The 144179-nt window shown below is 40.3% G+C and overlaps 3 protein-coding genes and 1 pseudogene across 10 annotated transcripts; 3 read left to right on the top strand and 1 right to left on the bottom strand.

Annotated features, from left to right (window-relative positions):
* Positions 1 to 26624: 26624 nt before the first annotated feature.
* LOC148848972 (L10-interacting MYB domain-containing protein-like) lies at positions 26625 to 36414 on the top strand. Of its 2 annotated transcripts, XM_088950939.1 has the most exons (4): positions 26915 to 27301; positions 27627 to 27794; positions 35136 to 35480; positions 35552 to 36414. In XM_088950939.1, the coding sequence occupies exons 2-4, from the start codon at positions 27792 to 27794 to the stop codon at positions 36152 to 36154; spliced, it is 951 nt and encodes a 316-aa protein (XP_088807065.1). In that variant the 5' UTR covers positions 26915 to 27301; positions 27627 to 27791; the 3' UTR covers positions 36155 to 36414. The 2 variants fall into 2 exon arrangements, with proteins under 2 accessions (XP_088807064.1, XP_088807065.1); XM_088950938.1 differs by lacking the exon at positions 27627 to 27794 and having other exon boundaries at positions 26625 to 27301.
* Positions 30918 to 34155, top strand: LOC148848973 (protein EARLY-RESPONSIVE TO DEHYDRATION 7, chloroplastic-like; annotated as a pseudogene).
* Positions 36415 to 38201: 1787 nt separating the features above from the next.
* On the top strand, positions 38202 to 65956 carry LOC148848971 (zinc finger (Ran-binding) family protein). 6 transcript variants are annotated; one of them, XR_016100879.1, is made up of 9 exons: positions 38202 to 38629; positions 41128 to 41392; positions 41516 to 41594; positions 42287 to 42378; positions 42470 to 42645; positions 62720 to 62800; positions 65053 to 65183; positions 65356 to 65536; positions 65620 to 65956. XR_016100879.1 is itself a non-coding variant. In XM_088950339.1 (7 exons), the coding sequence occupies exons 2-7, from the start codon at positions 41147 to 41149 to the stop codon at positions 65096 to 65098; spliced, it is 720 nt and encodes a 239-aa protein (XP_088806465.1). In that variant the 5' UTR covers positions 38202 to 38629; positions 41128 to 41146; the 3' UTR covers positions 65099 to 65307. The 6 variants fall into 6 exon arrangements, 2 of the variants coding, with proteins under 2 accessions (XP_088806465.1, XP_088806464.1); XR_016100877.1 differs by having other exon boundaries at positions 40998 to 41392; XR_016100880.1 differs by lacking the exon at positions 65356 to 65536.
* Positions 65957 to 70392: 4436 nt separating this feature from the next.
* Positions 70393 to 140258, bottom strand: LOC148848970 (Tetrapyrrole (Corrin/Porphyrin) Methylase). 2 transcript variants are annotated; one of them, XM_088950989.1, is made up of 10 exons: positions 138673 to 140258; positions 138398 to 138546; positions 137550 to 137715; positions 137224 to 137348; positions 135935 to 136164; positions 90363 to 90402; positions 90169 to 90260; positions 71346 to 71610; positions 70768 to 71008; positions 70393 to 70685 (listed from the first exon to the last, which is right to left on the bottom strand). In XM_088950989.1, exons 3-8 carry the CDS (start codon positions 137697 to 137699, stop codon positions 71396 to 71398), a joined length of 852 nt encoding a protein of 283 aa, XP_088807115.1. In that variant the 5' UTR covers positions 137700 to 137715; positions 138398 to 138546; positions 138673 to 140258; the 3' UTR covers positions 70393 to 70685; positions 70768 to 71008; positions 71346 to 71395. The 2 variants fall into 2 exon arrangements, with proteins under 2 accessions (XP_088807115.1, XP_088807114.1); XM_088950988.1 differs by lacking the exon at positions 70393 to 70685 and having other exon boundaries at positions 70730 to 71008.
* Between the last annotated feature and the right edge of the window lie 3921 nt (positions 140259 to 144179).

The following is a 144179-nucleotide window of genomic DNA, read 5'->3' as shown; positions in this document are numbered from 1 at the left end:
GGACAACAAAAAGCCACCGGCCTCGGCTTATAACTAGTATACACCCCTCAACTCTACCCGAACCCAGATCTTGATGTAGGTCAGGGAGGAGAAATTCATGAAGTGGCCTAAAAAGATGAAGAGGAACCCCAAGAGGGGGAACCCAAAGAAGTCCTGCAAGTACCACCATGGCACTGGCCATGACACAAAGGACTGCTATGATTTGAAGAATGAGACCGAGTCCCTTATCTTCCTTGGGCACCTCAAGCAGTACGTCGAGGGCAAGGCTGGTGCCTTATCCTCCCAACAGCAACAACACCAACAAGTAGTCGGCATCATCGATGCCATCACCGGGGGAATGACCTTGGGTGGAGCCTCGGCCTCGGCCCGCAAGGCCTATGCCAAGCAGTTGAGCATCCATGGACCTAACCCCAAGAATCCGAAGCCTTAGGAAGCCCTTTCCTTCACAAACGAGGACTTGAGGGGGGTCACAGTCCCCCATGAGGATGCCCTTGTCATTTTATTCGTCATCGCCAACTTCGCAGTGAAGAGGAGTCTCGTCGATAGTAGCTCCTAGGCCGACATCGTCTTCCACAAAGCTTTTGAGAAAATGAACATTGTGCCCGAGCGCCTCCATCCAACCAACATCCCACTAGTCGGCTTCTTTGGTAACGTGGTCAGATCGGAGGGAAGAATTACCCTACCTGTCTTGATAGGGGCCGAGCCTCAGCAGGTGATGAGGATGAACAAGTTCTTGGTCATGAAGATTAGCCTCAGCTGGTAAGTTTCCTCAAAATTAACGCCAATGTCTTTGCTTAGTCTGCCGCTGACATGCCCGAAATTGACCCCCTTGGTCATCACTAATAGGCTGAGTGTGGACCCAAGCTTTAGGCCAGTTCGACAGAAGAAGAGGAACTTTGCATCGGAGCGTTGGAAGACCATAGGAGAGGAAGTTGGCAAGCTACTTGATGTCGGCTTCATCCGAGAGGTATACTACCCTAATTGGTTGTCGAATGTGGTCTTGGTAAAGAAAGCTAATGGGAAGTAGCGGATTTGTATTGATTTCACAAACCTTAACCAAGCCTGCCCTAAGGATAGTTTTCCTTTGCCGAGGATAGACCACCTCGTCGATGCCATTGCAGGGTACGAACTACTTAGCTTCATGGATGCCTTCTCCAGATACAACTGAATAAAGATGCACCCCAAAGACGAGGAGAATACCTCGTTTATCACTGAGCATGGTACCTACTGCTACAGAGTGATGCCCATCGGCCTCAAGAATGCAGGGGCCACCTATTAGTGCCTTGTCAACAAGGTGTTCAAAAATCAGATGGGGAGGAACATCAAAGCCTATGTGGATGATATGGTGGTGAAGATCCTAAAAGTCGTGGCACATACCTCGAATTTGGCTGAGACCTTCGGTACCTTGCAGAAGTTCAACATGAAGCTCAATCCTAGCAAGTGTGCCTTCAACATCACCTTAGGCAAGTTCTTAGGCTTCGTCGTTACTCAAAGAGGCTTTGAGGCCAACCCTGAGAAGATACAAGTCATACTGGCTGACCACTAGCCGAATAATTGCCCTCAACCGCTTCATGTCGAAGTCACCGACCACTATTTGTCCTTCTTTCGCACCATCAAGAACTAAAGAGATACCTCGCCTCACCTCCCCTCCTCACCTGGCCTACTCCAGAAGAAATTTTGTACTTATATTTCTCAACCAGGGACAAGGCAATCAACTCAGTCTTGATAAAAGAGAATGGGATGCAGAAGCCAATATACTATGTCAGCAAGGTTTTGTACGACGTTGAGATTAGATATCCCAAGGTGGAGAAACTGGCCTTCACCCTTGTAATCTCATCCAAGAAGCTCAGGTTGTATTTCCAAGCTCACACCATTGCAATTCTGATGAACCAACCCCTCAAAGCCATCCTCACCAAGCCTGAGACCTCGAGACATTTGATTAAGTGCGACATTGAACTGTTTGAGTTTGACATTCAATACTAGCCGAGACCTATAATCAAAGCACAAGCCTTGGCAAAATTTGTAGTAGAATGTACCTTTAGCCGAGCCCTTGAAGATGAATTGGAAGAGGGTCACCCAGTCGAAGAGGCTCATCCCACGTGGAGACTTTTTATTAACAGGTTATCCAACACCAAAGGAAGTGAAACAGGCCTCATCCTTCTCACCCCAAATGACACAGTAATAGAGTACGCACTAAGATTCGACTTCCCTAAATCCAACAACGAAGTTGAGTATGAGGCCCTTTCTTTCTGGGTTCCAACTCGCCAAGGACCTCAGCTCCCAACACATTGAAGTCTTCAGTGACTCGCAGTTGGTGGTGAACCAAGTCACTGGTGAGTACGAAGCCAGATAGCAGAGCATGACCAAGTACCTCGCCAAAGTTCAAGAGTTGGCTCGCCACTTCCAACGCTTCTCCCTACATCAAGCCCCACGAGCCAAGAACACAAGAGTCGATGCCCTTTCCAAGTTGGCAAGCACCTCGGATGCAACCCTCGACTACACTGTTCGTGTGGAGAAGCTACCTCGGCCCTCTATTGAAGAAGCCCAAGTCCTCCCAATAGAGGTCAAAACGTCATGGATGGACCCCATCATCAACTTCCTCTTGGCTGAGCAGTTACTCGATGACAGAAATGAAGCCAGGCAATTCTGACGCCAGGCGGCCCATTACACCTTGATCCAAGGGAAGTTGTATAGAAGATCATTCACCTTACCCTACCTCCGATGCCTTCGTCCAGAAGAGGGCGAGTATGTACTCCGAGAGATTCATAAAGGCATCTGTGGCAACCACCTCGACGGTAAAGCCCTAACCCAAAAAACACTAAGGCAGGGGTACTTTTGGCCGACCCTTCACAAGGACGCAACCGAGCTGGTATGGAGGTGCAACCAATGCCAGAGACATGCCAACCTATTCCATCATCCGATCATAACTCTCTCAACTCTTAGCAGCCCCTGACTCTTCGCCAAGTGGGGAATGGACCTCCTTGGCCCCTTCCCTCAAGCAATGGGGGGCAGGAAATACCTTGTCGTCACTGTGGACTACTTCACCAAGTCGGTAGAATCCAAACCCCTAGCTACCATCATAGCTCGAGCAATCCAGAGCTTCTTTTGGAAGAACATTATCTGCCACTTCGGCCTCCCCCACATGTTGGTAACTGACAATAGAAAGCAATTTGACGACGCCAGGTTTTGGGAATGGTGCGCCTCCCTCAGCATCAAGTAGTAGTACACCTTGATAGGCTATCCCCAAACAAATGGCCTAGCCGAGGTTACCAAAAGAACCATCCTGGATGGACTAAAGACCATATTAGACCGAGCCAAAGGCCTATGGGCAGTTGAACTGAGTAGTGTCCTCTGGGTATTCTGAACCACACCTCGGACAGCCACGGGAGAGACCCCATTTGGCCTAACCTACAGAATAGAAGTAGTTATCCTAGCAGAAATCGTCTAGCCGACGCTCTAGATCGAAGCATACAATGAAGCCAAGAAGGTGCAGGCACAAATTAGGGTAGCCGCCTACCAGCAACGAGTGGCTCACTACTACAACTCGAAGGTGAAAGAAAAACACTACCGAGAGGGAGACCTTGTCCATAGGAAGGTCATGGTCTCCGAGTCTGGAGTGGCTCTAACTGGGAAGGTCCCTACAAGATCAAGCAAGTCATCGGCCCCGACACCTTTCGTCTGGAACACTTAGATGGAAGACCCATCCCTTGGACAAGGAACTCGGAGAACCTCTGAATGTACTACTAGTAAATGTAACTTTTGATGGACAAATGATGAATGAATAAAGCAAAGTTAACACCACAAGGACTATACGCTCATGTCGGACTGTCACCAGGGCACATAACCAGTGGTGAACACCCAAACTTAACACATTGCCAAACGGAAATACATCAGGATGGCTGAGGCATCGTACACCTCACTACTTGCCTTGATGGCGGACGGCCTCCTGATCCTACATACTTAGCATGATTAAATAAAGAAGGCAACCCTGACTAACTCGACGGTTTGCCTCGGCCCGAGACCCCAACCTCCCCAGAGCGTCACCTCGGCCTCGCTGAAGTAACCGCTTGGGAAAGAGTGGCCAGGCGAGCTACACCTCTGCCTCGGCCCTTCCCCCACACTTCAATAGGCCACCTTGACCTTGCCTAAGCAAATACTTGGAAGGAAGCGAGCTAAGCAAGCCACACCTTTTGCCTTGGCCTTGGTCCTCAACTGTCTAAAGCGAGCATATACTTAATTCGAGCCATTACAAGCCATTTTTGTGAACCGTGATCTCTTCGTTGGGAGGGGAAGGGACCCCTCGGTTAAGAAAAAAGAAAGAAAGAAGAGAAAAAAGGAGAGAACACTGTGCAAAAAATGCTTTGATCATTCATTCATTCATTTTGTAAAAGCATTTACAAAAAATTTGTGGCCTCGGCAGGCCGAGCACATGTACATTAAAAAAGGAAAAACAAAAAATACAAGGAAAGAAGCGGATAAGCTTCACCACCAGTTGGGGGGAGGGTAGAGACTTTGGCTCCATCAGCAACCTCGGCAGCATCAATGGGCTTGTCGAGGACCTGGACGCTCTGATCAGGGGACTTTGGATACACTTGCATCCCCTCAACATCGAAGTCCAACAGCATTTGCAAAACAGCCTTCTTCGTGCCCTCGATGCCGTCCACATAGGATTGGGCAAGATAGTTGGCGAGGCTCTTTTGGTACTCCATCGACTTCTTCCAAATTTCAACGGCCTCGATAGTCTGTGCCTCAGCTTCTACCACTAGCTTGGAGGCCCCCAAAGCAACTCTGTCAAGATGGGCCTGATCCTCCTCAGATTTCTTGAGGGCCTCCTTCATGCGGTCAACCCAGGCCTGTTCCCTCTTCAAGTCATCCTCCAGCGTCTGTCGGAGCTGCTGCTTTTCATTCAGGGAGGCCATGGCCTCATCTCGGTTGCTCTCCACCTTTTCCTCCTTCACATCTAGTTTCTTGTTGATCTTCTCAAACCGAGCCAAGTGCTCAAGAAGAAGTTCCATTCGGTCCGTCATGCCAATGTAGTGATGATAGACTTGCACCGAAGGAGTGCACCATCAGTAAAGCAAATCATGATAAAAAAACTAAGTGTCAAGGAAAGGATGAAGTACAAGGGAGGAGGCATACCTTGGCCACGTGGTAGAGACCCTTGTCGCAGACAAACTAGGGTTCGCTCTGCATCATCTCGAAGCAGTCCATCAGAAGGACCACCCCGCTCACCAGGGCCCTGGCGACCCCCTTCTCCGAGATGGATTCCCCCTCATGAATCTGCCAACGGGGACGAAATACCTGAGTGAGGCGCTCAACCTCCCTAGCTGGGTCCTAGGTGGACGTAGGGGTGGATGAGGGCCCTGCAAGACACCCCTTCATAGGGGGCTTCTTCGTGGCGGCATCCTCGGACGGCCGGTCCTTGTGTGCCAGCTTCTTCGGTAGGCGGTCCTTTCGAGTCTCCTTTGCTAGCTTCTTCTTTCCTCCCTCTACTGCTGGCTTCTTCCTCCGGTCCCCTCGGCCAGCAGGGACTTGTTGCGGGTTGGCCCCCCTGGTGGGAGCGGGCACCCTCTCACCCCTTGCGAGTGCTCCCTCGACAGGCTTCTTCGATGCCTGCCTTCCGGGAGTGTTGCCCCCTTGGGCGTTCTTCTTAGTGTGGACACTCTCCAACAACAGCTTCTTTGCGTCCATTGGAACCTCTACAAACAAGCAAAAAACACAAGTTATTAAGTTGAGGAAGACGAGGGGAACATGTTAAGAGACTACAGGACCTCTCCTACCGATGGGGGTAGGGCTGAGCCCTGCGTACACCAAGGAGAACTCTCCTCCATCAAAGGTTTGGCCTTAACCTTCCCCAACATGAGTAGGTGGGTTACGTCAGTAGCCTCCTCATTTCGAAGTGTGGGAAGGCACCTCTCCACTATCATACAGGCCTTTCCCCACCTCAACCTAAACAACCAACCCGGACAAGAAATAAAAAAGAACTTGTCCTTCCAATTATGGATGGACGAGGGGTTGTCAATAGGCTTACCCCTCCGAGGTTGAAGGTAATACATGCTAGCATAAGAGGTGTGCTTCCTCAGCACAAACATGACACGAAATAACTAAGGCATCAACTTCACATCCTGAAGCCGAGCCACTACTAACATGGCTACCATGGTTCGAAGGGCATTGGGGACAAGCTGGCTGATGGTGATCCCATACCACCTCAGCAACTCGGAAATTAGATGATGGAGAGGGAACCTAAGGCCGAACTCTAAGAAATGCTGGTACACACAGATCTCCCCTCCTCGGGAGTCCACGGACGGTTACCAACACCGGATACTCAAAGGGAGTAGGACCGAGGTAGTAGAAGTGCCTAGCTAGGGCCCTCACTTGGTCTATGTCCAGAGAACTTTTGAACTCTAAATGCAGTAGATTGACCAAGGCCACCCCTCAGGCAACGCTTTCCACCACCCCCCTCGAATTGTGCTTAGGGACCTGGTCCCCCTCGACTAGAGGAGACCCCTCTGGATCCCTCTGCGTCACAAACGCGGTGCTCTCATAGGGAGGGTCACTGCCCTCGACACCCCAAGAAGCTACCCTCTCATTCAGCACCTCAACCTCTGCCGAGGGGGGACCTCGGCAATCGACGACCCTAAATTGGAGATAAGAGGAGTAGGAGTTCGAAGAGAGCTCCCCTCCGAAAGGTCAAGAAGCTCAGAACACTCGAGGCCAAAATCGGAACCACACATTGGGCTGAGGTGTTACCTAAAGGCGAAGGTTGGAAGGTACTAGATGAAGTGTGTTAGTCGAAGGCTCGAGAAGTGGGAGTCTCGATTGCAAGGACGCCTAGAGTCAAATGACGAAGAGAAGTCGCGACTAAGCCACTATTTATAGGAGAACAGATGGCCCAGATCAGGCCAGATCCAACGGTGGTGAAGCCTCCACCTCCATTGCCTATCCATGGTGCAACACTCGACACTTAGCCTTGGGGAGATGAAACGATGCCGGCCAAACCAACGGGTCTGTTCGCCACAATCCGTTGGTTCAAACCCATTGACTTAGCGAGCCCATGGACTGGACCACTTTGAGCATTCGTCCCGCCTACGGAAGGCTCTCGTCACACATGAGCCATACAGGGGATGGCCTCAATGTAGCAACCCACTTGGGCAGGAGGCATGGACTCGGCTTCTCCGAACCCACCTACACATACTTCCTAGTCGAAGCCGAGGCCCCAACAGCTTTGCCACTCCACCATGAAGAAGAGACTAGGCCAAGGCACATGCAAGATGAATGCGATGCCACTGCAAGGTACACCTCGCGAGATGAACCCAAATGCACCTACCAATGTCAACGCAGCCTTTGGATGAAGTTGAAGCCCTATCCAATCCCCCGCCTCAGCCTCGGGAGTGGGGGGCAAGTGATGTAGGCACATTTGGCTCCCACAATACGGGGCTGACACATCTTGGACGACGGGCGGCAGCATGGGGTCGCCATAAGGATGCGTAGACCCCTTCGGTACGAACCGGGCGGGCCCAATTGCCGGGCTCCTTTCGTGGCCTCCGCTAGAATGTCTCGTGAGCCCGCCTTCGTATGGCTCACATCTGGGCCATCCAAGCCCAACCACTCCCAAGCAACTCGACTATAAAGGCAAGGCACCTCCCACAAGGTAAGGGATTTAGAACTTTTTGAGACCTTTTAGGACTTGGTGCTATCTGAGACCTCATTTGGACCCCTCGGCTCCAGACTTACTGTTTACCTCGTGTAGACACTAATTTGACCGTCAGAGTCCTTGCCTCAGGTTTCAATCCGAGGCCTCTGACACTCTCTTCCTTGTAGAGCAACTTTTGAGAGCTCTTCTAGACCCCTTGTACGCACAAGTGAGGAGCTGCACTTCAGTCTCCCCAAATGTCCTTCTCAGTATTAGCCCTTGACCTCTACCATATCTGAATGAGTGATCCATCTCGGCCCACCTCCTCTGAACCCTCAAAGCCTTCGACCATCCTTTAAAACTTGGGACGTAATTACTCAGAATAACAACAGCTCACATTCGAGAAGGCATACGGTGGAAAATTGGAAATGAATTTTATTGTAACTTTCAGACATACAACCAGCTTGATAGAAAGCCTCTAACTAAGCTGCTAAGTGGAAGATATTGGAGCCAAGTGAACCGCCAAAGATAATAGACCAAACAAGTGGGATTTAAATGCCTTGCTCCATTGTTCAATTAACTGTTTGTTAATAAAATAAAGGTTATCCATATCCCCTCTAATGAAAAAGAAGATGAGAAAATGTGGGATTCAAACACAATTAGAATCCTTACTATTAAATTAGCTTACAATTATTTGAGGAATAATTAATCATCAATTTAACCTTTTTAAATTGATTAAAGGGTAAAGAAGAATCCATTTCTTTGAGAAGGTAAAAGCCTTTTTATGGCTTCTCTAATTCGAGACAAACTCCTCTCTACAAAAAAAAACTAATTGAGAAAGGGGTTAACATATGACAAGGGGCATATCTTTCTGGGATGTCAAATTGCTACTCAAGCATCTCAAGCATGAAATATACGTGACCAGGGGTAGACCCAGGGGAGACATGCCCCCCCCCCCCCCCGGTCAAGTTTCTATGTGAGTTTTATCACTTCCCACCCAATGGTTAGCCCTTTTATAGTCCATCCATAAGTTTTGCCCCCCATAAAAAATAAAAAATTTGCTGACTTTTATCAAAGAATGGAAAACATAAACGATGATTTACAAAACTGGTGGCTTAGATTGATAGAAAAAAATTGGACCGCAAAAGTCCAATGGTTTTGGGAAAAAGTGGCTTTCTTTGAACCTCGTGGAAGAATATAAATGGAAGGAAATCTTTTATAACAGATCCTTCTCACCACAAGACATAATTTCAAACAAGATTTTTAAAACCGACCCAGAGGACGAACCATTCAGGGTCTGGTTCCCAGGTTAAATGGTCTAACCGTTTGAACCGAATGATCGGCCCATTCTGATAAAAAATAAAAAATTAAAAAAATTAAAAAATGATTAAAATCGTTGAACAGTTTGACCGGTTCAACCACCCAGGTCAGCAGTTTGTTAACCAAATCAACATTTTTTTTTTGCAAATATCTGGTTTTAAAGAAAAACAAAACTGGCCACCTGACCAGTTCCTGGTTTTTCCAGTCCGGTCTGGTTTTAAAAACCATGATTTCAAAAGCCTACATTCATGCATAAGGATATTTAGATGCAAATCTATCATCCCTCAACATCATCAATTTTGACATGTCGGCCAAACAAGATGGGGTAAAGTTGGAAATATGTCAGCTGCCTTGGAGGCCCATATATTAGCATCTTAGTTTTCCCATCTCTTTCATCACTATCGAAGGCGATTCCTTCCTCGTAATAAAAATTCTTCATGATTGCGTCAAGGCTCCGTGAAGTCGCCAAGCTCTAGCAGAAGATTGCAAGAAGATAGGCTAGTGATCCTCTTCTTCCTTTCAAATATAATCAATCACACACACAGGAATGAAGGAAATGCAGCAGCTGATTAGTTGGCTTCTAAAGGTCAACATCAAAATCAAACAGAAGTACACCACTCCTTGTCAAGCTCTTCTGTGAGAGTTTTTAGTTTTGTAGTTTTCCTTGATGCAGCTAGCAATAAGTCACATCTGCCCGCACAGAATGCGTCTCAAAAATGTCCCACAGTACATTCCAATCCTGCATTGATAACATCTCCTAATGGCATACAAGTATGGGAGATGTTCTCCATGCACGTTGAGAAATTTATGGGCAGATGTAAGCTAGCCAGCAAGGCCTCTGTGATCCCTCTTCCCTAGTATCAGAAAAAGAGAAAAAAAAATGAAACAAAATAAGGGGTCCGTTTCTCGGGTCAAATGGTCTGACCATTCGAATCAAACGGACAGTCCGATTTGACAAAAAATAAAAAAATAATAAAAAATAAAATGACCAAAAACCGTTGTCTGGGTCGACAATTCGACTACTCGAATCAACGGTTCGCTGACCAAATTAATAATTTTTGTCCAAAAGACAGTTCTGAGGTAAAATGGAACCAGTCAAGTGGCCAATTCCCAATTTTTCTGATCTAACCGTTCGTCTAGTCTGGTTTTAAAAACATTCATATAAATACATGCAGTGCAAATAGAAGGTTTAAAAATACATTGCAAAACCTTGCATTTACACTATTAATATATATATATTTTTGTACATTATTGCTACAAATATGTATATGCTCTACTGTACAAATATATATACAATATAAATACATATAAAATAATATAAAATACAAAATTTTACAGTCTATTTATTTGTATTTGTACTCCTTCCAAACTAACCTATAGCATCGATTCTCCCCGGTGTAGCCAATGAACCTCATGTGCACCGTGAGGCTACTACCTATGATGTAAAATGGATTAGTCTTGTGCATCAAAGGTGATGAACCGAATTAGACCAATTAATTATATAATTTATCAAATTTGCATCGATAAATTAACCAATGGATCCAAGCCAAAAAGGCTAAATTGCTTTTCCATATCCGACTAAACCGGTTAGCAGTTTGACGGTCCAAAGCAACGGGTCCATCATATGTCATTAACAGACAAAATAAAATATTACAAAAATGAATAACCCACTAACATGTCAACAATCAACAAATTGACGAATTGCTGACCAAGTAAATGATTTTTCATTTTTGTAATATTGACAAACTATAGGTTGATCGGGACCATTTTTTTAGGTTGATTGGGACCAAAATTGTGATATATGGATGTCATCAGTGGTGTAGGTTTGGTACATGTCTATTCAACCTGAACCCACAACAAGCTACTCGTACTCGAACCCAATTGAATGAAATGGGATACCAAACCCACCTTGCATCTGGCACCTACCTCATGACGAATATGCCCCTGTGCTCAACCCAGTTTGTATTTACAAATTCGGAGTAATAATGTACCAGGCTGGTCTTTTATACATATAGCATTTGTGAAAAATATATGTTGTAATTTATAAAATGTAATATAAAAAAAATTATTTATCTATATACTATATATAATAAAATTGGACGTGTGCCATATCAACAGCCTTTTCCTTTTGGTATAGTTATTTATCTTTTTTTTCTTCTGTATTTTTCTTATTTTCTTGTTTTAAAATTATAAAAAAGTAATCATTGCGGCCAATTTTGATTAGATCAATAAAATTGTACATTATTATAGAGAGAGAGAAAGAGTGAGAGAGACCTTTGGGTTTTCCAAAGCCTCTTATTTTAATGCATGTTATTATTATATTTAAGAAATATATTTCAGAGAGAGAATGAAAGTGAGAATAGTAATGCAACATAATAAAATAAAATATTAATAAATCAAATAATCAAAATAGGTTGAGGTTAAACAATCAAACATGAAAACAACAAAAAAGAAAAAAAAATAAAAAAAAAATATTATTTAAAAATCCAATAAATTCCACTTAAAAATAATAACTATCAACAAAACTTAGTAAATAAAATAAAATACATTTATCTTTGGTTTCCTTAAAATGTTAATTAAAACATTTCAATTCCACTTAAAAATAAAATTTAATAAGCACTAATAAAAATGTTAATTAAAACATTTCAATTCCTTAAAATGTTTTGATAATACTATGACTTAAAAATGGGTTAGATATATTGCACATAGAACATGTGTTCTAATGTTGTATTTTGTTTTACTTATTCTTTTTTATTTTATTAGATAACTTTGTATTAATGCATTTTAATTAATTAATTAATTAATAATTTTGTTAAAATTAATAATTTTTATGAATTGAGACCTTTGTTGTGCATAGTGCACACGCTATATAAGAGACTTATATAAAATAGAGGACCTGTTAAAAATGATATAAAAATAAAAAGTTGATGAGAATTTAAATTATAGAACCTATTTTATCACTCAGCAAAGAATACGAGCTAAATGGGTCTATGTTGACCCATTTTTCGAAAATTGTTTTGGTTCATGTGGAAACCCATAATGTATGATACACGACACAATATATTTGAACAACAACAACAACAACAATGATGATGATGATGATGATGATGATGATGATAATAATAATAATAATAATAATAATAATAATAATAATAATAATAATAATAATAATAATCTATATATAAAAATTTTAATTTGTAAAAAAATTATAGTTTTATAATTAACACGAGCAAGCCTGTCTATGCCCTAGGTCCAAACAAATATTATTACACTTGAGGTGTGTGTGAGGCTAGGCTAGGTAACCTTAAAAATTGATAATATGCTATCAAAATTTGGCCCATGATCTTTTATTTTTTTTACTTCATTAGGCTACACAATGGGGGTAGCCCATCCCCCATAGCTCCTTCGTTTTTAATATTAAAAATAGTTAAAAATCCAAAAATAATGTATGCATGGGTTACACTCGATTTGGTTTAGTCCAATTACAAATGTCGGTGTGTGCAACTTGGGTGGGTTGGGTTAGGATGAGGATCAATCCAAGCCTAATCCAAAGTCTTAAACCTTGAGTTTAGGCTTAGATTAATTTAATTATGATTATAGTCTAATTTTACATATTTATTAATATTTAAGTGATATTTACAAAAAAATTGTAACATTTAATTATTAATAAAGTAAAATAAATAAAATAGAACATGAACAAATAATATGAAAAATAATTATTTTATTAACTAATTAGCAACAATTTGTTATTTTTGTTAAAACATTAATATAATTAATCCAAATGACTAAATTATTAAATCATTTTTGTAACAAATTACTAAAATAAAAAGTTAATTATGTTAAACAACATTGCATTCCTTAGTTATAAGTTTTGGTTATTTCACTTTCCCTTGATAAATCCCATGCATCGCACAAGTCTCTGCTTTGAGTTTAAATTGCAAAATTTAAATTTCAAAATTTAAATTTGAAATTAAAATTCAAAATTAAAATTTCAAATTTCAAAAAAAAAAAGAAGAAAAGGGGGGGAGGGGGTTAAAACAAAATAAGATAAAATGAATTCAATGGCCGGAGTTTCTGGAATGAGAAACTACTTCCAACCTGAGCCACGGATAGATTGGAACCATGTGTCTCAACAACTGGATAAGATTAATGGGATGACCCAAAGACTTGATCAAGTCCTTGCATTTCGCCAACAAAGTGGCCCATAGCCAACCTTGTCATCCTACCCAACATGTTCCATCTATGCAAGCCCGACCCATCATGTTAGCCAGTGCTCTATGGCGGGCCCATGTCAACCAGTCAGTCCAGACCAAGTACATGTGGCCAATAGATTTTTCCAACCCAATGCTAACCCATTCTTTCGCCCATATAACCCTGGGTGGGAAAATCAGCCCAACTTCACTTATGGGGCCCAAGCCCAAGAAACCCCCCTTCCAGATGTGCACTCTGAATGGTTTGAAGCTCAGACTCACTGGGAGTACAATGATTACCCTGGGACTCAACCGGCTCAACCATGTCAAACCTACACACAATCCTAGCAGTACCACCCATCTAACTCCATGGACCAGCAATTTCAGAGGCCACAAGTGCAGAGTCAGTTCCAGTAGATGTATCCTTGGAACCAACCGGCCCAACCATATCAAGCTTACCCACAACCTCCCCAAACCTGTACAGTAGATGATCAATTCATGCAGCTTTAGCAGCTAATCTTAAATCAACATTAGTCCATCGGTAGATTAGAGATCCAAATAGGACAGCTAGCAGAAGCCAAGGCAAGGAGAAAAGTAGGGCAACTACCGAGTCAACCGGTTGCGAACCCTAGGAATCAGCTAGCAGGTTTTCTTCCATAACAAATTCAACCACCTTCTAAGAACCCCCAATTTGAAAATGCTAAAGCAGTTACAACCTTAAGGAGTGGGAGGAATTTAGAAGACCTGTATGAGAAGAAAAAAATTGAAGAAGAAGAAGAAAAAGAAAAGGAACAGGAAGACCCTAAGTTGGGGAGGGGGGAAGAAGAAGGAAAGGAAACTTTAGAAGAATAACCTTTAGTGAACCAACTTGTGGTCCACTTTCCAATAGCACTCACAACCGAGCCATTGCGAAAAAAGAAAGAGATTCGCAACGAGGAGATCAGGGAGCTCTTCAAGCAAGTCCATATTAACATCCCTCTCCTCGATGCGATTTAACATGTCTCGGCCTACGCCAAGTTTCAAAAAGAGCTATACACTCACAAGAGGGAGCCACGATCAACCCAACAAAAAGTGATGCTCTCGATGGATGTCAGTGCGGTCCTCCTAAACCAACTTCCCCGAAAGATGAAAGACCCAGTGCTCCTCTCATAAGTTATGTCATCCCTAGAATCACCTTTGATAGGGCCCTATTGGATCACAAAGATCACGGTCACAAACTGAGAGTTGTAAAAAATTTCGCGATGAGATAGAGGAGCTCATCCGTCGCGAGTATCTGAGAAACTTTGTATAGAATAATAATAATAGTAATAAAAACAAGTCGGCAAGGGGAGCACGGTAAGGATGCTCCCGAGTCCAGCAGCAGGCCGATCGAACAACCGCAGAGGCAGCCTCCGGAGGAGAGGCCAGTCCGGGTAACCACCCACATGATAGTGGGAGGCTCTATCGTCACGGGTTGCACTTCAGCAGCAGCTCGGACTTCGGTTCGTGAAGCCACTCGGGAGGAGCAGAACCCCCTAAAACGGCCAAGGACAGAAGAGCCAATTTTCTTCACAGAAGATGATGCGCGAGGAGTCCACTACCCCCATGATGACGCGCTCATAATAAAACTTAGAATCAATGACTTTAAGGTCAGGCATGTACTCATCGACTCAAGCAGCCTAGCCGATATCCTCTTCAAAGCTGCATTTGACCAGCTCCAATTGTAGAGAAGCGACCTGAAGCATGAAGACACTCCTTTGGTAGGCTTTAGTGGAGAAGAAGTCCAACCCCTTGGGAAAATAGCAGTACCTGTGGAAGTCGGCACGTGGCCTTGTCTGGTCAGATTCAAGCACGACTTCTTGGTGGTCGCGACCCCCTCCCCCTACAATGCCATAGTAGGTCCACTTATCATTTGGCTATGAAGTTCCCAACTGACTTCGGTGTGGGAGTAGCGCAGGGCGACTAGCTCGAGTCCTGTAAGTGCTACGTCGTCGCCCTAAAGGGAAAAACCAAGGTAGCCGACGACCTTGAGCTGGGGCGGCCTATGGAGCAAGACAAAGAACGAGCCGCGCCAACAGAAGAAACAGTCACAATTCTGACCTCAGCAGTAGACCCAGCTCCAACGCTTCAAATCGGTGCTTCCGTCCAGAAACCTCTACGATAAGAACTAGTAAGTTTCTTACTTCAAAATTTAGATATTTTTGCATGGTCCGCAGCAGAGATGCCTGGTATAAACCTTGAACTCATAACTCACAAGTTGAACACTGATCCTGTAGTTAGGCCCGTTAGATAGAAGAAATGCAACCTAGCCCCGGAGTGGTGGAAAGCGGTCGACGATGAGGTCGAAAAGTTTATTGCAGTGGACTTCATAAGATAAGTCCACTACCCGAGCTAGGTAGCCAACCCCATCTTAGTAAAGAAGGCCAACGATAAGTGGTGCATGTGTGTCGACTACACCGACCTTAACCGGGCTTGCCCAAAAGACTACTTACCGCTGCCCAAAATCGACCGCTTGGTAGACGCAACCTCAGAGCATGAGTTGCTAAGTTTCTTAGACGCCTATTCGTGCTATAACCAAATCAAGATGGACCCGATGGACGAAGAAAAGACTGCCTTCATCACGGAATTCGGCCTATACTGTTATAAGGTTATGCCCTTTGGGTTGAAAAACGCATGGGCAACCTTCCAAAGGCTTGTAAATAAGTTGTTTGCGTCGTTAATCAGCAGAAAAGTAGAATGCTATGTAGACGACATGGTCGTCAAAACTCAACTCTCACAAGAATTAATACAAGATTTGCATTCTGTTTTTGAAATTCTGTGTAAGTTTAATATGAGACTGAACCCAAACAAGTGTGTGTTCGGTGTGACCTCGGGCAAGTTCCTAAGATACATCGTTAACTGGTGCGGCATCGAGGCCAACCCGGATAAGATTAAGGCCATTTTAGATATGAGACCGCCCGGAAGTTGAAGGAGGTTCAAAGGTTGAATGGCCGCATAGCTGCCCTGAGCTGCTTCATATCTAAATCGGTGGACCACTGTCTATCGTTCTTTAAGGTAATTAAGAGCAAAGGTTTTGAATGGACCCAAGATTGCCAGCTCGCGTTCGACGAGCTCAAGAAATACCTCGCTAGTGTGCCGACCTTAACCCGGCCCGAGGAGGGCGATGTCTTAGAACTTTACCTCTCGGCGAGCGACGAAGTGGTCAGTTCGTTACTAATAAAGGTAGTAGATTGGGTCCAACGACCCATCTATTATGTTAGTAAAGTATTGCAGGGAGCAAAAATGAGATACCCGGAGATGGAAAAGCTAGCATACGCACTGATAATCGTAGCTCGGAAGCTCCACCCGTACTTCCAAGCTCATACTGTTATCGTCCTCACCGACAAACCTCTGAGGCAAGTATTGCTTAAGCCCGAGGTCTCTGGTCGATTGACGAAGTGGGCCATTGAGCTCTGCGAGTACGACCTCCAGTACAAGCCACGAACTGCCATTAAGGACCAAGCCTTAGCAGATTTCATAGTCGAATGCACATTTAGCTCCGAAGTTCCCAAGCCGGTTGAGCGCAAGGCTCCCACCTCGGGTGAGCCCAAAGCTCCCAGGTCGGTCGAGTTTGAACCCCATGAGGTAGCAGCCAGTGTGGCACCTCTCCTAGCTCGACCAACCGCGAGTTGGGATGAGGAGCCCTGAATCCTTTACGTAGATGGCTCCTCGAACCAATAGGGCAGCGGTGCTGGAATAGTTCTACACGGCCCAAGCGGTACAAAACTGGATTACGCGCTACGCTTCGAGTTTGCAGCGTCTAACAATGAAGCAGAGTACGAGGCGTTGATAGCTGGACTAGCCATAGCCAGAGAAGTAAAAGCAAGGCATATTGTTATCTGTAGCGACTCCCATCTTGTGGTTAACCAGGTCACCGGCGAGTATGAAGCTCGCAAGCCAACCATGATTGCCTACTTGACCAAAGTTAGAGAAGCCCTGCTCGACTTCCAGTCACACTTCATCATATAGATCCCTAGGTCGGAGAACGCTGAGGTCGACACTCTGTCTAAGTTAGCCAGCACTAGCGACATCACCATGAGAACTGTGTACATAGAGGACCTGTCTCGGCCTAACATTCTTAGGGGGGCAGAGGAGGTCGCTCCCGTCATCCAAGTAGAGCCGAGATGGATTGACCCGCTCACGAGCTTCTTGCTACACGGGATCCTCCATGCAGATCATAATGCAGCCAGAACGGTGCAGCGTCAAGCAGCTAAATACGTCATGATAAACGAGCGGTTGTACAGGAGATCCTACATGCTCCCCTATCTGCGTTGCTTGTAGCCTACCGAAGCCAAACTCGTACTCTCCGTAACACTCATGAGGGGTTGTGCGGCGAGCACTTAGGGGGCAGAGCCCTTGCCCAGAAAGCATTTCGACAAGGGTATTATTGACAAAAAATAAAGGCAGATGCCATTGAACTCGTTAGAAAATGTGACAAATGCTAGAGACATGCCAATATCCACCACCAACCCGCTGCCGACCTCAAGTATCTCACCAGTCCGTGGCCCTTTGCACAATGAGGCATCGATTTACTCGGGCCATTCCCGCCAACAACGGGTGGAAGGAATTTCTTAGTGGTAGAGTGGACTATTTTACCAAGTGGGTAGAAGCCGAACCCCTCATAATGATCACAACCCATAATGCTCAAAACTTCTTTTGAAAGAACAATGTATGTTGCTTTGGATTACCTCAGGTATTGATTTTCAACAACGGCAATAAAAGCGCCTCTCCGGAGGAACCCTAGGAGCAACATTTTTTATACAGAGAATAGAAGTAAAAATGTCAAGGTCCAAGGGGAGGCAGTACTCATAACACAAAGAAATGGTCCTAACCATGTTCTGGATAGCGTTGGGATGAAGCTGATCGATGGTAACATTAAAATGGTTTAGCACCTCTACTATTAGGGGGTGTAGGGGAAGACGCAGGCCAAGCTCAAGCTGTTCCTGGAAAATAACTATATCATTGGGACCATGCTCCCAAGCAAAGTTACCAGTGGGAAGACTGTAGACAAGATCCCCAGGAAGGTGAAAATAGCGGATTAGGGACCTGAGTCTCTCCGCTGTCATAGAGGAGGGACCGAAGGTGTCAGGCTCCCTCCCACGAGAAGTAGAGGCCACATCACCGGAGGTCTCTCGAGCCTCCGAAACCTGCTTCCAAGCTCCCCCCGAGCTTGAGGGAGCGTTGTTTTCCTGGTTATCATCCCGGTAATAAGTATGGTACGGATACCCAGACATGATTGACAGTGATTGAGACACACCGGAAAAGACGAAACAAAGTGAACGGAAGAGCTCGGGTAAACTAGATGGATGCGCGACCTCAAAATCCGAAGACAACAAGATAGCATGAAAGGAAATGAGGCCTAGGGGCCATCCTATTTATAGCCACTACGCCTCCGAATCAACGGCCCAGATTGAGGCAGATCCGACGGTTTGCAATCAAGTTGACCACACACTTTCTGAAACCGAAATGTGATTGGCTGCATGTCTCCCATGATTGATGTAATGGCGGTTGCAAGACACTCGGAGTTAAGGGCCGCTTCAACGCATTTTCGGTATTCGAAAAGTTAAAAATCTCCTGATTCCCACGCACAGATTTAATATGAGCAGTCAATCAAGTTTGAATTTTGATCAAATCAGTCCATCACACTTCATAAACTCCCCGCGCTAAGGCGGTACTCTTAGCTCAAGGAATGGGGGGCAATTGATGAATGATGATTTGACCCAACCTATGAAACGGTGACACGTAGACACTGACTCAGCGTAAGCGACAGCTCAGCATTGAGGCCCAGTACAACCAAGTAACGGGCCCATAAAGCAGCTCGCTACATCGTAGCATGCAAAGGGAGGAGCTTGCCACAACGCGAGCCCCGGGTTCCCCGAGCTACCTCTAAAGGGATATTCTGAGGCAACTTTGGCTTGTGAGCTAAGAAAACCAGCTCGCCCGAGCTCCCAAGCAGACAAGTCATCCCGAGGACCAATTCTACTTAGGGTACTCCTGAAGTATTCCGAGCTCGCTGCAAAGTAGCTCGCGAATGGGATACATGAGCATTCCTCAGGAAGCTTCTATCTAACAGGTCGTACCGATCAGACTGTGCCATGTCCCTTACTGACGGCGCAGTCCCTGTCCTTTTGGCAGTCTGAACCCACGTCTCTCAGCAAGCGGAGGCGTGCCTGTCACTTTGGAGATGTGTCACACACCCGGGCAAGGAGTACGTCACAACGGCCACCTGTGCAGCCCTGGCAGGTAACGGCTGTGGCAGGGGCCTAGTGGCGGTTATGCCCGATCTCACAAGAACGCCCCTATAAAAGCCCTCAGGGCAGGAGAGAAGCTTCTTCTAGAGACCTCTAGTCTCTCGAGTATAGTGATAAAGCGCGACCTACAGCTACCGACTCTTCTTTTCCTTCTTTCTTACGTTCTAACTTAAGCATCAGAGTATTCCCACTGGGTAAAATCCCCGGGAATCCTTCCTTTCATCTTCTCAAGCGTCGTTCATTGCCAGCAAGGAGCCAGTCAGCAACCAGCTAGGAGTGCCCGGATCGTGCCGCATCACTAATGTTATCCTATTGTCGATTCAATTTTTCTGGTAGCGATCATCGATGAGAGAGTACGACTTCAACGTTTCTAAGGAAGATGGGGGAGTCCTACAAAACTTTACCTTACCTGTGTATAGTCGCATAAAGGAGCAAAGGTGTTGCTCCCAGACTTTCTATTTAGAGAAGGAAATTAACCCTTTTCACCAAGATGGGTCTGATGGAAGTAGCGAAGTAGAAGGCCCCAGATTCGAGGAGATATTTAAGGAAATTTTAACTAGGAATAAGCTTTCTTTGGAAGCAAGAAACAACGGTCATTTATTAATGATAGAAGACAAAGCTTCGGTGAGGAAAAGAAAAGGGTCCCAATTTAAAGATTTAGGTTCCATTGACCCAGAAATGGATCTAGGGAAAACCTGAACAGATGACAATGACCCAAGCCGTGAAGCTTTAACCCAAATAGTGATGCCAATTGCAAACAAATTGGAGGAAGATATTGGGGCTCAAAATGAAGAGCAGAAAGAGGGGAGAAATACCAAGAAGGCAAGGGTCTAGGCAGATGATGTAGAAGAGGAGGTGATGAAACTGTTAAGAGGTGGCATCAGAATGAACTCAGCTACCTCAAGTGGCAAAAGACAGATTGTTTCTACCATTAGGTAAGGGATGAATTTGTTTCAAATTTCTATTCTAGATGGAATATGGCAACTTTTAAAGCAAATGCTGAAATGGACGATGGGGGAACTTATAGCCTTGGAAAGGGTAGCCCGAAATCCCTTTTGAAAGGGCAATCCTCTTTAAAACATCTCATCGAGGTAACATATTTAAGTGTTTTAAGTGTTATTGACTCAATTTTTAAAGGAAAAAAATTGTTGTATTGCACACGTCTATTTTTTGGAATTCCCTGACTGTTATATGAAAAGAAAACAAGCTAGAGGGAAAGAAATTGTTCAATCATAGAAAGGCGACTTCAGGAGATCTTCTCAAAGCTATTAATAACTCAACCAAAAGAAACTTCTCACTGGGGGTGGTGATGGGTGTTAAAAGGAGTAGAGACTGGTTTTATTTGTCTCATGCCATTTTGAGTCTCTGTTAGGGTTTAAATCTGTCAGTCAAAAAATCTATTAATATTGTTTTGAAACTTTTGAGTTGGATTTGTAGACGTCCTCATAATAGGAAAGAGGTTTCTATTGATCTAAGGTTTAGAAAGATTGAGAGAAGGAACCCCATTAGAGGTTTGGTTAGTGATCAACTTTGGAAAGGGCTTGTGGGAGTTGACCTTGAACACATGGTCAAATAATAGAGAGAATCAGGATCATGTAAAGGTGAAGTTGGACAAGGGGTCTCTCCAACTTGGAATGGAAAGAATTGTTCCCTAATGCTTTTATAATGGTGCTGAATTCCTATGGTTTGAATCACCTCCCAATTTGCCTAAATACAGAACCCATGGGAGAAAAACTAAAGAAGCCTTTGACATTTGAAGAAATGTGGTTGTTACATAAAAATCATGAGAACTTAATTAAGGAAAGTTGGGGGAAAAGCACATATTAGATTTAGATCTCCAAGAAGTGCTCAATTCTAAGAAGAGACCTTAGGAAGTGAAGCAAAGAGGAATTTGGGAAGGTGCATGATCAAATTGAAATCCTTAAACTCTAGTTAGCCAAAGAGAGAGCCAAATTTGGTTTGAATTTTGATTTTGACAAGATGAGACTTATAGAGATAGAGTTGGATCAGGCCTTGAAGTAGGAAGAAATTTACTGGCTTAGAGGTCAAGAATCAACTGGTTGGATGAATTATGGAGACAAGAACACCAAATTCTTCCACAATGCAACCATAAGGAGAATGACAAAAAATAGAATCCTAAAAATCAAAGATAGAAAAGGGGTTTGGGTAGAAGGGCAAGACCAAGTTAGTAATGTCCTAATAGAGCACATTCAAGAAATTCTTTCTTCCTCAAATCCTTCGGATATAGATTCAACCATGGACTTCTTGGAAGGGAAATTATCTAAGGAAGATAATGAAGAGTTGTAGAAAGATGTCACATAAGAGGAAATAAATGAAGCCTTGTTCCAGATGGCCCCGAAAAAAAGCTCTAGGGCCAAATGGCTTTCCTAACTTTTTCTTTTAGAAGTTTTGGAAGGTAGTAAGGGAAGAGGTGACAGGAGAGGTTAAAAAGTTTTTCTCGTATGGAATCCTTATCAGAGACCTCAACTCCACCTTGATAACCTTGAACATGAAAGTGATGAACCCTGAGAGTGCTACCCAGTTTAGGCCCATTAGCTTGTGCAATACAATTTACAAAATTATTTAAAAAATCATGGCAAATAGGCTCAAACCTCTACTTAACAAAGCCATCTCCTCAAATCAGAGTGCCTTTATTCTTGAAAGATCCATTACTGACAATATTTTCATAGCCAAAAAGTTATGCATTACATGAACAAAACCAAGGAAAAAAAGGGATTCATGGTTGTAAAACCAGACATGAGCAAAGCCTATGACAAGGTAGAATGGGACTTCCTTCAAAAAACCTTGCAAAGGTTGGGGTTTGGAGACAAGTGGGTCAACCGGGTTATGTTATGTGTTAAATTTGTATCTTACCAAATCTTGATAAATGGTATTCCTTCAAAAAAAGACTTAGCCTCAAAGCAGTCTAAGGCAAGGAGACCCTTTGTCCCCATATTTATTTCTAATTTGCTCTGATGTTCTCTCTACTATCCTAAATAACATGGTAGATAAGAATGTTATGTTATTAAGATTTGTAGGCAAGCACCATTCATATCTCACATTTTCTTTGCAGACGATAGCTATCTTTTCTTAATATCAAATCTTAGTGAAGGGAATAAGATGTTGGATGCTTTGGAAATCTATGAAAAAGTCTAAAATCTTTTTAGTAAGAACATGCACCCTAGACTTCAAAAGATTCTGGCTAACTCTCTTAGATTCATAAAGGTATCCAGCCCCTCTTTATATTTGGAAACCTACCCTAACATAGGGAGGAAAAAATGCCATTTGTTCAATTAACTCACTGAGAGAGTTGAAAATAAGGCCAGAGTTGGAGGGGAACCTTATTGTCTCAAGCAGGAAAGGATGTTTTCATAAAAGCAGTTCTCATTGCTATGCCAAACCATTACATGTCCTATTTCTTGATACCCAACAAAGTCTGTGAGGATATTGTTAAGTGTCAAAGAGAGTTGTGATGGGGGGACTATGATAGAAGAAAGAAAATAAGATGGACTCCTTGGACCCAAATTTGTAGGTCAAAGCTTGACGGGGGGTTGGGGTTTAGGGATCTTCACCTCTTCAATGTTGTTTTATTGGCAAAATTAGTTTGGAAGCTAAGTGTGGATACAAGCAGTTTATGGGCTCACCTTCTAAAAGCAAAATATTTTCCTAGATGCCATTTTCTTGAAGCCAAAAGGGTAGTAACATTTTGGAGGGGTGGAGCATTATGGAGGGAAGAAAATTGTTAGAAAAAGGAATTATGTAGAAAGTCAATACAGGGGAAAGGGTTGATGTTTGGAAGGACTCTTGGATTCTAGGCCTCAAAGGTTTTAAACCAATGGGTCCTAGGCCAATACAAAGTAATCTACGGGGGAGGGAGTTTATAAATCAAGAAGAAAGAGGGTGGGGTGTAGAGAAGATTATGAGGTTTTTTACTCTAGTAGAAGAGGAGAAAGTTTTGAGTATTGATCTAGCAACAAACTTGTGGAAAGATGAGCTGATATGGGTTCATAATCAAAAAGGGAGATTCACAGTATGGTCAGCATACCGTGTAGCTAGTCAAAGTTTGGATTCTGATGATCTAGAAAGGGATAAGTCTATAAGAGATAAAGATCTATGGAACTCTTTGTGGAAAACCCTATGTAACCTAAAATCCTGAATTTTCTTTGAAAATGCTGCTATAATGGCATCCCAGTTAGGAAGAACTTGGCCAATAGGAAAATTCTTGACTCAACAGTTTGCTTGAGATGTAATCAAGATTAAGAATCCATTGTTCATGCCCTGCTCTTATGTGACAAAGCTAGAGGTATCTGGCTTGGAGTAGGTTGTGGAGTCAAACCTTCAAAAGATTCTACCGCTTCAAACTTTGGGAGTTGGTTTTCACAAATCATAAAGGACCTTGGTAATTTAAACAACAAACTAATGGTTCAAATAGCTATAACTCAGTGGGAGATTTGGAAGGACAAGAATACTTTTTTGTTTTTTTGAAAATGAGAATACTAACCCAATTGTTGTGATTTCCTTAATTCACAGAGCCATTGGGGAGACATCTCAGACATGGTTTTAGAAATTAGGAAGCTCTTTGCTTCCTAGAAAAAAGCCCAGGAAAAATTATTTTTGGTTGCCACTAGACTCAGGTTTCATCAAAGTCAACTCAGATGGTGGCTTTGGTTCAAATGGAGTCGCTTCTCTTGGTTTTGTGATTAGAGACGAGTAGGGTTTCTATTGGGGGAGCTGTTGCAAGTTCTTGTATTGCTAATTCAGCATTGATTGCCGAATCAAAAGCCATGCTCCAAGCGGTAGCTTTTGCTGTGAACCAAGGATAGTATAAGATTATCTTTGAAGTAGACTCAAGCCAACTTATTAGTTACTTGTTTAAGAAGGATGCCACTCCCCACCAAGATGTTTCAGCGCTAGGAAATCCTCTTTTTCTGTTAAATCACCCGTGAAGTTAATGAGTTGGCTCATGCAGTAGCCAAGATGGGTCTAGTTTACAACTTTTGCTAGAAAGATGCTTGCCTAAGATGGATGGTAGGTTCTATGTTAAAAGACATTACTGCCTTTTCTGCTGCTCCTGGTAGTTTAAGGTCACTGAATTGTGGGTGATGTGTTGTTTTTGTGTTTCTTTTTCTCTTTGTTTTTTTTTTTTATGTTCTCTTCTTTGTGTTATTGTCTCTAAAAAAAAAAGAATGTTGAATACGGTTTTAGAGGAAGACCCATTTCGTATTTTTCTCGTTGTTGTGTTGCTGAATAAGGTTGTACATTCTATTGCGCATTATGCTCTTTCTTTCCCATAGGCTTCAACGTTGGCTTCTGTTCCACCTTTTCTTATTGCTAGTACTGTAATTTGAGCTTTTCATTAATGTATTTGCCTAAAATGAAATACACGGTTGCCATGGTTGACTTTAACTTGGAGTAACTAATCTATAAATAGGAGACAAGTGACAAATTTATATAAAAATATATAAGTGTTCTGGAGGGGATGGCAAATATTTTGTCCTTTTCTATTGGTGATGAGGAAACAACAAAACAATGGGTGAATATAATTGGGGTAATCGAAGTTTGCAGGTGAGGCTTTAATTCCCACTACAACTTAGAAACAATGTAAGATGTAACAAGTTGGAAATGGGACAAAACAAATAGAACTTTGGTATTTTTTCATTGCCATGTCAGGAGAAGGGTATTTGGATGTTGATAAAGAAAATTATATGACATCTAAAGGGCATTTATATTTTTTTATATGTCATTTAACAGTTGGTTAACGATAACTAATGGGTTGGTATATTTTGAAAGTTCAAGTACTGAATTATCACGTTTTAATGTTTGGGGACCAAAGTGGCACTAGGCCCAAAGTACAAGGTACTAATTGGGATTTTTCTCGAAAAAAAACAACAAAAAACTATTGAATGGATCGAATAGGTCAACGATTTGACTACCCAAGTTAGAGCTCGGATCTCCTGCCTACCAGAACTCGTCCCCAAATTAGTGGGTCGTTGACAAAATCAATGGTTTTTGGCCAAGGAGCATGTTAAGGGTGAAATGAAACCAATTGCCTGGACGAATCGAAATAGTTCGACTATCTGGGTCAATGGTAGTTCGAAAACATCGAGAAAACTTGGGTCTAACACAAACTTTGGTTGGGTTTAAGTTAAGGCCTCACACCTACCTAAACAATACAATTATACATGCATTTTATTAATAAATAAATATATATATATATATATATATATATATATATATATATATATATATATTTCTAATTATATATACATAAATGTACAAGCAATCAACTAGTATCATAAAAATATACCCAATCAGGGGGTATTCATCAAAATTCACGAGTTGAATGGTCAACAAAACTAGGGGTGCAACTTAAGCAGGCCTAGCGTGAGCTCGAACCAACCCAACTCGAAATTGTACACAAGTTGGGCTTGGATTTTTGGTCCTCAGGATGGTCTCGAGCCCAAGAAGTTGGGCTTTTTTATTTTTCAGGCCAGGCCTGGGTCAAGCCCTTAGAATGCCCCAACTTGGCCCAACTATACACACTCATACATACATATGTATATATATGTAAATTTTGCATACATATTTACATACATACATACATACATACATAAATGCATATATACATATATAATTTTAGAGCAGGTTCATTGACCAACCTAAGCCCGACTCGAGCCTGAGCTCAATCCGAGTGCATCAAATTACAGTGCGGACTAGGCTTGAATTGAGAAGATCGGGCTTGACCTTGGACTTAGTTCTGGCTCAGACCTTAAACCCAAATTTTAGGGTTGGACTTGGATTAATCATAAACTCGACCCAACTCACCCAACTTGCATGCCTAATTAAAACTCTTGTAATACCTACTTTAGGTATCATATGTACATGTACACTTATTACATACTTTCAATCAACATAATGTGTACCAGGCATGACCGAGCCAGAGTTAAAATAGGCAAGCCCGGGCCTGCCTGGTTTACCAAAGAAAAGCTGGACCAGGCCGGATAATAAATGATCAACCTTAACCCGGCATAGCCCATGCCACATGATTCAGTCGCATAAAGTACCGGAGGCTAACCTCAAATTAAAACAGGTTCATTCAGGCTGTTTGGTTTAAAAGAAAATATACGAAAAGGAAGGAAAAGATAAGAAAATCTTTATAATATTTTCTTTTCATTCCCTTATCTATCCTTTTCTTTCCCAACATTTTCTTTCAAACCAAACACATCACAAACCCTAGTCAAAATGATATACTTGTAGACTACTGTGATCCTTTTTATTGAATTTCATCTCCTAACCCCAACAAAACTCAATCTAACATTAACATACACCTGGATATTCTTGGGAGAGGTCACAGGTACTGCACAATCTTCAGAGTATGAAACCCTTTTCGTAATCGTTGGATTTTCAAGCGACCACTACAGTTCAGGAAATGGCGTCAAATGTTACGTGGATTCCAATCTGATGGGTACAGAGAGGGCCTCGCATGAGTGAACCCTCATGGAATCACTTTTTCGATGGAAATCAGGAAAAAACGACACGGTTATAGTCGTTATGCCCGTTATTCAAAACATCGAGGATTAGGCTTTATTTTGCAGTCCCACCGTCTCCCCCGCTCGCTTTCCTTCTTGCCTAGGGGCTAGGGCTTTGCTTCCATTTACTGTTTCTCCATCTATGGCTTCCTTTGAGCTGTAGTCGGAAAGAAAATAAACCCTTTTGCGTCTAATCGGGTTCTCTGATAAGGGTTAGGGTTTCTTTCATGTACACTTTCTCTGATTGCTTTAAATAGAAGGTTCATTTCTCCAGTTCTCATCTTCAAAATATATCTGAAATGGCAAATTCGAGACACTGAAGCAAAGCCGTAGTTCAAGGGGAGCTTGAGCCGAAAAAGGGTGTGTGATTTCTTTGGATGCCTTCCTTTTCTTTGATTTTTTTTTTGATTTTCCCGTAACAGTTATTCATTTATGTTGTATACATTTCTAACCGAGTTTAGTCCATATCCACTTTTTGAAGTTTCTAGTGACCTAGAATTGTTGGCATGCGAAATAATACACGAGTTCTTTCATTTTATTGCACTTGATCTCCATTATTTTATTGGTCATTCAGTAGTCGTCTCCTGATGGTGAATCAGTCATTTTTTGTCTGATCCATTAGTGGATTATCTGATTAAATCTCATTTCGAGGACATTAATTTGAAGATGGTATCTCTAAACACAGGCCCTAAAATCTGATTTTGATTGCTTGAAAAAGAGCTATCATTCTCGAAGCAGTCAGTAAGAAGAATTAGAATTTATTACAGTGGGCCAAGGCATAAGCTCAATCTTTTCATAGAAACTCTGGGAGTTTGGGCCCTTGCTTCTTATCGACTTTAATGGACTTTAGATGGTACGTGATTTGTGATGATCAGTGAGATTTCAGAAATACCTGTGGCGTGGGTTAGCAGTTTTTTTTTTTTTTTAATTTCTTTCTCTATGTTGTATGAAAACAGATGTTAATTCCAGTGCGAGACATCACTTTGAAAGGGTTATTTGTAAGGTGTTTTGTTATCTGTTTCTTTGGTAAGGTTTAGAGGATACAATGACTATACAACAAAAGAACAGCTTGTATGTTGACACTGGTCATAAGATAGCTCCTCCAAATGACCCAAGAATCTCCCATATGACAATTTTGTTGGGTAACTTAGTATATTCACCAACTTGTATTGTTTCAATATTGTTTTTACTGATTTGACAGTGCTACATGTTTGTCTTGGCTGCCTCTATTCATGGTATAAATTTCAGCCTCAAAGTACTTGTAACATGTATACAGATTAATTTATATAATAAAAGAATAGAACTTCGAATAGAAAACACTTTTTTGGGAAACCACCAACACAAGGCTGATGTGGACTGGAGGATTCAACACTTGGCTGATCACGAAGGTCTCCTACCTGGGTTGTTTGGGTCTGCTTGTTCACCTCTCCGCATGGCAGAGATAGAGTAGATCATCAGGGCAAGGTTGTTTGGCTCATTACAGGAGCAAATGTTGTATACCTTGGTTGTCAGCTAGGTAGAGTTGTCATTAGATTAATCCAGGTCTATATTTCTATGCTGAGCATCAATTTTGAAGCTTGGATTTCAATGGAATGGGCTATTTACTTAATCTATTTTCATACTAGGCTCTTTGGTCCAATTTAAAAAATACAGAGGCATGAGGCAACGGGCAAGGTACAAGGCCATTAGATGCGTTAGGCATAAGCCTTGAAGCACGAGACATAGGCCACATAAGTTATAACATTGTAAGAAAAATATGAACCTAAATAAGGAAAACGTAGAAAAATGCACAAACAAAGTGCAATTTCTTTATACAAAGAGCATACAAAAGAGCTCTATATGAACTCATCATATTTTTAAGAATCATTTAACAACCATTAAAAGTTATTTATAGCTTTTCCATTCTGGCCAGGGAATATTTTCTTAAGTTGTTTGCAGACAGTGGATCACTCCTTGGTAGCCTTATATGGTTAGCAGAGGTTTGGGCAGCAAGGGATTCAGGAAAGAGGGGTTTTATAGAATCTCACTCCTTTTGCTATCTGTTGGAGGCTATGAAAAGAAGAGGAATAGCAGAATCTTGGAAATTTAATGAAATTCAGATGGTGATCAGGAGAAGAATCAAAGGATCCATCTTCTCTTGGGCATCAATTATGAAAGGTTTTGAAGGGCTCCAGTTTCCAAATTTTGTAATGGATGGGAGTCCATTATCTATGATGTGAAGGGGGGAGGATTGTTGGTTTTATTGTAATCATGGAATAGTGTTTTCATTCCTCCTTTGTATCTGGAACATTCACCCACCTCTTTAATGAAATGAATTCTTAATTACCAAAAAGTTCTTAAAAAGCTTTAAATTAAAATGATACCTCAAATGGTTTTAAAGGTGTGAACCTCAAGATTGAGCCTTGAAGTGTTTTCCTTGAGTGTCTCTTCAAGGCGAGCCACAAGGCATAAACCTCATATGTTTTTTAAAACATTGATACTCTCTAAGGCTATTTTTGCAAGTCTTCTACCAATCCAGACCTGTGAATTACAAAAGCCTTTAACTCTATTGGATGACAGAGACCCTTCTTAGCAATGCACTTGTGCGTGTATGTGGGTTGCACTGCAAGGAAAAGAATGAGTCACATAATTTGTGTTTCTTTAATAAAACACATTTTTTATCTTTGTTTTAGCATGGGGTGCCTTCAAGGTTTCTTCACTTCAAATACCATAAATATTAATTTTTCTAAGCAGTGGTCTCATAAGCTGCACTTGTGTGTGTATGCGGGTTGCACTGCAAGGAAAAGAATGAGTCACATAATTTGTGTTTCTTTAATAAAAACAAACACATTTTTTAGCTCTGTTTTAGCATGTGGTGCCTTCAAGGTTTCTTCACTTCAAATACCTTAAATATTAATTTTTCTAAGCAGTGGTCCCATAAGCTGCTCCAAGAGTAGTTGGAAGTTTCTTAACAAGTAACAACTGACCAGCTTGTTGTAACATACAACCAATATAAGTAGTTAATTATGTACATGGCATAATATTTCTGGTGGAATAGTTGATTCCAAAACTATGTAATTGTGAATATAGTTTTCATCATTATTTTCAAAATTTTCAGTTAACGTAAATAGTTATTTAACTTGAAGATACAAGTTTATAATGTTTTTTTTAGATGGATAAAGGTTATTTTATTAAAAAGCACAAAGGATACATATTACAAAATCCCCACAAAGTGGTGTGGGATACAAGTTTATAATATTTGCTAGAATTCAGGGGAAAAATGAGCTCCATCCATCATGAAATTGAGAACAATGAGTTGATTAATGACAGAATAAGAAATTAAAAGTGGATTTCCCTTTAGGCAAATGGTATATCTGCATTTTTCCTAAGAAAACCAAATTGATTGCCATGGATCCATGATCACCATGAGAGCATATAAACCACATCTTTAAGATCTGATTCATACTCATACCATATTATGTTCTTGTAACCATTTCTTTATACTTTTAGGAAGAATTTTTATAACTTGTTTCATTGGTTAGGAATGAAAGATCGGCTTGGGTAGTCAGACCATTTGACTTAGCTGGCCTGCATTTGGGTCTATAGCCTTTTATACAGAGAATATGTGTTTCATACACATGACTCAGTCTTGACAATCTGGTTGATCTTTCAGTTTGAGTGCATTAAGTGATTGTACGGACTTTAAAGGACTGCATTTGGTCATGTCATATTGCATTTAGTATACTCGTTTACAGCTTATGGAGTGCCATTAACATGAACTCAGCATACTTAACAGTATTTTCTGGATGCCCTCGGTACTTCCTAGTTTTCAATTATCACATTCTGAGAAAAGCAGTATTGGCATATGATACCACCTGAAGCAAAGAAGTATGGTGAGAAGGAGGGGGAAGGATACCTAGAAAGCAAGCTTTGCAGTTGAGGGATTGGAGAAGTCTATGCAGCTATGACTTGTGCCTAGACTGGGCTCCTCTTAGAAATGGGAGTTGGAGTTGGAGTGTTGGACAAAAATGGTAATTGTTTGTATTTGAGAAGGGAGAGCCTTCCTAATATTGACAGTGCTCAATTGTCGTATAATTTGTTTTCAGAGTCATTACTAGCAGGTGGTTTCCTTCTGTTTGTCTCACTAGTTGCTAATCTTTTCAATTATTGAGTTCTATAGAAACAATAGTTTGATATATGATACCACTGGAAGATCCTCTATGCCACAAGTTACAAGAGAAAGTAAATGAAGCTATGTCTCGACAGGTTATGTTATCTCACCATGTTCTTGTAAGTTGTAAGAAATGAATGGGAGGCGGACCTGGATAGAATTAATCATTGTTGGTATGTGAGAATGGGAGAGCCTTATTAATGTCCAAAATGAGAAAATTGTGTTCTTTGTGAGTGATTACTAGCAGGTAGCACTTGCAATGTATACACCACGTGAAAAAGGATTAGACACATGGTAAAGGTTGGTTTGCAAATTGCAATTAGGGGTGTCTGTTTGTACTTTAGCCCTCCTATGCCGACATGGTCTTCTGATTTTGGTCTAGCCTTGATTAAGTCAAGTTTATTTATACTTGCATTGCATAATAAATCTGTGAATATTTATGTATATCTAATTACCTTATACAAAAAGTAGCAAGAGGCAATTTGTTGCTGCCGATATCTCAAGGACAATTTTTTATTATCCTCAATATTTATGCCTTTTAAGGAAATAGTTTAACAAAATAGTACTTCAAATAATTGATCCTTCTCATAAATTTGAGTACAATTTTTGCCCTCAAAGTGAATACCATATTTAGTTCTAATATTCATAATGTTTTTTTCATCTCTCTTCTTTGGAAGCAGCCTCTCTGTATGTGCTGCATACATCTATCCCTCCTCAGACCCCGCATTGGCGGGAGCCTCGTGGACTGGTCTGCCCTTTTCATCTCTCTTCTCTTCAACCACAGAGCTCTTTCCTTTTGCTGTTCTGTTTAGAGTGGATAACTAAGAATTAATGTATAATTTTTTCACAAAATAACAACAGATAATGAGGCCTGGTCTCCTTCATGTGTTGGGTGGAAGAAATTAAACTTTGATGGTAGTTGTATGGGCAATCCTGGACCATCAGGTATTGGTGGGGTAATTAGGGAAGAAAATGGAAACATTCTAGCTTTGTACTCAGGTCCTATTCAGCACGGAGATGTGGTGAGATCAGAATTATTGGCAGCAGTCTATGGAGTAGAGAAAGCTAAAGAAATGGGGATTACTAAGCTGATTATTGAAGGTGATTAAAAAGTAGTTGTGGGCTGGTTAAAAAAAGGGAAGGAATCATATGGAAGTTAAGGAATGAATTCAGGAGATTCAAGCAGATTTCTAAAGATATGATGATCCAAATAAGATGGATAAGGAGGTCTGCAAACAGTTTGGTTGATGGTCTGGCAAAAGCAAGGAACTCAAAGACAATCTATGTTGTGGGCAATTCTGTAAATAGTGAATAGTTTCTGGGTGGGCTTTTTTTTTGTGCCCACAACTCTTTGTTGTATCTCTATTTTTTAATCTAATGAATCAATTTTGTGTTGCTGATAAAAAAAGTTTATATATACCCACATGATACATAATCACAGGTGGTACATCCATAAACATAAACATATATACTTGCTGAAGGCAGTTATGTTGATGCATTTTTATGAATTATGGCAAGAGGTAAACATTCTGAATACACAGAAACATTCATACCACAAACACATATCCATTGCTTGGTGTAAAGGTAAAATCTCAGGCTGACAAGTGTAAGAATGTGGGTTTGAGTCTAAGAGTGTCTACTTTGTGGCAAAATAAATAAATAAATAAAGATAAAGGAGGCCAAAGCTTAGGTCTATATCCAGCCTGCTCCTCCTAAGACCCCAGATAGCTGGGATCAACATTAGGCAGTGGCCTTTTTTACATATATGCATACTCCCACCCACTAGGCCTACTTTCAGGGATAGCCTTGTATTTATAGCATAAAAAGTGGCCTGGCCTTGCCTAAGACCTACAACAGTGGTTAATTTTTCAGGAAATTGCAGATTACTTAGTACCTTATACTTTGGGGGTAATCTCACTTTAGTACCTGAATTTCAAAACGTACCACTGCAGTACGTGAACTCCCTGCCAGTTTTGTCCCCCATCGTTAATGAACATTACTGTGGGTAATAAAATATCTGTGATGCAATCATGCAATACACAGATAGACGGGTAGGTCTGAACATTAGCTGTGTTTTGATAGTTAGAATGATTTTGATCCAAAAAAAGTTTCCTGCATGATGATTGATGCCCACTCATTAGATTAACTACTTGTACAGAGAAGACCTTGGAAACAAGTCATCAAATCAAACTCAGAAACTGCATCTCCGTTCATTTCAAACCCCAAATCTTCATCTTCTGTGTATCTTGTGATCGATTCGTCCAATTGGTTGAAGGACTCCAAGCCCTCTTCCTGTTCTTCCCTCTATCCCTCCATTGCATGAACGACGTTGTCGAGAACCTATTCCCAGACAAGGACGATATCCATGAAATTGCCCATTCTCATGCTCCATTTGCTTCCCATACAATCTTTTGACGAGGTCCTCGTCAAGATTCCCAGTACCATTGTATATCTCATCAACAGGCAATACAGTATTGAGCTCACTTGCAGTGACCTGACAATCGTTTGTCTCTGGTAGGGTGAAAACGTTGTTGTTGTTCTTGCTCATGCCAACAATGAGATCCAATGGCCTCTTGCCATGGGCGAGGCTGTCATCAAGCTCAATGATTCCTGGTACTTCACTCTCCATGTTCCCATCGATGAAGGGTCTGACTTTGACAATGAAGAAACCAAAGTCGACATGGTTTGGAGAATTTGGTAACTATGGTCTGACTATCGCATCCAAGGGGCAGGAGAACTTACTCAAGGAGTTGGATGGGATTTTGGAGCATTATAGTAATTTTTCTGTGCAGGTCTCAGGGAAGGGGAAGTCAGAAGTCTTGGACATCTCGGTGGTGAAGGACATCTCTCTATCTGAGTTAAAATCAGAGAAGGAAATGGAGGAAAGATCTGTGGTTTATTGGACTACATTGGCTCCAAATGTGGAGGACTACCGATAGGGCCTTTGTTAACAGGTGGCATTATCTCTTGTCACTGAAAGGAAGGAAGGAAGAAGGAAAGAAAGATCACTGCTTCTCTGGTTCAGTCTCAAGGAAGAAGACAATGAACAGTGTCTCTTGTCACTTGTCACTGAAAGGTCATTGAAAGAAAGATCTCTGGCATTATCTCTTGTCAATGAAAGGAAGGAAGGAAGATCACTGCTTCGCTGGTTCAGTCTCAAGGAAGAAGATAATGAACAGTGTCTTCTTCCATAGGGTAGTTTTAAAAGTTCCAAGTTGTACGTGTCATCATGTGATACAGATAACTGATGGACTGTTAAACGGTGGGGACTAAACTGGCAGTTTTTGTGACTTTAGCTACTGCAGTGGCACATTTTGAAGTTTGGGTACTAAAGTGAGACTACCCCAAAGTACAGGGTACTAATCTGCAATATACCCTTACTTTTTAGATTTAGAATAGTTGTCACTGGGGTTTTCTTTTTTTGATGTATTGCAAAAAATATAATCTTATCAGAAGCATAACTAGTCTTTCTTCCTTGGTTTAATTTTCAATATATCTTCTTATTTTCTGACCTTGTGAGAAATGCATTATGACTGTTGTGTTTCAGCTAACACTCTATGCAACAAAGACAACTTTGGTAAGTGAACCTCTGATGGTTGAAGAGTCTGAGGCATTTCAGTTTTGTTAGTGGGAATAAAGGAATAAAAGAATTTCTTCAAATGGTTAACTGTTTATTTATCATTTTATAGGGTAAAATTGAAAAGAAAAAGACAGATCATACAAGTGCCTTGTTACCAGACCTGATAAGTTTTGGTGTACCATTAACATGCTAATCAGTTGATCTCTTGGACAATGGTAGTCCAAGTTATGACCCTAACTTTAATTTTTTTATTGATAAAAGTGAATAAAGCTCTAATTTTTGTTCAGAGTATGCATGTTTTAGGACCATTTAGCATATACCATTTCTTCCTATGTCTATGAGGCCTTTGAAAAGTGGTTTTCTGTTTGTGTGGATGGATGTTATTTTGGTTCAAATGTGACGCATGATATTTGCCATGCATTTCTTCTCATACCCTCTTTTAACAGTTACTTGTGAAATTGTAGATGGATGGTCAATCCAGTGAATATAAATTGAGGCAAGACCGGTTGAGGACAAGGTGGACAGCATCCCTTGATAAGATATTTGCAGACCTGGTGGTAGAGCAAGTTCAACTGGGGAACAAGAGGACAAACAATGTTTTTGACAAGAAAACATGGAAGCATATACGTGATGAGTTCAACCGACAAACTGGCCTAAACTTTGATAAGAAACAATTGAGGAAACACCTTGTGGTTTTACGAACACGGTATTACAACTTGAAATCAGTTTTTGATCAAGATGGCTTTGGATTGGATGGATCTCAATGCATGATAACAAATGAATTTGAACTAGGGGAACAATTCATTGAGGTACCATACTCTTTCTGAAATTCTTTTTATCTTAAATGAAACTTATGTTATTGATAACTTCCACTTAATAGGTACAACCCAAGCCCGAGACTATCAGATTCAAGGATTGTCCTATTTATGAACAGCTGTGCACAATATTCTCTGAGAAAGGGGCTGATGGTAGGTATGCCCAGTCAAGTCACTATGGTGAGTCACACAAAGAGATGACCGGGATGGAGACTCCTGCAACCGCATCATGTCCAAAAACTGCAAAAACGCCTGCTAACCCTTCAAGGCCATCAATGTTTGCACAACATGATTCTTCCTCACCTTCAAGACCGGACACACTCGATGGACGAAAGAAGCGTCGATCTGAGACACAATCGGGTCAGGGCCTTCGAATGAGAAACTGTGATGGGACTACTGGTGATGCTATAGCAGAAGCTATGTTAGAAATGGCGGCTGCTTCAAAGCTGAGAGCAGTTGCAATGACGCAGGCTAATGACCAATTTTCTATTTCCAGTTGCATCAAAGCATTGGATGAGATACAAGGCGTTGATCAGAACATCTATTTTGCTGCTTTGGATCTTTTTGAGAACCCCAATCTGAGGGAGACGTTCGTGTCCCTGAAAAACGAGAAACGGTTGGCCTGGTTGCAAGGAAAATGTATGGCTCTCTCTGGTTCCATGGTGTGAGGTTTAACAAGGACTTATTATTACAATTATGTTTGCTTTTATACCTATGCTTATATAGTATTAGCCTAAACATAACAGCCATGAATTTTGGTTTTGGATGCCTTGTTTTGACACTTACAGCAAACCACTTGTACATCCATGTCAAGGTAAGAACTTCCTATCATCTGTTCATGTTTTTTTTTTTATTTATTTTTGGTATATTTTTCATGTAATCAATTTGTAGGTTGGACTTTGGAGGCAAATCATTCTGTGTTGAGATCTGATCCTCTGTAATGGGTCTTGAAACGGTTGAGGAGGGCACCTTGTACTTAATATGGCAAGGGGCATCCTCGTTCCAACACTGCCAAGTTTTTATTTTGTTGTTTGACGAGAGGAACCTTGACAAGGTGTGCCACGAGTGTAGAATATGACAAAGACAACATGGATAATTGCCGTCTGAATCTACGCACCATCAATCATGTTTGTGAATTGTAATGGCTAAAACTTAAAAGAGATGTGTGCTCGTAAGATGAAGATGAAGGTCCGCATCTGCTCGCAGCTTGTGTGATAGGGGCGGGGCGAGCTCTATGTTGAAGTGTGGCAATTGGCAATGGCAAGGAGGAATCCTTAGGAGTGAGCCAAAAAAAATGAAAAATCGAATCGACCAAAAAAACCAACTGAAATCGAATCAAAAAATTGGTTAATTGAATCGGTCGGTTTGGTTTTGGTTAATCAATATAGAAAATCGGCATTTAATCGGATCGTCTGGTATATATATATTTATATATTATATATATTTGTGTATGTTATATGTATTTATATATGATAAATTAATAAATATACATTATATATAAATATATATTTATAATATATGATATATTATTTATTTAAAATATAATATTTTTTATTATATTTATATATTTTATAATTTATATTGTAAAAAATAAAAAGTTGAAAAACTGACGAACCAAACTGGTTAACTGAACCAGTCAACCGGTTAATCGGTAGATTTCAGTTTGGTTTAATTACCGGTTTTCCATTATCGGTGAGCACCCCTAAGAATTCTCGTATAACACTATCGGTGTATGAGATGCCCTTCAGTAATTGCATGCCAAAATCCAAAGAGGACTTCTGCACCCAGAATCGAAGTTCTCCCACGTCGCAACTCGCAACTCAGACATTGCCTAACCTACTTCACCTTGGTCAGAGACAAAAAGGTCCAATGCATTGGGATGGGCTTGGATTGGCCGTTAACCGTATAAGATAAGAGGAGTCAAAGCAGGCAATAACTACAATCTTAGCACTGATTCTTTAGGCCATGTAAAAAATGGGGGGAGTAATCGGGTGGGTTTTACGGAATTGCAATAATCTTGTGTGGGGTAGATGAAAAGTTTTTTGTTTTGTTTTTTCTTTTTTCAGATATCCAATATTATTCTAGAGGATGGATAAGTTATTTATCCACTCATCGAAAATTCAAATCGCATGAATTCTCTTCTATCAAGCAAACGCTGTATTTATGAGTACTAGGCATTATATGCAACCAAATACCATGAATTGAAATAACAACTTTCAATCACCCCCAAATCGTTATGATTAGAGAATTGAACTTTCAGCTAGAGTTCAAATCAGCCTCCCACATGATTGCTCCCCATAAGGTCTCACACCACATTCTAACCGTGTATAACATCTCACAGCGCATTTCTGCCGTGTATTGGGAACATCTAATAATAATAATATCATCATTTCTGTCATTTCTGGTATCATCATCAGATGTTTTCAATACAGGGCGGGAATGTGTTGTGGGACATTGTGGGAGACAATCTTGTGAGGGCTGATTTGATCTCTTTCCACTAGAATACCCCGGCCCATCCAGAAAATTTTCAGCTCTAACAATCTAACATCCATCAGTTCCAACTTTCAATTCCAGGTGAGGAGCAAAGAGCAATAGAACACACCGGCGAATCGGCAATCCAACAATAATGGGCCTTGACTGACCGGGACCAAAAAAGTTGACCCAGTGGGCCCTCTCCTTATCCTCGTTAAATTAGATTAAAAGGCTTTGAAGTCCAAGCACGTGCGAGATGCTCCCCCGGCTGCCCGCTGGGGCTGGGCTGGCTTGGTTCAGTACAAATAAAGTAGTAGAGAGGAGACTGCAGAGGATCCTCATTGAACATATCTATCTTTCCATTCCAACATCAGCAGATCTATCCCTGACCTGAACTCCCGGCTTTTCAGTCTCTCTCTCTCTCTCTGGCTGTCCCCAGCAGTCTCTACTTCGACCTCAATTGTATTCGTTGATCGTTTGCCAGGGACCAAAAACACCAATAAGAATGGGAGAAGGGAGAGAAGGAGATTGGGAATGCGCGGGGTGCCGGAACAGAAACTACGCGTTCAGATCGTTCTGCAACAGATGTAAACAGCCTCGGCTTCTTGTCGACACCAAAACTCCTGCCGATTCTAAATGGCTCCCTCGCATTGGTGATTGGATCTGCACTGGTTAGATCTTGCTTTCTTTACTCTACCCCCACACGCCTCTTGGAGTCTCAGTAACTCTGTAGTATGTTGGATAGATCTTACTGGATTAACTAATTAATCGTACATAGTCTCACAAACATCGCTTTCTCGCCTTATTTGTTTCTTACTTCAATTGATTTGGTCATCTCATGGATATTTTCTATTCCAATATCATTAGTTTTATTAATTCAGCGTTTTTTATATAATTTTGCGGTTGGAGCATATGCTGGTAATTTATTGATTGGAAGTTTTTGCATGGTAGGAGTTTCGCATAGGAATCACTGATCGATTGTGTTACATGAACTGGCCTTTTCAAATAGGAGTTAGGGTTTATTGGAATTTCGTTAGTAGAATTTGTATGTAAAGGGAGGTTCAGCAGGGGTTTAGTGGTCTTACCCGACTAATCATTGGCTTATATGACGATTTATGAAGGATCCAGTAGTTGAAGTTTAGAGCATTTCCTGTATGTTTTGATGCATAAAGGATTCCTACCTGTTTCTTGATTATATTCTTAGAAACAACTATCGTTCAGCTGAGTGATACGCTTGATGCTTTGCTTCCAGCTTATGGCAGACCACTTGGTATTTGGTACCAACCGCAGAATGTTTTGTTGTAATTTCAAACATATAGGTGCCGTTAGGCACCACACAGGACAAATAAAGTGGGAATGGCCACCAGATACATAAATACCAATTTTTACCTTTTCTCCAATGCCCCATGCATGAAATCTGATGCAAAATGTGGTTTTTCTGTTTCAAGGTAAACTGTACAACCAAATACGTTTTGTTTGATTGTTAAAGTCAAATCACCTATGTGGTGCTTAGGTGGAGTCAAAACGGGAATGCATCACCACTATACCAAACACCACCACAGTCTAGAAATCATGATTCTAGTCTTTTGGACTGTCAGCTGCACATTAAAACTGAACTAATCAAGAAACTATATATTTATTCTAATGTCTAATGGTGGTATTTCAATCATTCATGGCATGATGTTTTACTTTGGGAAAAAATAGTGGGAAGATTATTGCATGCAAGATGAGCCTACTAAAGCTTTTTATTCTGAAGTGGGAAATATTGGGAAGATCCATAAAAACCACAACATTACTGAGGGTGAAGTTTTATCGAACTCTTTTTTGGACAGGCCCAGAACTCCTATAAAATGCGTAAACATGCAGAAAGCAGTAGCAGTTGACATGTCAACCATGGAAGGATATCTAAATACTAGAATTAATATGCATATGATTTTCTGTCTTATCTGGAAGGTACATTGATTCAATTTTTTTGAAAACGAAGCATCCAATATTTTTTCTTGGTTCTGTTCCAATGGTCTTTTTAAGGATAAAGTCCATATAGATGTATTATCTAGAATCTTTTCTAGATAACCTTTTCCATTTCAGCCATGTGAATGGACCATGTTTCAAATCTAGATTGTCAAATAGGTAAAGTCACATTGAATTGATGCGGCATCTTTTATTGGAGTTTGTAGAAGTAATACTAGCTCTTGAAGTTTCAACTTTTTTTCTTTTTTAATTCAAAAAGGTCCTTTTAAGGATTCTGCAGCTTGAGGGTGATGTGGCATACTACATCCTGATATTCCTGACTCATCTTGATATTTTTTTCTAGACAATTTTCCGTAGGAAGATAGTCCCTTATTTTAAATTGTAACCATTATTTACCTTATAACTTTTATTATAAATCTTCATTTCTTGAAGTTCAATTAACCATCTTCTGAATCATGTAAAAACTTTTCTCTTTTAGTTCTCTCATGTATGCATTGGGGTTCTTTGAATAAATGTCAAGTGGGTCACTAAAAACCACTGGCATGGAAATGAGATATACATGTCAATATCCACTGAGTTCCCTAGCATGATTGACCCAATAACAAAGTATCATGCTTTGAAGATTTTCCTCCTAATGTTGATATGCATCCCACTTACAGAGCTGGCAACCCATTCCCAATAGTCTTGTTGAGTAGGTGATGAAATTTTGTCTTTTGTTGAACACACATAAATTGTGTTTGTTATGGTCAACAAACTTGAAAATAATATTATAGGACTAGGCTGTTATGCATTCTCGTTGTGAATGAATAAATCTGATACATCTGCAGATAATTACTGGCAAATCATGCGGCTACTTCTTGTCTTTAGTTTGACACTATCAATTGCATATATGATATTTGTTTTTTATCTCAAGATGAGATTAGGAACTTGCAATCAATTGGGTTGAGTGGTGCATGTGTTTTGTATGTATCTTTTGTTTTGGGATGGGCTGGTTGGTGTGCGTATACTTGGCTTCTTGTCTTCTCGCTGGCCGCACCGTTGGTTGGGTTGTATGGAATGGATCAATAGGTTGCAGTAACAACAATTATGCGTCAAGAGAAAAGTGCAAAAAGTGCGGGCAACCAAAGGAGGTAGCAGCAATGCCAGCAATTGCAATGCCTGGAGTTTCTCTCCCAACTTATGCACATTATTTTGCCAGGGCACAAGGAGGACTGAAGATGAATATGGGGATAACAAGCAACCCTTCTCTTCAGCAATCATTTCCATTGAATCCTAATTGGTCGCTTGGAGTGGCTGATAAATATGGAGTCCAGTCAACTTCTGGTTGGCCCTTAGGTGGGAGTAGTAGTGCTTCACTTCCATATACAAACAATACAAATCAGGTTCTTATGGTTCCAAAAGGATGGCGCAATGGAGACTGGATATGCTCCTGTGGTTTCCACAACTACTCTTCCCGTGCACAAGTAAGCCATTAAACATAATGATATCCTGTTCTTTAACATCCTTGCACTTGCTTAGTGAATTTCTTTAAGACCTTTGCTTTTCGTGCAAGATATATTTGAATGAGATTTGCTTTTATGGTGCAGTGTAAAAAATGCAATGCTTCCTTACCATCAACTACACCTTCATCTGCAGAAAATGCAGCTGTAACAGATATGTTTCCGAGTAAGTATTATTTTTTTGTCATATGTTGTTTATATTAGGTTAGATAATTGTTTGATATATCGTAATGCAATTTTGCTTTTGTTCTCTTTCATTCTGATAAAAAAATGAGGATAATTTGTATTACATATTGTCATGCATTCTTATCAGTAGGCAGTTTGTTTCTCAATTTCCAGAGAAGCATATTGATTGTGCACAAAATATTTGGACTCCCTTCTAAAAAGTTTCCATTAGTCGATTGCTATTTGATTTCTCTTGAAACAAAATAAGGTAGTGTTCATGCCATCGGGTGAGCTTCATTAGGTTGATGGTGGAACATCATTGATGTTCTTCAGAGACACAGTTACTGATTCTCTAAAATAGAAGTTCTTGCAGAGACATCCAATCTTTTGTTGTCTTCTTATAGTTTATGAGCATCATCAGTAGGCTTCTTTATTTTTGATCTTTGTAGTTTTATCATGTTTATGTTTCCATTTGAATAAGGATATTCATTTATACTTTGGTAGAGAAGGTATGATTGGTCTACCATTTGTTCTACATATCTCATATTAAGAGCTTCTTTTAGTGTGTACAATTAAACTCATTAGGAATGTTTAGAAATTAGTTGTACTTTGAGCCTTATGGGGAAGGGAATTACACCTTTTGTAATATGTCATGTTTGCAAAACTGATGTTTTTTGTATTCTTTGTATGAAGCACTTGGAATGAAACGGTTGGCATCAGAGGAGTTTGTCAACGAGTGGGACAACAAGAGGCTAAATGCAGGGGATATGAAGAACAATCTTCTGGTAACCATTTTAAACTGTATTTTTTTGTCCTATTACATACAGACACTGACAGTTTTTCTACATTTTTTTTTTTCTGTTCTGAAAACACCAGATGCATGCACAGCAGCAATCATATCAGGGATTTGAGCAGATTGGAGGATCCAGTGGTGATCAGGCACCTGGGCTGTATGCTCCTTATCCCAGTGGAAATTCTGCAACAGCAGCAAATTTACAAGTACAAATGCAATTACCACAGATGGCAACGATGCCTACACTTCTGGGGAAAGGGTACTATTTTTTTTGGTTCCCTCATAAAATCTTGAATAAGCTGAACAATGTCTTCCTTGATCAGTATTATACTAGTTGCTGTAGATATATTATGGTCTTTCAGAGTGGATCTGATTCAGATAAATTTATATTCATGCATAGAAAAAACTATGATCTTCTTTCTATTGTTGTTTATATATACAAATTTCATCATGTTGGTTCTGGGTCAAATCTTGCTGTTGAAAAGCAATGGTTTATGTGGTCAGTCTGGATCAAATTATGAGATGGCTTGGGACTTATTGAAATGTGTCAACCAGTAGGAAAGAGAATAAATAGTAAATCAAGAAAAAATAGGAAGAAGAAATAGGTAAAATGCCAAGATTTAACGTGGTTCAACTCGATAGCTTACATCCATGGGAAGAGAGGGAAAAATATCCACTATGAGAAGAAGAGATACATGGCTGATTTCTCTACAGACTCATAACAAAATATCCACTCTCACTCAACCCTAATCCCACACAACCAATGGCTTAAATATGCAAAAGACACAATTATATCAGAGTTTCACTTATGCCCCTCTTCCTCTCATAAATACATACAAGTCCCCAAAATTTATCAACATTATAAATATACCCTTATAACCTCCAACAAAATGTACCTTCTTGATCTTAGAGATTTATAAGTATTGATCAAAAAAGAAAAAAGATCTTAGGTGGCATTTGATAACACTTTTCAGGCCTCTGAAGTCTGAAAATGTTACTTTTTAGACACCACTTGTGTTTGTGTTTGTGTCTGAAAGGATGATCTGAAATGTATTTTCAGATATGAAATTCTAAGACCGCGGCCCAGCACTTAATGCGCTTAGACGCATTTCAGACCTGGTGCAAAGTCCAAAGTGCCCATGAATAATTTCGAAAAGATAAGGTATGCCCTTGTTATAAACCCAAAATTATCTCATTCGAGTTCTTCCTCTTTGAACGACAAAGGGACTTGTCGCACTGCACTTTCAGTCCAAGGTTTTACAAAGTGGAAAAGCATCTGCTGCATCTGATTTTCTTGCCATTTTGCACTTCCAGTTCTTCAATCCGGTCGTTTTTGACGTTTTTTGTTCCTTCAGTTCCGATTTGAAATTTAGGGCACAAAACCAGTTGATTCAATCTTTGCAGCCATGAATATCTTCCGAATTGCAGGAGATAGACGCATTTGTTTAGTATCCTGGTGCTGCTTCTCAAAATTTATGCTACCAAATCGTGTTCAAGTGATCAAGTGATGCAAATTTCTCCATTTGGACTAGAGATTTTTTTTTCCCAAAGCGAAATCCCTCAATGTTTTCTAGGGTTTTTGTTACATTGATTCAGGTGGTAGAGCTGAATTCTTCTTTTTCTCGAATCTTGTTGTTGCAATTAGGGATTTTGCTTAAGACGTAGGAGTTATACGTGCTGGTGTTCCTGGCTTGGTATTTGGTTCTCTTCACTAACTTCATGCTCAATCCAAGGTAAGAAGAACGGAAGTGACGAGAATCCATAATCAATTTGATTTTACTATTTGGTCTTTTCAATTTGGGTTTAATGTGTTGTATTTTGTTGTGTTGTCTCTCTTTGGGAAAAAGGATTGATGAACAATGTGTTATGTCCCAGAAATTTGACACGCAGTTCACAGACTCACAACAGAATCCAAACCACTAGTACTTCAACAGGGAACTGATATTCATTCAGAGGTAAAGATGATCACTTACAGTAGGTCGGTTCTTCGAGAGACCGCTGGCTCTCCTAAGCACTCTCAGAGTTTTGTACTTAGCAAAAGTTTGTCTTCTCTATCCCCCAAAGCCCCTTCTTATACACATCTTATAGCAAAACTGCCTTCCATAATAAATGCCCAGCTGGCCGAAATATAAATGCCCCACTCTTTTTATTCCCAACTAACAAGCTATAAATGCTAAATGCCCTATACTCTTCTTATTCTCAACTGACAAGCTATAAATGCCATAAAAACTCTTATTCCTTCCAGCCATAAATTCCCCCATGTTCAATTATTTCCCCCCCTTGGCCGCCAGCTGACCTTTCCCCTTTCTGGTGTATGTAAAATTAATTGGGGGCCTATCATTACCCGCCGCCCAAAGTCTAACCTTGTCTTTAAGGGTGAAATGAGGAAATTGGTCGCGAAGTAAGTCAAAAGGCTCTCCCATGAAGCTTTAAAATCAGGCAGGTCCTGCCAATGGATAAGCACTTCCGAACCAGTAACTCTGGGCAAAGTGGATGGACGCACCCCCCCAAACGCCCGCAGGTTCCACCAGCATTTCCATATCAGCTGACAGAGTGGAAGGAATCACGGGAGAAGAGATATGATTGCCAATTGCCTTCTTGAGTTGTGAGACATGAAAAACAGGGTGAATCCTTGCCTTTGGAGGAAGTTGAAGTTTATAAGCGACAACACCAATTCTTTCCACAATAGAAAATGGTCCATAAAATCGAGCGGCAAGCTTTTCATTGGCTTGGTGAGCTAGAGACTGTTGGCGATAAGGTCGCACTTGTACAAACACCGAATCCCCAACCTCAAAATTAACATCACGGCGGTTCACATTAGCCGAGTCTTTCATCTTTTGTTGTGCCCGGTGTAGATGAGCACGCAGCTCCCTGAGTATAGCATCTCGCTGAAGGAGAACAGTTTCAACATCAGCATTAGCCATAGAGCCAAGCTCATAGTGGATTAATGGAGGGGGATCACGCCCATAAACCACCTTGAAAGGTGTCATGCCAGCAACAATGTGAAAAGAGGTATTATAGCTGTATTCTGCCCACGATATCCAAGAAGACCAGCGAGAGGGGGAATCAACCGCAAAGCACCTCAAATAAGTCTCCAAACAGTGATTAACCACCTCCGACTGTCCATCTGTCTGAGGATGGTAAGCTGAGCTACGATGCAATTCTGAACCCTGTAGGGTAAAAAGCTCGCGCCAGAAGAAGCTCATAAAGACCTTATCACGATCAGATACAATCGAGCAGGGACTGCCATGTAAACGGACTATGTTGTGCAGGAAGGCCTGAGCAACCGTGAGAGCTGAGAAGGGATGACTGAGAGGGATAAAATGGGCATACTTGGAGAGACGATCGACCACCACCATAATTGTATTAAACCCCTTTGATTTAGGAAGAGCCTCAATAAAGTCCATAGCAATATCTTCCCAGATCTGTTCAGGTACGGGTAAAGGTTGTAAAAGGCCAGTAGGGGACATGGCTTCATATTTGCTGCGTTGACACACATCGCAGGCCTGCATAAACTCCTGGACAGAATGCCTTATCCCCCGCCAGTAAAATTCAGCTGCTATGCGCCTATATGTCCGGCGGATTCCCGCATGTCCTCCTACAATTCCTGAATGAAACTCCTTAAGCAAGAGGGGGATAAATGGGGAAGAAGCTGGCAGAACCAATTTACCATGATAACGTAGGTGTTCTCCAACTAAAGATAGGCGGGATAGGCAGCTGGATTCTGCTGTATGGTATGCTTGATGTTGGCCAGAAAAGGATGATCATCAACTTGCTCCTTAATGTCATCAAAATCAAGAAAAACGGGTACTGTAAGTGAGTTTAAGTGCATTTCGGCAGGAACTCTGGATAGGGCGTCAGCCATGGTATTATCGGCACCCGGTTTGTACTGAATCTCGAAGTCATAATTCATAAGCTTAAGAAGCCACTTATGATGCTCACCTTCGACAATCCGCTGCTCCAACAGATACTTGAGACTCCACTGGTCGGTTTGAACAATAAAGAGTCTTCCAAGAAGATAGGAACACCACTTTTTAATAGCGAAGGCAATGGCCATTAATTCCCTCTCGTAGACAGATTTTGACTGTGCCGTTGGGCTAAGCTTGTGGCTATAAAAAGCTATAGGCTGATTATTCTACATTAATACCGCCCCGAGTCCTACCCCGGATGCATCTGTCTCGATCAAGAAGGGCTGGAAAAAATCTGGAAGGGCCAACACTAGTACGGTCATCATAGCCCGTTTTAACTCCTGAAATGCATTCTCAGCCTCTGCATTCCATGAGAAAGCATCCTTTTTAAGCTGCTGCGTCAATGGCCATGCTATTTTACTATAGTTACGCACAAAACGACGATAATAGCTTGTAAGTCCCAAAAAACTGCGAAGAGCTTTAAGTGAAGATGGTTGAGTCCAGTCAACCATGGCCTGGATTTTAAAAGGATCGGCAGAAACACTAGCCACGCTAATAATATGACCCAGGTACTCAATGCTAGGCCGAGCAAAGATACATTTCTTTGAGTTGGCAAAGAGACGATGGGCGCGCAACATAGAGAAGACCTGTCGGAGGTGATCCAAATGGGCAGCTTCGGAAGTACTGTAAACTAGAATATCATAAAAAAATACCAACACAAAGCGACAGAGGAAATCATGGAATACAGTATTCATTAATGACTGGAAGGTCGAGGGCGCATTGGTGAGATTGAAGGGCATGACAAGGAATTCGTAATTGCCCTCGTGGGTGCGAAATGCAGTCTTGGGAATGTCCTCACTGCGGACCCGAATCTGGTGGTAGCCCGATTTAAGATCAATTTTGCTGAAAATAGAAGCACCATGGAACTCATCGACAAGTTCTTCGATGACCGGAATGGGGAACTTATCCGGAACCGTAGCACGGTTAAGGGCTCTGTAATCCACACAAAAACGCCAACTTCCATCTTTCTTTTTGACTAAAAGGACCGGGCTCGAGTAGGGGCTTGTACTTGGCTGATTAATACCTACAACCAACATATCAGAGACAAGACGTTCAATCTCATCTTTCTGGAATTGAGGATATCTGTAAGGACGAACAGAGATAGGAGAAGTGCCTTCCTGTAAGACAATAGCATGTTTCGTAGCCCGTGCAGGGGGTAAGCCCGTAGGCATGTCAAAAATATCTTTGAACTCATCTAGTAAGGTGGAGGTTGGCGGGGATGTAGGCAAGACAGAGTTCAGCGGAGGATCCACCATCTGCAATTGTTTTAATTCTATCAAAACCCCTTGTCCCTTGTGTTGTAAGTTGCGCATCATGGCATGCAAGGATACTTGAGATGAACAGAGAGAAGGGTCACCCTGCAACTTTACCCGGACACCTCCCAAATTGAGCTTCATAGACATGTTGCCCCAATTCATCATTGATTCCCCGAGGGATGCTAATCAAGGAAAACCGAGAATGACATCTGTAGAACCCAACTTTAAGGGAAAGAAATTATCAATGACGTCCAATTCGGGTAAGTTGAGGCAAACCTCACGGTAGACTCCGGAAGTTCTCACCTCACTACCTTTTCCCATCTGAACTCCAAATTCGTGTGTAGGGGTGTGGGGTAATTTCAAATCTTCCACTAAAGTTGCGGAGATAAAGTTGTGGGATGCACCCGAGTCTACCAATATGACCACCTCACGTGACAAAATGCGTCCACACACCTTAAGGGAATTTGCCGCACACAACCCAACAAGTGACGAGACAATGTGCGACTGATTTTGGAGCTGGAGCAATTTCAGTGTCCCTGGAAGGGCAGTCTAAATCAAAATCAAGTTCCTCCACGTCATCTTGAACCCATAAAACCTGAAGTGATTTCTGAGCACAATGATGTTCAGGGCTGTATTTCTCATCGCAACAGAAGCATAGACCCTTCGCTCGTTTCTGCTGCATCTCTTTGTCGGTCATCTTTTTGAAAGCAGGAGGTGGGGCCTTAACAATAGGGGCTGGTGTAGGAGGAGGGATTGCGACTCGTGTAGTTCGAGTGACAACAGAAGTAGTCACTTGTGAAACCAGTGAGTTAAAGTGGGTTCCAGAGAGGGACATCACGGGCCCACGAGGATATGAACTGGATTGTTAGGCCCATAAGGCCTGATTCTTTTCCTCAATTTTCTGGGCTGCAACCATTTTTCTAATCGGCCCAACAGGTTCCATCTGTTGGAGTTCGGCTATCTGGGTGCAACCCATTGACAAAGGATGCTTCAAGGATTGATTCTGGTAGGTCACGTAAGGGGGCAGAAAGCACATTGAAATGGCGACGATATTCCTTGACAGTAGTGGATTGACGTAATGATAAAAGCTGCTCCTGCAAGTTTCCCTCCTGAGTTGATCGGAAACGTTCAAGGAAGAGTTCCTTGAATTCTGCCCAGCTACAAAAGGGTCACCGACCATCCTCTCAATAATATCACGCCAGTGCATCACCCTCTAAACAGACCACTGCTTCTTGCAGACGTTCTGTCAGAAGCAAGCCATTAATCTCAATAATATCACGCCAGTGCATCACCCTCCAACTTCCGAGGAAGTGAATCAGAAGTATGTTCCGGAACCGTCATTGAAGGGGATGTCGGGAAAGCTGCACCCTTCCCTTTGTTAGCCGCACGACTTGATGCGGTTACAGGAGGAACATTGTCAGTTGTAGGCAAAGGAGCTGACAAGGATTGTTGCTGCAACAACAAATCAAAATGCTTTACCAAGTCTTGAACGCCTCCTTCCAAGGATGTGATATTCGATAGTCCAGCTGTTATCTCATCACGCAAGCCATCCACTTCAGAATGCAAAGAAGTCAAGCATTCTTCGATACCCTTCACCTGCGACGCCACTTCCTTAGCTGTCACCATGGCCGAGGAAAGACGTGCTCTGATACCACTGTTATGTCCCAGAAATTTGACACGCATTTCACAGACTCACAGCAGAATCCAAACCACTAGTACTTCAACAAGGAACTGATATTCATTCAGAGGTAAAGAGGATCACTTATAGTAGGTCGGTTCTTCGAGAGACCGCCGACTCTCCCAAGCACTCTCAGAGTTTTGTACTTAGCAAACGTCTGTCTTCTCTATCCCCCAAAGCCCCTTCTTATACACATCTTATAGCAAAACTGCCTTCCATAATAAATGCCCAGCTGGCCGAAATATAAATGCCCCACTCTTCTTATTCCCAACTAACAAGCTATAAATGCTAAATGCCCTATACTCTTCCTATTCTCAATTGACAAGCTATAAATGCCATAAAAACTCTTATTCTTTCCAGCCATAAATTCCCCCATGTTCAATTATTTCCCCCCCTTGGCCGCCAACTGACCTTTCCCTTTCCTGGTGGTGTATGTAAAATTAATTGGGGGCCTATCAGAATGGTGATGGGATTCCACAATTCTTTTATGGCCTGTTCGTTTCCTCCTAAATCTTATCTCTTAAGAGGAATCTTTTAACTTTAAGAGAAAATTGATTGTCCGTTTCCTCTTATCTCTTATTTCTTAAAGTGCAATCATACAACTTTTTGTATTCCAATGATACCCCAAAAAAGACAAATAAAAACTCTCATATATGGGGTCAAAATGGTTTTTTGATAGTTTTCATAATTCAGAATTCAGAACAACATTCTCTGCATTCAAAGTTCAGAGGAAAGAAAAGTTCACCAATACCAGTATACCTCTTAATGTAATTATTACACTTTCAGATGTTAGACTTCAGAGCAAACGAACATGCCTTTAGTCTTGATTGTTGCTAGTTATTGATTATTTCATTTTTTATTAATTATTTAATATGTTAATAGTTTTTAAGATATTCATTTGCTAATTATTAAATATTATTTAATGGACCTATGGAATTTATTTTATTTTTTAATAATTCATTTTTTTTTAATTTATATGTATTTTTAAATTATTTTTCATTTTTAATAATTTATTCATAAATTTCAATATTATTTTGATTTTAATATTTTTTTTTTAAATTGTTATTTGTATTAATTATTAATTATTTTACTTTTTCATTAATTATTAATGATTTTAATAGTTTTTATGAATTCTTGATTATTTTAGCTAGTAATTATTTTTGTTTGTATTAATTATTAATATTTATTAATATTTTTTCAATATTATTTTGAATTTGATAAATTATTTTTATGAAATAGTGCAAATTGAACTCAAAATTACCAAATTGTCTATTCTAGGGGTAAAGTAGTAAAATCAGGGAAGTTCAGATGCTAAAGGATTAATCCAACACAAACAACCTTAACTATTTAGAACCTCTAAAAAGTAGAAAAGCATTCATGCTGCTTTTCAGATTTCATACACATATAATATCTTTGTAACTTTTCGGATTTTAGATTTATCAAACGCCACCTTAGAGATTTATCATGTTGCAGAATTTCCTGGTCAATATCAATTCCTTTATGGCCCCTGGTGTCTTGTCATGCATGACATTCTTGAAATCATAGGTCCATTTCCCATTTTATCCACATGAATCAAACATGAACTTTGTTGGCATGCAAATTTGGCAGAGAGAAAACGACAAAAAAAAAAAATTAACTCAGGGAAGAGAGATGTGGAGAAGTGGAACTAAAGAATGAGCTTGTATCGCTAGCATAGTAGAAAAAAAAGTAATAATATGCATTTGTGATGTCTAAAAAAGGTAGCATACATTTAAATAACAAACTATAAAATAAGCAATAGTGGCCATTACATAGTTGTCAAGGCGAAGCCTAGGCGATAAGATGCTCAGGGAGGGTCACCTCGTTTAATTGCCAAGATATTTTTTAGATGGTGCTCTTGGATACTTTCATATTCTTAATTTTTTTGAGATAATAAAACAAACATTATTAAACTAAATTATTCAGTTTAAGTTAAATTACCCCTTCCATTTAAATGGAGGCTCAACCCCTCTATTTTTTGAAGATTCTTTTCTTTCTTCCATTTTTTTCACGAATATATTGATTTTCTATGTTTAATATGAAGCTTATACATTTTTTTTTATCAAGACTATAGACAATTAATAGTGAAAGACAGTTGCTGCTTGCTATGGAATCTAGGAAATTACCCTAGGATTCATAGCTTTAATTAAAAAAAAAACCATAGGAAATAATTAATAGTTAAAGATGGGCTTCCTAGCCTCGTCTCGACACCTTGAAAACTATGCCTCTAAGGTCAGCTGCTTTTGCTTTGACAATCAAGAAATACAAAGATTGCTTAACATGTGGAGCAATGAGTTCACATGGTCACAACACTTCTTTTGGCCTTTTCAGAGAGACCGGGCCTAATGGGCCATAGTGCTTTTTTTTTTGTTAAGTAGTGTTCTCTTTATTTCTTATATTTGTTAATGGGCCTGTTAACTTCATTTTAATTTCCTTTAAGTTATTGTTGAGCTAGCCACCCACTTAAGGATAGACATGTAATTAATCTTGATTAGATCAAATTAATAAAATTTTGAGGACTAATTCATATCTTGGTATCAGAGTGGTCCTTCCTCCTTTTTTTGTTTTTCTTTTCTTTTCCCATACACCCTTCTATGAGAAGAGTGTATGGAGAATCAAGTTTCTGATTGATCAGAGAACTATTTTTGCCTAGTTGGTGGAGGGTTTGTAGAGTCAAAACTGGCTATAGATTGCTAAGAAGTGAAGCTACTGTTTTTTGCCCAAAACCTTAGCCAACTAAAGAGATTCTCAGTTACAGGTTAAAGAGAAGGATTGGTGTGGTGCTCAAGGCTTGGGGGGTTCCTTTTTGTTTCCAGAAGAGGGCGGTTGAGGTTGGAAGAAGTTTGTAGAGCTCTGGTAGGAGTAGCTGCTTCTCCCTTTCTCCCAAGTAGTCAGGTATGGTGAAACCTAGATTTTGAGTCTTCGGGTATTAGGCTAACCTCAGTTAGGTCCATAAAGACTGAACAACTTATTTTTTTATTTTTGTTTAATCAACGGAGCAATCTGGAAATGAGATGAAGCAGATTCTAGTATCCGGGGTTGGTCCAACAACTTCCTTTTTGACGAGTGTGGCTACAATTAAACTAGATGGAACAAATTACCTAGCCTGGGTACAGTCTATATGGATTTTTGTTTGCAATAGAGGTAAATTGGGGTATCTCACAGGCAATAAGAAGAAACTTGAAGAGATTGATCTTACATACGAAAAATGGATGTAGGAGAACTACACAGTGATTGAATGGTTAGTCAACTCTATGTAGCCTCACATAAGTCAGCATTACCTCTGGATGACTTCAATCAAGGAGATTTGGGACAATGTTACAGAAACATATTCTTAGAAGTTAAATGCTGCAAGAGTCTCTAAGTTAAAGAATAATGTGAACAATCTGAGACAGGGGGAGAAGAGTATGGCAGTTTACTACTCCATGTTGAAGTCATTGTGATAGGAGATTGATGTTATGGAGACAGTTGTGTGGGAAAGCAATAGGTGTAGAGGCATTCAGGAAACTAGTAGAAAGAAACTGATAGGAAGAGTATGGCAGTTTACTAAGCAAAATATTCTAGACAAGGATGAAGTCACCCTTGCTCAAGCATATTCTGTGGTGAGCAGTGAAGAAAGTAGGTGGCAAGTACATTTATAGGGACCACCTTTAGAGCATTTTGCACATGTTGGGATAAAGCCAAAAGGGCTGAGTGAGAAGAAAGAAGTGATATGTAAATACCATAAGAAACTGAAACATACCAAGGATACTTGTTGGAAACTTCATCTAGAGCTTCTCCCAGACAAGTTTTGGTCCTTTCGGAATAAAAATAAGAACAATCTTAAGAAGAATGGGCAAATAGGGAAGCCTAAGAATGCAAATGTTGCTACAATACTTGAAGGTGGAAATAGAGAAGTTGAAGAAAAATCTGAATCGTTTAGAGTATGGAAGATTGGAGGAAGGAAGTAGAATGTGACTACACAAATTGAAGTCTTGGATAGCAAAGAAGGGAGGAGCTACCTAACAAAAGAGGAAAGGGAACAAAGATGGGAATTGCGCAAATAGCTAGAGGACCATCATCTTCAGGAAGAAATAAGTTGGGGGCAAAAGTCAAGATGCAAATGGTTGAAATAGGGGGATAGGAATGCCAAGTTTTTTCATGGTGTGGCAAGTGGAAGGAGAAGAAACATTATTTCATGTTTAGAGATTGAAGGGGCAACAATTTCCAATCAAAGAGAGATTGCAATGGCATTTGCGGATCATTTTAGGTCTATATTTAGAAGGCCCCTAAATAATAGGGTGTGGCTTGAGGGATTGGAATGGCCAACATTGAAGCTAGAAGATAGGGAGTGGTTGGAAAAGAAATTTGAATTGGAAGAGATAAAGGAGGCGGTATTCTCTATGGATAGATCAAAGGCACCGGGCCCAGATGGTTTTAAAATGGCTTTTTATTAAGATTGTTGGGAGATACTAAAAGAGGACCTAAGGCCGGTATTTGATGAATTCCATACTAGAGGAGTGATTAACCTTGGGCTAAACCTAACTTTCATTGCCTTGGTACCCAAGAAAAGTGATGCAATGGCATTTGCGGATCATTTTAGGTCTAATATTTAGAAGGCCCCTAAATAATAGGGTGTGGCTTGAGGGATTGGAATGGCCAACACTGAAGCTAGAAGATAGGGAGTGGTTGGAAAAGAATTTTGAATTGGAAGAGATAAAGGAGGTGGATTCTCTATGGATAGATCAAAGGCACCGGGCCCAGATGGTTTTAAAATGGCTTTTTATTAAGATTGTTGGGAGATACTAAAAGAGGACCTAAGGCTGGTATTTGATGAATTCCATGCTAGAGGAGTGGTTAACCTTGGGCTAAACCTAACTTTCATTGCCTTGGTACCCAAGAAAAGTGATGCAAACCATCCGAAGAACTACAGGCTGATTAGCTTAGTTAACAACCTATATAAGATCATCACTAAGGTGTTGTCCATTAGAATTAGGAAGGTGCTCCCAGAAATCATAGCAAATAACCAAGGAGCTTTTGTGAAGGGGAGGTAGATAACATATCAAATACTTATAGCAAATGAGAGTCTAGAAGATTTAAAGAAATCCAGGAAAAAAGGGGTGATTTGCAAATTGGACTTGGAAAAGGCTTATTGACTTGGTCGGTCGGTCTTTCCTGTTGGAGGTGATGATCAATTTTGGGTTTGGAGATAAATGGTGCAAATAGCTGATGGGCTGCATTAGGAATTGCCATTTACTCCATCATGTTTTTTGTTTACATTGGTCGTAGAAGTGTTGGAGAGACTAATCTCCAAAGTAGATTCTAGGGACTTGATAAGGGGATGGAGGGTTGGAAGAGAAAACATTACCAATCACACACTTGCAATTTGCAGATGACACAATTCTTTTTTGTGAAGGAGGGGATCTCAATAGGATTAGAAACCTGAAGCTCACTATACAACTTTTTGAGCAAATGGCAAACCTTAAAGTGAATTTTGAGAAAAGTTGTATAGTTGGAGTTAATATGGGGGAAGAAGAGGTATGTGAATGTGTAGACATTTCGGGGTGTGTAGTATCTAATTGGTCCTTAAACTACCTTGGTTTGCCATTGGGAGATAATCCTCAGAAAGATGAATTTTGGGTCCCGGTTGTGGAGAGGTTTGAAAAGAGACTTGCCAATTGGAAGAAAAACTATTTGTCCCTTGGAGGGAGAATCACTCTAATTAGGTCCACACTAGTTAACCTTCATGTTTATTTTTTGTCAGTCTTTAAGATTCTGGTTAGGGTGGCTAATATGTTGGAAAAACTTATGAGATATTTTCCCTAGGAGACAGGGGAGGAGGAGGACCATAGGGTTATGCGGTAGGTGGTGTATAGGAGTAAGGAGGGAGGTTTGGGAATTGGGAACATAAGGAATAGGAACTTAGCATTACTAGGAAATGGCTATGGAGATTTTTATTGGAAAAAGAAAAACTTTGGGTTAAGATAGTGCCATAGTGGGAAGTATTCATGGCGTGGCAGACAATGGATGGGACTCTAGGATTCTAGCAAGGACTACAAGAGCATCTCCCTAGAAAGCTATTCAAGCTATTTTGCCCGTATTCTCTCCTTGGATAAGGTATGACTTGCACTCAGGCAACCTAATTAAATTCTAGGAACATGTTTGAGTTGGGGATTCCCCTTTGAAAGATCAATTTCTAACTCTGTTTGCTACCTCTGCCCTTAAAAATGAACTTGCTTCCTCCTTCCTTGTACCTTCTAACTCACCTTTTGGATTCGGTTGGAACCTGGGTTTGCAAAGAGATATCAGGGGCATGGAGTTAGGCTGTATTTCAGTCTTATTATCCATCCTTGAAGGGATCTTCATAGAGCCAACAAAGGCAGACAATAGAATTTGGACCCTCATTCCTTCAGGTTCCTACACCTGTGCATCTTTCTTTAAGGCCCTAATACAACCTTCTTCTGTTGGACTATCCTTCCCTGTTAAAGAGGTGTGGTGTCAACCTATACCTCCGAAGGTTGGGAGTTGCTGTTAGGATGCCTTTCTGGAAAGAATTAATATAGGAGATTTACTTCAAAGAAAAAGACCCAATAGCTGTTTATCTCCTCATTGGTGTGTCCTCTATAAATCTGATGGTGAGTTTGGATACCATTTACTAATTTCCTGTAAGTTTGCTAAAGCCATTTGGGAATGGTTTATTTCTTTGTTTGTGCAAAACTTATTCACTTCCATGCCCAACTGCTAGACTTGTTCATGGGTCGGGTCGGGCTGGGCTCGAACCAGGCTTTTACTCTTTATTAACAGAAAAATGTTAGGCTCGAGCCCGAGCCCGGCTCCGATAAAAGAAATTCAAAATTTTCCCTATTCAAATGAACATTATCTATTTTAATTCAGATGTCTTTTTCCCCTATTTAAATGAACAATGGGCCTACAAGTGAATTAACAACCTTAAATCAAAAAATTTATTCAAATGGACATCACATAGGGTTTTTACTTACGTTTTACTATAGGTCGGGCCGGGTCGTTCTCAAGCCAGGCTATTTTGGCAAAGCCCGAGCCCGGCTCGAATTTTATGCGGGCCCGGCTCGAATTTTATGCGAGCCCGGCTCGGGCCAAAAAGCCTGTTCAAGCCCGTCGGAGGGTTGGACGGGCCGGGTGGCCTACCGGGCCCATGAACGAGTCTACCAACTGCCCAACAAAAAGGGCCAAGATCATGTGGAGATGTGTTAGGGCTGCAATATGTTGGACTGGGAGGAGACAAATTTTTTAGACAAAGAGAGAAGCTTGGAAGTAATATTTGAGATTATTCACATTAGGGTGATATATTGGTTGAAAACTTTGGAATTGTTTGCAGATTTTTCAGTTGATGAGATGCCAAGGAATTGGAAGGAAATTGCAGAATCGACTTGAGCTAAGAAAGCATCAAGTTCTTGTTGGACCCCTCCACCTCGCGGCTTTATCAAACTGAACTTTGATGGCAGTAGTTTGGGCCATCCATGGACCTTTGGAATAGGGGGAGTGATAATAGATGAGAAAGGGAATCTGTTAGCTATGTATTTTGGTCTAATTGGGTGGGAGATTCCTCAAGGGCTGAGATATTAGGAGCTCTTGAAGGGGTATAAAGGGTCAAAGGCATGCATATTAATAAATTGATCATAGAAAGTGATTATGAAATTGTACCGGACTGGTTAAAAGAGGACAACTCCAAGCTTTGGAACTATAGCAATGAAAAGTGGAAATTTAAGTGGCTGACCAAGGACATTGAAGTTAGTTGTACATGGATAAAGAGAAATGCAAACTCATTGGCATATGGTTTAGCTAGGCAAGGGGTGAACATAAACTCTATTTTTTTGGCTGTTTTGTAATTGATTTACAGTTTGGGTGTACATTGATGTATTAGGGAGTTAAGATTTTTTAGCTCCTTAGCTATTTAATTTCTCCATCTTTAATATAATTCACTGTTATTGACAAAAAAAATAAAAAAAAGAAAAGAAATCTTCTATGGAGCAGTTGGGAGGCTAATTAATCATTTGGAGACCACTGTTGCAACATCCACCCTTTAGGCAACCCTTCTTCATCCGCATTTGCCCACTTAGGTACTTGTGCTTTTGCAAATCATACTACTATTTTAGGTAATTATAAAATCCCTTGGGTTATTGATTTTGGTGCATCAGATCACATGACCAACATATCTAACATCTTTTGCTCATACCAGCTCCTCTGTAGTAGAGAGAAGATATCCCTTGGTGATGGATCCCTTGCCCCTATCTCTGGCAAAGGAGATACCAAAGCCTCTGACACCCTTGTTTTATCCTTTATTTCTTCATGTCCTTAAGCTTAATACCAACCTCTTATTTGATCTATTAGTAGCTTGACTAAATCCATGAACTGCAACATAACTTTGCTTCTTACTCATTGTGTTTTCTGGGATCTAAAATCTCAGAGGATGATTGGGAGTAGCCATGAGGCAAATGGAATATACTTGCTGAATTCACCTTATAGAAGTGTTGGATCACCTGATGGATTAGCTTTGGAGTGTTTTATCAAAGTCAATTGATAGAGTCATGTTATGTCATTTGCATTTGGTCATTTACTTTTTTCAAGTCATTTGTTTTCCGACATGTTTAAGGGAATACCTTTGTTGAGTTTTCATTGCGAGTCATGTCAACTTCCAAAATATTGTAGTCATGTGTTTTTGGCTAATCCATTAGAAGTCTTGGACCACCCTAATGGATTAGCTTTGGAGTGTTTTATCAAAGTCAATTGATAGAGTCATGTTATGTCATTTGCGTTTGGTCATTTACCTTTTTTTTTTCTTTAAGTCATTTGTTTCCCGACATGTTTAAGGGAATACCTTTGTTGAGTCTTCATTCTGAGTCATGTGAACTTGCAAAATATTGTAGACATGTTTAAGTGGTTTTTGAAAAAGTGCTTATTGTGTTTTTGGCTTGTCTTGGCTCGCCACGTAATTTTCAAAATACCTATACTACTTGCATTTGAAAGAAGTGCTTTTTCACAGACCACTGATAAGTGCTTATTAGGATAAGCACTTATTCTATAAGCATTTATTTATCCAATAGTACTCCCTAATAGGGGCTTAAAACCAAATCGTCTTGTGTGTGCATGGCTAGGTGATTTGGTTCGATTAGTTCATATGGTTACAATACTTTTTTGCAAGTGTCCAATAAAACATAAACATTCTAGCGAGTGTATGCTTGTTGTTGCTACCCTAGGTGTGATACATGAACTACCCGCTATCATATGATAAAGAGTAGACTATGTCTAGGATCCACTACCTCACTAGGAATATCAAGAAATACGAGGATAGCCTAACATGTGGGGTGTTGAGTTCACATATTCATAACACCACTTGTGGCCTCTAAAAAAACCCACCCAGTGAGTGCATGTCTGGGTGATATGATTTTCATGAGTTCACATAGAACAATTTTTTTGCAATCATCCAATAAAACACAAAGATGCTGCTATCAATCAAATGAAAAACCAAATGACCTAATGAAGGTATGTTTGTGTCACTATACCAAATGATACAAGAACAACCCACTATCATATAAATTAAAGACTACTTCAAGGATATACTACCTAACTATGACAATCAGGTAATACCAAGGTAGGTTAACATGTAGACTGACACCTAGGTGATATGGCACTCATGGAGGGCCGCCTCACTTAATTGCCAAGATATTTTTTACATGGTACTCTTGGATGTTTTTACGCTCTTAACTTTCTGAAATTATAATAAAATAAAACATACATTATTAAACTGAACTATTCGGTTTGAGTTAAAATATTAATTTTTTTATTATCTTTCTTATTTGTTAGGGTTCAATACTTCAATCAAGATGTATACTGTCCTGAACCCTTGAAGACTTCAAAACTTGAACTAATAAGCATGGAAGAACTCAAAATTTTGTCCAATCAACACATTGATTTTCTTCTTTCATCCTTTATTTTCTTTTCTTCTTTTTTCCAGGACAAAGATAGAGGTTCAGCCCCACTATTTTCTGAAATTTATTTTCATTCATGAATATGTTGATTTTCTATGTTTTAAATGAAGTACATATATATAATGAAGATTATATAGTGAAAGATGGTTGCTGCTTGCTATAGAACTTAGGGAATTACCCTAGGATTTATGGTTTGTATTCAAAAAAGTTCCATCACCTAGGTGACATGGTACCCCCCTATTGCCCAGCCTTGCCTCCGCACCTTGAAAGTTATGGGTCCTTACTTCTCTACCATCATCTTAAACCATTTTAATTATGTTTACATAAGGAAGAAACTATCACCGATAAATTCCGACCTCTAAGACCTACAAAAATTGTTAAAAGGGAAAAAGAAAAATCAAAGAAATCCCTAAAATGATGTCCAGAAATAAAATCTGGATATTCTTGAACAGATAATAGAACTTATAAATTCAAACATAAATAACAAAGCTGGTAACTTCTTTCATTAAATAAGCAAGATGAATCAGAAAAAGTTGCACATTTAAGAGTTTCTGTTAATATAAACAGGTGCATTATGTGTAGGGAGGAAACACCATTGACCTCCTAAAACATAACATTGCTGTAAACACATAGGATATCTTTTTCTCTTTGTTTAGAAAGGGGATGTTTAGTGTAGGATACACTAATAAACTTTTGGAACATGGTCAAGGATTTGGAGTAGGTCCTAAGGTAGTAGAATTTGTGCTGCATTTTATCCTCAACTTTACCTGGACATGGCATACTCAAGGATTTGGCAGGTATTGTCATTTTTTCATGGCACCAAGTGGGATATTTCTTTGTAAAATTGTGCTTAATTGACAATTCCACCAAGATCTCTTTGTTATTGGGGAAGAACCCACATGAATCAGATTTTTTTTGAGGATTGTATTGAGAAAATGCACACCTTTGCACATGCTGTGCTGAAACCAGCACTTGGTATTGTCATGCAATGGTTGAAAAGCATGTCAAGTCAGAATAGAAAAAAAAAACCTCTTATGTTATTAATATGCATTAGTTATTTTTTATATAATGGCTTCTCTTATTATTATTATGTGTTTCCTTAATCTATTTCATCTTATAAATATGTTGTTGGAACCTTTAGCCTCTATATCAAAAAATAAATTGTGTTTCTCTCCATCTGTCTATCATCTCTCTCTATTTCTACATTTTCCTTAGATTGCCCTTCAGTTTCCATTTTATGCAAGGCATTGAATTTCTATTTTGTGCTTAAAAGTCCATTTGGGGGTGCGCACTATCTCTTTTTGGGTGTAGTTGGATTCCTCCATCAAATTTGCAAAGCCTTTTTTCCCCTTCTCTCTTCAGGTGCCAAAGGAAAAGGGGAAGGACTATGTGGAGATGTTTGAGGACTGCAGTTTGTTGGGCCCTATGGGAGGAAAGGAATTCAAAAATTTTTTCTGAAGTAGAAAAAGCAATGAAGAATTGAGAGAATTGATCCATATAAGGGTAGTACATTGGCTGAAATCATCAGAGCTGTTTACAGACTTCACAATGGATGATTTGTTGAGGAAGTGGGGTGAGATTGCTAACTGCACCTATACCAAAGCAATCTTGGATGTGTCTTGGACTCCCCCACCGGCTGGCTTCTTAAAACTAAACTTTGATGGGAGTAGTCGGGGGAATCTTGTACAATCGGGGATTGGAGGTGTGTTTAGGGATGAGAATGGGTTTGTCTCTGCCATGTTCTCTAGCCCAATTGGAGTGAGTGACTCTCTCAAGGCTGAAATCTTTGCAGTTATGGAAGGAGTTCAAAGAGCCAAGGAATTGATTATAAGAAAACTCATCATTGAAGGGGATTCAGAGGTGGTGGTAGGGTGGCCAAGTAAAGAAAACAGCAGATTATGGATGTACAGTAACAAGAGGAGGAAGTTTAGGTGGCTGGTTCAAGAGATGGAAGTTAAGAATAGCTGGGTGAAAAGATCAACTAACTCTTTTGCGGATGGGTTAGCTAAGCAAGGAGTCGAGAGGGAGTCAATGTTTTGGGCACAAGTGAACTTTTTTTTTTTTGTTCTTGGGAGTGTTAAACTCCTTTTGGAAGATAAGAAAGTTTATCTTCCTCTCTGTTATTACTTTTATGATTAAGTAATGAAATGTTGTTATTGATAAAAAAAAAATGAAACGTAGCCTTTGCAGCGTTGTAATACATGATCTTATATTTCTACTGCAACTTGTAATGCTTAGAAAAGTTGCATTCTGTGTAGTTTTATGGTACACATTTGTATTTCTGTTTGGTTATATTCTTATGTCTTTAAGTTTTTAATTCTTTTTGAGGGATTCCAATAGTCATTATTTATTTATTTTTTTGATCAATAACACTTTCATTACCTCATCAATTGAATATTTACAATAGGAAGACAAACACGCTTATCTTCCAAGAGCAACAAAGAACCTCAAGAAGAGGAAAAAAAGAAAGAAAGAAAACACACTACAGTTACAGCTTAGCCCAAAACAGTGAGTCCCTTTCTGCCCCTTGTTTAGCTAAACCGTCAGCTAGGGAGTTAGCCTATCTTTTAACCCAACGTATCTTAATTTCCATCTCCCACACCAGCCACTTGAATTTCCTCCTCTCATTATTGTACTTCCATAAGCCATTATGATCTATCAGCCACCCTATCACCACCTCTGAATCCCCTTCAATTAAGAGTTTCCTGATGTTGAACTCCTTAGCTTTCTGGACTCCTTCCATAACTGCAAAGATCTCAGCTCTAAGGGAGTCACCCATTCCAATTGGGCCTGAGAACATGGCAGAAATGACCCCATTTATTCCAATAGTCATTATTCAAAAACCATCTAATACTCTCTTTTTGTTTTGCATTTTTCTAGTTTAAATTATTTATATATTTTTGCATAGCCGTGTCATGTTGCCAGAGCTTTTAGAGTCGAACACTCCAGACACCTCTTGACACTTTCTTGGCACCCGTGCCATGGTAACACCAGTTATTCATTTCACCATCTGTTGGGTAATATGGAAGGGCAAAAAACCGTATTTTTTAAAGGAAAGAAGCATCTAATTAGAGGATCATGTGCAAATATCAGATTGTTTATTCTTGACTACATTTTGTGGTCTATGGAGTTTGAAGATTTGAAAGGGGTATATCATATGGTTGTGGTTTTTGGGATGTAGCGGAATTTGTTGATAACATTGTATGCAGTTAAATGCTTAGGGATGGGCTGCTTGATTCCCATCACTGTGACTTGTGTCCTGATAAAGAGTACTGGAGGCTGCATATAGATATTATGCTTTTAACAAAAGCAAATTAGATTTTACATGTTAGAACAATATTGCTGAAATATAGGATTATTTTACTGAATTTGTTGGGAATTAAAGATAAATGGATAATTTACATACTACATGCTTCAATAATTAATGTATGGAACTTATGTCTGTCTGACTCTCTCCCCTGTTTGGCAGTGCAAAGCAATGGCGTGATGGAGATTGGATGTGCACAAATTGCAATAATCATAATTTTGCTTCTAGATCACAATGTAATAGGTATGTATCATAGTTTCTACACATAGTTTACTGAAAATTTTTGGTCATTTAGTGATTTAAGAATCTAGGCCATTTCAAACCGTGGACCATGGCTTTATGAAGAGATTTTGCAGCATCACTTATTGCACTCTCTTCTCTGGAATCATATTGACAAGCCACAACTGAGCATTATTGCTTTTACATCCTTTGGAGCATCCTCCAGAACCAATGGCACTGGCATATGAACGGATGCCGTCACTTCTGCAGGAAAATTTGGTCAATTACTGCCCTTCCCACAACATATTCCTTAGTCATCTCTTTTATTCAACCTCTGATTGCATCTCTTTTTATTTCATATAATGGTCCTTAACCTTATTTTATTTATCTTAACCCTTTAATTTCATTTCTTTCTTTTTTTATTATGATTTTCATTATTCAATTCTTTTTTTTTGTAAGATAACAAAGAAAAATGATTTCATTAAAAAAAGCACAAAAGGAAGGTGATAAGATATCACCCGAGAGAACAAAACTAAAACACCTCTAACAAAAGTTACAACTCATCTGATCCCTACAACAACCTCAAATGAGTAACAGAAACACCAACTACCTAACACACTTAGACATACAAAAGATTGGAAGGTTCATGAGACCCCTTACATAAACCTCCATTCCTCTATTAATCTTCCCCTTCAAACACTTCCTCTTGTCCATCATCATCATCATTCCAGCTCTCTCCGCCTTCCCCTATTACGAACTGTATTCATCCTTTCCTCCTTTTTCAACTCCTCGAAAGCTTTTCTAGCAAAAGCCTCCCCCCCCCCCCCCCCCAAAAAAAAAAAAAATAATAATAATAAAAATAAAAATTAAAAAGAAAAAATAAAAAATAAAAACAGCCCTAGCCCCTTGCCAACCTCTACAGCTCTGTTAACTATTTCCCCAAGGGTCACACTTGCCTCCCCATCTTTCCTTCTGGGTGAGCGTCCTGGACTTCCACAAAAGTTTTCTAAAGAAAAGACCACTGACTGAGTCTCTGGCTCGTTGTGGGTTTGAGACTCCCCACCAATTGTCTCTGCCATCTGAACTCTTGGCTTCACTTCCCTTCTCTTGACAACTCTTTTGTACTTATTTGTAGGACCTTCCATCCAATTCTTACTATCTAATTCTGTGCTATGTCCTAACCCTCATCAATCTTGACAACCCGAGATTTATGTCAACAATTAATAGCTAAAGTTCTTCCTTTTGTTTGCTTTCATTCTTTCCCAGATTATTCTCTTCTTCCTTGGCTACTATACTAGCATTTATCTCTTCTACTGTTTATAACACATATTCCTGGTTTCTGCTGAGCTGCAAAAATGTTTGTGCCATATAGCCTGTGCATTCAAAATGGGAACAGATGAACTTTTTTTATCCTAGTCTTTGATGCATGACCAGTGTCTAGGCTTTGAACCATAACCTTTTTACAATTGTATATGCAATCTTTCATGTGTCAGATGCACCAATTTTTTTTCTTTGAACCATAACCTTTTTACAATGTATCACATCAAAATTTCCAGTATTACCTAAATATTATACATAAGTTTTTCCCTCCATGTACATCAGCTTATTTGAAGTACCTTATTTATATAGAACACTAAGAGCACTAAAGTTTTTCCAGTATGCTCTGTGCCAGACACATCTTCATGTATGTGCTACATAGGTAAAAAGCAAAGACCTCAAAAAATGTCATTGAATTCTATCAAAAAAAAATTCCTGAAATGCTTGCAACAACTGGATAATTGAAACAGTTCAGGAGGGAAGACAACACTCTTGGATATGAATTTTCTTAAAGTTGAGACCAAAGTACAGTTTAGTATAATCTTAGGGAAATAGGAAAAATAAAATCCATTGACCTGAGATGAAGATAATTCTTTTCCAACTTAAGCACCATAGAAAACTACAGCCTGAAACTTAAGGGATCCGTATGTTCTCACTAGAAGACTTTGAATTACTTTTGGACCTTCTAAAAAGTAATGTTCTGTTGTATAGCGGTAAATTGGCTTGGCTTGTCGATTTTCTGTGGACTGTGGTGGCATCAGCAGCTACAAAAGAATTAGAATTAGTTCATAATCTAAAATAGTTTAAAAGTCAGCAGGGATCTGTTTGGATTGATTTGTCTTCTAGCTTACATTTCAAGCTCGAGGCTTAAGGTTTTTCTCTAGGATCTAGTGGGTGGAGCATATCTGCTTATTGTGGCATAATAATTGAAAGTTTGTTATCCTTTTTGCTATTCTCAGGTGTAAAATTCAAAGAGATGCACTTAGTCAGCCTGTAAATGCATAGGTGGCAATTGTTTGGAGGGTTTGGTGTTGTAACTTTTACTGGTTTGTCTTGAGGTTTATTTTGGATATCACGTTGCAATAGAAAGGTGAAGCTTCTTGTAATTGCAGTTATTTTTAACTCTTTTTATTTGTTTCTTTCTAAGGTATTAAAAATCGGTTTGTCATAAACAATGCTACTTTAAGAGCAGTACTGAATTCTTTCTCTGTTGATATCTTGTTTTGAAAATTATATCCTCTGCAATTGGTGAATCACCTCAGGTTTGCATTTAGAAACTGTTGCTTCCTTAATGGGTACGACCCACCCTTTTGACGTAGCAAGCAATTTCAAGTCTAGATGGAGCACATGAGAAAGCATCATAAATAAATGCTTGATGTTTTCTCAGGCATCAAGGCTGTAGAACTTTGTGACAGGAATACAACTAATCAAAGGCCCATTAATGTAACATCGAGACTGAAGATCCTTTCCCTAAACAACCTTCCCTATAAGTTCTTTAATTATGTTTTTGATGCCGCGCCATTCAGGTCGGGGGAGAGGATCAGGGATAAGCAAAAGATTCACCGTACTTTGTGACAATGGAATACGGTTACCATCTTCAATGCTGTCCAAGTGGAAACAGAAAGGAGCAAAAAAGGTAACGATTCTCTTCTATTGAAAACTTGAAATTGAGGACAGCTTTTCTATTTTCCATCTCATGAAATCAAGCACTATGGTCGATGAAGGGGCCTTTGCTTGGTTGTATTGTTTTTAGTTTTTACAAAGAGTTGATAAGGACAACAATCATCACTTCCAACTATACTCACCGTACAGTGAAGTTCTCATGGAAGATGGTGGATTAGAATTGGTTATTCCTGTCACTAATTTCGTGTTCAAGGTGTCATTCCAAGAACCAAGGCATTTAGGCTAATCACGTCGTTGAGTTCAAATCAGCCCACAATACACCGTGTATTGTGAACTTCTCCCAATGATGACATCATCATCTCTGGTATCACCATCATCGAGATGTTTCCAATACACTGCGGGGATGTGTTGTGGGACGTTGTGGGGGGCTGATTTGATCTCACGTCGGTTGCTCGACTGTTTCTATTTCTAGTTCTAGGTTTAGATGTAAACCTGAACTTCAGTTCATCCAAGAGTGATTTGACTACATGATCCCTGGTTGGTTGCAATAAATTACAATGTTACTTAAAGCATTAAAAAACACGAGAGGTTGGGACATAATCTCCTCAGTGGATATTGGCATCTTCGGAATAGAATTGGTAAACACTGTTCCCAACAAGCCATATGGATCACTAATGGGTGGGTGTCAATGCATTGGTAGGGGTGTCGATTGGATTGGATTTGGTCCAATCCGATCCAGTCATGTGAGTCCATTACAAATGGACCAAGTCCAATCCAATGAATAATTTGGATCATTTTGGACTGGTCCAATTCAATGTTTGGACCGTTCACTTTGTTGAAATTCATTTTAATTTAGATTGGTTTCAATCCAAATCTAATCCACTGATACCTATATTTTTATCTTATATCAATGGACCGGATATTGGCTTAATCCAACCAAATCCAATATAAATTTGGATGGACCAGGTCCATTCCAATCTAATAAATATTTTGGACCGAATTGATCCAATCCACTGTCTTTTTGGTCCATCCAATCTGTCCAAAACTGGTCCATTAACACCCTTATACATTCATAGTTTGGTACTGATTTTCATGGAGAGAGCGTTTCATTTAGGGAAAGATGCATGGCAGGAGTTGATTGTTGCAAGTGCAAACCATCATCAATGATGTTACCTTTTCAAATGTAGCCCGATGGACAATCTTGTCCATCTACACGCTTGCATGCAAATGTAGGTTAATAGGGCAGTCGAAAACTTTGGGTGGTCCACAAGAAAGACCGTTTCCAATTAGTAGTGTGGTTCAAAGTATTGATACATATCATAAATACGTATTGATTGTTTAGGTTGCTGATACATGAAATCAAAGTTCAAAATATCGATACGTCTGATACACCAATAGGGGTCAAGGTTCAAAGTTTTGTTACGTATTGACCCGTATTGGTCGATACGTATCGTATCTTTGAGGTTTCGACATGAGGAACAGTACCAAATCTTTAGTACCATTCCTTTTCGTCGTTCCAAAAGCATATTGTGCTCGTATTGGTAATGTTTCGGTGAGTATCGGCCTATGATGCTATATCCACCGATACGTTACCGATACGATAGCATATCGATTGATACAATGCGATTTTACTGTTGCGGAAAACAAAAAAAAAAACTCCATTCGAAAGAGGGCTTCTAAACCCATTTTAGAAGCCCTCTTCCCAAAGCTCTCTAGAAACCTTCATACCATTCTTGGAGATTGAAATCTAACCAAAACCCACCAAAACATCCACAAATTTCCAAGGTCCAACAAGATTTTCAAGATTGTTAAAAAATGAGTTAAAATATGTATGTGTTTTCAATTTTTTTACAATCTCAGCCAATGTTTTTGTGTCTTTTTAGTTTGGATGCTTAGAAACATCTTTGTGTATGTTGATATATTATTCTTGTGCAAAAAATCCTATTTATTTTGCTCCTGTATGTAGATCTTTGTGAATATTTAAAAATTTTCTAGAATATTAAAAATCTGAAAGAAATGAAAATTTTAGTTTTTTTTTTTTTTTGTGATCTACCTCTAAAAATTGATTATGTTGTAGATCTATGGATGATCTATCATGTCCATAGATCAATTTAAATTTCTTTTAAATAATTGATTTTTCATTTTTTTTTATTTTTTTGAATAATATATAGATAATTTCTTCAGTTTTTTGTGATCTTACCCTATAGGTTGAGTATGTTGTAGAGCTCAGAATGACATCAATATATTGAAATATCATGTGAAAATTTTAATTTGTTTTTTATTTTTATTTTTAGATTATAAATATTTATTTATTTCTCTAATTTTTTGTTACAATTAAATTCTAATAATAAATATTTACAATAAATATATGGATGGTCTATTATGTCCATAAACCCATTCAATTTTTTTGTTACGTATTTACTTGTTAAATTTTAGTTCAATTTTTATAATAAAACATGCAAAATAATTATTTGAATAAAAATAAATAGTTATTTAAAAAATACAGAAAAATGTTTGATTCAATAGTTACAAGTTTTACATAATTATTTGATTCAATAATTGTTAATTGCTTAATTGGATTAGATAACGCTTGGAAAATTGTTTAAAACAATTAAAAAGATTTTTTAGTAATATTTAAAAATGTTTAAAAAATACAAAGAAAAGGCATTGGCATATTTCACATGATAATCTATAATTTGAATATGAATATAATTGTGGCCTCGAAAATATGTAAACATTTATTATTTATTTAATTGTATATTTGCATTAGATAATAATTGAAAAAAATATTTAAAAAATAAAAATTTTCATAATAACAATTGAAAATTAATTTACTAATACATTAACACTTATAATTGGATAATTTATATTATAATTAAACTTTTATGTGATTCATGACTTCATATAAAGTTTTAACTTTTAAACTTCATATTGGGATTCAAATGTTGAATTTGTAAATTATAATAGATTTAAAATTTGAAGTTGAACTTGGAAGATTGGAACTCAATTAAGTATTTTATTAAATAGTATGTTTTTGTTCCCATTTGTTGATTATAATATGCTTTTTTTTTTTATAAAAACCCATTAAAACATGTGATTTTTATGTATAAATAGTTCATTTAAGTCTTATATTTAGTGATATTGATGTTTATGTGTGATTTATTAGAGTATTTATAGCATTTCCATGTGTTTTCACGCATATATTAATTTTTCATCCATATCCATGTCATGGGTATCCCAATGTCTCTTAAATTTTCCCTTCCGATACGCATAACGTTTCCGATACTTTGAACCTTGATAGGGGTGTATCGGGCTGTAATGGTACTTTTTTTATTTTTTTCAAAACCGGTTCAGGGAGCGGTTTAAGGCTCCACCCACTGTATCAGAGCTCCCGAAACAATACGTATTGGCCAATGTGGATTGGTACTTTAAACCTTGCATGAAATTTGTATAATTAAGTAATTTTTATACATGAAATACGAGATAGCATTAATATAGATTCCCAAAGACTAATACCCTTCCTCTATCTCTTTTTCGAATTAATTGACGTGTAAAAAATCAGTTCCTCTAATATCCTTCCTTTCTCTTTCACTGCTGGGAGTGTCGACGTTTTCACACAATGCATGAAAAATCAGTATTGAGCATCGATACTTTGAAGCTTGCCTGGTCCATGCTATTTATACTTAATACAGTGCTAATTTTCACTTATAATCTTTCCTTGAACTGCACATATCTCGGCCGAGCGAGCACTTTAGAGAGAGAGAGAGAGCACATTTGGTAATGCTCTGTTGGAAACTTGGAATGTTTTAAAAATTGACCCAAAAGTGAAACTGCTTCAGCCACCGGTTTTTGGGTCAATGGTTTGGCCGTCCAATTTGAACGGACAGCCAGTTAAATTAAAAAGATAAAAATTTTAAGAAATAATTAATATAAAAATAACAAAAACCATTATCCAGGTCAAATGGATCAACAGTTTGACCATTCAGGTCAGCAAGTCACTGGCCATGTCAATGTTTTTGGCCAAAGAACAGGTTTAGGGTGAAACGGAACCCATTGCCTGGATGGTTCCCAGGCCAAATGGTCCAACCATTTGGGTCAACAGTTATAAAACACTGGTTGGAAAATTAAAGCCCCGTTTTGTTTGCAGGAATAGGGATCTGGAATTGGAATTGGAATGGGTTATTCTAATTTCAACTGTTTGGTTGGGCGTAATTGGAATCCCATTCCCATTCCTTCTAGAATGGCATTCCCCCATTTGAGGGAATGACCATTCCCTGCCCCTCCCCTAGGAATGAAATCCTATTCCTGCTGATTTTAATTCCCATTCCCATTTGAATCAAGCAGACTATGGGAATGGACCATTCCGATTCCAACTCTGGAGGATTTCGATTCTGATTCCGACTACAAACCAAAAGGACCTAAGAAAGATTAAAAAAACACTGGTTATAACATCTGACGTTACAACTCAAAAATTAAGAAAGATTGTTAGGGATGATCATGGCCCTTGCCCGGGCTGGGCTTAGCCCCTATGCTAAGGGCTCAAGTCTGGGCCTTGGCGTACATGATCATAGATCAAGTCTCGTTCCAGGCAAATACATTACAAGGATAAAAGGAGGTTTAAATTTTAATTTTTTCCTTGGTTAAATGTATTAAATTAGATTTAAAAATTAATATACTTGGACAACCATTGTTTCCATAAAATATGAAAATATATTCAGATTTTGATTATTTTTACACGCCATAAAAGTTGAATCAGAATAATCTTTTAACTTTTAAATCTAATTTGAGTACAGTAAAAATTAAAATTTAGATGTCTTCTTATCTTTTTTCTCTTATAATGCATTTAAAGTCATAAACTCGGTCCAAGCTGACGTTTCAGGCCTGGGGTTTGGGCTGAGCCAAGCCTGGGCCCGAACTAGAGACCTTAGCATAGGTGCTTACCTCGGTCCATGATCACCATCAAGAAAGACTACAAAAAACATAAATACCAACCAATCAAATAAGCCCAAGTACTTGTGCAACTTCATAGCATAAATAAATCAATTACTAACCATGTTACAAATTACAATGGCTGATATAAACAAACATCGTCCATGCAAAGTTGTGCGAGGAGTAAGGCCAATTTCAAACTTCAAACTTTAAAGCAAGAAATGCACCTTCCATGGAGCTAGAGGTGTGATAGTGACTCGTAATTTCCAGTCAGAAGGCCGAAAAACCTTAGATGTGCTTCAACTTGCTCTGGTTGACTTATGGAGGTGTTTTTCTTTGTCTTGGCTGTGTCCAACTTGTTGCCTGTTGAGAGGAAATTTAGATTAATAATACAATCATCCAGAAATTGCTTCTTGGATTTCCTTTTATTGTTTTATTTTTATTGATTTTTTTTTTTTTGGTGGGGGGTGGGGGGTGGGGGGGTTGAATGCCACTCAAGCATAGACTTGAACAAATTTAGCACGTTGAAGCGCAAAATACAAGTCCAAATTTATCATTATTGGAATGTTTTTTACTTTGACAAGTTTATTAACTAAATGCATAAAAAAGGAACAGGGAGAAAAAGTGCACTCAAATGCACCTTTAGCAATAGCAAATAGAAAAGAAATTAAATAAAAATGAAATTAGTCACGAAGCTAACCTGTCAGTTGAGAGAGAAATTATCCTTCTATTCAACCTATTTAAGACAAGTCAAGCATTCTCTTTCAGCTCTTGCTCCTCTCTTTTAAGAGTGTAAAAATCCAACATTTCATCTTCCACAGGGTGGGTCTTGCCTACTATGACAAGGCAATGCAAAGGTGCTCCAAAATCAACTGTGAGCAACTCTTTCATCGAACCTGAAACTATGATCTGATCTTCACTTCCAAGACGGGAAAAACCAACACAAGTTGCATCTTCATTGTATGCTGCAAACAAGCAATGGCACAAGCAATATTGATACAATGTGGTATTATTCAAAAACAGTGCATGAAAATCAGCATCTTAAAATTCGAGTAGATAACAAGACAGGAGGAAACAGTGCATCATTATAATTTCTCAATGCACAAGGCATGGATCCAAATTCGATGTTGGAAGTTATCTAATGGATACTTGTGTTTGCTGATGACATGGCTGATGATATATGCAACTACAGGTTTATGATCTAGTTCAAGTTGAGAGAGGATTTGTTTCAAAGGAACAAATTCAGAAAGCAAACAACAAGGACCATCCTAATCTGGAAACATGATTTTTATCAATGCTGGGATATCTTTTGAATTGAATAATCCTGCAGATGGAACAAGTTTCACTCTAAATCAGCTATATTTGCCTCCTAGGAACTTTCCAAGTTCCAAAACTAATGATAGAAATAATAATACATAGAAATTTTTTTCATTCAAGTTTTATCCAAATTCCAAAATAGCTACTTCTCATACTAGCTATATTTTATCAGTAATAGAAAACAGAAATTTATTAAGTTAAAGAAAGATTAGTACAACAAGAGGTTGCAGCTTTTCATGACAAATCAAACCTCTGAGCATAGCCCCCTGCTATCTCAACTCAATACAAGATTTTACAATAGCCTAATACAGCTGGTTTTTAGTTAATCCCTTGCTTCGCTAAACCGTCAACCAAGCTATTGGAAGATCATTATACCCACTGTATTTCTATTTACATATGCCTTTATATCCCTTCAAACCTTCTGATCTCAATTCTACAACTCCCTATCAATAACTGGAATTCATTAGATCAAAAGAATTTAGTTACAGTGCTCCAAAGAGAGATAATCAGGCTTAACTCTCTCCAGGAAGATATCAAAAAAGAAAAAGTTACAGAACAGCCCAAAACATTTGATCCCTTCCCACCCCCTGCTTTGCCAAAGCATCAGCAAATGCATTTGCTGTTCTCTTGACCCACTGAAACTTGATTTCCAGTCCTCTAGTTAGCCACTTAATCTCCCTCCTCTCATTAGCATATTTCCAAAGTCCACTACCCTCTTGTAACCAACATAAGACCAGCTTTGACCTTTGAGTCCCCTTCAATGACCAACTTTTGTATATTCAGTTCCTTAGACTTCCTTATACCCTCCAGTGCTGCATAGGCCTCAGCTTTGAGAGTCTCAAAACCCAATGGTACCTGAATACAAAGCAAGCACCTCCCATCCTCATCTCTGAAAACCCCTCCTACACCTGATGGACCTGGATTTCCCTCACTACTTCCATCAAAGTTTAGCTTTATAAGTCCACTTCCTGGTGGTGACCACACAAGACGAACTAAAGAGCGAGCAGGAGCAGAATTTGCCACCTCCAGCCAGCTATTCAGAAAAAACAGGTCCAAGGATTTCAGCCAATGTACCACCCTCACTATTACTACTTCAATAAGGCATTCTTTACTTCTTTCAACTTTAGAGAAAATTCTGGTGTTCCTTTCCTCCCAAAGAGTCCAGCAAACAGCAGTCCTCACACATCTCCACATTATCTTTCCCCTTTTGTTTGGCCAACCAAAGAATAAGCTAAACAAACCTTGAATGTTTGGTGGTGGGGTCCACCTACAACTAAAAAAGGAAAGAAACCATTCCCAAAGATCAGTAGAAAAGGGGCAAGAAACTAACAAGTGGTAGGAGCTTTCACCATTAGCCTTGCAAAGAATGCGCCAATTCGGAGACAAGCATCAAAAAGGCCTTTTTCTTTGGAGTACGTCACAAGTAGACCTGTTCATGGACCGGGCCGGGCTGGGCTCGGGCCAGGCTTTCACTCTGTATTAATAGAATTTTCTAAGGCCCGAGCCCGAGCCTGGCCCGACCATCGAGCCTACAACTTGGGCCCAAGCCCGGTTATCATAAAAAGCCCGAAGCCCGGGCCTGGGCCCGAGCCTGAAATTTAGCCCATACTGTTAGCGGCTGAATAGAGAGAGAGAGAGAGAGAGAGAGAGAGAGAGATTATAAAGAAAAGAATAAAAAATGTATATATTAAATTATAAATATCACATTATTTATATATTTTATATAATATATAAAATACATATTATATATTTTATAAAATATATAATGCTGAGTCGAGCCGAGCCGGGCTCAAGCCGGACTTTTTTGACAAATCCCGAGCCCGGCCCAAAACACAGTTGGGCTAAATGTGTTAGGCCCGAGGTCAAGCTCGCTGGCCTAATTACATGACCAAACCCGACCGGGGTGTGGGCCGGGCCGAGCCATTGAGCTACCCGGCCCATGACCAGGTCTAGTCACAAGTATTACATCTTTCGAGGAAGGCTTCCCAACAAAAGGCTCCAATCCTTGGAGGAATAGACTCACCCCAAACATCCTTAATTGGAAAGTTTTGTGCAAATGGGTTGGATGAAGGTAGTAGGGACTTGAAGAAAGAGGCACAAGAGAAGGTTCTAGAGGGAGTTAGGGTCCACAGTCTCTTATCCCTCTAAAAGGGTTCCAACACCACCCGGTCTAAGATTTGAACCAGACTCATGACACTTTCAACCTCTACATCCCTTAAGCCTCTTCTAAGCCCCAGATCCCAATCAAACCCATAATTAGATTGAGAAGGAACTAGAAACCTGGACACAACCTTGCCCTTAAACTGAGAGAGTGAAAACAAGGAAAAGAATTGGTCTTTCAAAGGTATCTCACCCACCCAAATGTGCTCTCAAAACTTTACCTAATTCCCAGAGCAAAAGTCATAACTAATGTGCTGCAAAAAGGAAGGAAGAATGACATGTATAGATTCCCAAGGAGAGGCACCAACAGACCTTGCCAAAGTCTGTGTCCCAGCCATCATTTGCCTAACCATGAATACTTAAAATTACCCTCATCCATAGTTTATCCCTCTCACCTCCCAACGTCCATAGCCATTTCCCCAACAAGGCTTCATTTTTTCCTCCGAATGTTACCTAAACCTAACCCTTTGTCAGCCCTACTCCTAGAGACTAGTTCCCAATTCACCCTATGATCCTTCCTCTCCCCCCTAGTTCCCACAAGAAGTCTCTCATCAACTTCTCCAAACTCCTACTTATCTTCACTAGGATCCTAAAAACCGATAAGTAATACATAGGCAAACTAGCTAGTAGACTTCATCAAAGTAATTCTACCACCCAAATATAAATAATTCTTTTTCCAAGAGACCAACTTTTTAGCAAATCTATCAATTGCAGGGCTCCAAAAGCTCTCTTTCCTCGGGTTATCCCCTAAGGGCATCCCCAAATAGTTCAGCGGCCATTGAGACATCGTACAACCCAAAGCTTCAGCCATCTCCAATATAGCTCTCTCTTCCATATTCATCCCCACCACACAACTCTTATTGAAGTTCACCTTCATATTTGACATTTCTTCAAACACTTGAATCACCAACTTCAAGTTTTTGGCCCATCTCACATCTTCCCCTTCACAGAATAGAATTGTATCATCAACAAACTGTAAGTGGGTGATAGGAATGTTGCCTTTTCCAACTCTCCGTCCCCTCACAAGACTTCTTGAATCTACTTTCTCAATTAGCCTCTCCAACACTTCAACGATCAAGGTGAAAAGAAATGGAGAGAGGGGGACCCCTTGTCTAATTCCCCTAATAGTCAGGAAGTGATCCACTACCTTTCCATTTACTAGGATGGAGTAATGACAAATCTCTATACAACTCAAGATCCATTTACACCATTTCTCCCCAAAACCAAAGCAATCCAGCACTTGCATCAAAAAAGACCAATCAACCGTATTGTAAGCCTTCTCTAAATCCAACTTGCACACAATCCCTTTCCTCCTTGTTCTCTGTATATCCTCCACACACTCATCGGCAATTAGAATTTGATCCACAATCTGCCTATTTCCAACAAAAGCCCCTTGATTTTGTGAGATTAGTTCCAGAAGCACCTCTCTAATTCTTCTAGATAGAACTTTCACAATGATTTTATACAAGCCATCAGCCAAACTGATGGGTCTAAAGTCTCTTGGATGACTTGTTCCCACTATCTTTGGGACCAAAGCAATAAAAGTTGAATTCAGCCCCAGATTTATTACTCCCCCCAGGAAAATTCAATAAAAACTTTAAGGATATCCTGCTTTAATATCTCCCAACTGTCTTGGTAAAAAGCCATGGTAAAGCCATCCGGTCCTGGTGCTTTAGCTCAATCCATTGAAAAAACTGCTTCCCTTATTTCCTCCAACTCAAAATTTCTTTCAAGCCACATCTTCTCCTCGGACAATGGCCAATCTAACCCTTCTACCCAGATTCTCTGGTTTAAAGGCCTTCTAAATAAAGACTTAAAATGCTCCACAAAGGCCCTAGCAATCTCATCCTATTGAGATATTGACACCCCATCTATCTCCAATTTAGAAATCAAAATTTTCCTTTCTTCTACCATTGGCCATTGCATGAAAAAATTTGGTGTTTCTATCACTTTCTTTCACCCACTTATGTCCAGACTTTTGCCTCCAACTGACTTCCTCTTTGAATAGGATGTCTTCTAGTTGCTTCCTGAGCTTCCATCTTTCTTGTTTGTCTCTTACATCAAAATTGCCTCCCCTTTCTTTGACATCCAACTCCTCAATCTGATTGATCGCTTCCTGTTTTCTCTCTTCAATCCTTCCAAACTGTAGAATATACCAATCCTTAATCTTCCTTTTTTAGCTCCAACTTCCAATGAAATTTCATCCCCTCCCAAATAGCACTTGGGTTAGTGTCATTTCCACTAATTTTCTATTAACTCAATAAGACCAGGGTGAGACAACCACATGTTCTCAAATTTGAAAGGAGTGGGCCCTCTAGTACCAAGATCCTCCCTCATTAAAGTAATAGGCCAATGATCTGATGTTACCCTAGGAAATGCTCTAGAAAAAATAGTCCCCTAGTGCTCCTCCTAAACTGCTATGAATAAAAATCTATCCAACTTAGAGCATATAGGGTTCTCTTGGAGATTGGACCGAGTAAATAGACCATGTAGCAGAGGAACCTCTTTCAACTCAAAACTGTTTATGAAGCTGTTAAACCTTCTCATGCTAGTGCTACCGCCTCTCCTCACCCTATTAGTCTCCTCTATGAATCTAATGACATTGAAATTTCTTCCTAAACACCAAGGGCCTTCCAAAGTCCTAATTCCTCTAATGCCTCCTAATTCCTCCCAAAGTTCACTTCTTTCTCTATAACCAGTTGGACCATACACATTAGTTGATACACGCTCAAATCCATCTACCTTGTGTCTAAACTTGATAGAAATAGTAAGCTTCCCAATCAGCTCCTCTACTTCCACACTGATCTAGCCCATCTCCTATCAAACTCCATTAGCTTAGACTCCCGAACCAACACCAAGTCTGGATCCTCTCTTCTTATTACTTCTTTTATTAAAGGCCTTTTCCTAGCCCCCCAACCCCTTAACATTCCAACTGAGTATCTTCATAGAACTCCTTATTTTCTTCTACATCTCGGCTTAGCCTTTCTGACTACTCAACTTCCTCTTCCTTGGTTTACTCTCTACCTTTCCTTTCCTCAAAAATACCTTCAACTCATTTGGATCATTTATTTTACAATCCATCTTCTCAACAAACTGTGCAACCGAGTCCTTATCAATTTCATTTGGTCCTCCTCCCTCCTGTCCCTCATTACTCACCTCTTTCTCTACCTCCCCTTTGTTTGCACGTTTCCAACTGCACTCTCATCCTCTAGAATCCTACCCCAACTTCTTATTTCAGCTTCTTTCCTTTTCATTTCTTCCAGAAAAGTTTCTATCAGCTTCCAAATTTTCTCTCTCACCTCCTCTTCTTGTGAAGCTATTTTCCCTCCATGCGGTTGTGGCAATATGGCTGGTTGGGAAAATGGAAAGTCACAGCCATACCATGGGTGGAAGCCAGGACAGGGTCAGTGGAAGAGTGAAAGATTTCCCTCTCAGCTAAGAGACTAGGACACTGGGGTAAACAGGATTCCACAGAGGGAATTACAGGTTGGGAAGCGCTTCCTGCCAAAGAATTCTCCTTTGGCGAACTCCTGAGGCTCTGTGGGTTGTCTCTGAGTTGGTCCTCAAAGCCTGGCTGGCAAGGAACATCTCCTACCAGCTCACCAAAACCCTGCTCTTTGTCCATCACTTGGTTAGGTTGTTCCCCATTTGATTCCAAAATAACACCCCTACCAATAAAATCACTCTCATCAGTTTTTAACTTCTCCAATTCCTTAGACAGCATCAAATCAGGGGTTGTATCTGGCCCTCTTTGTTCTTTATCAAAGCACAGAAGTGGTATTAACGAAGTAATGACTCCCTCACCCAAAAGAGGTGAAACGAGCCCATCTCCTGAAGCCACTATCAACTTCCCGCAGTCCCCTTTGATGTCACCACCTCCTATTGAGCCCTCTTCTAAGAGCAGAAGTTCTGTATTGAAGCTTTCCTCTTCCCACATGTTCACTTTTACTTGAAGATTTAAGCTTGCCAGACTTTCTGTATCACTCCCATCTGAGTTTTCACTAGTCTCTTCATCAGACCACCCTTCTTCTTCCCCAAGTTCCAGCAGACTTCTCTTCATAGATCTGGGATTTCACCTATCCAGTGAATTCCTGTTTAAAACCTTAGCCGGCACCCATTGCAGCAAGCTATTTCTAGCTGAAGCCGCTCCAAAATTGCAGCACCCAACAAAACAGCTCGAGGAAGATGGTGATAGACCATTCTTATGGTCTATAGAGTCTACCAACTGTTCAACCATGTGACCTTTTAAAGAGTCACGTAACTTACTTAAGTCTAAGCCATTCACTTGGACCACTTTGCGTCTGTTTGGCATCGATGCCATTGCTCCAGAGAATGGTGACACAACAGTGCCACATTAGAAAAATCGGTGCTCTAGGAAACATCAATATATATGTTTGGCATCGATGCTGCAGGAGATATGTGTGGGTTGGAAGCACCGTTTTCTGAGAAAATGGTGTCTTTTTTGTTTGGAAACGTTGCTGCCAGGTAGGACGTTTCCTGGAGCAACAACAGCGTTTTCTGTTTGGTACCAATGCTCCATATATGTTTTCAGCACTTTGTACCATTATTCAGTGCTTCTACTATGTTTATATTATCTTACATCCAATGGTGGAAAAAAAACACCTATTTCATCCTATGGTCCCAATTGTTGAATAGACTATTAAAAAAAAAAACAAATTCAGGAAATCATGAGGAAAATGGCAAAAAATCTGAAAATTACATGGAAAAAACAGAAAAATTCCAACATTAATATAGAAAAATTCTAGAGAAATGGAAAAATATAGAACTATATATATCTATATATATTCTGTTTTCCCCATGAAATTTCATTCAACTTTCTGATTTTCATACTTTGTTTATATATATAAGAAAATCACAAACACAAACTGATAAAAAGCCTAGAATAGAATGTCATAAAATGACACAAAAATGGAGTAAACTGCTAAAAAAATGTAATAATTTAAAAATAGCACAATTTCACAAAAAAAAAAAGAATAACAATTAATAGATGTTGTATGGATTAATAACATTAGCTATATCATGTACAAGTCCATTAATATTCAATTGAATAAATATTAAACAAAAAGTTTATCCGATTGTAAATGCACATAAATGCCACTAATAACACATGGACAACCAATAATGATTGAAGGTAAAACACTAGCTAGGTCATCAATGATTCCTTTGACATTGCTCCCATAACGCATTTGCAATATTGTCCCTAATAGCATTCATATCGGTATTGGAAGTGGAAGAGCTGGCAACTTGTTGTCCAGCTCTATGATCATCACTATCATCAATTGATGTCATGCCCTCGTTGGCCCAATGATTGATGTCTACATCTTCACGTGCTTCTCTCTTTATGAGTTGAATGTTATAAAACATGTCGCTACGATATATGGCTGGCATGGCAGCCATGGCATGCTTTTCAATATTGGAAATTTGCCCTTCAATATACTGAAACACCACTCAATGACATTGCGCAAAGAAGAGTGGGTGTAGTTAAAAAGATCCTCGTTGGATCTAAACCTACCACCGTGTCCATGAAATTCACTCACATGATACCGCTCTCCAGCATATGGAGTTGAGAATCCCGGTGCATTGGGAAAGCCAGCATCAATGAGAAAATATTTTCCTACATTTCAGTGGGGAAAAATGGAGCAAATATGTAATGTATGCAAAATTTTATTTTGAATCACATGAAGGAGGTATTGAAAACCCAATATTCGGCCTGGTCATGGATTCAAAGTATCCTGGAGTCATGTGCAGATCCTTCCCAACTCGTGTATACAAAGGTGAAAAGCATATCAAAGTCGTAGATTGCTAAGACATTCAATGTGTAGACCTTCTTCCTACCCCTATAAGGTATTTGCTCAGCCTGCAACACACTAGCAAAAACATGTGTACCATCCATGGCACCAATGCATTCCTAATGGTGTAAAATAACTCATTAGGGAATCGTAAACAATAACAGAACATTAGTGTGATTAGTATTGCAATTACCTTGAACATCGGGTAAAATCTATCAGACTCCCTAATATATGTCAAAACCTGGTCGAAGGAAGGCAGAGTCACTAGTTTTCTTCCCACATGACATATTGCCATAACAACCTTCTTGAAGTGTGTAATAATTGTCCAAGAAGAATGTTGAAAACGCTCCGCCATCAAGCAACTTCTATCATTCTGGCCCATTGTTATAAGAAAAAATGCCAATGCTTCCTCCACAGTGATATTCCTTGTGTCTTTCAAATGTCCCCTTGTCTAAGTAGATTGGCAAAATTCCTGAGCACATGTCATTCCATCCTAAATGACTCATAGCATCTGCCTGGATTCTCTAAGTCATTTAGGATTTCATGCCATATGTATGTATGTCCTACATGTTGCTTTGGTTTTCGCGTATTATACGCATCAAACACCAAAGGTACTACAACACCCATCACCATCATGTCATCGTCTAATGATGATATGCTTCCATAAACAGGAATGAAATAGAAAATAAAGCAATAGAATGAAACCTAACATGGTCAAAATATAGTTGCCCAAAAATGATCAAATTCATGAGTAAGCATTCTCACATATAGTTGCCCCAAAAAAGTGTTTCATACAAGTGTTCAATCGTGTGTTCCAAAACGAAACCTAACATGATCCATACAAGTGTTCCAAAAAAGTCACATACGAAGCATGTCAAAAGGACGAGAAAACCAAACTACTAATTCCAAAATAACAGTGCGTGATAGAAAATGTCAATTCTAGCCCGATGGTTTATTCCCGTATATGAGAGCAGCAAGCCAAGGTCCCCTAAGATTAGATCCCATTGTCATGAAAGATTTCCTCAATTTTGCATCATGGAAGAGTTTTATCGCCTTGAAGTAATAGTAGGATGGGAAATACAATGTGTCATTAAGAATGCTCGTGCACTGTTGTATTTCTACCATCTCTTTCATTTCCTTTTCTACTTCCATCTCCCTTAGCCTTTCATCTTTTTCCTTTTCTCTTGCTACCTCCCTTTCGTACATCTCTACATCTTGTTTTATTCGTCTTTTCTTTGTCTCCACCCAAGTATGAATGGCATGCTCAATCCCCTAAAAGTTCTGCATTTTCCCTTTTTTCGTGTTGCTTGGAGGATCCCCAACTCTTGTATGACGTTCAGTGGTCTCCACTAGGATCTCCTCGTCAAGATCAGCGATGTTAGGAGTTGTCAGTGGTTCTCTAGTGAATGGGGTTCCACTGTCATTGAGATCAACTAATGGTATAAAACTAGACGATTGTTGGGACTCAGTAAGATGATTTGGATCCATGTTGGTTGAGTAATCCCTATTTCCAACTGCTTGTGTCCCTTCAAAGATGTACTCTAATTCATCCCAATTTCAATATGTCTTTGTCCTAAATTTCTTTGCCCAGTTGTATGCCTGCATGTGTTTATGTATCAATCAACTTTTAAACCATGTTGGGTTTTGTGATTCACTGACCTTGTAAACATTCTGTCAAACATCTTCATTGGCAACCAGCATCTTGGTGATGGGACCCACCGTAAACCCAATATGATTTATGAATTTGTTGTAGTGCTAGTGGCACCTCCTAAGTATGTCATATTTGATCTTGAATTGCGCATGCACATAATTCTTGTTGTGGATTCAATTAAAATGATTACTAATATAATTCCACCCTATGTTATTGAAACTTGATGTAGGTTTATTTCCGTCCATCACCATCTTAACCATCAGCTCGATGAATGTCTCTTCTTCCGCATCAGTCTATGTTGCGGATTGATCAGTTATCCTACAATCATCATTAGTTGATGTATTTGCATCCATCCTGCTTGTCATATGTTTGTGCATTAGATCCCTGAGTGTTTATCTACATATGAGACTTGAGACAAGTATACAAATATCTTGTTTTTCCTATCTGTTAGTTCAATCCTACTTGTTGAATCCTGGTGCAAATTCATTGGTGTTGAAGATGAGAAGGGTTTAATTATTTTAAATTTATCACAATTAAGATATTTAATAGAAATAGAGCATTACTATATATAGTAAAAGTGGCCTCGAATACAAATAGAGAAATGGTGGCATACAAATAAGAAATAATCACCAAGATTGCGGTTGCTAATGAAGATGTTTGGCAGAATCTTTACAAGGCCAGTGAATCACAAAATCCGACATGGTTTAAAAGTTGATTGATGCAAATACTGATTATACATAAACACATACAGACATACAACTAGGCAAAGAAATTTAGGACAAAGACATATCGAAACTAGAATGAATTAGAATACATATTTGAGGGGACACAAGCAGTTGGAAATAGGGATTACTTAACCAACATGAATCCAGATCATCTTACTGAGTCCCCACAACCGTCTAGTTCTATACTAGTAGTTGATCTCAATGACAGTGGAACCCCATTCACTAGAGAACCACTGACAACTCCCAACACCGCTGATCTTGACGAGGAGATCCCAGTGGAGACCACTGAACGTCACACAAGAGTTGGGGATCCTCCAAGCAACACGAAAAAGGGGAAAAGGTAGAACCTTCAGTGGATTGAGCGTGTCATTCATACTTGGGTGGAGACAAAGAAAAGACGAATGGAACAAGATGTAGAGATGTACGAAAGGGAAGTAGCAAGAGAAAAGGACAAAGATGAAAGGCTAAGGGAGATGAAAACAGAAAAGGAAATGAAAGAGATGGCAGAAATACAACAATACATGAGCATTCTTAATGACATGTATGACACATTGCATTTCCCATCCTACTATTACTTAAAGGTGACAGAACTCTTCTGTTAACAGGGGTATTATATGTACTGTTCACAGACTTAGTACCCGTAGGGGTATTTTTGTAATTTTGTAGACATATTGTTATGTACGGCCAGAATAGTATAAATGCAATGCTTCACTCGATTGAAGCCAAGTTTTGTTGAGGCCTTAACTCTGTAGCCTCTTCTTCTTCTTCTTCTTCTTCCTTCTTCCCTTCTTCTCCTTCTCCTCCTGCTCAACATGGTATCAGAGCAGGACTGTCTAGGCCTGGAAAACAACCAGCTGAGGTCTCTCTCCACTACTGCGTAGAAGCTATAGTCCTGGATGCTCGAAGACAAGGAGAGGAAGCATTCTCTAGTGCTGCGAATTGTCTCCACTGTCGAGTTGGGTTCTGCTACATGAAAGTTGTTTGTTCAACTTCCTAGCGCAAAAAAAAGGGTTTTGCTACTGACTGTTCAACTTCCAGCCTTAGGTGTTGGTAGCTGGTGTTGCTCGGGTAAGAAGTCTATGGAAATCCATCCCAGATGTTCGAAGGAAGGTTCTGACCTGAAGAGAAGTTTGAATCCATGATTGTTCTACCTATTCACAGTTCGGGTGACATAGGGACTGAATTTTTTTTTTCCTGTTTATGGCTCTCTTCTTGCATGACTGTTAATGTCCCAAAACCTATGTAGGGATTGTTCCCCTTCCTCCGATTGTATGTTGCTCTATTCAACTCTCCAAGGGACTGTGGTTGAACCCTAGACCCTAAGTGACTGTTCGACTGTCCTGGAAAGTGGATATCAGCCGATTAGGTGTGGTGCACCACCACTTGTATTGTTGTTTCTACCGAGTTGTTTTTTCTCTCTTGGTTGAGAAGCTGTATTGGAGTTGCAAAACTGTAGATCATTCAGACCTGGTTACACTGCAAGAGCAATTCGTATATTGTTTTGTGGACTCCTACACAGTGTAGGTCATACATCCTAGTACTGCAGCTGTAGTGTTTGTGTTTGGTTCTCTATGAAACTGAAAATCAGCAAGTGCCTAGTTGTGGACTGTAACAGCTCTGTAAGACAGTGTGCCTGTGTTTTGAGTACTTCTAAACCTAGAATCATGAATAAGGAAAGATTGTGGTGCACTAATTGTCAGAAGCCCCGGCACACCAAAGATACTTGTTGGGATCTCCATGGGAAACCAAAGTGGGCTCAGGATTTACCTAAGAAGCAAGGCTCAGATGTAATTAGAAGACCCGGGCAACAAGGTACCAAGAAACACCTCATGGCAAATATAGTTACTCGGGAGAATCAGCCCTCCACTTCTACTGTGCCTCAAACACCACATTGCCAACACAACTACTCTGGATCAGACCCAAGGGAGGATATTGTAAACTCCTTTCGTGACCATTTGGAGCTTTATGGTAGAGCAATTCGCCAGATGGATGCTCCTCCCACCACCTCTTTTGCATCCATATCAGGTAATCCTGCCACAACTTTCCATGCTGCCTCACAACCTTGACTCTCCATGGATCATCGATTCTGGAGCGTCAAAACACATGACTGGTATGTCCTCATACTTTCAAACTTATCACCCTCTTTCCGAAAGAGATGAAGTGAGACTAGCTAATGGATCATACACTTCCATAGCTGATCAAGGAACTCTCTCTCTTCCCCTCGGCCTTACTCTTTCTGATGTTCTTCATGTTCCAAAATTCCCTATGAATTTGTTCTCAGTCAGTAGTGTTACAAATTCCTTGAACTGTTCTGTGACTTTTTTCCCTACCTATTGTGTGATTCAGGATCTTGCCTCGGGGAGGACGATTGGTAGGGGACGTATGGTTGATGGACTCTACATGTTGGAGAATACGGCTGGCCTTCATGTTACAGAGTCTGAGTCAGTTCAAAAAGAGTAAAATGTATTTGTGGCACTATCGTCTAGGTCATTTGTCTTTTGAGACCTTGAAATTGGTTTTCCCAAAACTGTGTAAGTCAATGTCTGTTTCTAATCTTTCTTGTCAAACATGTCAGTTAAGCAAGCATTGTAGAACTCAATTTCCCCAAAGAAATAGCAAATCTGAGTTTCCTTTTCACATTGTGCATTCTGATGTGTGGGGCCCTGTTACTTTACCTTCTGAGAGTGGCTACAAGTACTTCATTACCTCCATTGATGATTATTCCAGATACACTTGGATATATCCAATGCGAACCCGTGAGGAAGTACCAAAAATTATCCAAGATTTTCAACAGATGGTCTTCACCCAATGTCAGACCGAGATTCAAATATTCCAGTCAGATAATGCAAAAGAGTTTTTTCATGGTGACCTCACGGAATTCTTTGCTTCACATGGCTCTCTTCATCGGAGCTCTTGTGCCTGTACGCCACAACAAAATGGTGTGGCTGAATGGAATAACCGACACCTCCTTGAAGTGGCATGGGTTTACTACTCCACATGAATGTTCCCAAACGATTTTGGCTTGAGGTTGTCCTTTGTTCTACATACCTCATTAATCGAATTCCCTCTCGTAGGTTAGAGTACAAAGCCCCACATCAGCTTCTCTTTCCTAAGGCCCCTCTTCTTTCTATCCCTCCTCGTGTTTTTGGTTGTCAGTGCTTTGTCCAAAACCTATCTCCCACCCGGGGGAAATTGGACTCTCGTGCTATCCCGTGTATATTTCTTGGCTACTCATTCTCTCAGAAAGGGTATCGTTGTTTTGATCCTGTTTCTCGGAGATTCTATGTCTCCATGGATGTTACCTTCTTTGAAGATGAGCCCTTCTTTCCTGTTTCTCCTAGGGGGAGTGTAGGCATGAGGAGAAACTGGTTCAGCTTCCTCCTTTTCCTAATCCTTCTCCTTCTCCCCCTTCTCTTCCTGATCCTCCACCTTTTCGTGTTTTTTCGCATCGTCATAAAGACCAACCAAGTTCAAGAGTTATGGAGAATCCAGAAGTTGTACCTCAAGTTCCATCAATCTCCTCGGGGGAAGATCATACTCTCTCAGGTAACTTGACTCCCAATGATAGTCCTGACCTCCCTGTTGCTAATGATCTTGACCTTCCTATTTCTCACAGGAAAGGTGTTAGGTTGTGCACCACAAAACATCCCATTTCCAACTTTGTCTCCTATGAGAACATCTCACCTTCATTTCGTGCCTTCCTTACTTCCATTGACAGTACCCATATTCCCAAGAATGTGGTAGAAGCTCTCTCAGTACCAAAATGGACAAATGCCATGAAGGAAGAAATCGATGCTCTTCATAAGAATGGCACGTGGGAACTTGTTGATCTCCCTAAGGGTAAGGTTCCAGTTGGATGTAAATGGATGTTCACTGTTAAGCATGGGGCTGATGGAACTGTGCATGGGTATAAAGCTCGTTTAGTGGCAAAGGGTTTTACTCAAGTATATGGAGTTGATTATGCAGAAACCTTTGCCCATGTTGCCAAAATGAACTCTATTAGAGTACTTTTCTCTCTTGCTGCCAATCTGAATTGTGGGATCTACATCAGCTCAACATCAAGAATGCCTTCTTGAATGGTGACCTTGAAGAGGAAGTTTATATGGCTCAACCCCCGGGTTTTTTGGCTCAAGGAAGTGCATAGAAAGTGTGCAAGTTAAAGAAGTCTTTATATGGGTTGAAGCAATCACTAAGAGCTTGGTTTAGCAGATTTCATACTGCAGTTCAGTAGAGGGGATACAAGCAATGTCAGTCAGATCACACACTGTTTGTAAAAAGGGTAGAAGCTAAAATGGCTGCCCTAATAGTATATGTGGATGACATAATTGTTACTGGTGACTGGGTGGATGAAATTCAAAGTTTGAAGGGCTTCCTTACCACTCAGTTCGAAGTGAAAAATCTAGGACCTACCAAATACTTCCTTGGAATTGAGGTTGCCCAATCAAAAAAAGGTATCTTCATCTCCCAAAGGAAATATGTCCTAAACTTGCTTAAGGACACTGGAAAGATTGGGATTAAACCAGCTGACTCTCCCATTGACCCCAACCATAAGTTAAGTGACAGCCAAGGTGAACCTCTTGAGGATGTGAAGCAATTTCAGAGGCTTGTAGGAAGATTGTTGTACCTCTCTATGACTCGTCCAGACATAGCATATGTTGTTGGTGTCCTCAGTCAGTTCATGCATGCACCTAGGTCCACCCATCTTGAAGCAGCAGAGAGAGTACTTCGGTATCTTAAGAAGTTCCTAGGTGCTGGTTTATTATTCCAGAAACATGGACACTTGAGGGTTGAAATTTACACAGATGCGGATTGGGCTGGATCTCAAAGTGACAGAAGGTCTACTAGTGATTACTACACCTTTGTAGGAGGGAACCTTGTTACTTGGAGGAGTAAGAAGCAAACCGTGGTAGCTAGATCCAATGCTGAAGCTGAGTACCGTGCAATGGCACACGGAGTAGCCGAAAGTATGTGGATAAAGAATCTATTGGGAGAGTTGGGTTTTCTAGTTGGTAAACCCATGACTCTACTATGTGACAACAAGACAGCTATCAGTATCGCTACCAACCCGGTACTACATGATAGAACAAAGCACATTGAAGTTGACAAGCATTTTATCAGAGAGAAAATCATCACAGGCGAAGTATGCACTCCATACATCAGCTCTGAAGACCAACTAGCAGACTTATTTACAAAAGGGCTAAACCATTCCAGACATCAAGGTCTCTGTGACAAGTTGGGCATGATTGATATCTATGCCCCAACTTGAGGGGGAGTGTTAACATGTGTATTATATGTACTGTTCACAGACTTAGTACCCGCAGGGGCATTTTTGTAATTCTATAGACATATTGTTATGTACGGCCATAATAGTATAAATGCAATGCTTCACTCGACTGAAGCTAAGTTTTGTTAAGGCCTTAACTTTGTAGTCTCTTCTTCTTCTTCTTCTTCTTCTTCTTCTTCTTCTTCTTCTTCTTCCCTTCTTCTTCTCCTTCTCCTGCTCAACATCTTCCAAGATGCAAAATGGAGGAAATCTTTCATGACAATGAGATCTGATCTTAGGGGACCTTGGCTTGTTGCTCTCATGTACATGAATAGACCATCGAGCTAGAATTGACATCTTCTATCACACACTGTTATTTTGGAACTAGTAGTTTGGTTTTCTCGACCTTTTGATATGCTTCCTATGTGACTTTTTTGGAACACTTGTATGGACCATGTTAGGCTTCGTTTTGGAATACATGATTGAACACTTGTATGAACACTTTTTTGGAGCAACTATATGTGAGAATGCTTACTCATGAATTTGATTTTGGGCAACTACGTATTGACCATGTTAGGTTTCTTTCTATTGCTTTATTTTCTGTTTCATTTTATGTTTCATTCTTGTTTATGGAAGCCATCATAGGGTAAATATTGTCTATAACAATGGAACATATTATCATGGCGACACGTTGGTGTAAGAGGCATGTGAACGATGATGATTCATCATCATCAGACGATGACATGATGGTGATGGGTGTTGTACCTTTGGTGTTGGATGCGTATAATATGCGAAAACCAAAGCGACCATGCAGGACATCAGCTCTAAGGGGACATACATACATATGGCATGAAATCCTAAATGATTTAGAGAATCCGGATAGATGCTGTGAGTCATTTAGGATGGAACGACATGTGTTCAAGAATTTTGCAAATCTACTTGGGCAAAGGGGACATCTGTAAGACACGAGGAATTCTATAACTCCCCCCTCAAGCTTCCAACCCTCCTCGACAAAATCTAGGACTAGAATTCTATAACTCCATTTAGCCATATTTCCACCAAACAACCAGCTTATATTTACTTTGGAGTCACCTTCAGCAACCAGTTTATCATACAAGCTTCCTTAAGTTGTTTTTGGATGACCTTTTGTCGGTGTCGTATGGACACAAACATGGCAGTCAGAACCCAATGCATGCCCAAGACTCTGACTTGGTAAATACAACAAAGCATGAACTCATGGAGATGTTTAAACTTTTCTAGTATATAGTATATACTATTTAAACAATTCACCTTGTACAATAGTTACTTGTTTATGTCAAATAAGCTAGGAGATAAGAAAGAAATGTTATATAGATGTCTCCCTCAAGGTCTCAACAGAATCTGACATGCGTCCAACACAGACATATCATCTATTTAGAAGACCTCTTGCAACACTGCCTTCTGTACACCCAGCCATCTGTACAGAGCCTTTCACAGTAAATTTCCCCTCGGTGTAATTCCTTTGTCCCTTTTCTCTATTGTCCTTGCTACTTGTCACACAGAAGTAAAGAAATTTAGAAGTAATGCACCATCATTCATGTATAATTGTAATCCACCACTTTGTCCACCACGGCAACAGGCAACCAGAATTGGTTGGCTTTGGTGTGGCTAAGGTTTAAATGCATGCATATCTTCTGAAAACTTTGAAAACTCAGTCCACACAATTGCTCCAACCTGGCACTTGGCTGAATTTTGTCAACCCAACTAGGGCTATAAGCGTACCGGTTTGTTTGAGTCCATATCCAAAATCCATCAAGAAAAAGGTGGGGTAGAAGCCCTGTTTCTCCATTGACATGCTGAAGTTTGCAACTCTAGAAGAGCAATGCACTTCTTTTTATCCTGTTTAAGTTTTTGTGTCATTACATGCTTAGTTAATTGATAATTTGTGTTTCTTAATGATGTTCACATGCTGTTTGGTTTGTTAGTATTTATGAAATTAGGATTTTTGTGGTTATGCTTTCTAGTTCATTTTTATTATACTTTCTACATTAAACAAGAAAAATGTGAGAATGTAAAATGGGCTATTTCCTGTATACTATAGGCCTTATTTGTCAATAGGCACCTAGGCATTAATGTTAGATGCAAACTATGCATCAACTCAAGGCAAGACTCAGGACATAAGCATCAAATGCCTTTTGGAACACTGATTCATATTGCCAACTCCTACCTCTGAGGATTGTTTCAAACAGCCTGTCTGGAGCATAATGCCTGCCCCACTCCCAAGGGATTCCTGATGACACTGTAAGTTCTGGATAACTCTCCACTCTTAGCATCCCTCACCATCACTTTCCATTCTGAGGAATGCTCTTAGTTGTTCCCATTCTTTATTTGTTTATCTTCCACCTCTAACAATATTTATCAAAAAAAAAATACATTCTTAATTAACAAGTTGTCATGACAATAAGGTCCAAGAGTGAACCCAGAGAATTACCAAAAATAATCTAGATTTTGTCCGAGCATGCTAAGAAACAAGACAAAAAAGGACAAATCCATTAATTTGAGATATTTAAAAGGACAAGGCATAAAAATGATGAAAATTGAAAGTTGATGAATCTTACCAGATTCTCCATACTTTTGTTCGACTTCCAAGAGCTGTTCAATGGCAATGTTAATTGTCATATACCTTGGTGGTTCATATTGCTTCCTACCTCTGGAAATAACCAAGGGTACATTGAGCACACAAAAAATTACTCCACAGCATTATGAACCAAATGCCTATAAACAAGAAGGAACTAGATTGATTAGTTTCTACCTGCACAAAGATTCCAGTGATGGTTCCTTTACACGAATATCTGCAAGCATAAGATACTTTAGCAAAGGTTTCAAATAAAAGGAAACTAAAATCAAAAGCAGTTTCCAGGTTTCTTGATAAAAGACCAAAAGCAATACTTTCTTCCCAATAAATACAAGGAAATCTTGTTCATCCTAAGTCCTTACTACCTTGACAAATGAACCATTTATGACCAGATTTTCGCAGTTCGACCAGCAGCCAACCTCGGGATAGAAAATAGACAAAGAGCAAATCGGATCCTAAATATGCATGTACACTGGAATTTACTTTTCAAGCTACTTTTCTGAAAGAAATTAGGTCACTGAATATTGTTTAAAAAAATTAGTTCACTGAAAGGTTAAGGTGGCCAGTTAAAAGTTACAAGCAATAGCTTGTCAAGAATTGGCCTACTAATTGAATGTTTAATCCATGTAGAAGCAGGCTGAATATATGATATAACTCAAAGATTCGAATTTTGTTTCTTAGAAAGAATGTAAATCCCAGCTGTTTCCCTAAAGAAACTATATATTATTGAACAGGTTATCCATTTCAGTTGTCTGACACAGGTAAACACCAGACAGTTTCCACGTGTTGAGTATTAGGTTAATGTTGACATGTCTTCTTATTTAGCTATATAATGTACATAGAGAAAAAAACATTTCTATGCACTTTATAGTGTCAACCACTAAACTTGTTCTTCTTTTAAACCTTTTTTTGATATTACGTGCTACACATTAAAGGGGGATTAAGGTGTGGGAACATAGCAGGGTGCACATGAGGTCCATTAACCTTCCCACGGTGGTGTGGCCATTAGTCCCTAAGTGGAGTAAATCTCACTAAAGACGATTGGCAGCAATAAAGGTATTGTAAGTTTGTAACATTAGGTACTGTAACAGTGAAAATACCAACCTTCAACCTACAAAGATGATGACCTTGAACCTTTATCCTAGCAGGAGGTGAAAGGGTTTCGGGGGCTCTATGGCTCTAACAAGCTCAACAAGAGTGAACAAGAAACACAAAGGTGGAAACGCCCAAAGAAAAGTTCTTTCAATCAAAGATGAACATTACAAATATCTGAGCAGATTTTATAGAAGCTACATTGAGGAAATTTTAACTTTGGCACCAAAGACAATAATACAAAGCAACGTTTTAAAATGCGGAGGCATGACGCGAGGCATTCCACTACCTAGAGGCGTGAGGCATAGTTCAGAATGCAAGAGGCGTAAGCCTCTCAAACACAAGGAGGCGTAAGCCTCCTTAAGAGGAGGGGGTTAGGTGGAGGATGAACTCTTTTTTTCTTCTCTTTCTTTCTCTTTCCCTTCCCTTTCTTTTCTTTTCCTTTCCTTTCCTTTTTTTTTCTTTTTTCTTTTTTTCTGTCTTTTTATATCAGATGCGCATGAAGCGCATGAGGCATACACCTCTAGCACGCCTCATGAAAAAAGCACAAGAGGCATACGCCTCAGGGCGTTTTGGTAGCGCCTCACCTGGAGGTGTGCCTCCAGGCGTACGCCTCCCATGCCTTTTAAAACACTGATACAAAGTTGGCTAAACAACAAAACAAAAAAAGACTACATGCAAAAAGGTGAAAGGCTAAAAGTGGTAATCAGTGATGGCAGGTGTTTGTCAACCTTTGCTCGAAAATGATTGGTTGACGGACGGGTTTTGTGGTGGTGATAACAGACCGGGTCAGCGAGAGTTGTAGGGTGGGAAATCTGCAAGGTGGGTTGGTGGAGAAACCTTGTAGCTTGGTCTCAAGGGCTTCAGAGATTGCAGAGTCCGGGGCCTTGTGAGGCAGGTTGGTAGAACCTCGAAACGAGGCTCTCATAGAGGGGCCTTGTGGGCTCCAAAACCTCACTATCTCTACAACCTCGTGAGGCCGTTATGCTTGAGCAAGCCGAGGTTTTGGTCTCGTCGATTTCTGCGGTCTCACAGCATCATGGGATGTGAGTGTTCCAGCCTCATCTCTTCTTGCCATGTGTAGCTATGGCTCGTTCCCTTGGATCTCATGGGTTGATGTCTTGCCTGATCTGTTCTCAGCCTCGTGGGATGCATCCTCCTCCTCAGGTAGACCATAGACAGAAGCTCGACCTCAAGGTTGAGATCTCACAGGAATCATTCTCACCATGGTAAGGGTAGAGATGCTTCGCATTGAACACATTGGAAGTCTAAAAACAGAGATGAAGTTCAACACAATAAGCATATCATTGATTTTCTCAATGATGTGGCAGGGTTTGAGTTTCCCATTCTGCAGCTTGTGAGGTTCATTGGCTGTGAAACATTCAGGGGTTAGAACAACCCAAACTAAGTCACCTTCTGCAAAGGTTAGCTTTCTCCTATGTTGATCTTTCTGAGTTTTGTAGTTGGCATTGGACTCTAGCACAAATCTATGTCTTGTGAGCATATCATCTATCTTAGCAATGGCTCTCACTAGGATTAGAAGTTCGGTCAGTTCCAAGGGACCCACGGGATTGAACCCATAGATGGTTTGATAGGGGCTTATATGGGTGTTGTGGTGGGGGCTCTTGTTGTAGTAAAGCTCTGCTAAGGGTATTGATGTTAGAACCCAGAGAGCCAAGATAATAAGCTAAAGGTATATTCTAGAGGGAAGAGGAAGAAACCAACTCAGCCACAAGGACAACTAAGCACAACTAATTTAGAATCAAGATTCAGTTAAGTGTAACAGATCAAGAAGCCAAGTGGCAAACGATTATGGCTGGTTGTAATAATCTGCCACATGACCATTACAAGTCAATGAACAATATAAAAGGAAGCTCTATAACCTGAGAAGGAATATATGAGATGTTGGATTGAAGTGTTTTATTTCGGTTGTTAGATTGCTGTCAGCCTAGAATGCTATCAGCATGTTCTTTTCTTTTATTTGAGTTTTACTTTTAGGGTGGGCCACCAGGGACCTACTTGTAATTTCATTTTTTTATTTGTTACATCATATTATTATAAAACAGAAGCTGGGCGCTGCCAACCTAACTTTTTGACTCTCACACATCTTTCTTCCCCTTCTCTTCTCTCTTCTCTCCTCTCTCTTCCCTCTCTCTATTCTTGTGAGAAAACATGGTATCAGAGCGCAAATCTGGGCAATAGGAGTCGTTTTTTTTCTTCTGAATCATATCCATTCAACCCAGATTTCTGATTTCCTGAACAGTAAGGACAAGAAACCCTAATCGTCTGATCAGAACTACTTGTCGTTTTTTTTTTTCTGGGTTCTTCCTTGGTTGTAGTACCAAGGTAAACCCCCTAGTAGGAGGAGGTCGATGCTGTGAAGCTTCTTTTCTCCTTTTGGCTGATGCTGTGAACGCTTATCTCTGGTTTTGCATCTTCCTACAGGTGCTGTACAGGGGTGTGTGATCCCCTTCATAACAGGTATGTGCTATGATTGATTGGTGTGTGAAGTGTGTAGTCCAATCGTGACTATTTTTCAATTTTCCTGGACTGGTAGTAGATTGCAGCAGTGTTCTTATATATTCTTGACAGTATGGCCGGCCAGAAATAAGAGGAAGAGAAGAGAAGAGAAGAGAAGAGAGGAGAGAAGAAAGAAGGGTTTTGCAATGTAACAGTACTGGCGGCGCCAGCCTTTATTTTAATATATATAGGGCGGCAGAAATAACAAGGGAAAGGACCCTTGTGCCCCTGAGTACAATAACAGGCATAACATAAAGAAAAAACGAAATAAAAAACACTTTAATTAGCCAAACAGACCCTAACATCAGCAACTAAATTATTTTAACACTCCCTCTCAAGTTGGAGCATAAATGTCAATCATGCCCAACTTGTCACACAAATCTTTGTGCCGCACATGATGAAGACCTTTAGTGAAGATATCTGCAAATTGTTCTTCTGAGCTAACATATGGTGTACACACTTCTCCACTTTCAAGTTTCTCTAATAAAATGCTTGTCCATTTCAATGTGTTTCGTCCTATCATGCAGAACTGGATTAGCAGCAATATTGATGGCAGCTTTATTGTCACAATAGAGTGACATAGGATTGCTCACTGCGAAACCCAGTTCACCTAACAGATTTCTTATCCACATGATTTCCGCAACCCCATGAGCCATCGCTCTATACTCTGCTTCAGCACTGGATCTAACCACCACACTTTGTTTTTTGCTTCTCCATGTGACAAGGTTTCCTCCTACAAAGGCACAATATCCACTAGTAGACTTTCGGTCATTGACTGCTCCTGCCCAATCTAGATCAGTATATACTTCCACTTTTAAGTAATTGTGTTTCTGGAACAACAAACCAGCTCCAGGAAACTTCTTGAGATATCTCAAGATCCTCTCTACAGCCTCAAAGTGAGTTGTCCTAGGGTTGTGCATGAATTGACTAAGGACACCCACTGCATAGGCAATATCAACCCTGGTCATAGACAAATACAGAAGTCTCCCCACGAGTCTTCGGAACATCTTTACATCTTTCAAAAACTCTCCCTGACTGTCTCCCAGATGGTGATTAGGTTCAATAGGTGAATCAAATGGTTTTACCCCCAACTTGCCTGTATAGTAAGGGGCCTAGATCCTTCACCTCAAATTTAGTGGCTAAGAATTTTTTCAGTCTCCGGATTTCAGCCTCCCAATCTCCTGTGATCACTATCCACATACACAATAAGAGTTGCAATTTTACCTTCACCTCTTTTCACAAATAGAGTATGATCTAACTTGCATTGTTTGAACCCCATCTGTTGAATTGCTAAATGAAATTTATTGAACCAAGCCCGAGGCGATTGTTTCAACCCATATAGAGATTTTTTTAACCTGCACACATTTTGTTCACTACCTTTGGCACAGAACCCTGGGGGTTGGGTCATGTACACTTCCTTCCAAGTCACCATTCAAGAAAGCATTTTTGATGTCCAATTGGTGAAGATCCCAATCAAGATTTGTTGCCAAGGAAAGAAGAATCCTGATAGAGTTCATCTTGGCTACTGGAGCAAAAGTCTCTACATAGTCCACTCCATATACCTGTGTAAAGCCTCTTGCTACCAGTCTATCCTTGTACCTTTCAACAGTTCCATCAGCCTTGTGTTTCACTGTGAACACCCACTTGCACCCCACTGGTTCCTTCCCTTCAGGAAGGTCTATCAACTCCAAAGTGTCATTTTTGTGTAAAGCATCAATTTCTTCCTACATTGCATCTATCCATTCAGGTTTAGACAAAGCTTCTGCCACAGTCTTAGGAACGGGGACACTATCCACAGAAGAGAGAAAGGCACAGTATGAAGCAAAACATGCTCATAGGACACAAAATTAGAGATAGGATGATTAGTGGTACAAGACCTAACACCCTTCCTCTTAGCAATAGGAATATTAAGATCATTAGTGACAGGTGAATCAACATTTAAAGGAACAAATATATTAATGGGAGCAAGTGTACCTAGCTGATGAGACGGATCTGCCTCGGGTGAATCCGATGATGTTGGTTGCATAGTGTCAGGCTCCACGGCTCTTGAACTCTACTGGCTCTTATGGTGACGATGAAAAACCCGGAATGGAGGAGGATCGGGTAAAGGAGGTAGTTGAATTTGAGTTGTCGCCTGTTTCTCCTCAACCCTACTCTCCCCCTGAGGAGAAACCGAGAAAAAAGGTTGATTCTCAAAGAATGAGACATCAATGGAAACATAGCACTTGCGAGCAATGGGATCATAGCAGCGATACCCCTTTTGAGATAAAGGGTAACCAAGAAAAACACAAGGAATAGCCCGAGGATCAAGCTTACCACGAGTAGGAGACAGGTTATGGACAAAACAACGACACCCAAAAACACGCATCGGAATGGTGGACAGCGCGGCTGTAGGGAACAAGAGCTGATGTGGGGCCTTATACTCTAGTAGCCGAGAGGGCATGAGATTGATGATATATGTCGCACACAAGACTGCATCCATCCAAAACTGTTTCGGCACATTCATATGAATCAACAAGCCACGAGCGACTTCGAGAATGTGACAGTTCTTCCGTTCAGCCACACCATTTTATTGGGGTGTCCTGGCACAAGAGCTTCGCTGAAGTGACCCACTCGAAGCAAAAAACTTCGTGAGATCACTATGGAAATATTCCTTCGCATTGTCTGACTGGAAGATATGGATTTCTGTTTGGAACTGAGTGAACACCATGCGTTGAAAATCTTTCACAATTTGTGGCACTTCATCTCAATATCGCATAGGGTAAACCCAAGTGTATCTAGAATAATCATCAATCAAGGTAATGAAGTACTTATAGCCATCCGCAGTAGGTAGAGTAATAGGGCCCCAAACATTAGAATAAACAATATGAAATGGAAATTCAAATCTTTTATTTCGTAAAGGAAAAGAACTTCTACAATGCTTACTCAACTGACAAGTTTGACACTGTAACCAACTCACTGACAAGGACTCAAACAACTTTGGAAACATAACTTTTAACGACTCAAAAGAAAGATGACCTAAACGACTAAGCCATAAATAGGCTTAACTCTCACTTGCCGAACTCATGGACTCTATCGCCACTAGACCAGTATTATTCTTCAACACGTAGAGACCATCCACCATGCTTCCTCTACCAATCATCTTCCCCGATGTCAAATCCTGAAACACACATGAAGACGGAAAAAAAGTGATTGAGTAGTGCAAGGAGTGAGTCAGACTACTAATAGACAGCAAATTAATAGGTAATTTCGGAACATGCAGTACATTAGGAAGAGTAAGGCCAAGTGGGAGAGGTATGGTGCCTCGGCTAGCTATGGTAGAAAAAGAACCATCAGCCAGTCTTACCTTATCTCTCCTAGAGAAAATGTTATATGTCTGAAACAAATTTGACTTACCGGTCATGTGATTTGAGGCTCCGGAGTCAATAATCCAAGGAGAATCAGTAGTATGAGATGACACATGGAAGGCTGTGGCATTACCTAACGTAGACGCAAACGAGGTAGAGGGAGTAGGACCAAAATCCATCTGGCGGAGCGTCCTACCATACAATTCCAAATGTTCACGGAAGGAGTTGATAATATCTTCCTTAGGGTCAGAACTGGGATGCCTCTCCTGAGTTACCAAAGGACTAGTCTCTGTCGATGCTATATTAGCTGAGTTATACCTTTTTTGATTCTGTTGGTCTGGTTTCTTGCCCTGATTAGGTGCTGACTTCTTACCCAAATCCTGTGCCCATTTAGGTTTTCCATGGAGATCCCAACATGTATCTTTCGTGTGTCGTGTCTTCTGGCAGTGAGTGCACCAAAGCTTGCGCTTATCATCTGATTTTTTTTTTAGTGTCACCCTTTTTAAAACCACCTCCGACATTTGTATCTGAATTTCCCCGGACAGCTAGGGCAACTGACTCCCCTTCTACACCATTCATTACACTTCTGCTTTTTTTCTGACTGCACCAAGGCATACACCTCCTGAACTGATGGCAAGTCTTTACTACCCAATATCTGCACCCTGATGGACTCGTACAAAGGATTCAGCCCTAGGAAGAAGGCAAACACTTGTTGCTGAGATACAAGTGACTTATAGGCCTTTGCATCTTCATCACACTTCCGATTCACATTCTGATAGTGATCAAGTTCTTTCCATATTGATGTCAAATTAGAATAGTACATCGAGAGACTCCTCTCCCCCTACTTGCAAGTAGAAGATTCAGCTTGCAGTTGATATATCTTGGCATAGTGTCTCTGCTCTGAATAGGTGGACTTCGCTTGTTCCCATATCTCACAAGCAGTTTCAACCCACATAAAAGTCTTCCTTACTTGTGGCAGCATTGAAACCAAGAGCCGAGACATCACCATACTGTTCTCTTGGTTCCACCTATCATGCTCAGCACTTCCATACTTCGGTTCCTTCACTCTCCCATTGATGTATCCTATTTTCCCCCTAGCAGTGATGTAGAGTTTTATTCCCCTATACCACTCAAGGTAATTCAAACCATAAAAGGGAATAACAGCTATGGGAAAGCTCATATCCATTCCCCCACTCACTCCATTGTGGCTCCCTGAAATCTCTGAAGTAGCAGAATTCTCAGTCGACATGGTCAAACAGATAATCAGTCCCAAACACCGGACTTAGGACCCCTCCTTACTCCACAAAACAATGCTCCACTCAGTCCATACCCACACACTTGGGTTTAACAACAAGGTTGAGCACAAGCAGTACCAAATTCCGGACAAAACAGAGGTAGTATTCGGCAAATTTCAGACCTGTATAGTTTTAACAGTCCCAACCTACCAGAATTCCAGAATGTCTAACAACCACTAATCAGCAGGAGAAATCCTTCTTACTTATAGTCAAATCAAATCATTGAGAAGACCGGTATCCTTGACCTACAGTTGTCTTAACACATGAACAGGATCACACGATCCAAAAAAACAGGGGGTATATAGATTCGACAGCATTCACCTGCCCAAACTCATAGGGTTTTCACTCGGCACATGACCAAGGAGGGTAAAGAAGAGAAAACGGGGAGAACCGTACCAGTTGTAGAGCTGTTTTTTCAGTCCATAATTAGATTTCTGTTCCGCCCAGGTTCAACTAGCCTGTTCAATCTTTCTCTCAGTAAGGTTGTTCGATCGCTCTCTTTAATCAGTATTCCCGCTCTGATACCATCTTGACAGTATGGCCAGCCAGAAATAAGAGGAAGAGAAGGGAAGAGAAGAGAAGAGAAGAGAAGAGAGGAGAGAAGAAAGAAGGGTTTTGTAGTGTAACAGTACTGGCGGCGCCAACCTTTATTTTAATATATATAGGGCGGCATAAATAACAAGGGAAAAGACCCTTGTGCCCCTGAGTACAATAACAGACATAACAAAAAGAAAAAACGAAATAAAAAATACTTTAATTAGCCAAACAGACCCTAGCATCAGCAACTAAATTATTTTAACATATATGAACTGGTTTTGGATTGTTTACTTGCTGCCAGTAGACCTCAGCAGAGTGCACTTTATTTCAGAAGTAATTTATGGGGTTTTGTACCCTGTGTGACTGGGAGGTAGTACTTGTGTGAGGACTAGTCATGTACACCTGCAGCCTTTGGTTTTGACTTGTAGACCTACTTTTGCCAATGACGAATGATGATTTTACCTCATATGGGGTTACATCAACCCGTAGTACAGCTGGTGTGGGGACTGAGAGTATGATGCTTCCTATGCCAATTACTCCTTTAAACAACATGAATTACCTGGAGTGGGCTAAAGGTGTAAAACTTTATGTAATAGCAAGGGGAAAAGCTGGTTACATAAATGGAAGAGTGAAAGAACTCAAGAGTAGGATTGTTGAACATGATCGGTGGGACCAAGAAAACAGTATGGTGATGTCCTGGCTTCTTGTAGACATGGAATCTGATGTGAAGAACTTATGTGGGCAGACACTGCAAGTGAGATAATGGGAACAAGCCAAAACCACCTATTCTGAGCAAAGGCACGACGCCAAGATCTACTAGTTATAAGCTGAATCCTCAACCTGTAAACAGGGGAATCGAAGCTTGTCAGCCTATCATTCAACCCTTACCTCAGTATTGAAGGAATTGGACCACTATCAAGCTATAGAATGGAAACATGATGATGCTAGAGCCTATAAGAAGTTGGTTTCTCAGCAATGGGTTTTTGCCTTCTTGTTGGGACTAAACCCTATATATGAACCACTTAGAGTTCAGATCTTAGGAAGTAAAGAGTTGCCTTCAATCCGAGAGGTAGCATTAGCTGCAGTGGGTGGTAATAGTATGGGAAAGAAAAATGACTCTAGGAAAGTTGATGATAAGGACAAGTTATTCTGTACCACTGCCGGCGTTCAAGACATGCACGTGACACATGTAGGAAGATCAATGGGAGGCCAAAGTGGGCTATAAAAAACCAAGAACAGGGTAAGGCACAAGGTCAGAAGAAGCCTAATATAGCACACAATGCAACAAATGTGGCAACCCAAGAAACTCCGTCTGTTGGGGTGTCAGCAGATACTACTTGGGAATACTTCACTGGTTCTAACTGAAAGAAGGGTAGGATCCATCTAATGGACGCCATAAAGGTTGCGGAATGGGTGGGCGAATTTCAAAAATTTCCTACATTCTCCCAACTGGGAATCATATTCCCAAAGTTTAGAATACAATATTCAAGGATCCTACTTGAACCATAATCAAACCAGATCTGTACTAAAAGATAAACGGGAGGAATATACCTGATCCGGAGAAGCAGTATCTCCCAAAGTTGGTGTTCACGCCCAAAGAATGCTCCAAGATCCGTTCCTGCTGAAGATGACACAGCTGTGGATGGAACAGAACCAGCAGGGTGCGTCCTACACACTGGATCCTTCACAAGAATCCTCTGGAAGTACTAAACACTGAATCCTTTTCAGTCTTTCTTGCAAGACTGATGTCAAGAACAGATTTCTTGACTTTCATTTCTGCAAAGATCTAATGTTGCAATGGCAGATGGCGGCGGCAGGAGGAGATCTCCAAAATGAAAAAGGCTGAACTGCTTTTTCTGTTTTTTCTAGAGAGTATCAATGAATTCTGATCTGAATTCGCAGGAGATATCCTATACCTCTTCAAAGTGGTTCGAAATCTCCTCCTTTCTTCTTGATTAAGAAACCTCCTTTTTAGGAGTTATCCCAATCCAAATCAGTATTTGGATAGGGGATAATCTTAATCCTTTCTGCAGATAGAGTTAACTTACTCCTGATCTTATCAGGAGGTTACCAGATTCAAATCTAATTTGAATTTGGTCTCTAAGAGTGGATAAGGCTAAAGGCCCAATCCTTTTACTAACTTTAATCTCAAATTCGCCCCATGGATGGGTGATCATATCAGCCCACCTCGAAATGGGCTTTTGGCCCATTAAGTGTTCAGTGTCTAATTACTTTCCAATCTGCTACCCAGTTGGGCTTCTTTGTATGGTGTGGGACCCAAGCATTGATCTACACACCAGCCACATGGGTTCGGCCCAGTCTCTAAAACAAGGCCCAGCCGAATTCACTGAAAAACTCAATGAACCCCTTGAGTCCATCATATGGACCCTATGGGCCCAACACTTACATTAAGTGGTCCCTGGGCCAAGCCATCTTATAAAAACCCAGGGACTGTGGGCAGGTGCAAGATTAGCCCATCAGGTATTATCCTCAATGGTCTTACACTTAACCTCTCAGCCCTTAATGATCAAGCACTGCCCGACAAGAGAGGACCTCTCCCTCGGCTGCAAGGAACAGTGCCGCACTCTCCTCTCACATGGATCCCGGGAATTAAAACCATTTGCAAACAATTCGAAACCGTACATATATATATAAATATATTAATTTTGCAAAACAAAATTCCAACGATTGAAATCAACTGCCGGCAGTTTGGTTTCCATCAGAGAGAGTGCATTCCCGATCATTACCCTTTGTCCAACAAAGTGGCTGATTCTGTCACTATGATCACCCACTCAGATGAATTCTCAAACTGCCCCAACATACCCAGGTTTTGATCCCCGCTAAGGATCTCACTGATTGGCATATCAAAGGCAGCCTGATCCAACACCTAGTGAAATGTCATAATCGAGTCTAGGGGTCAGGTGTAACTTTCCAGTTTTGCCCATCTATCTCCAAGGTCCAGGGCAATACTGGAAATCTGGTCCGGTTCAAGGATTCAAGTAATCCCATACTGCATGTGCCTCGGGTCTTACCCTGATGGCTGAGACAGGCCATCCCAACACTTGGTGGCACACCAGTATCAGCCTTGGCAGGATAAATCTCCCCAGACTTATCCAACGGCTGTGAACATTTAAAACTAACATGAGTCTCTATAAATATCCAGTTTTAGGGTTTTACACAGAATTAAACCAAACAACATGAATCAAACATGCACTTTATTTATTTCCACTAAATAACAAAAGTACATCAAATCAGATTGAAGCTAAGGGCATACAAAACTGTCTAACACTAACCCCAAGGAAGATATCATGAACTCCCTCCGTAATCATTTGGAATCATATGGTAGGGCCTTGCGCTAGATGGACAGTTTAGCTACCGGTAACCCTTCTACTTCATTTACATCTACATCAGGTAATGCAGCCTCTGCCTTTCATGTCTCCACTACCACCAACTCCCCTGGATCATTGACTCAGAGGCATCTAATCACATGACCTAAGCCAAACCTATTCCAGTCTTATAACCTTTTGTCAGGAAGGGATAAGGTTAGACTTGCAGATGGATCATTCTCCTCCATTACAGGCCAAGGATCAATATCCCTCCCTCATGGACTTAACCTAAATAATGTTTTGCATGTTCCTCAACTTCCCATCAATCTTCTTTCTGCTAGTAGCATCACACACTCATTAAACTGAAGTGTGACCTTTTTTTCCGGATTCATGTGTTTTCCAGGGTCTAACTTCTAAGAGGACAATTGGTAGAGGAAGCTTACTGGATGGTCTCTACAATCTCAACAACAAGGTTGGTTTCTCGGTGTCATCCTTAGAGTCGCATAGTTAGTCAAATTATTTTGTGGCATAATCGATTAGGTCATGAATCTTTTGAAATAGTGAAGTCTTTGTTTTCTTTTTTATTTAAGTCATGTTAAGTGTTAGATTTCCATTGTCAAATGTGTCAGTTGAGTACGCAATGTAGAATAATATTTCATTCAAGTAATAAAAGATCTAGTTTTTCTTTCCATATTGTGTATTCTAATGTTTGGGGGCCTACTACAATAACTCTAGAGGGCGGGTATAAATTATCACATTGATTGGTGATTTTTCCCATTATACATGGGTATTTCCCATGCGTAGAAGAGACGAAATCCCAAAGATTGTGAAAGATTTCCAGAGGATGGTGTTTACACAGTTTCATGTTGAAATTCAAATCTTTCAATCAGACAATGCGAAGGAATATTTTCTTGGTGAGCTCAATGAGTTTTATGCTTCTCATGGATCCATCAATAGGAGAACACCGCAACAAAACGGTGTTGTAGAAAGAAAGAACAAATACCTTGAGGTAGCTCGAGGGACGATGCTACATATGAATGTTCCCAAATATTTTTGGATTGAGGTTGTACTTGTTGCTGCTTATGTCATAAACCACATGCCCTCGAAAGTATTAAACTAAAAGGTGTTAGACAGTTTTCTATGCCCTTAGCTCCAATCAAAATGTACTTTATGAGTTTATTGTAAATGAATAAAAGTACATATTTGATTCATGTTCCCTTGGTATGTTTCTGTGTAATACCCTTAAACTGGACACTTAATGAGACTCGTGTTAGTTTAGAATGTTCACAGCCAGTGGATCGGTCTAGGGAGACTTATCCTGACAAGGCTGACACTATGGTGCCACCAAGTCGGTTGGGGTGGCTTGTCTCAGCTACCGGGGTGAGACCCTAGGCACATACAATGTGGGATTAATTGAATCTTTGAACTGGACCAGATTTCCAGTATTGCCCTGGACCTTGGAGATTGATGGGCAAAACTGGAAAGTTACACCCGACCCCTAGACTCGATTATGATACTGCACTAGGTGTCGGATTAGACTGTCTTTGATGTACCAATCAATGAGATCCTTAGCGGGGGTCAAAACCTGGGTATGTTGGGACAGTCTGAGAATTCATCTGAGTGGATGATCATAGTGACAGGATCAGCCCCTTTGTCGGACAAAGGTAATGATCGGGGATGCACTCTCACTGATGGAAACCAAGACTGCCGGCAACCGATTTCAATTGTTGAGATTTGTTTTGCAAAATATATTTTATATGAGATATAAAAGTATATAAATTATGGTTTCGAAATGATTTGCAAAAGGTTTTAATTCCCGGGATCCATACTTGAGAGAGTGCAACACTGTTCCTTGCAGCCGAGGGAGAGGTCCTCTCTTGTCGGGCAGTGTATGATCATTATGGGCTGAGAGGTTAAGTATAAGACCATTGAGGATAATACCTGATGGGCTAATCTTGCATCTGCCCACAGTCCCTGGGTGTTACAAGGTGGCTTGGCCCAGGGACCACTTAGGTAAGTGTTGGGCCCATAGAGCCCATCTAATGGGTTTCAGGGGGTGCACTGTCCATAACAGTGTATTCGGCCAGGCCTTGTAACAAAGGCCGGGCTGAACCCATGTGGCTGATGTGTAGATCAATGTTTGGGTCCCACGCCATACAAGGAAGCCCAACTAGGCAGCAGTTTGGAAGGCTTAATGAATACATAACCCTAAATGGGCCTTAAGCCCATTTCGAACTGGGCTAATTTGATTAGTCTTTAAGGGGCGAATTCTTAGATAAGATCAGCTGATAGGATTGAGCCCACACCCTATCCACTCAGAGAGTCCAAGATCTAAATGAGATTTAGATTTGGAAACTTCCTAACTAGATTAGGAACTGGCTGATCTAATCTACAGATAAGATAAGGATTATCCCTTATCTTAAAGGGACTTCTAATCCATATATGATTTGGGTTAGCAACTCCTAATGGGATTAGGAATTGATCCCTTTAAGTCTATAAAAGGAAGAGGGGGCGGCAGCCTTTAGACACAACATCCAATAGACTTGTTAGAGTTGGCCGAATAAGGGTAGATTAGTCATCTCACCTTGGTTAAGTTATGAGCTTATGTGGCAGTCTTATTAGAGGTTCTCTGTCCCATACTTAAGTAGGGGCAGTTTAGTCCTTGTACATTTAATTAGAAGCCTAATCACTATTAAGAGGTCGACTGATAGGGTTTAGCTATCAAGTTCGATAGTTCTTTCATCTTCTTCTTCTTCTTCTCTTCTCTTTCCTCTTCTCCTTACTGGTTCGGACTACTGTAGATACAGTAGCTACAGTAGCTACAGTGAAAACATGGTATTAGAGCGTGACAACTTCAGTTCGTGACCTGTTTCAGTTTGTGACAACTTCAGTTCGTGCTTCAGTTCTCTCCTTTTCTTCTCTGGGCTGTCAATGGAGAAAAGTGATTCGTCCCAGGCCTGAAACATCACAGTTTTTTTCTGGTGCACAGAACCTTCTTTCCTAAGAAAACAACTTCAGCAGTGAATGGTTGGCTGAAGCTCTCAAACGAAGGTTGGTTATCTCTCCTCTGTGTGCTATTGGTATTTCTGGGTTGAAAATCTTCAAGAACTTGAGAGGACTGATCAGAACCTAGAAAACTAAGTTGGTTGTTGCCCTGGTTCTTGGAAAAATTCCAAGAACAGGCTGTGTTTACAGTGACCAAATGGTGTAAGGGCTGCTATTGTAGATGGCCGAATGGTGCAAGGTGTAATGCAATGGTACTAGTTGAGTTTTTTTTTTTTTGTTGGTTTTGTGGTGCCCTCTTAAAAGCGTTAAAACAGGTCTGTATTGTGTGTGACAGCTATGGCTGTGTGGTGGTGCTTGTAATGCACGAACTCTTGACAGCAGTAGTGGTGTGACAGCAAGTTGAGTTTTTGTTGAGTAGTTGTGGTGGTGCTTGTAATGCACAAACTCTTAACAGCAGTAGTGGTGTGACAGCTAGTTGAGTTTTTTGTTGAGTAGTTGTAAATGATCTTACATGTGGTTATTAAGTGCTGAGTTAATGTCGGTGTAGTCTGTGTTTTTTTTTGTGAAATCAGTAGTGGTGTGGATAAGAACAAAGGCGTGTGTATCTATCATTGTGTTTAGGGACTGCTGTAGGTTCTGGAACATCAAACTCTTGACAGTAGCACTTAGTTGGTGATTGGGAATTCAGATTAGAGGCAGCATTGAAAGAGTATCATGGCAGCAATGGGAGATGGCTGTAGTGATCAGAAACCTAGTGTGGTGGTTTCCTCTGACTATCTAGGTGTACAGATGACCTCAATTAAACTGAATGGTGAGAACTATGTTCCATGGGCCAAGTCGGTGGAAGTTTTTCTCAAGGCAAAGAGAAAAGTGAAGCATGTGAAAGAAGATAAACCACCGGCTGACTCTCCAGGGTTTGAGGATTGGGAACAGGAGGATGCTCAAATCATGACATGGCTATGGAACAGTATGGAACCCAAAATAAGTGCCAACTTCATGTTCTTAGATACAGCTAAGGACGTATGGGAACATGCCAAGAAGCTGTATTCTGGGCAAGATAATACTACAAGGGTATATCAGCTCTATCAGGAGTACTTTGGTCTGCAACAAGGAAATAAAACCCTAGAAGAGTACTATGCCAGTATGAAGAACCTCAGAAATGAACTCAATGTCTATCATCCTCTCACTCCAGATGTTAAGGTTCAACAACAACAGAGGGAACAACTAGATGTCACAAGGTTCTTAGTGGGGTTGAAATCAGAGTATGAACCAGTTAGAGCCCAAATATTGGGGGGCTCTACCCTTCCTACACTTGAGGAAGTGCTTGCTCGGCTCCGCAGGATTTCTTTGGGACAGATAGAGAATCCCACACAGTCTGATAGATCAGCTTTTGTAACAGCCAGAGGAGGTGGACATGGTACGAAAGGGGGAGGACATGCCTCCCGAGGAGGTCATGGTGGTTCCATATTTGGCCGTGGTGGTGGTCGTGACTCAGGAGGAGGCCGTGGCAAAGAAAAAGGCAGCTCTACAAGGAAGTGTACCCACTGTGGCAGGGAAGGACATTCCGTAAATTTCTGTTATGATCTTCATGGTCGTCCTCCCTCTAAATGGGCCAATCATGCTATTGCTGGTGAGGTTGATGTCAGTGATAATCAACAGGCAGACCTAACTCCTTCCACATCTACATCTGTTTCCGGAAGGAAGATGGTGAGTGTACCGCGTGATGAGTATGAGCGGTTCCTTCAGTCCACTTCACAGCACACTACTGCTACTCTTGCCCACTCAGGTATAGCCTGCCTGTCATCTAAAACCTCTCCTTGGATTATTGACTCTGGAGCCTCTGATCACATGACCGGGATTCCAGGTGTGTTCTCTTCTCTCTCTGAAACTTCCACATCTCAAACTGTTACCCTTGCCAATGGTTCCTCCTCTCCCATCTGTGGTGTTGGCAATGTTGACATGGCTTCTCTTTCTTTATCATCTGTTCTATATGTTCCTAAGTTTCCATTCAATCTTATGTCTGTTAGTAAATTAACCAAGACTCTTAACTACTCTGTTACTTTTTTCCCTTCCTCTTGTGTTTTTCAGGATCTCAGGACGGGGAAGAAGATTGGTGGGGGGCATGAAGCTAGTGGATTGTATTACCTTGACGGTGGTGGATCGTCAGTTGCACTTCAGACTTCACTCACTCCTCTACAGTGGCATTGTCGACTGGGACATCCTTCTCTCAAGGCACTCAAGATACTAGTTCCGTCTTTGAGTCATTTGTCAGTGTTACGGTGTGAGTCGTGTCAGTTTGGGAAACATTGTCGTGTTTCCTTCAGTCCTAGAGTTGAAAGTCGTATGTTGAGTCCTTTTGCTTTGGTTCATTTAGATGTTTGGGGCCCGATCAAAATAGTCTTATAATGGTTACAAGTATTTTGTCACTTTTATTGATGATTGTTCAAAAATGACATGGATTTATTTAATGAAAGAAATGAGCGAATTATTTTCCATTTTTCAAAAATTCCATGCTGAAATACGTACACAATTTGGTGTTCCAATCAAAGTTCTTCGTTCAGATAATGGTCGTGAATATTTTCTAACTTCATTTCAACAGTATTTAGAACAGCATGGCATCATTCATCAAACTTCTTGTGCATCCACTCCTCAACAAAATGGGGTGGCTGAACGGAAGAACCGTCATCTCCTTGAAACAGCTCGGTCTATTCTTCATCATATGAGTGTTCCTAAACGGTTTTGGAGTGATGCTGTACTTATTGCGTGTTTCCTCATTAATCGGATGCCCTCCTTTATTCTTCATGGTCGGTCTCCCTTCTCTATCTTGTTTCCCACCTTGTCTCCCTTTCCATTAACACCTCGTATCTGTGGCTGTGTGTGCTTTGTTCACAATCTGAGTCCTGGAATAGACAAGTTGGATGCACGCTCCATTAAGTGTCTTTCTTGGCTACTCTCGGACTCAAAAAGGGTACAAGTGTTACAATCCCATTACTCGGAAGTGCTATGTCTATCCTGATGTCACCTTTTTTGAGTTTGTTCCCTTCTTCTCAGGAACTGAAGCATCTTCGTCTCCACCTTTACTTCCTCTTCCTCTTCCTCTTCCGGTCAGTGATCCCGTTCCGGGCGTTCCTGTTGGAGTTGACTCGTCATCTCATCCAGTGCAGATCCCTACTGAACGACCACCAATTCGGCAAGTGTATACACGTCGAACGACACCGGCCCTCCTCTAGCTTCTACCTTGTCCATGGATCCTGTTGTTGCTCCTGTTGCTGAACCTTCAGGACTTGACCTACCCATTGCCTTACGGAAAGGTAAACATAGTTCTACTCTCCATCCCATTTCCAATTTTGTTTCAATATCTCGCCTTTCCGCCTCACATCGCCAGTTTGTTTCACTATTGTCATCTATTTCCATACCTAACAATGTCCAAGAGGCTCTTAGTTCAGGCAAGCAATGGAGGAGGAACTCTCTGCTCTTCAACATACTCACATGTGGGAGCTCACTACTCTTCCCCCTGGTAAGCATGTTGTGGGTTGTAAATGGGTGTATATTGTTAAATACTTGCCAGATGGTAGTGTGGAGCGTCTGAAAGCCAGACTTGTTGCTAAAGGGTATTCACAGTTGTATGGAGTGGACTATATGGAGACCTTCTCTCCAGTGGCTAAAATTAGCTCTGTCCGTGTGTTAATTTCCCTGGCAGTTATGTATGATTGGCCCTTATTTCAACTTAACATAAAAAATGCCTTCCTTCATGGTGACCTTATAGAGGAGGTATATATGGAGCAACCACCTGGGTTTGTTGCTCAGGGGGAGGCTGGTAAGGTGTGCAGACTGAAAAAGGCAATTTATGGGTTGAAACAATCGCCTCATGCTTGGTTCGGGAAGTTTAGTGAAGTGGTGAAGAATTTTGGAATGAAACAATGCCAGGTTGATCACTCAGTGTTCAGCTATGACTCAGAAGCTGGAAAGATTTTATTAGTGGTCTATGTGGATGATATTGTCATAGCTGGCAGTGACAAATTGGGGATCGACAAACTCAAGGTCTTTCTGCAAAATCATTTTCAAACAAAAGACCTTGGGACATTGAAGTATTTCTTGGGTATAGAAGTTGCTAGATCAAGACAAGGTATAAACCTGTGCCAAAGAAAATATGTTCTCGATCTATTGGACGAAACAGGACTGTTAGGTGCAAAACCGACTGAGACTCCTATGGAACCAAATGTTAAGTTGAGCGGTGATACAGGGGGAATATTTGATGATCCTGGAAGGTATAGACGACTAGTGGGGAAGCTGAACTATTTGACTATCACGAGACCAGACATCTCCTTTGCAGTCAGTGTGGTGAGCCAATTTATGCAAAACCCTCGTATATCTCACTGGGATGCAGTTCTTAGAATTGTAAGATATTTGAAGAGAGCTCTAGGTCGTGGGCTATTGTATAAACCAGGAGGAAAACATGAAGTAGTTGGGTACACGGATGCAGATTGGGCGGGCTCTGTGTCTGATAGAAGATCTACTACAGGTTACTGCACATTTCTTGGAGGAAATCTTGTGACGTGGAAGAGTAAAAAGCAGACGGTTGTGGCTAGAAGCAGTGCTGAAGCCGAGTACAGAGCCATGGCACACACTACATGTGAATTAGTGTGGTTGAGGAATCTCCTACAAGAAATTGGGTTCCACATGGATAAACCTATGAAGTTGTACTGTGACAATCAAGCTGCGCTCCATATCTCATCCAACCCTGTTTTTCATGAGAGAACAAAGCACATAAAGATTGATTACCGCTTTGTGAGGGAGAAGGTTCTTACTAGAGAGATAAGCACAGAACATGTAAGCTCAGGTGATCAGTGGGCAGATTTGTTTACAAAAGCCTTAAGCTCAGGGAGAGTGAACTATATATGTAACAAGCTGGGATTATATGATATATATTCTCCAGTTTGAGGGGGAGTGTTAGAGTTGGCTGAATAAGGGTAGATTAGTCATCTCACCTTGGTTAAGTTATGAGCTTATGTGGCAGTCTTATTAGAGGTTCTCTGTCCCATACTTAAGTAGGGGCAGTTTAGTCCTTGTACATTTAATTAGAAGCCTAATCACTATTAAGAGGTCGATCGATAGGGTTTAGCTATCAAGTTCGACAGTTCTTTCATCTTCTTCTTCTTCTCTTCTCTTTCCTCTTCTCCTTACTGGTTCGGACTACTGTAGCTACAGTAGCTACAATAGCTACAGTGAAAACAAGACTCAAGTCTTGTCTTCAAAGCTGAGATCACAGAAGAGAGAATTCTGCACCCTGCAAATACTCTCTAGCCGCCTCCTTCCTGCAGCCGCCGCCTATTGCAGTTCGATCTCCATTGCTTGGGAAGAATCAAAATTGGATCTTGATTCCAATTTTTTGGAGAAAAGATTGGTAGGAGTTGTATTCACAAGTCGTCCAGGTGATTCTTGGGAAGAATCAAGTTCTTAGGAAGAACATTGTTGATTCTGCTCCACCCTGCACTACACCATCTTCAGTGGGAGCAGATTTTGGTTTCTACCTTGGGCGTAAACACCTCCATTGAGAGATATTGTTTCTCTATATCAGGTATTATCTCTCTCTCCTCCTTTTTGTTCAGATCTGGTTCAATTTATGGTTCAAGAATGATCATTGAAAATATGATTTTCTAAATGGGGAATTTGATTCCCAGTTGAAGGGAGAGAAAAATTTTTGAAATTCGCCCCCTTTATTCCGCAATCTTGGGCATCCATGTGATGGATTTCCTATCCCTTCAAAAGGCCCCTCTCATCACTTATTATTCCCTCAGTCTCCTTTATTTTCCATTCCCATGAGGGTGTTTGGTGGTTGTGCTTTTGTCCATGATTTATCTCCATCCCATGGTAAGTTGGACCCTCGGTCTATTCCTTGTAACTTTCTAGGGTATCCCTCCTCACAAAAGGGTTACTGGTGCTTTGATCCTGTGGGTCATAAGTCTTTGTCTCCATGGATGTCTCGTTCTTGAGTCTGAATCGTTCTTCCCTGCTTCTCCTTAGGGAGAGAGTATTGTAGAAGAGGTGAAGCAGGTTCATGTCCAGGTCCATCAAGTCTCTTTGCCTTTTATTCCAGATCCTACTCCTTTTCGTGTCTTTCAACATAAATGCCATAGAGATTAGTAATGTGATAAAGATGTGGAGCCACCAAACACTGAGCAACCAACACCGTCAGATTCCAGGAGGTAAGTCCAACACCTTTTATTTCACTTGTTGATACCCTAGCTCCCATTTCGGTTGTGGATGACCTTGACATTCCTATTGCTCACAAAAAGGGAGTCATGTCATGCACTACCAAACACCCCATTACCTAGTATGTTTCCTATGGCATTTCCCCCTCTCATTGTGCCTTCCTATCTGTAGTTAATAGCATCCCCATACCCAGAAATGTGGTCGAGGCTTTAAAATATCCTAAATGGAGTAATGGACAGATGCTATGAAGGAGATTAATGCCCTCCATAAGAATCAAACATGGGAGTTGGTGAATCTTCCAAAAGGGAAAGACCCGGTGGAATGTAAGTGGATGTTTACAGCGAAACACAAGGCAGACGAGATAGTTGAAAGGTACAAAGCAAGGCTGGTAGCTAAAGGATATACTCAAGTCTATAGTGTTGACTACGATGAGACATTTTCTCCAATAGCTAAGATGAACTCAATTCGAGTTCTTTTATCATTAGTTGCAAACCTTGATTGGGAATTACATCAATTGGATATAAAGAATGCCTTTTTAAATGGTGATCTAGAGGAGGTGTACATGGTTCAACCCCCAGATTTCTGTGCCAAAGGAAGTGAAAATAAGGTGTGCAAGCTAAGAAAGTCCCTCTATGGCTCAAAACAATCTCCTAGAGCATGGTTCAGTAAATTTCATAAAGCAGTTCAACAGGTAGGGTTCAAACAATGTCAGTCTGATCACACTCTCTTTGTGAAGAGATGTCATGAACTAGTGGTCGTGTAGGTAGTGTATGTGGATGATATCATCATTACATGAAATTGGAACACAAAAATACAAAAGTTGAAGGAATTTCTTGTCTCTCAATTTGAAGTGAAAGATTTGGGGTCCCTAAAATACTTTCTAGGAATTGAAGTTGCCCAATCAAAAAGGGGCATCTTCATTTCTTAGATGAAGTATATCCTAGATCTGTTATAGGACACTGGAAAGTTAGGTATAAAACCAACAGATACCCCTATGGATGTTGATCATAAACTAGGAGATTGTGATGGTGAACTAGAAGATGTGAAACAGTTTCAAAGGTTAGTGGGAAGGTTTCTTTATTTGTCCATGACACATCCGGACATTGCTTATTCAATTGGGGCCTTGAGCCAATTCATGCATTCCCCTAAGAGATCACACATGGAGGCAGTAGAGAGGATTCATAGGTATTTGAAGAAGTATCCAGAAATAGGGTTGCTATTCAGTAAACATAATCATTTGAGAGTGGAATTCTATACAGATGTTGATTGGGCAGGTGTTGTGAATGATAGAAAGTCCATAAGCGAGTATTGTACTTTTGTAGGAGAAAATCTAGTGACATGGAGAAGTAAGAAACAAAGTGTAGTTGCAAGGTCAAGTGCTGAAGTGGAGTATAGGACTATAGCACACGGGGTGGCTGAAGTTCTTTGGTTGAAAAACCGTTTAGGGGAACTCGGGGTTACTACTCACAATCCTATGTCCCTCTATTGTGACAATAAGGCAGATATCAACATTGCTAGCAATCCCGTCCTACATGATAGGGCCAAGCACATTGAAGTGGACAAGCACTTCATATGAGAAAAATTGGAAAAGGGAGAAATGTGTACTCCTTATGTCAAATCCAAGGAGCAACTTGCTGATGTTCTCACAAAAGGGCTTCCATACTTGCGGCACAATGAACCGTGTGACAAGTTGGGAAGATAGATATATTCAGCCCAACTTGAGGGGGAGTGTTGTTGGATTGAAGTGTTTTATTTCTGTTGTTAGATTGCTGCAATCCTAGATTGTTGTCAGCATGTTCTTTTCTTTTATTTATGTTTTTATTTTTTGGGCGGGCCGCCAGGGACCTACTTGTAATTTCATTTTTTTATTTGTTACATCATCATATTTATTATAAAAGAGAAGTTGGGCGCCGCCAGCCTAGCTTTTTGACTCTATCTCTCTCTCTCTCTCTAGTTTCTTTTTTATTTGTTACATCATCATATTTATTATAAAAGAGAAGCTAGGCGCTGCCAGCCTAGCTTTTTGACTCTCACACATCTTTCTTCCTCTTCTCTTCTCTCGTCTCTCTTCCCTCACTCTATTCTTGTGAGAAAACAAGAGAGTTACTGAATTCCTCTCCCTCCCTCCCTCTCTCTCTCTCACATCTATCTTAAGGCTCAGGAGGTAGCTTCACCCTCAAAGGGAAGCCTGATGTTGGGCAATAACCCAACATTTTGGTATCAGAGCTCTGGAGTTTTTGAAAAACAACAAAATGCCGAGTACCAAGTCTGAGACTATTGACAAACAAGTAGATCTCATGGAGATTCAAATGCACAAGGTTACCAATGATTTACAAGAGATCACTTGGCTAAAAAGAATTGTAATCCGTTTGTATTCTAATGAAAATTCAATAAGAGAAGAAAAATAAGCAGAGAACAGAGGAGAAGAAGAGGAAAGAATGAGAAAAGCGTGTGGTTAGAATAGACTTGTCACCCCGCTCATCTATTTATATGTTTGCAATTAAACATCAATATAATTCCACTAATATCCCTGCCGCCTACATAAGAAAGAAAAACATATATAAAATGACATAACTAACATGAACTAACATAAATAACATAAAAACAAACACAAATATGAAGTGAGCCAACACTAACAACTATTGTTCTATATCTCTACAAAATCAAACAATCTCTAAAGGCAGTGAAGGCACAACTCGAGAAGAATTGCTCTGGAGGGAACCGTGAAAGTGAGCAGTAAGGAACCAAACATGGCACAGCAGCAGCCACGAGAACGGCCAAACTCAACTTCCCAAATTATTCAGGTGAAGGCCCCATACCTTGGATTTTTAAAGCTTAGAAATTCTTTGAATATCACAAAATACCTAACCACCAAAGAGTCTCCATAGCCTCATTCCAGCTACGAGGAGAGGCAACATTGTGGTTCCAATAGTTCCATAGATCTCACCCTCAGGTATCTTGGGTTGACTTCACGATATCCCTGTGTATATGATTTGTAAGAAAACCCTATTCAATTCTAGGTTAAAGTAGAGAAGAAGAAGAAGAAGAAGAAGAAGAAGAAGAGAAGAGAAGAGAAGAGAAGAAGAGTTCGACCAGATTAGGAAGGAGAAAAATCAGTCCTCCCTAGCCGACCCACTTGTATTTATTTCAAATAATAGAGTTACAAGAAAGACCATATTGTCCCTCATAAAAGATGGGACACATAACTTAAACTTAAATAAAATAGACCTTTCACTCTCAAATAGATAAACCAAAATGACCAAAATACCCCTGATTCGTGTATTCTAACACTCCCTCTAAAGCTGGAGAGTATATGTCATATAGTCCCAACTTGTCACAAATATAATCTACTTTGCCCCGAGACAATCCCTTTGTAAAGAGATCTGCCCACTGATTTCCTGAGCTCACATGAGATGTGGTTATCACTCTACTTATCACTTTATCTCTTGCGATGTGGCAATCAACCTCAATATGCTTAGTTCTCTCATGGAAGACTAGGTTGGAAGAGATGTGAACAGCAGCTTGGTTATCACAGTATAGTTTCATGGGTTTATCAACTGAGAACCCCATCTCTTGTAGCAAGTTCTTCAACCATACTAGTTCACATGTGGTATGAGCCATAGCCCTGTACTCAGCTTATGCACTACTCCTTGCCACCACTACTTGTTTCTTGCTCTTCCAAGTTACAAGATTGCCACCAAGGAAGGTACAATACCCTGTAGTTGATCTCTTGTCTGATATAGAACTAGCCCAATCAGCATTTGTGTACCCTACTATCTCAAGGGTCCCTCCACTCCGGTATAGAAAACCACGATCTGTAGCACCCTTCAGGTACCTAACAATCCTCATAATTGCTTCCCAATGAGGAATCTGAGGATGTTGCATAAACTGACTCACCATACTCACAGCAAATGATATATCTGGTCGGGTAATGGTCAGGTAATTCAACTTTCCCACCAACCTCCTGTATCTTCTAGGATCATCAAACTCTTCACCTACATCAACACTCAACTTGGTATTGAATTACATAGGAGTCTCTGCTGGTTTAGCACCTAACAGCCCTGTTTCTTCAAGTAGGTCAAGAACATATTTTCTCTGACATAAGTTAATTCCATGTTTTGACCTTGCAACTTCTATTCCCAGGAAGTACTTCAGCCTACCCAAATCTTTCGTATTGAAGTGGTCCTGTAAGAATTTCTTCAACCTGTCGATTCCGTTACTATCACTCCCAGTTATGACAATATCATCCACATACACCACTAGCAAGATTTTCCCATCTTTTGAGTCATGGTTGAACACAGAATGGTCTACCTAACACTATTTCATCCCAAAGTCTTTCACCACTTCACTGAACCTGCCAAACCAAGCACGTGGAGATTGTTTCAGTCCATAAATTGCCTTTTTGAGTCTACAAATCTTAACATCCTCTCCCTGAGCAACAAACCCTGGTGGTTGCTCCATATATACTTCCTTAATGAGATCACCATGTAGGAAAGCATTTTTTATGTCAAGTTGTACAAAAGTCCAATTATACATAGCATCTAATGAAATCAACACCTAAATTGAACCAATCTTAGCCACAGGAGAAAATGTCTCCACATAGTCCACACCATACAGCTAAAAATAACCCTCGGCCACTAACTTGGCCTTCAATCGCTCCACACTGCCATCTGGAAGATACTTCACTATGTAAACCCACTTACACCCAACAGCATGCTTACCAGGAGGAAGACCAATGAGTTCCCATGTGTGATTGTGTTGTAGAGCAGAGAGTTCCTCTTCCATGGCTTGCCGCCACCCTGGGGAGGTAACGGCTTCCTGAACAGTCTTAGGAATGGAAATAGATGACAGCAATGATATAAAGTTGCAATGAGAAGCAGACAAGTGAGCAGCTAAAACATAGTGTGAAATAGGATGAGAAGTACAAGTGCGTTTACCTTTCCGCAGGGCAATAGGAAGATCAAGATCTAAGGGAGAAGAAGCAATGGCAGGATCTGTCGACGAGGGCTGAATTGGAGGAGGGGTCGGTGCTCTTTTGTGGGTATACACTTGTGTGATTGGTGGCCTCTCAGTAGTAACTGGCATGGGAGGTGAATCTGCAGCAGGAATGGGAGCCACGGGAAGGGGATCCGCAACAGAGACGGGAAGAGGAACCACGGAGGAAGGAGAAGAAACCACAGCATCTGAGAAAAAGGGAACTGATTCAAAGAAGGTGACATCAGAGCACACAAATGACTTATGGAATTTAGGGTTATAGCACTTATACCATTTCTGAGTCCTTGAGTAGCCAAGAAAGATACACTTAGTACCTCGTGCATCTAACTTGTCCAAACCAAGCCCCAAGTGTTGAACAAAACAAACACATCCAAAGACTCTTGAGGTGAGCGGAAATGGAGACAATGTGGGAAACAACACCGAGAAGGGGGATTAACTTCCAAGGATGGACATGGGCATCCGATTGATCAGAAAACAGGATGTGAGGATGGCATCACTCCAAAAATGCTTTGGGACATTCATATTGAGCATTAAGGACCGAGCAGTTTCAAGCAGATGTTGATTTTTCCGTTCAACTACACCGTTCTGTTGTGGGGTGTAGGCACAAGAAGTTTGATGAATTATCCCATGGTGCTCTAAGTATTGCTGAAGTGATGTTGAGGTGTACTCTTTGGCATTATCGGGGCAAAGAATTTTAATATGAACACCAAATTGGGTGCATATTTCAGATAAAATTTTTGAAAGATAGAAAACAATTCACTGCGATTTTTCATAAGATAAATCCATGTCATCATTGAAAAGTCATCAACAAAAATTACAAAATACTTATAGCCATTGTATGACATCACTTTGATTGGACCCCAAACATCAGAATGAACTAACGAAAAAGGACTCGAGACATGACTATCAACTCTTGGACTAAAAGAGACTCTGTGATGTTTCCCAAGCTGACATGACTCACAATCCAAAGATGAAAGATGACTCAAGGAAGGAACCAACAACTTCAGAGCCTTGAGAGAAGGATGACCAAGTCTGCAATGCCATTGAAGAGGAGTAAGAGACGACTAAAAAGCTACTGGAGGGCCACCACCATCAAGGTAATACAATCCACCTGCCTCATGCCCTCCATCAATCTTCATCCCCGTCTTGAGATCCCGAAACACACAAGAAAAGGGATAAAAGGTTATGGAACAGTTAAGAGATTTGGTTAATCTACTAACAGACATAAGGTTAAAGGGGAACTTGGGAACATATAAAACAGACGATAAAGACAAGGAGGAGAGATCAACATCACCAACACCACAGATGGGAGATGTAGAACCATTAGCATGTGTAACTGTTTGAGATGTGGAGGGCCGAGAAAGAGAAGAAAATACATTAGGAGTCCCAAAATATGGTTCGAGGCTCCGAAGTCAATGATCCAGTATAGAGGCTTGGAAGCTAAACAAAGCCATACCTGAATGGGCAAGGGTAGCAGTGTTCTACTGAGATGTCTGAAGGAACTGCTCACATACTGCATGGGATACACTCACCATCTCCTTGCTAGAAGCATCAGTAGATGTGGAGAGGATCAGGTCAGTTTGCTGAGTTTCAGTAGTTGTACCACTTCCTTTAGTCATAGCATGGTTAGCCCAAGTGTTGGGAGGACCACGTAAATTAGCAAAAGTTAACCGTGTGCCCCTCTAAACCACAATGTGTACACTTCCTAGGGGCATTACTTCTTCCTTTACCACGACCTCCCCCTGAGTCCCAACCTCCACTCTAGCCACCAGCACGGTTAAACATGGGACCACCACGGTTATCTGGAGATCCACTACTACCACCACTACCACCTCTATTTCCACGGCCACCCCCTTTTGTCACCACGAAACCAGATCTGTCCGAGAGAGAGGAATGCTCTACAGACTCAATAGATGTCCTCTTAAGACAGGCAAAAACTTCTTCAAGTGAGGGAAGAGCAGACCCTCCCAGTATTTGTGCTCGGACGGGCTCATACTCTGCCTTCAAACCCACTAGAAACCTTGTCACATCAAGTTGCTCACGCAGTTGTTGTTGAATTTGAACATCCGATGTCAGAGGATGATACGCATTGAGCTCATTTCGGATATTCCTCAGACTTGCATAGTATTCCTCCAAGCTTTGACTGCCTTGCTTCAGATTAAAGTACTCTTGGTACAACTGATACACCCTAGTTGTATTGTCTTGTCTGGAGTATAGCTTCTTAGCATGATCCCAGATTTCTTTAGTTGTATCTAGGAACATAAAGTTCACACTGATTTTTTGTTCCATGCCATTCCATAGCCATGTCATTATCTGTGCATCTTCCTGTTCCCAATCACTGAACCTTGGAGAATTAGAGGAAGGTTTCTCCTCTCTCACATGTTTTACCCTTCTCTTGGCCTTTAAGAACACTTCCACAGATGTTGCCCACAGCACATAATTCTCACCATTCAACTTAATAGATGTCATTTGAACATTTAGGTAGTCTGGAGAAAGCACAACGTCGGTTTTGTTGTCATTCCCATTACCAATCGATGCCATCTTAACTAGTTGACCTTCAAATATGCAACACAATCTCACGCACTTCCACAAAACTTATCTCACTTTCAGCACCACCAACTTCTTCAAATACACATTGCACATAAAATACTAAAGCTGAAATCACTCAGTCATTACATCAAACACCTGTATTGCACACTGCATAACCATTCACCACCAAATATAAGGGCTGAAGTCACTTAATCATTAAATCAAACACTTGTACTGCACACTGCAGAACTATTCTCACACCAGATACAAGGGTTCACTTTTAAATATTCAAAATCATCGATACACCATTCAACACAATACAACTACCACCACACCACTGCTGTCGTGAACTTCAGCAGTCGAAAAAGCCCTACTTTCAGCACACATATGAGGTAAAAACAGAGAAAAATAGGACTGATATGTATACTAGTCACTCCAAACCTCCACAAGGAAAAATTTCGAACCAAAACACAGCATTCACAGTCCACTACTTGGGCAAAAGACAGCACTGTTAATACCTGTCCACAAACAGCCCTCTTCGCATCACAGAATAGAGGGCATCTAGCACACCACTTCAACGACCACCACCACAGTAACTGGAGGCATACTCACCTCCAAAACCACAAAATGACGACTCCTTTCTAGCCCCTTGTCGAGCTTCCACTCAGGCTAGCATAAATTTGAAGAAAGCTGAAATTGTTGGCGGCGAACCTAGGAAGAAGACAGCAGCAAGGAAGAATGAAAGGAGAACAAGGTTTTACTACTCTGATACCATGTAAGAAAACCCTATTCGATTCTAGGTTAAAGTAGAGAAGAAGAAAAGAAGGAAGAAGAAGAAGAAGAAGAAGAAGAAGAAGAAGAAGAAGAAGAGAAGAGAAGAGAAAAGAAGAGTTCGGCCAGATTAGGAAGGAGAAAAATCAGTCCTCCCTAGCCGACCCACTTGTATTTATTTCAAATAATAGAGTTACAAGAAAGACCATATTGTCCCTCATAAAAGATGGGACACATAACTTAAACTTAAATAGAATAGACCTTTCACTCTCAAACAGATAAACCAAAATACCCCTTATTCGTGTATTCTAACATGATTCAAACCCGCCGGATTTGAAAGTTATCATGAAACCCTATCAAAGCTAAGACAAACTGGATCTGTAAGAAACTCAAATTGAGTTTGCAAAGCTTTCCACAAGGGTACAAGGTGGTCAGAAATACCACCCCTCGGTTGCTCATCGGCAGCTTAAAAGAAGAGAATAAAGTGTAGGTGAAGGCCCTCCAGCCTCCATTGCTTCTCGTTGCCTTCAACCTGGCACAGATTCAAGAAGAGAGGTTAAATCACCTTAGGAAAATAAATCGACCCCCTCTTATGGCCTACCCTGATTCAAGATGGGCTCCACGGTCCAGCCCAGGCAACTTTACCGAACCAGTTAATAATTGGCCCCTACCTCTTATAAAGAACATGCCGGCCCAACATATTGAAAGCCCATAGTCCAAATCCACCTTGTGGTACCTGCACCAAGTACTTCATGGGCTGAAATGTAGGCCTGCAAAGACTGTGGTCTTTGTTACAACTGTGAGGAAAATTTGGGCCTGGTCATAGATGTAAAGCCCAACAACTATTCATGCTCCAGACCAAAGAAATTGAATTAGAAGAGGGGATTCAAGAAGGGCCCATTGAAGTCATAATTGCAGAACAAGGTGCATATGACCAACCAAAAATATCATCGCATGCTCTCATCGGGATAAAATCACCACAAACAATAAGAGTTTTGGGATCTACAAAAGGCCAGAAGGTCTCAGTCTTAATTGGCAGTGGCAATACCCTGAACTTCATCACTGAAGTTGCTACCAAGCAAACAGGCCTTACCATAGAGCACACGTAAACCCATTTATGGTTCATGTAGCAGATGGTAATCAGATAAAGTGTGAAGGCATTTGCCAGAAACTCTCACTTAAAATACAGGAACAGACATTCAAAGTTGATTTACATCCCATGATCTTCAATGGTGTTGATATTGTACTCATTCATAAAAAAAAATGGTGTTGATATTGTACTAGGTGTACAATGGCTGAAAGAGTTGGGCTCAATCATTTGTGATTGGTCGCAACTGACAATGGACTTCACAACGAATGGCAAACACTGCCACCTAACAGGCTTAGAATCAACTTTAACTCAGCCAAATGGGTTGAGGACCCTCATCAAAGCATATTTCAGGATGAAGGCCAGGTAATTTTCATGAAAATGGGAGTGGAACCATCCAGCCCAGTGTTAACAACAGAGGAGCCCATCCCATTAGAAGCCCAATAAAAATTGCAAAAGCTTCCACAAGAATATGCAGACATTTTCCAGGAACCAAAAGGCCTGTCACCCACAAGGCCTATGGACCATTGGATTGAGATACTTCCAGGTGCACCACCATCAAATGTTAGGCTATATCGCTACCCAAGATTCCGACGAGAGGAAATGGAAAAAATTGTCCAAGAATTGTTGAACGAACAATTTATTAACCAAGTTCCAGCTCCATACTCAGCACCAGTATTACTAGTCAAAAAGGATGGGACGTGGTTGATTACTACACCCTACACAGTCAAAAATCATTTTCCCATCCCACTCATTGATGAGTTGCTGGATGACTTGCAAGCAGCCACGGTGTTCTCTAAACTGGACCTCAGGTCAGGAGGTTATCATCAAATACGGATGCACCCAGAGGACATATCCAAGACGTCACACACATCACGGCCATTATGAGTTCCTCGTTATGTCATTTGAGCTTTCAAATGCCCGTCAACATTTCAAGCTATCATGATCAAGGTATTCCAGCCATACGTCATTTCATTCTAGTCTTTTTTGACAATATTTTAATGTTTAGCACCAATTGTGTATCCCATTTAAAACATTTATCTGTTATCACTTTGGATCTCTTGAGGCAACACCAACCTCCAAGTGTGCTTTTGGGCAGTCACGAGTCCAATACTTGGGCTACGTCAAGGCAGGACATGCTATGGCTGATCCAGACAAGGTCAAGAGCATTCAAATTGGCCCAATCCCAACTCTGTCAAACCCTTGTGTGCTTTCTTAGGCCTTACTGGTGATTGCAGAAGATTCATTCCTTATTATAGGCTTATAGCAGCACCACTCACATAGCTGCTACACAAAGATGCATTTCAGTGGTCTGATGAAGCTCAACGGACATTGAAAGATTGCAGAGAGAAGTGTCCTCTCCCCCAACACTATCACTACTGAACTTCTCTAAGCAATTTGTGCTGGAATGTGATGCATCAGGATGTAGTATAGGTACAGTATTGATGCAAGAGGGTCAACCCATTGACTATTTCAGCAAATCCTTGTCATCTCAAGCCCACTAAGTCAGCCTATGAGAAAGAACCCATGGCTATGGTGTTGACTGTCCAAAAATAGAAAGCTTATCTGCTTGGAAGTTAGTTTATAATTCGATCTGATCAGAGGAGCTTAAAGTACCTGCTGGTGCAAAAGTTTCACACACCAGAACAGCAACCGTGGCCCCATAAACTCTTGGGTTATAATTATGTGATTGAGTACAAACCTGGACCAGAAAATCAGGCAGCAGATGTCTTGTCGCATATGCCTGAAATGGCCCAACTCACAGTGTTTCAACCAAGCTACCCCTTACTGGACAAACTTAAGCAAGAAGCACAACAGGACCCTACACTAAGCCAGATTCGTGTCAAATAGGCCCAAGACCCAAGGTCAACTCCAAGATATTCAGTTCAGGCCTCTACACTCTTCTATAAAGGAAGGTTAGATACCCCTTCTAATTCCATTCACATATCAGAATTATTATCATTATTTCACAGTTCTGTAATGGGGGGTCATTCTGAAATTTTTAAAACATACAGAGAATAGCAGCCCATTACTTTTGGCCAGGCCTGAAGAAAACTATCAGGGATTTTGTTACCTCATGCCATGTTTGCCAACAACAAAAATATGTGGCACAATCACCAGCTGCTTACTACAGCCCTCACACATTCCTAATGAGGTGTGGGAAGAAGTTTCAATAGACTTCAGTACAGGACTGCCACCACCAAAGGGCAAGTGAATCCTTTTAGTGGTTGTTGACTGTCTCTCAAAATATAGCCATTTCACCCTCTAGCCCACCCATACACTGCAGAAGGGAAGGATGAAGCATTTGATCAAAAAATTACAAGGTTACATGGGACCCCAAAAGCTATTATCTCTGATAGGAACCCAGCCTTCCTCAACAAATTTTGTAGGGAATACTTTAAATTGCAAGGAGTCAAGCACAACACCTCTACCAGCTACCATCCTCAATCAGATGGCCAAACAGAGGTTGTCAATCGTTGCATTGAGACTTACAGTGCTTTGCAAGTGATAGGCCCCACCAATGGACTCAATGGTTACCATGGGCCGAATTCTGGTACAACTCATCATTTCATGTTTTAGTCAGCACAACACCATTCAAAGTCCTCTATGGGAGAGAACCACCAGTTATTTTACCATATGAGAAGGGGTCCTCAGCTAATACAGCTATGACAAGTGCCTCACTCAACAGAATGAAGTTCTAAGAGAAATCAAAGCCCACTTGGCACATGCTCAAGAATAAATGAAGCAACACTATGACAGAAAACATAGGCCATTGGAATGAAGTCAGTGACATGACCTACCTTAGATTACAGCCCTATAGACAATTCTCGGTAGCTACAAGGCCTTACCACAAGTTGGCTCCTCGATATTATGGACCTTTCAGAGTGGTGCAGCATATCGGACCTCTAGCATATAAACTAGAATTGCCACCATCCTCTAAGATACACCCAGTCTTCCACGTTTCATATCTAAAGAAAGCACTGGGCCAAAATCAACTACCATGCACCACTTTACCAGACTTCACAGAAGAAGGCTGCATCGACTTAAACTTAAGGAAATACTTGCATACAGATGGGTAAAATCTGGTCAGTCATTCTCTAGAGATGCTCTAGTCAGCTGGATTGGACTCTCCACAGAAGAAGTAACTTGGGAACCTTGTGATGACCTGGCTTTTCAATTTCCACAACTGGGTCTCAAGGATGAGGACCATCTCAAGGAGGGGGGAGCTGTTAGGGACTTGGAGAACCAAGATAATAAGCTGAAGGTATATTCTAGAAGGAAGAGGAAGAAACCAACTCAGTCACAAGGACAGGTAAACAAAACTAATCAAGAATCAAGATTCAGTTTAAGTGTAACAGATCAAGAAGCCAAGTGTCAAACAATTATGGTTAGTTGACAATTACAAATCGATGAACAATATAAAAGGAAGCTCCGTAATCTGAGAAGGAACATTTGAAACTTACTGAATTCTTCCCCCCCCCCCCCCTCTCTCTCTCTCCCTCCCTCCCTCCCTCCCTCCCATGGTTTAGTTGGAACTATAAGTCCATGCTGATATTCTCCCAGGTTTTAGTTGGAACTAGAAGAAGTTGGTGAAGGCCAGCATTGGCCAGTCCACCCTTCTTAGTCTGACAGATCCTGCAGTGCTTGAGAAAGCTCTCCACATCTCGCTTAAGCTTGGACCAATAACACTGCCCTGCAATGAGGGCATAGGTTTTGTCTTTGCCAAAGTGGCCTTCACTGTGTAGCTCCTGCAAAATCAATAATCTCCAAGAACAATCGGAGTCCGGGGACACAAATCCAACTGTCCTTAAGCAAAACCACCATGGAGGTGACAACCAGTATGTTCTCCAATAGAAGTAAATTGAAAAATGGAAGAAAAACTTGTTGTCATCTATACACATTCCTGAAGTAATCAAAGCCAAATACCTTGGTCTACAACATCACAATGAGAGATATCAACTACTTTGTTCTGCTCTCTGGCATTATACTTCAAGGAGAAAGTGAACTCTTGGATGTAGCTAGTCCACTTAGCATGTCTCACATTGAGGTGGCTTTGAGAGTGAAGGTGTTTGAGGACCTTGTGGTCTAAATAGATGACAAACTCAACAGAGGTTAGTGTCTCAAAGTAAACAATGACAAACTTCCTTAAAAAAGGTTGCAGCAACTAAGTCGTCACCCTCATAAGGTAGATGGTGAGTTGGACAACCCAAATGGCATGGCTAACCACTTGTACAAGCCTTCATGGATTTTAAAGGTTGTTTTCCACTCATCATTTAGCCTGATGTGAATCTAATGATATCCTCTCTTCAGGTGTATCTTAGTGAATATTGTAGCATGACTAAGTTGGTCCAGCATCTCCTCCACCCGAGGTATGGGAAAATGGTACTTTATAGTGATCTTGTTGATGGTGTGACCATCTACACACATTTGGCAAGAGCTATCCTTCTTGGGAACAAGTAGGGCAAGGACACCACAAGGACTTAGGTTGGGCTGCACGTGTCATTTCTAGAGCAAGTCATTTGCTTGTCTCTGTAATTCAGCATGCTCTTTGGGGCTGAGCCTATAGTGCAGTCTATTTTGTAGAAGGCCCCTGGAATGAGGTCAATTTGGTGTTGGATGTCTCCAAGTGTGGGAAGACCATTAGGCAGATAGTTGGTTTGTCCTTTCAAGTTGGACTCGTGACGAGAGCCAACACCAATCCCTCAACCTCGCTCTCAAACTCTTTATGAGACATCAAAGTGAAGGCGATCCCAAACATCTTTTGTTGCTTACATTGGGGCCTTGCTAGTTTGAGCACGAACTTGAATCCATTCTTGACAAGGCTATGTGTTATTCCTTCCATCATTAATGACACTTCTGACATATTGCCATGGTCTACCTAGGAGAAGGTGGCAAGTATCCACCTATATGACATCGCACCAAACCTCATTAGTATAGGACTTACCCATGGCAAAATTGATGAGACAGTGCTTAGTGACTTTCACTTCAGCACCTCACTTGAGCAGTAGTAGAGAGATTAGGAATGAAGATGTGCACTGATGGATAGCCAAAGCTTTCGAACTACTTCCTCTGATACCACGTTCTCACAGCTTCCACCATCTATCAAAACACTAGAAACCTTGCCACCAATGAAACAAGTAGAATGGAAGATGTTGGCGTGGAGTCAATCTTCAGCTTTTTGAGGTGAGTAGGCTTCTACACACAACCAGTGTCTCGCCCTTAAGGTTGTCATCAACAAACTCAACATTCTCCTCTGCTTCAGACGAACGATTGTCATGCTAAGGCTTTGCATTATCATACATCACCCACTTCAACTTGCAATAGTTGGTTGTGTGTCCAACCATATTGCAACAAAAATATCGGACACTCTTCTATGAGTCAAGCCTCGCTAGGGCCTTTGTTGAAGAAGCACCTCGAGTGGTAGGGCTCAAAATAGTAGGCTTACTGCTTTGTGAATGTTGAAGGGCGAAGGTTTTAAGGGTTCACTAGGACCACAGTTTTTCCACTCTTGACGCTACTTGTTGGGCATAAAAAATGGAATAGTTGTGTTAGGCCACCAGCAGTTGTTGCCTTAGGACCAGTTTCAACTCTTCAATATATTGGGCGATAGTAATTTCCTTGGGTTCTTGTAGGCTCACCTGAGCTAGTAGGGATTGAAACTAAAAGGTGTATGTACCCATCCACAACCTTGGCCCCTTGTCACACGGAGTGGATCTGCATGAAAAAGGCTCTAATAATAGTCTAGGGGAAGGAACTCTCTTTGTAGTTTGGCCTGCATGGCCTCCCAGGTTCGGATCTTGGGTTTGCCTTGCTAGCGACGAGTCTGGCAAAGGTTGTCCAACCAAGCAAGAGCTTGGGCTTGCAATTTAAGGGCTACGAAGGGTACCTTATTGTCCTTAAGTTGAAAAACAGCCCTAGAAGTATGGGACTATGCAAGAAAACCAGAAAAACAAACAAGAGAAGATTAGAGAATGAGAGAGAGAGAGAGTTGTGGCAAGGAGGGTTAGAGAATGAGAGGTTCGAACTAAACCTCCCTCTAACACTCTAATACACTTTTATTAAGTTAATCTTTGAGTAATTACAAGAGACGTCCTTGGTTGGACAAGAAATTACAAAAAAAAGAGCATAGAAGAGTATGGGCCCAGAATAAGGCCCATTACAGAGATGAACATAAAGATAACATAGAGTAACAGCCTATGGGCCATTCGGCCCATCTTCTCTACACTCCCCCTCAAGCTGAGCATAGATGTTAATCATGCCCAGTTTGCCAGTGTCATGCTGAATCCTTGCCTTGGGAATACCCTTGGTGAGAAAATCTGCCAATTGTCCTTCAAAAGTAATGAATGGAAGACACACTTCACCCGAAGAGACTCTTTCTCGAATAAAGTGTCTATCAACCTCAATATGTTTAGTTCTATCATGTTGTACGGGGTTGTGGGCAATGTTGATGACAGCCTGATTATCACAGTACAACATCATTGGCTTGTCATAATCAATCATGAGTTCTTCCATCAATGACCTTAGCCACAACAGTTCGGAGACTCCATGTGCCATGGCCCTATATTCTGCTTTTGCTGAGGATCGGGCCACAACTAATTGTTTCTTACTCCTCCAAGAGACAACATTACCAGCCACCAGACTGCAATACCCTAAAATAGATCTTCTGTCATCAATATTTCCAGCCCAATCAGCATCAGTATAGGCTTCAAGTTTCAGATGTCCATGCTCAGTAAACAGAATCCCTTTTCCTGGAGAGCCTTTCAAATAACACAAAACTCGTTCTGCAGCTGCCATATGAGTATCTCGAGGGACATGCATGTACTGGCTAATACAACTAACAGCATATACAATATCTGGCCAAGTCATGCAGGTACAAGAGCTTCCAAGAAGTCTCTAAAAAACCCCTTTGTCTTCCAACAATGTCCCATCTGAAGTAGAAAGTTTGTGACTCATATCAATAGGAGTTGCAGCTGGTCTAGCACCCATCTTCCCAGTTTCAGAGAGCAAGTCAATGACATACTTCCTTTGGGAAATAAGAATCTCATCCTTGGATGTAGCAACTTCTATGCCAAGGAAGTATCTCAACTCCCCCAAATCCTTAATCTCAAATTTTGTACGAAGGAAATACTTAAGAACACGAATTCCTGAGGCATCATTACCAGTCACAACAATGTCATCAACAAACACAATGAGATATACTGCCAGAGATTCACTTCTCTTCACAATAAGGGTATGATCTGACTGTGTTTGAGTGTAGCCAAATTTAACAAGTGTTGTTCTAAATTTCTCAAACCATGCTCTAGGAGACTGTTTGAGGCCATAAAGAGATTTCTTCAATTTGCATACTTTTCCCTACATATCACTTTCATACATTCCTGGAGGTAGAGACATATAGACCTCCTCATGTAAGTCACCATTCAGAAACGCATTCTTTACATCCAACTGATAAAGGGGCCAATCAAAGTGAACTGCTAAAGATAAGAGAACCCTCACAGATGTCATCTTAGCAACAGGAGAAAAGGTCTCCAAGTAATCAATCCCATACGTCTGTGTGTAGCCTTTGGCAACCAGTCTGGCCTTATACCTCTCAATAGTCCCACCAGCCAGGTATTTAATGGTAAAGACCCACTTGCAACCAACCGGATCCTTCCCTTCAGGCAAATCCACCACTTCCCAAGTATCATTTTTGTGTAGGGCATCCATTTCAGATTTCATGGCATCTCTCCATTTTGGAATCTCAAGAGCTTCTAACACAGATCTAGGAATAGGGTTAGAAGCAACTAAAGATAGGCAAAGTATGAAGGAGAAAGTAGGTCATAAGAAAGGTGTTTGAAAATGCAGTGTGCAGTGCACTTCCGTTTTCCTTTCCTAACAGCAATAGGAACATCAAGATCCAAGAAAGATGGTTCCAAAGAGATTAAAACAACACTTGTTGTCTCATCTGTGATTGGAAGTGTATGAGGCTCATCTGCTGTAAGGGAAACAACCTGCTCATTCCTGGACCTTTGCCTTTGATACACCTTGGGATTGTGGGTAGGATGAAGAGGTAAAGAGATAGGAGCACTAGGACAAGAAGAATGAAGTGACTGGTCCTCCCTTGATTCATTTGGTGAGGACACAGGCTCATCAAGAGACTCAATTGAGACAGGGAGAGGAAGAGCAAACACTTGTGACAAACTCTCCCCCTGTTGACAATGTCCTTCCTGAGAGGGCCCATAAAAATGAGAAAGTTCATCAAAGGTAACATCCATTGAGACATATCGAGTGTCAGTCTTTGGATCAAAACAACAATAACCCTTTTGTGTGGGGGAATAACCAAGGAATATGCATTTGTGGGTTTTTGATTCAAACTTATATCTCTGGGCACTTGGAATGTGAACATAACAGGTGCAGCCAAACACACGAAGAGGAATCGGGAAGAGATCATTGTCTGGATGAAGAAGACTGAAGGGTGATTTAAACCCTAAAACCCTGGATGGCATACTGTTTATGAGATAGGTAGCAGTGAAAACAGCATCACCCCAAAATCTTGTGGGAACATGTGAGGCAAACAAAAGGCTCCTTGCAACTTCAACAATATGCCTATTTTTTCTTTCAACAACTCCATTTTTTTCAAGGGTTCTAACACAGGAACTTTGATGAACAACTCTCATGTCACAGAAATACAAGGATAAACTCTTCTCAAAATACTCTTTTGCATTGTTAGATCTGAAAATCTTGATTCAGGTATCAAACTGAGTTAAAACAAATTCATGAAATTGCCTCACAAGTCTTGGAACTTCTTCACGAGATTTCATTAGGTATATCCAAGTGAATCTAGAAAATTCATCAATAAACAAGATGAAATATCTGTAGTCCCCCATAGAAGATAAGTGGTAAGGCCCCCACACATCAAAGTGCACAATATTAAAAGGAAAAGATGATCTTTTATTGCTCAAAGGGTAATTGTTTCTACAATGCTTTGATAACTGACAAGACTCACAATTAAGACTGGACACACTGACTCCCTTAAACAGTTCAGGAAATAGATGACTTAAAGCATAAAAAGGCAAATAACCCAAACGATAATGACTCAACATGATTCAACTAACAGACTCTGACAAGGTAGATCCAAAGGCAGCATTCTTAGGATTATCAAGGCATTGTCCAGGAGTGTCAAGCAAGTATATTCCATTCGCTTCATGGCCACTCCCAATCACCTTCCGAGACTCCAGATCCTAAAAAACACAGTGAGAAGGAAAAAATGTTACACAACAATTCAATGACTTGGTTAAGCTACTTACAGATAACAAATTGGTAATTTAATCTAGGTACATAAAGGGTGGAGGATAGGAGTAAGGAGTCCGTAGCCTTAACAGTTCCCTTGCCAGAAATAGAGACAAGAGAGCCATTGGCTAAGGTGATTTTGTCACGACCAGGAGCAAATCATATGAAACAAACAAAGTGGAAAGATTGATCATGTGATCAGAAGCACCTGAGTCTATGATCCAAGGGGTCTTAGGATTACCTAAGGTGGTTTCATGGTTAGCAGAAGCTCTTATACCTGAGTGAGCAAATGCAGTGGTGGCTGAATTTCCTAAAGGGTTGGATGATGAAGTCACTCCTTAAAGATGGTTGATCATGTTTCCAAACTTTTCATACTCAACTTTCATGGTTGCCAACTGTGCATAGGCAGACTCAATTTCAGCATCTGTACCCGTGGCTGCATTTGCACTCCCTGTCTTCCTACTATCATTTTTCTTCTGGAATCGAACAGGAACAAGTCCGGAATGTAAATTCCAACACCTGTCCTTGGTGTGCATCGGCTTCTTGCAATATTCACAAACCTCCTTCTTTCCAGTGCCACTGGGAGCCCCTATAACTCCTTTGAGTTTAACCCCGATATTTGCAAATGCATTAGTGCCAACTCCTTGAACCTGTACCTGTCTTCTGCTTTCTTCACTGTTGGCTAAAGCATATGCCTGAGATAGTGAGACACTTTCCTTGGACAGAATATTTTGTTTTGTGATGTCATATTCAGGGTTTAACCTAGTTAGGAACTCAAAAACCATGTTCCTTTCAACTAATTTCTTGTAGGTTTCTGCATCATTGGGAGTATCCCATGTCACAGCCTCTATCAGATCAATTTCTTGCCACAGAGATTTCAAGGTTGAGAAATATGCCGCAAGGGATTTCTCCCCCGGTCTTAGATTATTCACATCACTCTTTAGTTTATAGGCTCTGGCTACATCCAGTTTTTGGGAGTAGGTTTCTGCAACACTATCCCAGATTTCCCTAGCCGAGTTCATCCAGAGATAATGTTGACTAATCTATGGCTGCATTGAATTCATGAACCACCCAATCACGGTGTAATTCTCTTGCACCCATTTCTCATAAGAGGGATCATCCTCTGGGGGAGCTTTCTTGCTCCCAGAGATAAAACCCTCACTTTCCTCTACTACAAATATGAAATTTTACGGATTGTGACCAGGCCAAATAGTTGGTTCCATCCAGTTTAACTGTGGTTATAGCCAACAAAGAATCAATTGTGGTTCCCAAGGTATGTCCATATTCAGCAGTACTCTTGCTCTCAATATCTGAGAAGTCCATTATGTAAAAACTTCAATTAGGGTTTCGGCAAGCCTCCACTAGTGTACTGATTTTGAAGAACTCAGATTGAATTGAATCAGCAACAAACACAGCAACTCACAAACTCAGTTCAGACCTGACAATCGTGAGAGCCAAGTTCAGTGGCAGCACTTTCAAGAAGAAGAGGGCCTGATTCAGCCTTCAAGAAACAATCAACAGACCTCCAAACACTAGGTATTCTTGGTTCCCAACAATAATTTCCCAAAGATAGCAAAAATACAGTCCACAGTACTCAAAAGGCCTTTTTACAAACACTATGTATGCAGCAGTCAACACTCCACTATTAACAAGCAGGAATCACTTCAAGAACACTCTGTATAGGTCCAAGAAGTAGCTGAACTGAAGTAGAGACTCGTACCATTGAGTCTAAACAAGTTTCGACCACTTGGCAATCCAACAAGATAAGAAGATAACCCAGAAATCTCTGAGTTAAATCAGTCCAGCAACAGCCGAACAGTAGAGCAGATATAGAGGGGTTTCGAGTACTTTAACAGCTCCCCAAATCAGAAAAAATAACCCAGCAATAATTCAGCAATAACTGAAGCAACTTACAGTTGTATGAATCTCTGATTTGAGCTTCAAATCAGGCCGAACAATCTATCTCTCTGATTCTTCCTGGTCACCGAACTATTCTCCAAGCGAATAGAGTCTTGGGCACCCTCCAATGACCTCCAAGAGTCAGGCAAATGAGTCTAAATTTCCAGCCCTAGAACACCCTCATGCAGTTGGCTGGACTATAACCACATGAGAGCCACGCCAAGCTCAAGCCTGCTCTAATACCAAGTTGAAAAACAGCCCTAGAAGTATGAGACTGTGCAAAAAAACCAAAAAAACAAACAAGAGAAGATTAGAGAATGAGAGAGAGAGAGAGAGCTGCAGCAAGGAGGGTTAGAGAATGAGAGGTTCGAACTAAACCTCCCTCTAACACTCTAATACACTTTTATTAAGTTAATATTTGAGTAATTACAAGAGAGGTCCTTGGTTGGACAAGAAATTACAAAAAAAAAGAGCATAGAAGAGTATGGGCCCAGAATAAGGCCCATTACAGAGAAGAACATAAAGATAACATAGAGTAACAGCCTATGGGCCATTCGGCCCATCTTCTCTACAGGAACCATCTTGTGGTCAAAAATTCTCCATGCTACTCAACTAGTCAACAAAACCTTTTGGGTGAATAGTGCTTGCAAATTCGACAATTTCACACTTGATACCACCACCCCAATTACATGGGAGGGGCCATTCTTCCATTGCATGATGTCAATGACGATAGGATCCACATTCAGGTGACTCCCAAGAGGAAGCCACCAAGGTTGCCTCGAACTCCATGTCGAGTCGGCGGGGTGAAAGGGATAGATAGATAGATGAGTATTCCAGGAGATTCTCCTACCTCGACGCCCAACGATCAAGTTTTTAAGTTCTTGGACCTGAGCAGAGATCTACTCTATAGGTTTGTTTGTGTTGGTGATGCATTCCTCTAAGTCTTGCATTGAGGGAGCAGGTCTCTACAAACCTTGAACTGAACTCGCCTTAGTGTGGTGTCCTCCACATCCAAAAGTAATTCTAGCATTAATACTAGATGGTGCAACCAGTAGTCCTTAAGCAGAGTCATCTCACAAAAGAAAATCGATGGGACAACAAAGGCATTGTAATAATAGGTACTGTCATAGTGCAAACACCCTTGAACACTCGCATCCCATAAAATTAATGCCTCTAGAATCAACAAGGATGTTGACAGATGTAGGGTCCCATCTGAATGAGCAGTTCATGTTGGTTGCTCAAGCCTTTGCTTCCCTTATCAAGTGTTAATGGAGCTAACGGCGTTTTTCCTTTGAGGATTGGCCATTCAATAACTGCCTAGCAGTCTCATACAACAACCAGTGTAATCCAGACCAAAGAACAAGACAATTTTAACCCCTGCAAGAGGACAAGCAGTTGAGCCCTCAAGGAAGTTCCTTCAGCTGCTGGATTTGAATAGCTAAGAATGACACTTCCTGAGTCTTTTGGCAGTCAGTGCCTCATGCAGTAATGTGGGGCGTTTGGGATGAAAGAAACACCCGTATCTTTGACAATAAAAACAGAACCTTGGAGGAGTTAATCTCAGATATTACCTATCTTTGCATCCTTTGGTCGGTGAATTCAGATCTATTTAAAGGACTTTCAGTCAATGATATTATCAGAAATATTCACCCCTTTCTGTTTCTGCCTCATCCTCAGCAAACTCCCTTGAGGCATCCCATTTCCATCAGTGAAGGTGTGATAACCCTTAATTTTGACGGTTGTGCCTTAGGCAATCCGGGCTTTGCAGGTATTGGTGGTACAGTAAGGGACGAAAGGGGCAATATCTGCTGGACTTTTAGTGGCCCAATCAGTTGGGCCGACTCCACAAAGGCTGAAGTGATGGCTGCTTTAAGAATTTGGCTATACAGAATTTGATCATTGCAGGTGATTCAGCAAATACAATAAAATGGTTAAGAGACAAAAAAGGGGCCCTTGGAGACTTTATCACTATCTGACTGAAGCTTGGGATTCTTTGGATGGATTGAATGTTAACTTAGTATGGATTCCTAGGGAATACAATCATACTGCAGATGGCCTAGCTAAACTTGGTGTGTATTTGGAGCATCTGTATAGCGACAAGCTTCCTCCTTTGTATCTTGCAGGGGTCCCCCCCCCCTGTTTTGTATATCTCCACTTGTTCCCCCCCCCCCCCTTTTTTCTCAATAAATCTTGGTTAAATTTTCTCAAAAAAAAAAAAAAAGAATGAAACTTCCTGCCTGATTTCTAAAAACACTACCAACCCCGAGAAAGCCTCGTTTACCAAGAAAGCACACATCAAAATTCAGCTTTATTCTTCCCAAATACAATTCACTCCTAGCAAACCCACCCATGGCTGTATCTACAATATCTTTGTGAACCTTGGGATCTATATCTCAATGAGATCTTTACTGTGGAAGCCAAGGGTCTGACCTGCTTCATGTGGTGTAGCAGAATCCATGGACTGTCATTGTTATTATGCCTTCTCAAAGCCAAGCAAGTAAATCAACCTGAGACCCTAAAGAAACATTCAGATCTCTGCCACAATAAATATCTACAACTTATTATATAATATATGCATATGCATACAAAAACATATAGTCCACATGGATATTTATGCACATATTAAAATGCACTCTGGAAGCCAAGATTCTTGCCTTGTTGATGTGGTATCATAGAATGCATGACCCTTTCCTGTTACACATTCAGCCCACAACTAAGGGTGTTCATTATACGGTTCAAACTGTGGTTTGGTTCGGTTTATACCTATAAACGGTTTGGTCTGGTTTGAGAATTTTCTAATTTGCAGTTTGCGGTTTTGGTTTGGTTTATTGAATTTTATAAATCGAACCAAACCGTAAATAATAAACCGAAATTATATATATAATATCAATATATGATATATAAATATTATATATAATATATCTAAATGGAATACATAGAATTATAAATATATATTGAACTCTTTATTTTTATAATAAAATAATAAATAAAAGTTTTAAGTTTTAATTTTCAGGGGAGCTATTTGGGCTTTCTAATTGGGTTAAGCCCAAAAGAATCATAGAATGGTCCAAAGTCCCCAAACCATAATAAAACGGTTTGGTTTGTTTTGGTTTCCATACCAAAATGGTTTGGTTCAGTTTAAAAATTTCTCAAACCATAATTTACCGGTTTAGTCTGAGATCTTCTCCAAACCGCACCGAACCAGACCGTGAAGACCCCTACCCACAACTACCTGGGCCCCCCTTCACATCCCCCATGAAGTCAAACAAGAAAACCAACTTGTAATTTGGCACCTTTTCAGGGGTTCAATATATCACCTAATAGATATACAATATTTATTTTGCATGGTCCAAAGCCCCATATCCATGTCAAAATGTGACATCCATGCCTGTGCCCATAGATCATAGATATTTCTTTCTACAAAATCCATGCATCCTGATTGAACTTTGGTGACCAGGCTATATATAGAGCTTTTCGGAGTCTTCCCATTTTCTAACATAACTGTAAATTATGCAAGGTGTCATCCAGCTGGTTGGTGAGGTCTCCTGCTGGTTGTAGTGGAGGCTTGGGATCAAATCCCACCTGCACCTGGGTTGGGGGGGATATGGGATGGGGGATGGGCTACCCCCCGTTGTGTAACCCTTCAAAAGAAATCAAAAAACAAAAACATAACTAGAAATTATGACTTTATGGAAAAAAAAAAACAAAATAAGAAAAAATGATAGATTCAAATACCAAAAATTATCCATTGGATGTAAGATAAATGTACTAGAAACTATACAGCCAGTAGTTGTTCATGCTTCAGAGAACAATCCAAAAGCCATAGGGTAATCAGTAGATTTAAACAGTGTTGTAAGAACCTGACCTAACAAGCAGAGAGTATGCAAACCAAGCTCACGGTTTCTCTGGATCTTCTCATAGAAACTATCTGGCCTCCAATTTTCAGTAAAGAATGGTATGGATACTGTTTCACCATAGCGGTAGAGCTGCAAACCACAGACTCCAACTGCATTCATTACAGATGCATTGTGTATCACCTTGACTACTACTCCCAATTTCCTTGCCCGCATAACCAAATCGGTATGTGTAGTGGCTCTGGTTTCAAAATTAGAAAATCAAAAACAAGATAGCAACCGAACTAAAATGGAAAAAAGAGAGGTCAAGTAAAAGAGATATTATATGAACTACGGAAAGAATTTAAATTTTTTTCTAGGTTAGGACCCACAATAATAAAAGCATAATTTTCAGATAAAACTGATCTTGTAGCAGTACCATACAGAACAGGCCAGAGGAAAAGTGAGGTATCACATCACCCCACAAAAAAGCAGTTTTACAGCCCTTTCTTTTGGTAGTTAATACCAAGAATTAATCCATAGATCCTGGTACAAAATGGTTACAATCCTCTATGTCATGCATAAACACTTCAAACAAGGTTTCAACCAATACCAGACCCTTGACCTTGAAATGCAAAAGGGAAAAAATGACATAGATGATAAATGAGCTGTGACCCTGCAGTACTTGAGTACTGGAGCTTTTCCAAACATGTTATGTTAGAAGATGAAATTTTTCTCCAACCATTTCCTTTAAAACTAGATAATCCTGACAGTTTAACCAATAATCAAGTTCTATTCTATAATTTTGTGTGTTATACTAGCTCATCTTTGTAACTAAGAATTCAGAAAACTAAAGGCCATGTTAACAATATGGAAGCCATTTATATTAGATTATTTAATTTATCATTCCTCTGTATTAGAATACATAAATCCATCATTTTTTCGGTATACATAAATATACCATATGAGATGGTAACATTACAGGAACCCCAACAAAAATTATGAGATTATTTCTTCAAGTCCTGAATAGGACTTCATTGCTATTTATATCAACAGCCCTGTAGAGAATTCATTCCATATGATTTCTTTATGCTTTAAAATGCTGATGGAAACTTCAATGGGATAATTCATTCCATATAGTTCCTCCCAACTAATGACAATAAATTCATTAAGGATGACCATTGAATTGATCATCAATGGGAAGATGCCAAACAAGGTCTATAAAACCAAATACATTAGATTCTCAACACCTCTCACGGGTTATCCAAGTGCAGTCCAAATACATACAGAATTAATCAAAAGATAGAAAGAAAATCCTTACCCAAAAGGATCCCCAACAACCAGAAAGGCCACATTAGATTCTCGAGCTTCTAACAATATATAATCTGCCCGTTCCTCGACCATTTCTCTATCTGCAAGAATAATTTGCCTCCCATATAATTCTTCCTGCAAAACCCATGTCACCTTTTCAAATTTTTTATTACCCAAAAAAATAAAAAATGTGGAAGATAGAATTTCAAATGCCATCCAAACTTGAAGTCATGAACTGAAAAGATACATCCATCAGGACATATCAAGCAAGTTCTATAACATTTTGTATGCCATAATTAAGCAGGAGAAAAGAGAAGAAAAAAAAAAGAACTTTACCAGTGTAGAGAGACCATTTGAAGAGAGACCAAAAGAGAGAAGAGAAGTATAGGCCTCCATGAACACCTTATCACATTTCTTTACTGCTTCAAGGCCTCTAAGTGTGATGTCTCTCTCATCACCTAAACCCAGACCGATTATATACAGCATCTTCCTGTCTTACTCACTGTGTTCATGATAAAACAAAATTTAGAGTATTTAGAGTAATCCTTCCAAATAAAATAATAACAAAACACAACTTACCTAACTATATTTTTTGGTTAACTTGTTGATATATTCACACAGACACACTTGTCGAATGGTAAAACCCACATTAGGCCTGTGTGTGTGTGACTATATCAAGTTAACCAAATATTTCCAAGTTAAATGTATTGCTTCTCCAAACACCCTTCTATGTTTTGCCATTGTCTTTTATCTCGTTGTGATATTATTGTCGTACCATTCTGGTTGGATTTGAACTATTTTCTCGGATTTCTTTCTGATGTGAACTGTAATATTTTAAGCTACCAGCTATGGTGAAATAGAACCCAAATCCAAGGTTTCAACAATTAGCACCAAACAAATGACCCGACTTCTAGCGGTTAAGAGAAGAAGTGACGCAAAAATAGTTTTTCTAATTCAGGAAAAAAAAACTCTGGTTGCAAGTCTAGATGGTTGTGCTTAAATACACTTCTGAAGAAGATGCAGAAGTGGATGTACAGCCTAAACATTATATCAATAAACTCAAGAAATTGCCACTTCTGACTGAGGTCTGTCTCTGGAAGTAAGATAAGAAAGGAGGCGGAGCCTCCTTGTTTATACACTTTTTGAGAAGAAGGAAAGAGAAGGGAAGGAGGAAGGCATCTTACCTGAAGCTGATTCCCGGATTGCCAAACTTGATTCTTCTCCCACCTCGCCTGCGTTTTCGCTTCGCTTCGCCTCGCCTCGCAGTCTTCTAAAAGACAATGGGTGGCCCCACACAGACAGCCCTCATGCGATGGTGGCGTTCGGACTTTACCTACTTTGAGGAGTAATTGAGTAAGAAGAATAGAATTGACCAAAAATAGTAAGAATAGGAAAGTAATGAAAGGAACGAGTTGTTACACTTAAAAATTTTTTGAAGCTTAGGATAATTTGGCCCGACCTCGTAAGAGGGAAACACGTGGGTGTGATTCGGCATAAGTAATAATTCAACATAACCAGATTGGCACATGGACGTGACTCGGCTCAAGTGGCAGATCAGTTCGCTATAAAGCAACCTCGGGCACCCTGATACCCCAAATTAAAGTCACTCTGGTATCTGATTGCGACCAGGATAACGATATCAAGTCTGCTACAGATCGAACCCGGACAGAATGACCACTTCGGTCAAGACTACCTCGGGACAAGTATACATCGGCGCAAGGTCACACCAGGATCACCTCGGTCCAAAGGCACTTCAGCATTCATATCAGGGCAGATCTAAAGAGCACGAACTCAAGCAGCTTGCCACCAGGAGTACCTTACAGGCAGCTCGCCTCCCATTCAGACCGACCACAACATGGCAACCCTGAGAATCTCGCTACCGTGTTCCGCGTCTTACAAGATCGTACCTTGTAACGGCTATATTAGCTCACCCACTCCCCAGTTCAGACGGAAGCAGGCAACCTTACCGGTTGGTGGCATTTTACCTACTTAACACGCAAGCGGATCCCATCATAGCAAGGATCCAAGAACCACTCCACCAACCCACGGGGATTCCAGTATATAAAGACTTCATCCCCCGGGGCGAAGGTGTGTTTTTTATGCGTAATCTCAAATTCGCTATTATCATCTTTAAGTTCTCTACTATTAATATTGTGCTAACTTAGCCATCGGACCGTCCTCCCTGGGTAAGCCACCCCCGGATCTCTAACTCCACTCTTGCAGGTTACCCCAGTTCTCGTCGTTGTTGGTAGCCAAATAGTCTCCATTAGGGAGCAGTCGATTACGCCACATCACTTCATAAACAACATATTATGAAAACCATTCTAGAATCATAGAAAAGTTGGAGAGAGTGTACATATTGTTCATGCTATATGAAATTAAACATGAATATAAAGAAAAAATAAATTTGGGTATAAATTTTAGAAGATTGATCATGATTTTATCATAAAATTCTTGATTAATTAAGAATTGGATCATTCCAAAATGTTGGAAGAGAGAAGAGACTTCAGCTTCTACGGAATGTAAACAGAGGTCTGTTGAAAGCAAGACAAATTCCAGAGATATACTTCTTCAACAGATCGAAACGTATCTTCGGGGTTAACTGCAATGGTTTGCTCGGAGGTGGATAGGAACAGAGAATTGAAGGAACTGCTTCTTCTAACAGAGAAGTCGCCGAAGAGGGGAATGGGAGAAGAAAGTGTTGCTGTCTGTATTCGGTGTCTAAGGAAGAACGAAGATAAACAGTGTTTTTCCAGGTGATTTGAAAAGAAGAAGAAGAATGAAGAGGAGAAGAAGAGAGAGGGAGAAACGACGATGGAAGGAGGAGGAAAAACAAACTACCGTTGCAGCGGCGTCGGTGAGAGAATGAGAGAGAGCGGGTGAAGGGGAGAGAAGAAGGAAAGAAGAAGAAGAGGAGAGAAAGAAAGAGACTATTGAGAGAGAGAGACCGGTGAAGGGAGAGTTCTGTCGCCGATCTTCCGCCGTTGTCGCCTCTGTTCTTTACGAACGAGAAAGAAGGGGAACAGTCGATTAGTGTCTTCCTTCGAATTTTTCGGATTAGGACGAATGAAAACTTAGGTTGAATTAGAAACAGGGGCATTTTCGTAATTTTGGGTAACGGGGCATTTTGCTGATTTTTGGAAAATTGGGTCACACCGGGTCCAGCGGTTGAACCCGGGTTCTGGTCCATTGGTGGGTGGTTTCGGGTAAAAAAAGTGGAGGGTTGAGATGGCCGAAATGGAATCTTTTTAAATGAAAGGGTAAATAAGGGTATTTTGGCTAAAATTGGGCAAGGTGGGGTTTTCGGGCATTCTGTTAATCTAGGGCCTCGAAATATAATCTGGGTTAATCTGGGGCCTCGAAATATAATCTTTGTGTGATGAAGGGGTAAACAAAGGTTTTTTGGGTTGAAATTTTATAGGTGAGTGTTTGGAATTTGGGTCGAAATCCAAGGAATTTAGGTGAACGTTGGTTCGATGGAAGGTCAAATGGGGAAATCTGGGGTTGAAACTTTATGGTAGGTGTTTTGATGTATACAAAGTTTAATAGTGTGGTTTGATCGGTTCAGATGTGTCAAAATCAAGGGAAATTGGATTTGAGTGTTTAGGCTAATAAAAAAGATCGAAATGGAATCTTTGTTCGATGAAAGGGTAAACGAAGGAATTTTAAGTTAGAATTTCATGGGTAAGTACTTTGGGAGGTCCTGGGTCTAGTGGTTGTGTATGATCTAATGGTTGAGGTGTAAGTGGGGGTCGATCGGGGCCATCTGATAGGTATCAAACAAGTTTAACGATGGATCTGAGGGCTTTTGGCTGAAAGTTGGGTTCTTTGGGATTTTGGGTGTTTGAAAAGGATCGAAAGGGTCTAATCGGGTGTTTAAGGTAAATTGGAGGTTAAGGCAACAAACCGAGCAAAAATCAAATGTTGACAGAGAAGCAATACATTTAAACATAGAAATATTTGGTTAACTTGATATAGTCACACACACACACACTTGTTGAATGGCAAAACCCACATTAGGCATGTGTGTGTGTGAGTATATCACCAAGTTAACAAAAAAATATAGTTAGGCAAGTTGTATTTTGTTATTATTTTATTTAGAAGGATTACTCTAAATTTTATTTTATCATGAACACAATGAGTAAGACAAGAAGATGTTGTATATAATCGATTTGGGTTTAGGTGATGAGAGAGACATCACACTTAGAGGCCTTGAAGCAATAAAGAAATGTGATAAGGTGTTCATGGAGGCTTATACTTCTCTTTTCTCTTTTTGTCTCTCTTTAAATGGTTTCTCTACATTGGTAAAGTTCTGTTTTTTTTTTTCTTCTTCTCTTTTCTCTTGCCTAATTATGGCATACAAAATGTTATAGAACTTGCTTGATATGTCCTGATGGATGTATCTTTTTAGTTCATGACTTCAAGTTTGGATGGCATTTGAAATTCTATCTTCCACATTTTTTATTTTTTTGGGTAATAAAAAAATTGAAAAGGTGACATGGGTTTTGAGGAAGAATTATATGGGAGGCAAATTATTCTTGCGGATAGAGAAATGGTCGATGAATAGGCAGATTATATATTGTTAGAAGCTCGAGAATCTAATGTGGCCTTTCTGGTTGTTGGGGATCCTTTTGGGTAAGGATTTTCTTTCTTTCTTTTGATTAATTCTGTATGTATTTGGACTGCACTTGGATAACCCGTGAGAGGTGTTGGGCCTTAAGCTATTGCAAACAATCCAATTACTATCCATTATTATCATTATTTCTATTTCCATATTTATAGATTTAGATAAAAAGCATATGATTAAGGTCTATGAAGGTGGCATTATGAATAATTCATTCATGGCCAATACCCAAACATATACACGTATGTATTAGTTATTGATACTAACTGGACATTTACACTAATTAAAAAAATGTTGGACATTTACAAGATCTCCAATGACATGTTGTTTGCTGAAAATACAATATGTTCTACTTTTTAAGGGGATGTTGTTCTACTCCTACACTCATAAAATCCGTTCAACCGAGCAACCAAAGATATGAAGGAGAATAGAAAAAGGTCCTTATCTGGATAAAGGAGGTTAAAAGGGGACTTAAAGCCCAACACTCTGGATGGCATATGGTTGATTAGGTAGGTTGTAGTGAGAACATCCCCCTAAAATCTTATAGGGGCATGTGAGGCAAACAAAATGCTTCTTGCAACTTCAATATGTGACAATTCTTCCTCTCAGCTGCTATATTTTGTTTTGGAGTACGAACACAAGAACTTTGGTGAATGACCTCAAAATTAGTAAGTTAAGAGGTTAGGTTTTTCTTAAAGTATTCTTTTGCATTATCAGTTCTGAATATTTTGATTCTTGTATCAAACTAGGTAAGAACAAATTCATGGAAGTGCCTCACAAGTTTGGGAACTTCATCTTGCGATCTCATAAAAAATAAGCAAGCATATCAAGAGAAATTGTTATTGAACAAGATAAAGTAACTATAACCTCCCATGGAGGGTAAGTGGTATGGCCCCTACACATCAAAGTGCACAATATGAAAATGAAAGGATGATTTTTTATTACTTAAAGGATAATTGTTTCTACAATGTTTTGATAACTCACAATGAAGACTACACAAGTTAATTCTCTTAAACAATTATGGGAATAAATGATTCAAAGCAAAAAAAGATAAATGACCCAAACGAAAATATCATAACATGACACGACTAAAAGACTGAAGAAGTAGATCCAAAAGTTGCTTTTCTAGGAGCATCCAGCAAGGATATTCTATTTGCCTCATGGCCACTCCTAATCACTTTCTGAGACTTCAAGTCCTAAAAAACACAATATGAAGGGAAAAAGGTTACACTGCAATTTAAGGATTTAGTTAGGATACTCACGAACAATAAATTAATATCCAGTCTAGGGACATGAAGAATAGAAAAAAGAGAAAGAGAGTTAGTAGCCTTGATGATTCCCTTGCTACATAAGAAATGAGCATAGTGGAAATGATGGTCATATGACCAGAAGAACCAAAATCAATAATCCAAGGGATCATACAATTACCTAACATAGTTGCATGATTGGTAGTAGCACATATACCTGAATGTGCAAATGCAGAAGTAGTTGGATTGCCAGAAGAGTTGGAGGAGGAGGCTGCACTCTCAAAGTGACTGATCATCCTCCTATACTTCTCATACTCTGCCTTCATAACTACTAGCTGCTCACTAGCAATCCTCTCATCTATGAAATACATGTCATTATCTGAGATTGTGGCTGTATTGGCATTTCTTGGCTTCTTATTATTAACCTTCTTTTGAAAACAAGGTGGAAGGAGTTCTGGATGCAGTTTCCAACATTTATTTTTTGTACGTTTGAGTTTCTTGCAGTACCCACATATAACCTCCTTCGCTGAACCACCTGAACTACTTGTAGTCACCTTAGATTTCATCCCCATATTAGCAAAATGGTCACTTGGGATACCATGAACCTGGGCCAACCTCCTACTCTCTTCACTACTCACAATGGCATGGGCCTGAGACAGATATATTATCCTTAGCTAGGATATTTTGTCTGGTAATGTCGAACTCTAGATTCAACCTGTTAAGAATTCAAATACTCTATTCCTCTCAACTAATTTTCTGTATGTCTTTGCATCATTCATGCTTTCCCAAACAACGATTTCCATTAGATCTATCTTTTTCCATAAGGATTTTAGCATTAAGAAGTATATTGCTAAAGGTCTCTCCCCTTGCCTTAGATTATTCACATCGCTCCTTAACTTGTATGCTCTGGCCACATTCAATTTTTGTGAATAAGTTTCAGTATTCCATATTTCCTTGGTTGAATTCATCTATAAATAATGCTGACTAATTGTGGTTGCATCGAATTCACTAACTATCCAATAACAATATATTTCTCTTGCAACCATTTCTCATAAGATGGGTTATCTTTCGGTGGTGCTTTTTTGCTCCCAAAGA

The sequence above is a fragment of the Nelumbo lutea genome, chromosome 6 (genome assembly GCF_056320005.1).
Source record: "Nelumbo lutea isolate HS-2025 chromosome 6, American lotus-T2T, whole genome shotgun sequence".
Classification (NCBI taxonomy): domain Eukaryota; kingdom Viridiplantae; phylum Streptophyta; class Magnoliopsida; order Proteales; family Nelumbonaceae; genus Nelumbo; species Nelumbo lutea.
This window is presented reverse-complemented; position numbering and strand designations above follow the sequence as displayed.

Excerpts from the sequence above, each read along its gene's own strand:
- LOC148848970 (XM_088950989.1), bottom strand. The coding sequence starts at position 137,699 with ATGCTGTATATAATCGGTCTGGGTTTAGGTGATGAGAGAGACATCACA. Across the intron at positions 90,403-135,934 it reads GCATACTCTCTGCTTGTTAG|ATATTCGTGTAAAGGAACCA; the intron begins GTCAGGTTCTTA and ends TTATGCTTGCAG. Across the intron at positions 90,261-90,362 it reads TCACTGGAATCTTTGTGCAG|AGGTAGGAAGCAATATGAAC; the intron begins GTAGAAACTAAT and ends GGTTATTTCCAG.
- LOC148848971 (XM_088950338.1), top strand. The coding sequence starts at position 38,464 with ATGGGAGAAGGGAGAGAAGGAGATTGGGAATGCGCGGGGTGCCGGAAC. Across the intron at positions 42,379-42,469 it reads ATATGAAGAACAATCTTCTG|ATGCATGCACAGCAGCAATC; the intron begins GTAACCATTTTA and ends TGAAAACACCAG. Across the intron at positions 62,801-65,052 it reads TCTAGATCACAATGTAATAG|GTGTAAAATTCAAAGAGATG; the intron begins GTATGTATCATA and ends TGCTATTCTCAG.
- LOC148848972 (XM_088950939.1), top strand. Across the intron at positions 35,481-35,551 it reads TAGGGGAACAATTCATTGAG|GTACAACCCAAGCCCGAGAC; the intron begins GTACCATACTCT and ends TCCACTTAATAG.